At 40.0% G+C, this 144,179-nt stretch overlaps 3 protein-coding genes and 1 long non-coding RNA gene across 6 annotated transcripts in view; 1 reads left to right on the top strand and 3 right to left on the bottom strand.

The window, feature by feature from the left end:
* The window catches only part of lrrc24 (leucine rich repeat containing 24), a 23,439-nt gene extending 13,388 nt beyond the window's left edge, over window positions 1-10,051 (bottom strand). Inside the window, exon 1 of the mRNA XM_028021817.1 lies at window positions 9,667-10,051. The gene's annotated coding sequence lies outside the window, so the exon portion shown is untranslated. The remainder of the gene's footprint in view (window positions 1-9,666) is intronic.
* A 32,972-nt stretch (window positions 10,052-43,023) lies between these two features.
* Window positions 43,024-121,622, bottom strand: slc6a9 (solute carrier family 6 member 9). 3 transcript variants are annotated; one of them, XM_028021280.1, is made up of 14 exons: window positions 121,274-121,622; window positions 106,250-106,552; window positions 63,890-64,046; window positions 60,503-60,634; window positions 60,005-60,281; window positions 58,475-58,607; window positions 58,240-58,374; window positions 58,034-58,137; window positions 54,329-54,566; window positions 53,101-53,235; window positions 52,912-53,011; window positions 50,930-51,030; window positions 49,588-49,758; window positions 43,024-48,684 (listed from the first exon to the last, which is right to left on the bottom strand). In XM_028021280.1, the coding sequence occupies exons 2-14, from the start codon at window positions 106,277-106,279 to the stop codon at window positions 48,430-48,432; spliced, it is 1,968 nt and encodes a 655-aa protein (XP_027877081.1). In that variant the 5' UTR covers window positions 106,280-106,552; window positions 121,274-121,622; the 3' UTR covers window positions 43,024-48,429. The 3 variants fall into 3 exon arrangements, with proteins under 3 accessions (XP_027877081.1, XP_027877079.1, XP_027877082.1); XM_028021278.1 differs by lacking the exons at window positions 106,250-106,552; window positions 121,274-121,622 and adding an exon at window positions 91,786-92,471; XM_028021281.1 differs by lacking the exons at window positions 106,250-106,552; window positions 121,274-121,622 and adding an exon at window positions 64,182-64,283.
* On the top strand, window positions 103,787-115,916 carry LOC114146870 (uncharacterized). The gene is made up of 3 exons (XR_003595976.1): window positions 103,787-103,856; window positions 105,430-105,431; window positions 115,905-115,916. It is a non-coding gene; the product is annotated as an uncharacterized LOC114146870 (long non-coding RNA).
* Window positions 121,623-126,997: 5,375 nt separating the features above from the next.
* klf17 (Kruppel like factor 17) lies at window positions 126,998-129,766 on the bottom strand. Its single transcript, XM_028021675.1, has 3 exons — window positions 129,550-129,766; window positions 128,324-129,416; window positions 126,998-128,175 (listed from the first exon to the last, which is right to left on the bottom strand). The coding sequence occupies exons 1-3, from the start codon at window positions 129,613-129,615 to the stop codon at window positions 128,000-128,002; spliced, it is 1,335 nt and encodes a 444-aa protein (XP_027877476.1). The 5' UTR covers window positions 129,616-129,766; the 3' UTR covers window positions 126,998-127,999.
* Between the last annotated feature and the right edge of the window lie 14,413 nt (window positions 129,767-144,179).

The raw sequence follows: 144,179 nt of genomic DNA, 5'->3' as shown, positions 1-144,179 counted from the left end.
AATTGTATACAAAGACACCCCAAGTAACTACTCAATTGATAACTTCATTAATTAAGACCAAAAAAAACCTGACAGTTTGGAAAATATTATAAAAAGTAGCTGTCCTGCATCGTGGGGTGGTGCCCAGTTGCCATTGGACCGGTTGCTAATCAATCACAGAGCAACACAGGACAGAAAATATGATAAAAGGCATTCAATAGACGTAACAGTCATGTTTGACTGTACGAGGAAGCTGGAGTATCTGGTGAGAACCCACAAATGCATCAGGAGAGCAAACTCCTTGGAGAAAGACCTGAGACCTTTTTACTGCAAAGAAATAGTGCTACAAACGGTGCCATCCCCTTGTTAAGTCATAAATTAACTGTGATTAGCCACATGTTTTTGAAGAACCGAGTTCAATATCACAAGCCACACTTTGGATTAATTACCCTGTGACCTGTAAAATCAAGAAATCACTTGACAATATGAAGTAGGCTAAGCGATCCAAAAGCAGCCCATCGTGCCTGGTGTGAAAGAAATCCAACGACAGATAATGTACCAAGTCATTATTATCTATCAGTCTGCAAACAATTACAAAGAAAAGAAATCATAGCCCCCAAGACTTTTGAGGAAATAAGATGTTGAAAGTGGAACATTACATCTAGTGGGGTTACTTTGACCCTCCTGGGGGACATGTGGTATTGTTGGAGCCATGCAGTTAGCTTTCTTGCTGAAAATTATTAGGGATAACTTTAGTCCATTCATGAGCCTTAGCCTCACACTAGCAAATCCAGCTAGAGAATGAACAAAAAAATTGGAGTGGCCTACTCAAACTCTAGACTTACATCTGACATAACTGAAATGTTATCTGACCTTAGTTACTGTCAAAGACACTCTAAAGAAGTAAAACGAGAAGAGTGGGTAAAAATTCCTTGCTAGCTATGCCAGTTATCCCAAACGCTTCAGGTTTGCGCCACAAACAGATATTCCAATTAAAAGCTCAAATGCTTTTTCACATTTGGGGTCAGGTTAAGTTGTAAATCTTTTTTTTTTCCACTCAAAAAAACCCATCACCTTTGCTCTGGTTGTCGTCATCTGATATCTACAGTACATCTTATTAATGATCTGAGCGATTCAACTAGAAATGTTTGAGAGAGCAATTAGTTTTTCACAGTGCACAGCTCTTCCATTGCACAACAGAAGGCGAATTCAGGATTTGGCAGGATTAGCGTGTAGTAAAATACCAATTTTGGCATCAGAGGGTTATACAGCAGAAAAAACTTGTAGAAGACTCTAAACTGCGTCAAGCAGCGGCACTGTTCCTGTAACAATACCTGGGGGGAAAAAAAACAGACTTAACAAGCATGTTTTGTCTCCTTGCTCTCTCAACAAGTTTCAGTGCTTTAATCGGGGTCCATTTGATTTGAGTCTGATAATTGTTAGCGACAGGCACAATGGCAAGCCGCATGGCAGCGCAATCAATGTCCATTTTCCATGGAAGATTTATTTTTCTGCACTCGCTGCTCAGACAGGGGTGATTGTAACATCACACTGTGATTGCTCAGAGCTTAAAAAGAGATTTGAAATCTCATTTAAGCCTCTGTGCGTCCTTTCTTCTAAATCCAGTGCTTTATCTGCTTGATGAAACAGAAGCAACGTTGCAAAAGCTCTTTGAAAAATGCATGACTTTCGAACAAGAAAGCGCGAGCGCACCGACAACACTCGCATCGCTCTCAAAGACGGATACAACGATCAAGATGAAATTAGAACAATACAAAAAAATTATACTAATGAGGACACTTAATAAGAGAACACAATCGATGAAATTGCTGCTCCCTAAATGTCCGACTATAAAACAAATCCCTCAGTGCCTCGTGACGTTCTTGTTACGAAGGGCCACAATCATGCTAATACGATAGAAGCGATCATAAGGTATTTATCTTCAAATGGAATTGCTCGCGTCTGCTCGGGGCATTATGTTTCCTAATAAATCCTAAAAACGGTCATCTGCGTGATGCAGTTTGACAACAGCTCAAAGACAAGAGCAACTTCAAGGCAAAGAAAGTGTGAAGAGTGAGCGCTTTTTAAGGAAAGGAGCAGGCGGGGATGCTATGCACTGAGAAATCAATTCCACCACAAAGAAAAGATACACAGAAGCCAAAAAGACACAACCATAATCACACAGTATTAGAAAATGTATAGTTTTGTTGAAAAGATCTTTATATTTATAGATGGGGAAATTTGGGGAAAAAAAGCAATTTGTGACAACTTAAATCTGGTATATAGTTCAATTGATACGAGCAAAATGTAGGCTATGAAGCAGTGACACTGTTTAGTATCTCTCCATGTACTTTGGTGTGTGGGAACTGGTATGTAGCAAGGGTATTAATGTGCCCTGTTACGTCCATGGAGTATGTGTGTGTCCTTTCTGAAGTACCCTTGTGTTGTATAGTGTGTCAAGCATCTATACAGGATTTCCTTTGTCCAGGGTTGTTGTTATCCCTTCTTTCCCCCTAAACACCTATGGATAAAATTCAAATGTTCTGTCCAGAGTCTTTGAGTGTCCATGGTCAGATAATTGCTAGTAGAAGTAATTGGGAAACAATCAGGAAATGTACAGTAGCACAAAAAGTGTGCATAGTGTAGCATGATATTAAGTAACATTATGGGATTACTGAGACATCTGAGTGGCACTTGTGTGAATTCCCTCACCGTGGTACTCATGTGGACTAGTTTTGGTGCTTTAGAGACAACACAGTGAAGTACCAGTAATGTCCAAAATATCTACGACACCCTGGCTTATCCGAAAACCACTTCATGCTACAGTAGAAGCTGCGGCTAAATAAAGATCGCATCCTCTCTGTTAGCATCTGCTAGTCAAAAGAGCAATAAAGAGATCACTTGTTTTGGTATTCTACATCTCCAAAAGACCAACAGGGTTTTAAACACAGTTTTAGACCATTTATTTGATCAGAGTACTTAGTAAAATTTCACTCAGTTGATGAACAACTTTCCCTTTTACTGACATCGCCAAAGGAAATCTTTTCTTTTTCATCTCCCGAATGGTACCAAATTTCAGCAAACAGTGGGTTTTTTTATTCTAACTCTATAAGACAAGTAGCACTGTTTTTCCAAAATCTGATGCGTGACGCAGTTTGCTCTGGTTTTAACTTGCATAACTGAGCACGTGGCACACTTTTGCAGTGAATACATTAACCATACATCAAAAATGCCGCTAAGTTTCATCAGCACATAGATTCCAATTGGTCTTTGAAGGTTTTTAGGTTAGTATATCTACTGGAATTCTTTGTACATTTTTCTTTGATTTTTTTTTTTTTTTTTTTTGGTAACTGACAGCACTGATTGTAACGCAGATAGTCTTTACCGGTCTCTGCATAAATTCAATCAGGCAGCTAAAGCTTTTTCCAAATGTTGCTCCCAGAGCGCCAATATATTAGACCAGCTTCTAAATCGTTGGACAGCTGCTTTCTAAAAATATATATTTTTGAATTAAACTCTAATGATCCCAAGTCTAAATACATTTCAGTTCAGAGTTGTCTGTCAGGTCTTAACTATTTAGAGCCCTTAAATATGCATTTTATTGTTTATTTCTTATTTGACACTTTCCAATATTTTTGTATTTCTTGTACTAATGTAGTTGTTTTTTCCATCGTTTTCTGCAAAGTACACTGAAATGCAATGTGTATGAGTGGTGCCAAACAAGCAAATGTCAATTGCCTTATTTTTGGCGGAGAAATCCAAAAGAATAGAAAATGTGGTTAGCATAAAGACACATTTACATGTTATCTTTAACAATGTGCAGCCTCCAACAGGTTTTCTCGCAGGAATGTTTAATATTTAGCTCCATCCGTCTTCTCATTGACTCTGACCAGATTCCCTTGCCTCTGCTGGAGAAAAGCATTCCCACATCATGATGCTGCCACCACCACGTTTCACCATGGGGATGCTGTGTTCTGCCACACATGGTGTTTTACATGTACAATAAAAAAAAGTTCAACTTTAGTCTCATCTGACCAGAGCGCCTTCTTCCACTTATTTGTTGTGTCTTTTACGTGGCTTGTGACAAAAGTGAACTTCTTGACACTTTCTTCCATTAACCCTTCCAGACTGAACAAAGACAAATTTGCAGTACCGTAATTCTGCCACATTTTGCGCTATCTGCAAAAAATTCCAACGGTTTCTGAAAGGGGGAGACGTTTCGCTTTCCAGCCAATATCGGGTTATTAAGGTAATTTCACCCCCGCCGCAGCAGGGAGCGAAATTCATCTGAGTGGCGGTCTTTCAATGGAGGGTAAATTGCGAAAATAACTTGCTAGACATTGAAAGCTCCAGCTGTTATCAATAAGTGGGCAAATATATATTTACTCACAGGACATTTAAAGAACTGCGTACAATTAAGATAAGCAAAAACATCCAGGCGGAGATTTGAAACTTGGGCCTTTTAAGGTTAAAGACAGAGTTTTAGTTGCACCACCAATGGTTGAATCTCTCCCACCTGAGCTTTGGATCTATGCAGCTCCTCTCATGCACCTTTTTGTCAGTTTGCCGGGAGCTGAATACAAATACATGACACAATGTTCAGATTGTATGTTGTAAAAAATTTGAAAACCATATATGCTTTCCCTCCTCACTATGTATTGTATTTTCTGCACTATAAGGCGCACCACATTATAAGGCGCACCTTCCATGAATGGCCTATTTTAAAACTTTTTTCATATATAAGGCGCACCGCATTATAAGGCGCATAGAACAGACGCTACAGTAGAGGCTGGGGTTACGTTATGCATCCATTAGGTGGAGCTGCGCTAAAGGGAATGTCAACAAAATAGTCAGATAGGTCAGTCAAACTTTATTAATAGATTACAAACCAGCGTTCTGAAAACTCCGTTCATTCCCAAAATGAATAAACATCTGTTTTATTATTTTCCCCGAGGTAAAGTCAGTGACGTGGTATTTTCGTGACACAGTTTATCTTTTAACAACAGCAAGGTGTAACATATAGTGGAGGGGAACGTTTCCTCGATTCAATAAACACGTAAAAAACAGTCTGATACTGTTACGGTAAATCAAATGTCAGTGCGATCACAATATATATCCACTTCCGCACCATTGATTGGTTCATGTTAAATTCTCTCGCTGCTGCTCTATTCCCATGTTCTACTGCGTCACTGATCGCCTTGAGCTTAAACTCTGCGTCGTAAGCGTGTCTCTTAATAGGAGCCATTTTGGGGTCTTTACACAAAACCCAGTGTGCACTGCGCGCTTCTTCTTCTACGGGGGAAAATGAAGTCGGCGGCTGCTTACCGTAGTTGCGAGACCTGTTGTGGCTCAATGTTAGTCCATATATAAGGCGCACAGGATTTTAGGTGCGCCTTGTTGTGCGGAAAATACGGTAGTTATAAACCACTCAGTACTGTATTATCAGATAAAAATCGATTGAAGTTTGTGGTTGTAACATGATAAAACTGCAACTGTGAGATTTCTTCCAACGGTAGTGAGTGCTTTTGGAAGCCACCATTCAGCCTAGTAATAAATGTTTTTTGGCAGCGGCTGTCCACGATTTCCTGTTCCTCTCCCCTTTTCCAGAGGGCACATCTGTCAAAGTCGCGTTTCCTCGTGATCTGTTGTGTCACTTCCTCCGGCGTCTCAACTGTCGTGGTCGCACAAGCCGGGCGGTGGTCGGAAGAGTTGATCCGAGCGGATGCGAACGCCGTCAGAACCCATCAGAGAGGGTTTTTAAAAGTTTCTCGGTTACTGGACTGACTGTGATCAAAAACGAGAAGGCGGTTTTGTTTAAACTTTTTTTTGCCCCATTTTCACAGCCCTTTCCTTCCACAAAGTCACTCATCCATTTGCATACGGCGATCACGTGCGACTGGCTGCTCACTGAAAAGCTGGGGATTTTGCAGCGCGAAGGAACGAACGAGATCCGACAAGTTGGAAGATGGATGCGGAAACAACAGCCACGTTCCTCTTCCACTCAGATCCACTATTTGGATATTTGTGGAAACATCTTCCATTCTGCTCTGTTTATATTAAACTTTTTTCTCCCTCTCTCCTATGTTCCAGATGGATGAATCTGGAGAAAATGAGAAAATTGCTTATTTCCTTTTTTTTCTTTCCTTTAAGGCAGTTGAGATGAAACATCAATAAAAGTGAAAGATAAAACGTGTGTCCCAAACAAAAAAAAAGAAGAAATTGGAATATTGCCTCTATAATGATTACTTATCAACCCCACTGTATTGCATTTCTGCAATATTGGCTGTGTAATGGTGTCTGCAAGAGTCAATGAATCCTCAGAAATTATGTTTCATTGTTGCCATGGAAGTGGCAGCATCGGCCGACTCCAAGTGATGGATGTCAAATTACGCCAAGGCACTGAGCCTATATTGGGGTTATGTGTACAGCCACACATATAGACGGGATGATGAAGCTGTGAAAAATGTATTTATTTATTTATTTTTGCTCAACTTGTTTGGTTTGTTTGTGTGTTTTTCCATACATCTCTCATTTCAGCTTGTATTTACAATCATCCGCCCACGGTCGGGACCGGAACCGAGGCGACAATACAATAACGGCCCGTGGAGAGATTTCAGTTATCATTGTCTGGCAGGCGGAAGCCGATGAAAAATTAAAAAGCTCCGCAGGCCCAAGGAGTCAACTTGTCCATACGGATCCATCGGTGCAAGACAGATCCCAAGACACAAAACACAACCCCCACCCCACAACCCTTAGAGTTAAACAAACGAGGTCCTATCTAGTGGCCCGCTGCTTGGCTCCACACAGCGTCCCCCGTGCAGAATAGTAATTAACCGCAGAGCTGTGCATTTACAACTCTTGACATGAGGGTTGGAGGGGGGGAGAAACACCCGATTCTGAGGCTCGGCGATGAGGATGCGTAGCCGTCCTCCTCCCTGTGGGGGACATGTAATATTTAACAGTAAGCAACTGCTAACCTAATCACAGCACATCGCTCCTGGCAACTCCCATGGCGTCGTTGCAATGTTTCTGCCAGATTCCTATGGAGAGTGTGCTGCGCTCAGCAGAGAGCGACTTAAGCATCCTTCAGCCAATGACAACAGCGTCACTTTTCACGTTGCAGTCGGATGCGGTTGCGGAGCACGTTTTGAGATCAGCCAGACTTGACTTGCGTCTGCGGTGCGACCGTAAGATCAAACGGCGGGTGTTAACTTCTGACTCATTCCCCGAGCCTTTCCAACCAACCACTCACCGGACCTTTACAGTAATAAGAGTAATAAGCGCGCCTGACAGCAAATCCTGACGGACGGAACATGAGATTACCCCAATTGTCAAGGTGTTGGGTTTAATAACTTCACCGGACCAAACGCTGCTGTAGACAACAGCCCTGCTGCAATAAGCCAGAATCTGTGATGGTCAGAGAGGGTGTGAGGCCCTGAACACAAACTAACAGAAGATACATTTTGTGTAACTTTGTAGGCTTTTTGTATTGTGCGAGCAGCTAATTTGGTCTGCTTACAAAAACAATTAGGTGCCCTCAGTTGGAGTAGTTGTCCTTCAAAGCTCGTGTCTCCTTGTTGCCCACTGCCCCCCATCTACATATGTAAGATTCTCTTAAAAATCTGCCAGTCGAGTTGTCATACCTCGAGAAATCGTACATATTTCTCTGAGAAATATGTACGATTTCTCTTAGAAAGGGGGTGGAGGGAGAAACACCCATAAATATATTGGCACCCTTTTGGGGTCTCAGCGGTCGTAAAAATATCGTCATTTGTTGCAAAAATGTTTGAGAAAACGCCAATCTTTTTAATTAGAGCATAAAACAAACTTACATTGAGAAGATAATGTTTGTAACATGATGACTGATGCAACAACTCAATAGAATCCCCCTTTTTTTTTTTTTTTTTACCCCCGTTGGACAATAATTGAACCTTCTACTGTAGCATTTTTCACTCAATGCCCTCCGCAGCTTACCATAAAGGTTTTCTATAAGAGCGAAGTCTATGGGTGATGAGGACCATGGGGGTGTCTTTGTTCAATTTGCCCAATGATCTTCAGTGGGTCTTTTATGAACTTCTAAGGACAGAGTTGACCCGCTAGGCCTGCAGAAGTTTGGTTCGGTCATATTTTCAGTTTCAGCGGTTCAGTTCCACTGATGTTTCAATTTAAAATCCTCCTTGCCTTTTAAGCTGTTTCAAGATGAGAAACAGGCCCACAACATCACAGATCCTCTTCCATGCCTAACTGTACCTAGGTTCCTTTTCGGTGTACCCATATTTTGTTTCACGTCAAATCTCCCTAAACCTTCAGTCTTCGTCTCATGTCACCAAAGAACAGAAAGCGCCAGTTGGTAAAGATAAGTGACCGTTACATTTTCAGGTGGGACAGGAAGGCAAAGACAACCACTCTCTATATATCTAATGGCTGCTATAGCGACTCTGCCACCCCAACACTCTACAGTTTTGGTGCGGTTCTGTCACGGGGAGCTTTATAGATTGTTTTACCTTCCTCACCATCCCACTCACTATGCGTGGTGGCAGGATATATATGGCCCCTATTCCAGAGGAAAATGGGCCTCGCTGTCGTGTCATATTTATACCTTCAGGAAAATATAAAGTCACGGATTGTTACTTAAAAGTTCCTTAAAAGCCCCGAACTCCGAAAAGTAAAGCAGGAATAAATAAATACTTTGGTTCTGTTTATTTTGAAGGAGTTGTTAGAGCTCCCAGTAGTTATATAATGTTTCAACTGTTGATGACTTTGTATTTTTGTGTGTTTTTTTTTTATGATGTAAAGCACTCTGAACTGCGTTGTTGCTGAAATTAACTATACAAATAAACTTGATTAATGTATTGATCTTCAGAATTTGCCAAATTTTTATTTATTTTTTTTACAACAAACACTAGAAGAAAAAAATGGAGGATTTTCTGAAAAGAAATCACCAAATGTCCATCGTTAGGTACAGTAGAGAACCTGTAACTCTGTCGGTATTGTATCAATACATTATGACACCAGTCATTTTGAAACAAATAACTTATTTCCTAACATTGGCTTCCATATATACATGTTTACATTTTCAGAGTGGATTCATACGAATACAAATAAATATCAACTGATTAGTAAACATTAGCTCGTATCAATATCGACTTGATTTTGAGCAGCAACACTCTATAGGTTTGGTCTTGTTATCAACTTCCACATTCATGCTTCATCCATTACTTCCAGCAACTACACATTATTACTAGGTGCGATCACACGTGTGAGTTAGCAAGACTCGAAATGCATACAAAGGAGGTCAAACGGTTCAGTTCTGATTCTTATCTAAACAACAATAATATTAATAATAATAATAATAATACAAACATCATCTCACTTCGGTCGCGTCAATCACGCGGTTCCTGCTCTCGACACAAAACAACTCGCCTGTTTTTGTTTTTGTTTCCTCCCAGACAGCCGTGCGTCCACCAACCGGGAGGCGTTCTCCTCTCGCATCAGCGTCAACGAGGGTCGCGATGTTTTTAAAAATAAATTAATAACAATAATAATGAAAAATAATAATAATTAAAAAAAAAAAAAAAAACTCCCTCCGTGTTGGTACCTCAAAAGCACGCTTCCTTTTCCGTTTTTTGTTTTCTTTTTCATTTTCTTTTTCTTTTTTTACCCACAATTCAAGAGACACCTACCTACCGTTTACTTGAGCTCCGCAGCGGAGTCCCTACTTGCTCCAAGGACTTGAAAAGAGGGAGAGAGAGATAAAAAAAAAAAATAAAAAAAAACCACAATCCTCTGAGAGGTTAAAAAAAGAGAGAAAAGGAATAAAAGCTGCTGCGTCCCCACTTGAAATCACCAAGGAGAGCCTCTCCGCCGCCGCTGCTGCCTGTCTGCCTGTCTGAACAGCGGCTTACAGCCCGGCTGCTGGAAGCGGACGCTGAGGGGATAAAACTGGAACGTCAGCGCCGATGATGCTCCACTCAGACTCTGATATTGTTATGCGGCTTTTGATTCCTTTTTTTTTTCTTCCTGCCTCCACCGGATGCTCTCCACCAATAATGACCCGCTCTTCTAATTATCCGTGCTTGAATGGACTCCCGCCCCCTTCTCTCTCTTTCTCTCTCTCTCTCTCTCTCTCCTTCATCTCTTTATCTCTGAGCTTGATTAAAACAGAAAATAAAGAGGTGGAGGGAGTTAATGAAGAAGTGGGATATATATACTGTATGTATATATATATATATATATATATATATATATATATATATATATATATATATATATATACACACAGTACAGACCAAAAGTTTGGACACACCTTTTAATTCAATGAGTTTCCTTTATTTTCATGACTATTGACATTGTAGATTCACACTGAAGGCATCAAAACTATGAATAACATGTGGAAATATGCACTAAACAAAAAAGAACGCAGCAAAGTGGACACGCGTTGAACTTGAAGCTTTGGGCACGTTTTTGACGTAACGCATTTGGTGTGAACGCACCATTAGACAACCCCAAACCTTGACGTTACCAGAACACAAAACTACTCCTAACCTCAGTCTAAACTTAATCTACACCTTAACCCAGATACTAAATATAATGCTTCATAGCATTAGGATCAGGCTTCAACAACATAAATAAGTGAACAATAGAGACTATAGAGTCACCCTTATGTCAAAATTTAATCAATGGAGTGATTTATGACCTTAATAATTAATTGCCTTTAATTTCCAGTGATAGAAGATGTAACTAAGTCTCAGCGAGAAAAGGTATTTAAGAAATAAACACAGATTCACTGATTGAATTTGTGTTACTTTTTAAAGTGACAGTTTTTATAGTTATATTTACATTATCGACATCTTAACTGGATTACTTCAACCCTAAGGACTGGGGGATTTTCTTACTTTTATTTTTACCTTACGTTTCTTCATATCCAAGTAGAACCAGGACAAAATGCCTCCAGCTAACCCCAAGGGACATTAGCAGTATTATACAATGACTTCAGTCTATAGAAATGAAAATCAAACTGCTGGAAGTGAACTTTGAGATCAACGCTACCTGTGGAAATGAGACAACTCTTCCTCAAATCAACGGAGAGGCCGTACGCCTCGCATCAAGCAGCTCACCCTGGAACGCTCTGGGTGCCAAGCCGAAACAAAAGCCTCACACTGCAGATCCGATGAGACGACTGACAGGGAGAAATCCCTCACCTGGACGAATCAGCGTGGCCGGCTCTGAGCCGAAACCCACCTTCAACCTCAACACCTGCTCCACCAAAGAAAAACAAACAAACAAGCAGCTGCAACCAAAACAGTTCCACAGACCGCGCTCCCAAGGACAGAGCGACCAGCCCGGGCCTCAAGACATTCTGACTCTGTGGGAATCCCACTGAAAAACAGATTTTCTGCACTCCAGCCTGAGCCTCTGAGTGAAACCTCGCCTTCAAACATCAACAATGAGGCGAGACCAACACATCCACCCCGAAAAGCTCCAAAGGACAAAGCAGGTAAACCACCAGCTAAACGAAAGGTATCCCAAAAGTGCTTATTGTTGGAGATGAGGCAGTAAATGGAATCAGTCACGTTTGCAATCACAAGAAAATGAGAGTGATTTCTTCTCCTGGTGACACTGTATCTGATTTAACTCGCAAAGGGCAGCTTTCACTGCCCTTTGTCTCTGACTGTGTTTCTGAGGTCTGAGGCCGGGGTCCAGATTTTATCTTTACACATATCTTCCTCCAGAATGTGTCTGGCCCCCCGGCACAGCAAAACAGGACATTACCTGTCCGGATCACTACAAGAAAATTTACAAAAATCAGAAATATAAAATACAGCTGTCCTAATTCAAACATCAGACCGTTCCCCTGCCTAGAGGAACCTCAGACTGAAGAACTTTTGGCCTCAAAAGTCACTTAAACTAGCTCTTTTAAATACCAGATATCTCTGTGCTAAAGCTCTATTAATTAATGATTTCATCACTGTGCTTAACATCAATGTTATGTTTCTGACAGAAACATGGTTGAATGACAATAATGAACCAGTCGTAGTAATTGAATCAGGCCACGGTGAGAACCAATGTGCTTCTGGAACGGACACAGAAGACTTTAGAAATTAAAAGATCCATGATGACAACCAGTTTCCTATCGTTCCCGACTCGTATATTTCCAGAAAAGTGCGCCCGATTCTCTGAAACATTGTTCTCTTTGGCGTTTCTTCCAGCATCAGCGTCTCATCCTCTGATTTTTTTGCTGTCCTGGATTTGGCTCTGTCCAGCTTCACTTTTAAAGCAACAATCTCTTTGTTTAGTTCCTCATTTTCTGCTTCCAGGAATTCAATCTTTTCTGTCATCTTTCTTAGAGAATCCTGTGCGTTTTCTTTTATAGTTTTGTTTGTCCGTTCCAGGAGCACATTGGTTCTCACCATGGAGTCGTAGTCGGTTTGTAATCGCTGTGCTGTATTCTTGGCTTCGTCCAAATCTGAATTGAGATGTCTGATTTTTTGTTTGCAATGTTCATTGCGACTTTGAAGCATCTCCTTCACCGTTTCATAGTTGCTTGTGTCGCTGGTGTTCTGGCTACGTTGGAGACGCTGGATTTTCTTCATCAACGTTGAAACCATCTCTTTAAGCTGCTCGTTTTCGCGCTCGTACTTCATGCAGCTCCTCTCCAAACTGTTTGTTCTTTCCACCAGGAAAACGTTTCCTCCCATTGAAGTAGTCTTTACTTTTGCCAAAAAAAAATCCTTCTCTGCCATGATACTTGTCTCTTCGTGTCGAACCTAAAACCGCAAATGAATTTTTCTGTGGAATCTGGGAATACAGAGACAGTGACCAGTGATGTCACAGACAGGATGAGTGACATCACTGCTTCACATCAAAGCCACAAGAAGTCTGTTGCGTGGGCGGGGGGGATGTTTTTTTTTAAACTTTATTCTCAGATACACTGTAAAACAACAGAGTGAAACATTTGTTATGCCTCCAGAAAAACAAATACAGATAAACATATTCAAGAAAAAGCTAAGGGGCTTCGATTCCCAAATCAAAGCAGTACAGATTTAAATTGTTTTAGTGGCTATTTTTTGTCAGAGTCTTTCATAGTCAGGATATAAAACTTAACTTCATTGTAAAATGCAGCAAGGCATGGCTTTCTCTACCTGGAACAATGAATATGATATTTAGCTAGTGGCAATAAAGGATTTATGAAAAACTCAGAATTGTTAAGCATGATTTCAGTGAGGCCAAGTAAGAAATCTTCCCATAATATCATAAATTGTGCTTCTATGTTGTTGTGGATAAAGTCACACAGATTCTGCCAAAAAGCATCAACAAAGTTACAGCGCCAAAACAAGTGGACAGCAGTTTAAGGATATGAATCACAAAACGTATAATTTATATCAAATTCTTTCTTGAATATTTAATTCTCATAAAAGGATTAGTGCAAACATCTGCGATAGCTTTTCATTTTAAACGGGTAGGATATTCTGATGAAGTGATATTTTTGTGTTTTTGTCCTGTAAATTATTCCAATGCTATGCTAAGCATAACTTCTAAGCTTCCACTTCAGTCTCGTCACATAAAGAAATGCGTGATCAGAAATGATAATATTTAACATTAACACAGCCTGCTATAGTTTTCGGTTTGTAAACATCACGGTAAAAGTTTTAGACCCGACAGCGAAACGACGAGGTAGCACAGATGGTCAGAACAACGGCTCATGTTAGATCTTTTCACCTGTGTGATCGATGATAAATTCTTGTTGAACCTACAGTAAAGAAGAGCAAATGTAATTATTATACTAAATATGTAAATCGCTTTTCAAATCTTTTTATAAGTTGCTTGTTTTTCAGGAGTGAATAAACAGAAAATTATTTGCAGATTTCTGAAGCAGCTTTCCAGAGCATAAAGTTCACTATAGATCCCACATTGCCAAGCTTTCTAGTTTGTGGAATTTACTGACAATTTTGTGCATGAAACCTAAAAGTTTGCAGGCAACTCTATGTAATTATGTAAAGTCAGACAAAATTGAATTTATGTTAAAACAGCCTGCCATAAGAACCTAAGATTCTGCAGGCAACTCTTTGGACAGCTTAATGGCAGTACAGAGGTGTTTACGTGCAACTGAAAATTAAGCTATTCCTTGTTATTTCTATGTGCTCGGAGAAAATTCCACAGTGAACAGTCATTTCTTATTTTTTTTTATTTTTAGAAAGAGGCCTATTCCCCCCGACCCTCAACAATAAATCAAGTTTCAGGCGTAGGCATTAATGTGTTTTATTTGATTTTACAGCGGCGCACAGTAGTGCACGGATGGAGGAAAGGAAGTGACATGCTAGATGGTTTTCAATGGGTTTTTAGGAATAACAGATCCACTTAAAGCTGCGGCGTGTGACTTTTATAAACTGTGTTGCTTTACGTTCGCTAAAGCTGTCACTATGTTGTGACAGGATGACATAGTGACAGATGATCAGTGGAAAACAAAAGAAAACAAGCTAATCTTCCTTCTCTCAGTGATACCAGAGAGGATTAACTAGAGAAGCAGACAACAAGGGAGCTGCAGAGCTCTGGTGCTCAGGTGGAAGAATCTGTTCATGTTGTCTTCCCATCGCAAATCTGGTGTCCATGGAAGGGTGGCAACATAAATCCATTATTGAAGTCGTCCTATTTGCAGTTTATCACAACCTACATAAGGGTGTGTAAAATATTCTTGACCTGCAGGCAATAATGGTATGCGAAATGCACATGCATGAAGCGTTGTCACACTGAAACGCGGCTGTGGAAGCATCATGCTGTGGTAGGGGTTTTTTTTTTTCCTCGATCCCGATTGACAGGAAGGAGAAATACAAGAGAATCCGGGAAGAGAGAGGCTGAGAATTAGCTTAAACACACGACGGGGAAAAAACGCCTTTGATCAAATGTGTTGGTTTGAATGCGCATGTCATAGGACAGGTGCAACTCAAAGTGAGAGTCCGCGGCGGGACTTCAGGCCTGCTCTTTTGACTAAGCTCGAGGTCTTCAACGAATAGCAACGGGTCGGACTATGTCCGTCTCAGTTCTGGCGACAGACGGCTGAAAAGTACGCCAAGAGGCGGTTGACTCAAGGCAGCTCAATTCACAAGTTTCAAAATTTTAGTTGTTCAAACATTTTTTTTTTCTATCTGGTCTATCGCAATGAATTAAGAGGAAAAATCCCCATCTTATTTGCAGTGAAAATCTGACAAAGTCAGAAAAAATTAACTAAAGTGGTACCCAATGCTTTTATGATGCGTCATGGAAGGCCTTGGACATACAGTTCATTTGCACTATTACTGAATATGTTTAAATTGTCTGTTTCATATGCTCTTGATTTTAAGCCAGGCACTTAATAGCTGATGTTATGCAGAAATGTTGCGGCAGAATGGCAGACCATACTGACCAGATGAACCCGAACACTTTTAAGTGGGCACCAGTAGTTCATCATCCTTTCTGCTTGTAGGACATATTGTCTAAATCCAGGGGGGGAAAATACAAACAAACATGTAATTGTGGTTGAATTTTAATATCTCCCAGTGTGGGAGAATCGTAATCATATTATTTCAAAATAAGCTTCTGTTTTATTTAAACTGCGTCCATCCATTTGCCTTGAGCTGCACGAACAACTTAACCCGTCCAAAACGCTTCGCATTTTAATTACTTTTTTTTTAAAAAAGTGAAACGTTACATAAACAGCTACGGTCACTTAAGGGCAGGGAAAAAACCCCCAAAACATGCTAATTTAATCGTAATTCAAGCTAATGCTCATTCGTTTGGAATATGGTTTCCATCCATGCTGCACAAATAAGTTACGTGTGGCGGCGCTTCTGACCGCTCCGCTATATATTGTCCAAATCAGTCTCCAGTCACAATGCAGCCCACTAATGAGCTCGTTAGCATTCATGTTGTGGGACTTGACGGTATTGAGAGACTTTGTGCAACCTTTCTAATGGACACCTGGAATGCTGCCTGAAAAAGAAAAACAGTATAAATGTTTAACATTTCGCTTTGTGTTTTTCTTTTCATTTGTTCGACGTGTCATTTTGGTAGAAAATGCATGTTGCAACAGTCTCTCGCTTCATTTCTCTTTCCTTGAAGCAGAAAAAGAATACAAGCATGGCACATTTCATCGCATTCAGTTTTGTTTACATGGATTCAGTTTACAATGATCGGTCACAGGATGGCACAGAACCAAGGCGGCCAGTGCATTTTCATTCCAGTACAATCCTGTTGCCGTTCAGTCCAGGTTTAAACCGAGTTACATTCAGTCTGGCGCATTTACTCAGGGAATGACAAAGTATTAATCACAAAAAATAAAATCATACGGCAATGAGTTGATTTAATTGTGTCAAATATTCACTTTGGTTCCTATTCAGCTCTGATCACGCACAACGGGGGAGAACGAATGGATGACAGAACACGCTCAGGAATGGAGCCATCTTTCTCCGTCAGCTGGGGAGTTGAGAGTGCTTCATGTGAGGAGGAAAAACAAAGAGAGGGCCACAAAATGAATGGCAGCAATAACTGCAAATACACACATAGGCAGCTGGCAGCAGTAAAGACAGCAGACTGGGGAAAAGTGGTCCTCATGCCTGAGGGATGGCTCAAAATAACCCGTTTATACACAGACCCAATCAATAAATTTGAATATTATTTAAAAGTCCATTTATTTTAGGAAGTTTATCCCCGAGACGCATTATATAGATCAATTATGCACGTCGCTCTCTAAGATTACGTTGATTTTCAGACAATGTGACATTTGAAAAACTCAAACTTGGGCCTAATGAAAAGCGTGTTTTATAAAGGTTGTTATTTTCTTAAAGGTCCTTTTTGTCTGACGAGCGAGACTCGCGGGGACGTTTACGTTCTAATTTACTGCATGACTAAGTTCAGTGAAAAAGAAAACTTTGAAGCCTACGCAAAAGGAAAAAAGAAAGAGAAGCATTTTGTCCCCATGGGACAGTTGAAAAGGTGGCAAAACCTAAAACAAGAGTACAAAATAAGAATCCAGACATGCTTATAGTCTAATCACTACCTGATTTGATCCGTGTAGTTTCATCAAGAAATACAGAAAGCGCTGTACAAACTCTGTAAAAAAAAAAGAAAATACAAAGAAATAACTCCCACTGACGTCAAACCATACAACACATTTTCTCTTACAAGTCAGATCAATCATTCGATCAGTGAAGATTATTTGCACATTTCAACAACAAGACCTACGGTACGTCACACAATGGGAAAAAGAAACAGATGTGAAATTTTGCTCTATGCAAATGTCTGGTTTTAATTGTATAGTAAATCCGAGTGTCAACAGAATAACAATGGGAATTTATCTTATGTCGTCAAATCATTTATCTAGTGGAATCATCAAAACAAAAATATAAAAAGCGCTGTTCTAAGCACTCAACCCTGTGGAACTCCAGGGCAGCCATCACTGAGCACTTTTTCTACGATTTAAAGTTAAATCGTAGAAAGCAAGCAAACCACTATGTGGTAATGCTGGCGGGCTGCCGTTGGTTAGGTTCCGTCGGGGAGAAAGAACGGGAACGGCTGCAGCAACTTGTACTTTATCGACTCCGGTTCACCAGAATCGGAGAGCTTGGGGAACGTCAGAGAGCGGATGTTACAAGGCTGATCGTCCGTGTCAAAGCCCGCTCTTCCGGAATGCCCCACTTTGTCCTTATCCAGCAAAGCAACCAACCAACAAAGCAACCAATCGGAGAGGTAAACGTCAGAAATAGGCAACTGTTTTAGTGGTTTATAAACTCATCCTAAATTGTACCATTTCAGATTAAATCTTGCATAAACAAGAGATCACAGTGGGATCTGCCCCCATATCAATCAACGTTTCTTTCTCAGCGTTCAGTGTTTGTTTAATTATTAATTGTCCTACTGGTGCAAACAAACGATGACATGAACTATATCAGAGCTGTCCTCTCATATCCTGAGCGGCAACATCGAAATATGCCAGTAAAGGTTCAGAGGCTTTGAGGACGGCTAATTTAATTTGGCTAATTCAGGTCACTCCATCAGTTTAGATGGCACGGCCTGTCTTTCCCTCCATCTCCCTCACTAAACCAGGTTGAGACCCCGGTGAGCTCAACATCGACCCGGTCGCACACATCAGGAGGTTTACAGAGATCGCAGACGTCTAAAAGACAGTTAGCGCATTTAAAGCGATCAAAAGAAGAAGAATAAAAAGAGCGACTTTAAGAGCGTTGACGCTATTTCAAGACAAAGTGGTGAAGATGTAAAGTCATGTTCTTATTTTTTGTTCCTTCAGCCCTCATCTCCAAACTGCCACTTGCAATCTTGTCTTAGGCAAAATGAGAAATCGATTTAGCTGGTTATACCAACAAAAAAAGATAAATAAATGATTTTTTTTTAAAAATGAATGTACTTGTCAGCTGTTAGCAATCCATCAGCAGTGGATTAGCTGACAAAACTAGATTTTTTTTGTTTGTTCTTCCACTCACTGAGTTGGTGAACCTCACACAAACTGTATCGATCTAGCTCGTCTCCCCTCTGCTCTTCATGTTTAAAACGTGCATCTGATCTAATTACGAGAATCCCTGTGGAGAAACGCAGCCAGGTACCAAACTGTACTGTGCGTTTGTACCGCTGCCTGCGAGTTTTTCGTCTCCTGCATCAAACCAAATCTCAACAAAGCTGCTGTTATGGAGAGTGCGGAGCTTGATGCCCAATTATCAAATCAAGTCGAGTTTGTTTCTGCAGCGCATTTCAGCAACAAGGCAAGTCAAAGTGCTTTACATGACAAAACACAACGCAGTAAGCCAACAGAAAACGCTGCACTGCAGTGGCAAAATAAAGAGAAGTAACAATCCAGACTGAAACTGATCAATCATCTTCTAGTTGGTATTGGTGTTTAGTCTCATTTGAAAGGAACTCAGCATTTTTGCATCTTTGTATATATTTGAATAAAAAAGGAAGTATTTGGGCTGCTCTGCTTTGTTGACTGGGTCAGCTAATAAATAACGCTTCCATAAGCAGTGGCAGGCGGGATATGAGCCGTACAAGTCATGTGAATTCTGCGACAAGCTAAATACAGTGTTTGATTTGAAACTTCCTAGACTAAAAGTCTTTCTTTTCTGACAGTTTTCAATCATCACGGACTGCGTTTGATCAGTCATTCATTCATTCATTCATTCATTCATTCATTCATTCATTCATTCATTCATTCGCCATCTTCTGATTATCTGAGAGACCTGACACACAGGGCCAGGCATTCCCTTCTCCCCAAGGCCAAACCGTCCCTCCGCTGGGCTCTGCCTCCTCGGCCTCCTCTCAGAGGGACTCGCTTGGCAAACCTCCAAAGGGAGGGACCGAGGAGGCATACTGATAAGACGGCCGAGCCGACTCAACCGAATTCGATCGATGCGAAAGAGCCGCTCTGACGCGTCCCCGCCTCCTGGATCACGGGGCTCCTCAGCCTGCCTCTGAGGCCCGGCCTGTCCTCCGCCGGTGAGGAAAAGAAAGCTCATTTCAGAATCGGATGCCCGTGTCTGGGAGATTCGACTGCGATCCGCAAACTAATCAAAACTGATCGGGGTAAGTGTTACATGAAAGTAAGTTCTTTGAAACACAGTTTAGGATGGATGGAAATATAATGGATTTGTTAAAGCTAAGAAGCGCCGGCGCGTCAGACGGGCATGAAAACCTCCATGTGGCCGACGCAAATCCAGACTGGGATTGTTTACACTGAATACAGATTCTTCAATTATGCAAAATCAACTTTATTGAGCTTAATATCATGTTAAAATGTTATTCCTTTGTAAAAAAAAATAAAATAATACAAAACAAAAAAAAAAACATACTTGGAGTGTATGATTCTTTCATGCATGTTTGAGGAATCCTTGAATCTGCTGTGGTAGCAAATTGATGTATCGAAGCACAACTATATATATAGACCCCCATGTTCTCAAGATGCAGTTTAACACTGCTAAAAAATGCTTGCAAACGGCATAATGAGAAGCATTTTGCTTTCACTCGCTCAAGACGGCGTGTCGAGAGGAGCAGGAGCTTCTTAAAGAGACAGAGCTCCAATTTCAAGGGGTCAAATTACAAAGTCCATCTTAAATTCCATCATGTTTGATACACACAGCATTTTTTATAACAACTGAACGTAAAATACGTAGTTACTTGATTGTGCTATCTAATGGCACGATGTGGTTGGAAAATACATGCCACCACCCCTTTAAAATGTGTGCATAGAGTATTCCTCTCAAAATATTGATAAAATCCTCTGAAAGGCCTCAGCCGACCGCTTTGTGCTAATGTGCTAACTTTAGCCTCCGTACCCTCATCGCTCAATAGGAGACCATTGTTGTAGCATTTTTTGTTGTTGTTGTTAGCAGGTCCTAACAAGTCTTTCATGTGCGCCTCCTTCAACACAGCTGTGGTTCACCTGACATATAAAAAAAAAATGGTTTGGAAACACATAAGTTGCTCGCACTCGCCTCCCCCGCAGGCCTGTTCCCTTTGATGATGGCTCCAACACACCGAGCAGACAACACTGCAGTTAAAACCACACTGACCCACATTTATCTTAGCTTGATTAACAGCTGTCCGCACGCCCGGCCCATGTGTGTGTGTGTGTGTGTGTGTTTGACTTTATGTCGAAGCATAGCTACACGCGAGAGCAAACGCATCGGTTTGTGTATTGTGTGTGTGTGTGTGTGAGACGCTGTCGTGCACGTTTTGAGCTCTGATTTTAATGATCTCCTCCCAGCCCCTCTGGCGCAGCGTGAGCTTACTTCGACTCACATCAGGATAATTAATATCGCACTCAAACCCCTGGAAGAGCGCGTGGTTCCTTTTCACCGGCTTTTCCCACACCCCGCTGCTCATAACTCGCCTATTTATTTACTTATTTATGTTTTTTTAAATAAAAAGAAATTCTTTATTTCTCTTGGCTCACCAGAGAAACAAGACGTGTTGAACAGCAAAGTCTGGGCAATTTTCATGCAAGTAACATCGTGGACACAAATAGCGTTAACCAGCCCTACAAACAGAGACACTCTGTTTGGCTCATAAGGCCGCTGTTGCTAATTTAAAGCAGGAAAATCACTCCTACACATTTTCACTTCTGCCCAAGTTCAGGCTGAAGTGCGCTTGAACTTGTCCTCCCAGTTCCACTAGAGGTTCTCTGAAGCCAACGGTGAAGGAATGAGACTGTATGGTCTGTTTCCAGGTAGATATATGTGTGTGTGTGTGTGTGTGTGAGAGAGAGAGAGAGAGAGAGAGTGTGTCAGAGTAATTTGTGAGATTATTTAAATAAAAACCCTTCATCCTTTTTCAGATACTCCCGTTGGAATTTGCTGTAATTAGGAGTCATTTTTCTTACACTCTCTCCCTCTCGAAAAACTTGGCTTGTAAATGAAAACATCTCCTAATAGTGACAAAAAAGAAGGGGAAAAAAAAAACTGCTGCACATGAGCCCTGTTCTCACTATTGAGCGTTTTCCACCTCTGATCTTCAAACAGAGTGCCTTTGTTTTCCATTTGCTTTCTTTGCAGTCCAGAAACCTCATGTGGGAAGGAGGTTTTTCTCTCCTTTCTCTCGCGGCGTGTGCGGGAGGGCCAAAGGAGAGAGAAGAAGAAAGAGGAGAAGGAGAAAAAGCTCGATACACAAGTTGACACAGGCTCTTTGTCATGGCGAGAAATCTAATTGTAATTGATTCATTCATCTCTTTGTTACTAAAACTGACAAGCATGAGTGACTTTCAAGCGGGCAGAAGACATAACGGGCCAATACGATTCAGAGTCGGATGGAAACAGGAAAACTGACAATAGCCATTTACATATTTTATAGCAATATAAAGCAGAGTAATTTCCATATGAATGTAGGGGGTAAAAAAAAAAAAAAAAAAAAAAAGTGACCAGGTGAGGAAGCGCTCTGGTGGCTTAAAATCAATAGCATGCAGAAGCAAATAGCTGGGAAGATAATAGTGATTCAATGCAAAAAAAACCCAAAAACAATAAACAAACCCATTGCACACCCACACGTTCAGACCATGTAATGAGATGATCTCCCAATAAAAAGCATGCAGGACATGAAAGCTGCACAAATGGCCGAGAAAACAACAGCTGTAATGCGACAGGCGGACATTTGTTCCACTAATCACTGGGGGGGGATTGTCAAATGCATTCGAACACGAGCTACTGGAGACTTATGTTATTAGGCTCTGTAGCAGCAATTGCACACACACACACACACCCGCACACTCCTACACACACACAGGGGATGATGCTGTCGTCCAGCACTCTGTGGATCGGTCCCCACACCTTGACAAGCTGTCACTGATTCTGACATGTAGGATCACAGGATAAGGGGATTAGACTGATCTGTGAAGAAAAGGCTCCTTTCCATCAAATATTTCAGAGGATGTAAGCTTCGCGTCAAGTAAACAACGCCGGGTGTTTCATGTAGGGTGGCTTATTTAAATCAGCCACTTCCTGTCTCTGTACCACAGGCTTTCAAACATCTGATTCTGAATAAATATGTTTACTAGAGCAGATTTTTTCTCTCTCTCTCTCTCTCTCTCTCTTTTTTTTTTAGTAGAGCCAAAGCTTTCATATTATATTATATTGCATCATATTATAATTATGCATTTCATGCCCACTGTAAGCATCGTAGAGGATCTGTGATTCTGTGGGAACCTTTGTTGGAATGCATGAGATCATAAACTATTTGAAATACCAGATGTATAAATGAAAATAAATAAATGAATAATTATAGTAATGACAACAATGCTTGGTATATTTATTTTGACGGGAATGTTATGGGTGAGTGATTTTGTTCAAATACATTGACGACAATGGGTTTGTTTTCCCCACAAGCCAAATGTACAGGAATGAAAAGTTGGATTTTCATAAACCATCCAGTTACCGTAATAAAGGTTTGTTCATTTGAACAGCTTTACCACGACCAGGACTGCATGTCTGTGTTTCTGTTCAAATGAGCATCCTTTCTAAGGTGCACATCCTCTCTCGTCCCGCGTCTTTTCGAGTGCAGGTAGTGAGTGAGTGAGTGTGTACTGTAGGCCACCAGCTGCTTCTGTCGCAGCGGCAACAACGTCGCGGTAACTGGACCGCGTCGAAGTTCCTGTTCATTCTGCCACGAACCCCGGCTGGCAGGAAAACGCAAGAAGAGGTCTCAGCAGAGCAAATTAGTTTTCCAGTATGATGTGGAGCCGTTCCCATCAAAGCGTGAGATTTAGTAGATTTGAGTAGTTATTTTATTTTATTTTATTTTTTTATTCTATGAAAAACTCTTTCTTTTCTTTTTTCTCTGCTGAAAACACCAGTTAAGCTGGAAATTTGAGTTTTAACATCAAGCCCGACTCTGACAGATATCTACTTTGTCTTTGGGTTATTGTTGAGTTTTCTAAGTTATGTGACCAGTGGCTGATTCACTGCTTCTTCTATAACCTTAAATAATTTCCGTCTAAAGCCTTGAACGTTTCCTCGTATCTTCCTGTAACAGATTCATGTCATGTTTACTTCTGTATTTGCTCACTCTTACCGGTACACCAGTTTAATTAAAGTGGTGGACAGAAGTGAAATAACTATTGTTTTTTTGATAGCTAGCATGGTAAACTTTGCAATGTGTTGGTCAGTATTACCAATCTGAAATTGAATTACCAGTAAAACTGTACTTTTATTACTGCTAAAGAAAAACTGGGTCAGATTTCGATTATCCAACAAATAAACTTTCCATGAGAAAGGCATTGAAAGAACAGTTGGGATGTTTTTTTGTTGTTTTTTTTTTTTGTCTATGGAACACCAGTTCGGTGTTTTATATTTTTGCAGATATTTTTCTGTCTACCACATCAGATGTTTGCACTCACTCTGCTTGCAGCTGATGTTCAGAATATTAAAATGTGGATTTTATGCCTTCTGTTTTGCTTGAAATACTTTGATTACACATACAGGTCTGTGCTGCCAAAATGATCAACAAAGGCCTGAAGTCATCTTACAAGACGTTTTTTAATTGTTTATTATTTTTGGGGGGGATGGGAGTAGACTCAACTTACTTTTAGATTTTCACAATAAGAGCCTGAAATATGCCCAATGAACTTCTAAAAGCTTAGTAAGACAAAAGGCATTTTCTCCTTACAGATTATTGTTTTTGCTTTTCTCACTACATATATGTTCAAGAATGTCAAACAAATGTTAGTAATAGACACAAATAACAAAAGTAAATACCAAGCCTTAGTTGTATTAGTAAATAAAAAAGTAAAGAAAAAAAAGGAGAGAATAATTTCAATGGAATAAAAAAAAAGAAAGTTTTAAAATATTCTCGTCAGATTTGAAAACTTAATGTGACAAAAATTAAAACAAATCTGCGGGCAAACCTGAAGGCGGCCGTGGAGAAAAGTCGAACTTTCTGTATTTTTATTTATTCATTTCAATCTAAGATAAATGTGTTTTGTGATTAAATTGTACAAATCAAATGCCATTCCATTTGTAGAACATTTTGGAAATGATTGATTATAGTCTCATATTTTGCGACAAACAAACACCTCGTATTTAACAGGGTAGACAGACTCCTGATAAACAACAGGAAATGTTGTAAACACCACCGTCCCCCTGGGTGGAAGTCCAATAAATATCGCATCAGTTATATGCGCTTGTGTTAAATTTGGCAGCGCCGCGTCTTCCTGTACTGGATTAGTGACTTTATCCGAGGCTTTGCTTGCAGTCCCAGGAGGCGTCGGCTCCAGAAGCGGGCATCTGATTGGTAATTATGTAATGCAGTGAAATGCAATGCAGGGGCTTCCTTGCAGCTTGCAGGGAGTGAAGAACGCAACTTTGCAGAGGAAGGTAATTGCTCTGCAGCCAAAGTTTAACGCATCGAAACAAGAGCAGATTAATCTTGATTTGGTGGTTTGCTGTGGGGGAACTTTCAATATGTTCATCTGTCAAAGAAGTGCACAGAGATTGAAAACAAAAAAAGACCGGCGGAGTCCTGTGTGGCACATGCACACATTCAAACAGATAACAAGGTGCCAACAATAAGGGGAACAGCGTCTCCCTTCTTCCAGGACATCCCTCCCCCGTGGTGCCTTTTCATCAGTGATTTCAGGAAGTCCATTACTATTGCAGTAGGGTATCATGCTCCTGCTCCGCAATCAATACTCTTCCATTAAGGTGATGAACGGTCCGTTTCCCCAGCCGTCTGCAGTCAAGACAAATTCTCAGGACCCACTGATCCGAATCAGTCAGTGTCAGCGTGACGGCACAACAGCCCGGCGGTGTGAAGGGTAAGGAGAACGACTGAACGGGGTGGGGGACGTCTGAACAACTCCCCCCCGCCCCCAGCTCACGTTTGGGCGTCTGCGGCGTAACGGATGTTGTCCTTTACCTCAGCAAAGAAATTAGACATTAGTCGGTTGTTTCTTTTACCTGGACTGGCCCTGTATTTTTATTTGTCGAGTGTCCGGGGTCGTTTAAAACTCATTTTCAACGTGAGCTATGTTTTTCAGCTTAGCAGTGACGATATGCGCAGAGGAAAGATATTATGTCTTGGATGGAAAACAAACAAACAAACAAAGACACATAAGTGCAAAGTTATCCAGAAATGATATCCAGGTACCACCTGAGTAAAGTTGCCCCTCCACATCTTTTTCAAATTAAGCAAAATTGGTGTCAAACATTTGTGCTGGTTTGTGCTGCAATTTTGTTTTTGTTTGTGGCACTCTGAATAAATCTCTCCAGAGGTCATGAAAGGTCAACCGGTCCCTGTTTTAGGATTTTAGGTTAAAAATAAAAAATGTTTTGATCACAAAAGTGAGATATTTCACTTTTTGTTCCTTGCTGCACAGCATTCTGAGGGAAACCAAGACTTTACAGGAGGCACTGTGATGTCACAGTGTCACACTCTAATGTAATGTCTGATGTCACGCTGTCACACTGACATCAGAGTGCGACACTGCGATGTTACAGTGTCTCTGTGATGTCACAGTGTCACACTCTAATGTAATGTCTGATGTCACGCTGTCACACTGACATCAGAGTGCGACACTGCGATGTTACAGTGTCTCTGTGATGTCACAGTGTCTCTGTGATGTCACAGTGTCTTTGTGATGTCACAGTATCTCTGTGATGTCACAGCGTCTCTGTGATGTCACAGCGTCTCTGTGACGTCACAGCGTCTCTGTGACGTCACAGCGTCTCTGTGACGTCACAGCGTCTTTGTGATGTCACAGTATCTCTGTGATGTCACAGTGGCTCTGTGATGTCACAGCGTCTCTGTGATGTCACAGCGTCTCTGTGACGTCACAGTCTCACACACTGATGTCATGGTGTCACACTCTGATGTCACAGTTCCAATAATTTGAATATAAACCTCAGTTGCTAAGCAGTGAGAATAACAAAGCATAAACTGCTGAAATGCATGCATTTCTCTTTACATTAACTGTATTTAAATGGTAGACATGGCAACTGTGACGTCTCACTTGGATTTTGCGACTGCATTTGCTTAAGACACTGAAACGAGCATGTCATATTCCCACATACAGCGCTACATCTCAGGTTAAGACACAAGCAGGGTAAAAGTTTCATAAATCACAACTGTGTTTTCAATCAGCTTCTGATCAAACTATTGATCCCAGGCTGCTCCTTAAATTATGTTTTTATTATGTTTGTCTCAATCCAAAGTGAGTTAAAAGCCAGTCCAAGAATTTAACCTTTTAAGCTACAGATGATCAAATGTAAACAATGTTATGTATATGTATAGAATCAAGTGCCATGTGGATTCTGCAAATCAGATACTGATTTCAGTATCTTTACCCTATAATGCTACAGTAGCATTATAAGAGCCTGTTTGGGGAGTGGTTGTGCCGCCCCCTAGTGGAAGTTTACTCTGGGTGGTGATGAGTCATATTACCCTTAAGTTGTATTTGATGGATTTTAAGCCTAAGTACAACATGGGATAAACATTAGAGTAATAATAGCTTCACAGGTTTATACTTAAAATGGCTCAGATCGAAGCGTAAAGTAGAAAAATCAGAGTCAAGAATATTGTTACTGCTGCCGGAGGTTAAAGAAGGAATAAACCAGGGTGGGCTGCTCTGAACCAACCCTGCTAATGTTAATGCAGCTGACCCTGGGCCGAACATGAGGCCCTGCTGCTCCCTCTGCGGGTGTGTGTTGGGTGTGTTTCACAGATTCCTCCGGACTCCACCCAGCAGCCGTCCTCTCTCCACAGTTCGTGGAAAACCGTGTCGCTGCAGCTGCTACGCGTCGGCCCGACTGCCTCAGTCTCGAGGACTTAAAAGCGACCAGTCTTCGCTGTGACGGGACCGGAAGTGACCAGCTCGAGGCAGATAACTGTGGGAATACAAGAAGCAGCTGGACATGTAACCCAGGTTGAAATAGGCTCTTCATAAAAATAATAGTAAATTAGATAAATAGGAAATAAATAAATAGGAGAATAAATAGGGAATTAATTGATCTTAATTTTTTTTTTTTAAATATATATATACATAAAAAGAGCAACAATTAGAGACATAAAAATTGCTGTATTTTGATTTTTTGATATTTTAATTGATTAGAGAAACTGTATAAACCAGTTTTGCTTTGTCAGCGAACTCTCTTATTCTGAAGGGTTACATTTATGTGTAATCCATGTGACTAAATTCAGCCAATCGGGTTGCTGCGTTCTCTGACGTGAGAGAGAGAAGAAGCAGAGAGCGAAAAGCAAGCAGAGAGCGCAGAAGCAAACGGGATTGTGCTGGAAAAAAGAAAAAGAGAGACAGATAAGAGAAATTGACCACTCGTAGCTGACTTGCTGTCTAAGACGAGTTTTTGTTTTGTTTTGTCTTATTTCTTGAGAAGGAGCTTTTCGCATTATTTTTTTCCCTCACCCTGACTGTGTTCGGGATCATCTTTTGTGTGTTGTGGAACTGGACTTGGTGAGTTGAAAGTGTATTTTGTTCCTTTGTTGTTTTAGATAATGTAAACATTTATTTAATTTAAATGGAAAGCTGAAGCGGAGGCGTTGGCTGTTGCTCTTGGTGCTAACAGCGAGCCAACTGAAAGTCAGCAGGAGGAACAACTGATCCGCTGAAGCTAACAGCCGCTCTTGTCAACAGAAATTTAACGGCTTATCAGCAGAGGAGCTAACTGTTGCTAACTGTCGCTCTTTGTTGGCAACAGGCTTTTTTTGTTGTTGTTGTTGTTGTTGTAGTTGTTGTTTTGTTTTTTTTATTTTCTTACGTTCGGCTGGGATTTGGACTAAGGAGTCTCGGATCATCACTGAATTGGATCTTCCTAAGGAGAACGAGATGGCGAGCCAACCCGGGAGCTTAATGACCATCCAGTAGGAGCTACGCCTTCTGCTGGACATTGCCAACCCCGCAACTTGGTAAGACCTGCCTATGTTGTTGTGCGCATTAGCAGTGGGTCACTGAAGCAGAATTAACTGTTGGATCATCGGAGGAAACAAGACATCAAATCTGAAGCACAGTTTGACCTGTCCTTGCTGAAATTGTTCTGCTGTGTTGTTGTTTTGCTGTTATTGTTTTTTTTTTTTTTTAACTCCTTAAGGGAAACACCAAAGAACTAAAATAGATTAAACAGATTAGAACAAACTGTAAATTAAAACAGATAAATAGTATTAACTAAAACTTAAATAGAACTATAACCTACGTAAAATAAATAGTATCCTTAATTTAGATTTATAAAATATTCTGAAAGAAACTGGAAACTATTTTTTTCTGGAATTTGTGTTAATTGTGTAACATTGTTGTTGTTTATTCTTTTATTGTTCTTTCAACAAATAATAAGCCGGCTGTTTTTTAACTTAATTTTTTTGGGTCTGTGGTCATTAATTCAAAATACACTTGTCACTACTCCAGTAGCCGAACGTAGCTCTGGTTTTATTACGAGTTCATTAACTGTAAACACATAGTGAGTGTTACAGACGCTTCATAATTTGGTAAGTTGAACCTCATAGTCTCCATGGCAGCTGATGGGGCCGTACAGGGCTGCATATTCACGGTGGAGGCAAATTTTGATATTATGGTGTCGGTGAGTTTTGTGAGCGGACAGCGCCTCGGTGATTCACCTGAACGGCTCGTTTGTTACTTCGGGTTCGTCTCTCCGAATCAGGGTGGAGGAGGACGCTCGAGCCTTCCGACTCAAACTTTATCAGCCATGTTTTTGTTCCTCCGTTCAGTCAAAATAAAGTCACTTAAGACTTTCGACAGCAGCTGTTTAGTCTCCTTTCCTGAAACCGTTGTGAAATAGGTAAAATTGTTTATTTGGTAGATTTAACAGCTTCATTTCGCTTCTTGTGTGACTCTCGTCTGTTTTCCACCTTCTTCGTTTTCAACGTTTTCCCCCCCGACACGGGACGCACCTTTTTGTTTCTGGTTCACGTTTGGACTCATAGCTGGGCATAGAACTGGTTTTTGTGGAAACAATAGGGCTGGTTTCCTAAAGAGCCACAGCAAGTCATGACTCATGAACCTGAACCTGTATGCTGATCTCAGTCTTAGATTAGACAACACCTGAGCAGAATATCTTCATTTCTGAAAGCATTATTAGCAAACAAATGTAAGTTGAGTAAATACAACATGCAGTTTTCAAATAATTTACATCAATTTAAAAAAAAAAACAACAACTCTAAACCTCACTTTGAAAAAGGCAACCACCCACCATGTTAAACCATGAATTATCTGAGATTACAAACAGTATTTCAAAAGATGAGTATGGTTTCTCTAGCTGCACCCAGTCCTGATCGTTACCCTTACCTAATCTCTAGGATAAAATATATATATACACTGCTCAAAAAAAATAAAGGGAACACTCAAATAACGCATCCTAGATCTGAATGAAAGAAATATTCTCATTGAATACTTTGTTCTGTACAAAGTTGAATGTGCTGACAACAAAATCACACAAAAATCATCAGTGGAAATCAAATTTATTAACCAATGGAGGCCTGGATTTGGAGCCACACACAAAATTAAGGTGAAAAAATCAGCCAGACAGCATAGGTACTGAGAAGTGGTCTGTGGTCCCAACTGCAGAACCACTCCTTTATTGAGTGTGTCTTGCTAATAACCAATATTTTCCACCTGTCGTCTATTCCATTTGCACAGCAGCAGGTGAAATTGATTGTCAATCAGTGTTGCTTCCTAAGTGGACAGTTTGATTTCACAGAAGTTTGATTTACTTGGAGTTATATTGTGTTGTTTAAGTGTTCCCTTTATTTTTTTGAGCAGTGTGTATATATATATATATATATATATATATATATATTTTTTTTTTTCCCCCTCTTCTTCTCTGACAAGACGAATACCCCCACCCACCCTAACTCCTCCGCCGCTGCCAAACCCTGGAAGTACAACTACAGAGGAACATCGAGTTTGACGAGCCAAAGCATATTCAGACCCCCAAATACAACACAACAGACAAACTGTGTACATAAAATCCGACAAAATGTCTGCCAGCGCAGTCGTTATCTGGAGGCTTGGAACATAAAAGAAATCCATAAAAAGAAAGACGAGAGCAAACCGAGCAATGAAACGGGGGGGGAGAGGTAGTATTTATGAACTCTGAAAATATGAACTGTACAGCGCACACTGAGATGAGTGAGATTCAGGGAAAAATGTTCCCAAGTTATTAGAATTAACACATAACTAAGATGAGGTAATTTACTGTTGTGGTGAATAAACAAACCCAAACTCTGTAAAATCCATTTATGTTGTTAAAAACGTTAAAAAAAAAAAGTTAAAAAGAAACTTGGAAGTCAATTCTACTTTGTTTATGGAATCAAAATTCTTCACACCAAGGTTTAAGAATCGTTCTAAAACATGCTCAGTGCAGCTTTACAAGGAAATTGTTTCGGATTCTGTGATAAATGGCCATAAAATGACACTAAATGGTCTTTGTGCATGTCATAAATAATTCAAAGTAGATGCTCCCTACAACACCTTCAGGAAAGTGAAACAATGTGTTCTGCTAAAATAAAATAAAAAATCCTCGCCATCCTTTTAATTCACACAATACATGCAAAGTCACCCTTCAGGAGGCATGAATTACGTTGCGTTCTGCTTCTGACACAGACATGCTGTGAAAGCCTCGGCAGAGACAGCAGCATGTAATTTAATAAAGTCTGCGTTGCTAGCTCGCTCAAGGAACTGCCCCCCCCCCCAATTTAACAGCTGACGTGCTCCGCTATCTTTTGGGTAATCCGAAGAGGAACGCGGCAGCGGCAAAGCAATTACTGGGTGACTGACAGGCTCACGGTCGCACATTCAGCTCAGCCAACAAAGCAAATTCTGCATAATGCTCAAACAAAGTTCAAATCTCTCTGTGGCGCGGACAGAATGATAATGATAAAAGGCACTCGCTGCCGTGGCGTGTGGCCCTGCTGCACCGTCAGACAAGTCCGATGCTAACTATAAATACAAAATGGCCGAGTTAAATGCAACTAAAGACCAGGCCTAATCTGTCGTTCCCTGTTTCAAAGCAGAACTTGGGCGAAAACCTCTGATGTGTTGATTTCTACTGATTTACTGCGCTATTTGTGTTGTTTCTGCTCAGTTTTGATGAGTTAACTAAATGAACATGATTTTGGTCTTGGATGGATTTCTTTGGTTTGAGGCCACAGATTCCTCTACTATTCAAGATGGCACAGTGCTGTTTTTTTTTTTTACTGCAGGTCGTGTTTTGCCTGATTATACTCTGAATGTTTTAGCTTCGAGCCGCACATTCTTGGGGTAAATAAAATATGCTCAGTGTCTCGTGAATAGTACATTCGGCAGATGTTTCAGGTTCGCCAGGTTGCTTGAAGTTTAAAACACACAGGTGGTGCGTGTCACTGAAGCCCAGTGCCGGCGGCCTGTCTGCCTATTGGAGATTATTTTTTTAGTGCTGTAAAAAAAAAAAAGAAAAAGTGTTTTCTAAGATGTGCAAACAACAAGTGGGGAAAACCGTGTAACTGAACTAAAATAATAGTAAGAATAACAATTTGAAAATGTTCAATAGACGTCAAAAAAAAATTGTTGAAAAGTTTTTGGTCAGAGTTTGGAGTTGTATTGTTTTCTCCTGCTTCCTGTTCATGAATGCAAAGAGATTTCATTTACAGCGCCATCTACTGTTCTATGTAAAAGCTATCGCAGATGTTTGCACTAATCCTTTCATGAGAATTAAATATTCAAGAAAGAATTTGATGTAAATTGTACATTTTGTGATTCATATCCTTAAACTGCTGTCCACTTGTTTTGGCGCTGTAACTTTGTTGATGCTTTTTGGCAGAATCTGTGTGACTTTATCCACAACAGCATAGAAGCACAATTTATGATATTATGGGAAGATTTCTTACTTGGCCTCACTAAAATCATGCTTAACAATTCTGAGTTTTTCATAAATCCTTTATTGTCACTAGCTAAATATCATATTCATTGTTCCAGGTAGAGAAAGCCATGCCTTGCTGCATTTTACAATGAAGTTAAGTTTTATATCCCGACTATGAAAGACTCTGACAAAAAATAGCTACTAAAACAATTTAAATCTGTACTGCTTTGATTTGGGAATCGAAGCCCTTTAGCTTTTTCTTGAATATGTTTATCTGTATTTGTTTTTCTGGAGGCATAACAAATGTTTCACTCTGTCGTTTTACAGTGTATCTGAGAATAAAGTTTAAAAAAAAACATCCCCCCCCCCACCCACGCAACAGACTTCTTGTGGCTTTGATGTGAAGCAGTGATGTCACTCATCCTGTCTGTGACATCACTGGTCACTGTCTCTGTATTCCCAGATTCCACAGAAAAATTCATTTGCGGTTTTAGGTTCGACACGAAGAGACAAGTATCATGGCAGAGAAGGATTATTTTTTGGCAAAAGTAAAAACCACTTCAATGGGAGGAAACGATTTCCTGTTGACAGGAACAGACATTTTTGAGAGGAGCTGCGAGAAGTGCAAGCGTGAAAACAAGCAGCTTAAAGAAATGGTGGCAACGTTGATGAAGAAAATCGAGCGTCTTCTACGTAGCCAGAACACCAGCGACGTGAGAAGCTATGAAACAGTGAACGAGATGCTTCGAAGTCGCAATGAACATTGTGAACAAAAAATCAGACGACTCAATTCAGATTTGGACGAAGCCAGGAATACGGTACAACGACTACAAACCGACTACGAGGCCTTGATGAGAACCAATGTGCTCCTGGAACGGACAAACAAAACTATAAAAGAAAACGCACAGGATTCGCTGAGAGAGATGACAGAAAAGGTTGAATGGCTAGAAAGGGAAAATGAGGAACTAAACAAAGAGATTGTTGCTTTAAAAGTGAAGCTGGACAGAGTTAAATCCAGGATGGCAAAAAAATCAGAAGATGAGACGCTGTTGCTGGAAGAAACGCCAAAGAGAACAATGTTTCAGAGAATCGGGCGCACTTTTCTGGACATGTACGAGTCGGGAACGATAGGGAACTGGTTGTCATCATGGATCTTTTAATTTCTAAAGTCTTCTGTGTCCGTTCCAGGAGCACATTGGTTCTCACCGTGGCCTGATTCAATTAGTACGATTGGTTCATTATTGTCATTCAACCATGTTTCTGTCAGAAACATAACATTGATGTTAAGCACAGTGATGAAATCATTAATTAATAGAGCTTTAGCACAGAGAAATCTGGTATTTAAAAGAGCTAGTTTAAGTGACTTTTGAGGCCAAAAGTTCTTCAGTCTGAGGTTCCTCTAGGCAGGGGAACGGTCTGATGTTTGAATTAGGACAGCTGTATTTTATATTTCTGATTTTTGTAAATTTTCTTGTAGTGATACGGACAGGTAATGTCCTGTTTTGCTGTGCCGGGGGGCCAGACACATTCTGGAGGAAGATATGTGTAAAGATAAAGTCTGGACCCCGGCCTCAGACCTCAGAAACACAGAGTGGTGGATCCTCTGGGAAGTTAGAGTCAGGTGGCTTAAATGAAGTGAGGTCTGCTACGTGAGCGCTAAGGAAAGACGTGCCGAGGAGAACCTGCTGATTCATTCCACCTGTAAATTTAAGAAACTCCGGTCCAGAAGACATTTCTTCATAGGTATCTTGTGAATCCTGTGAATGAGTGGGTGAGCAGAGAGGGAGGGGAGAAGGAAAAAGGGAACCAGTCTCTCTGTCTCCAGTCGATGTATCAGCTTGTTTTTTTAACGGGTTGCTCCTGATATGCAGAGGGTTCCATATAGTCAGGAACAAGATGACGATGATTCAATGAAATTTCGTAAGAGTTTCTAATGACTTCTAGGACTGGCAAAAGACATTTTCCTCACTGAGGCGCTGGAAACGAAGGATTTAGCAGCTGACAGAGCAGCACATGTTGACATAGATGTGTTTGTCTGCTGCCTGTTAATCAGTTTTGTGAAAAAAGATTTGTGCCACGTCATTCATTAATAGTAATTATGAGGGAAAAAAATTCCACTTTTAAAGGCTAAAACGTCTGCAAACGTTTGTGGCTTTCTGCTGTAACCTTTGGGTTATGTTTGGGACTCAAAAAGCTCGGTACGGATTGGACAAATTCTTCATCCGCCCAACCGGATTTTATAGGGAGGATGATGATACTACGGGTTTTTCTTTCTTTTGCGGAGGTCTTTGTTGATAACCAGTACATTCATACTCGCTGCACTTTTGTAAAATAAAAATAAAATAAAATAAAAGCTCAGTTTTTCTAGGGTGGTTGAAATCTGCACGACTTCTTATCTCTGCACGGTGAATTAAAGCCAGACGTGTGCCTTCCTTTGATACTGCTCCATAATTTTATAGCGTGACATGCCTTTTTCTCATGCTGCAGACTAAAAAAAAAAATGTAGCATATTTTTTTCTGTGTGTGGCAAAAAAAAAAAACCATGTATCTGTGTGTTTAAAGGCTTCTGGACTCTCCGCAGCTTGAACCCTCCCCCACAGTCGCTGCTCTTTTGTTTCAGGCTCCCCCGGGTCTTTAAGTTTCACATTCATTGTTGGGATTTGCTGTGGAAAATTACAGTAAATGTCTCCTGCACAGATTATGAAACGCTCTACACCCAGCCTCTCATCAGCAGCTCCTCACCTCATTTAACTCAAATAGCACGCCCGTATATTTAACTTTGTTCGCCATTAACGGTTCCCAACAACATAACTATCTTAGCATCAAATTTGCTAGATATTTCCTCCGTAATGTTGACAGCGTAAGCTTGGTTAGCTTTTGTTCTTAATCAACAAAACTATTATTTTAAAACAACTTTTTTGTATTTCTTCTGGTTCTTCCTATTGATCTGACATGACAAAAAGCAAAAAATAGAAGAAATCCATAAAGTGTGAATGACTTTTTCGCAGCACCGTCTCTTTTCCTTTCCCTTCATGTAACGCCACAGACCTCGGGTTTCTGTGCTGCATCCTCGTTTTGCCGAGCGAGTTCGACCCGTCGCTTAACTGGTGTCTCCCAGGTTTCGTCGCCTCTACACACCTCGTCTGAGTTTGCTAATGACTCGCACTTAGTTTGGCCCTTTTTGCATGGCTGCTGCGTATACAGTCCCCCAGTGGTCAGCTGTCCTTTCGCCCATCCAGTCGGGCGTTTGTTGTGTGCTTTGAATTCCTGAGCCGTCCGACCCCGGTTTTATTTCCAGAATGTTTTCCCGCCTTGTCTCTCAAGACGCAGGACACCAAAACACGCAACTGTGCACCGCTGCACCCTCAGAGATGGAGATCTGTACGACTCTCTGTGTCTCAAGGACATTTCTTAGAATTCTGTATTTTTATCTCTGAAAAAATGGCTCATTTTTTGGAGAGGGGAAAGCAAACTTTTATAACCTGAAATGCACTCTTTAATACTGTTTATTTCTGCCTGGTTTGACCAAAAAAATTAAATAAAATAGAAAAAGAATGAAAAGTAATAATGAGCTCAGTCCTTCCCGGCCCTGAAAGGTTTGCTGCTTGCAAAACTACCAGGAAATCTAACGAGAGGACAGTGAAACGACAACAAAAACTACTAAACAGACTACTAACTACTAAGCAGAAATACTTCATAGCACGTAACAGGGAAACAAAAACTCTCTAGATCATGATGCCAGCAGTATAATTTCAAAAATACTTACATTTTTCTTGTCGGGAGGCGGGGGGTTAATCTATAATTAATCCTTGTTTAAGCCGGAATCCACTTGTGAATCAGTTATTGAGCTGGTTTACGTTTGAACAAACACCAAAGATAGAAATAATCCAGGAGCCCAGTGATGAATGCAAATCACTGTCCGTCATTAATCATCAGTGTTACATTACAATATTTCTCTCCATATCACTAGATTCTGTTTTATTTCCCTGTGGGGTCCCTTACTGCTTAGATAACCAAGCTTAGCATTGGTTAGGCTGGTGACCCTAACGACTGACTGAGCCGTTGTTGTCGCAGACATAACTTATAAAACCGAGCAGTGCTATCGTACATCTCACTCCACCGCTGTAGAGGAATGTCGGGCCACTTGACTTTGCAGGGTTGTTCAGATTTGGCCATATTGAAGAGGTTTTCAGCCTGAAGAGCCCTTTTAAGGTCAAGTCATCAGAGCTCTTCTTCTTCTCTTTCAGCCTTTCCCTCCAGTGTTTGCCACATCTTCGTTTCATCCTCTCCCCTCACTCCAACTACCCTCATGTCCTCTTTCACCAAATCCATAAATCTCCATAACTATTCATACTAGGCCACTACAAAAACTTTCACTTTCTTTTTCAGGCGTTCAGACTTTGACCCGCCTTGTTGCGAACAAGATTATCAGATCCTCCATGGCTTAGTAGATGATCAGATTTCAATAGGTCAGGTCAGGATTTGTTACTTTTTAAAATATTTTAGCCTACTTCCTGTTGTCAGGATTCTTTCCCCCCTATTCTACAACTGAATAAGCCTGGGAAGTGAAATTAAACCAAACAAATGTCTCATGATTCATGATTGTGACTGCGTATTTTGAGGACAGACGGTTGGGCTTCCTGTGGAGCTAAAGTTAAAACATTGTTGAGAAAAACCGGAACCTAAGTGATTAACCTGCTGCTGTTTGCCAGACAAGGAACCCGGCATTCTCACATAAAAATAACATTTGAATAAACGTTTTAAATAAACATTTTAATTATAAGTGTTTTACTGTAAAAAAAAAAAAGAGAGAAAACTTGTAATTTCTTTCGACGTCTGAACCCAAACGTCAAAGCACATCGGACGTGGCATCATGGTTTTCATTATATCCGATCTGTTCCAGTACATACGGTTTTGACTTTTGTCGTCATGAATTTTTTTTTCTTTTTAGTATACAACAATAAGATCGTATGTATGTATGTATGTATGTATGTATGTATGTATGTATGTATGTATGTATTGTATGTATGTATGTATGTATGTATGTATGTATGTATGTATGATGTATGTATGTATGTATTATGATGTATGTATGTATGTATGTATGTATGTATGTATGTATGTATGTATGTATGTATGTATGTATGTATGTATGTATGTATGTATGTATGTATGTATGTATGTATGTATGTATGTATGTATGTATGTATGTTATGTATGTATGTATGTATGTATGTATGTATGTATGTATGTATGTATGTATGTATGTATGTATGTATGTATGTATGTATGTATGTATGTATGTATGTATGTATGTATGTATGTATGTATGTATGTATGTATGTATGTATGTATGTATGTATGTATGTATGTATGTATGTATGTATGTATGTATGTATGTATGTATGTATGTATGTATGTATGTATGTATGTATGTATGTATGTATGTATGTATGTATGTATGTATGTATGTATGTATGTATGTATGTATGTATGTATGTATGTATGTATGTATGTATGTATGTATGTATGTATGTATGTATGTATGTATGTATGTATGTATGTATGTATGTATGTATGTATGTATGTAGTATGTATGTATGTATGTATGTATGTATGTATGTATGTATGTATGTATGTATGTATGTATGTATGTATGTATGTATGTATGTATGTATGTATGTATGTATGTATGTATGTATGTATGTATGTATGTATGTATGTATGTATGTATGTATGTATGTATGTATGTATGTATGTATGTATGTATGTATGTATGTATGTATGTATGTATGTATGTATGTATGTATGTATGTATGTATGTATGTATGTATGTATGTATGTATGTATGTATGTATGTATGTAGTATGTATGTATGTATGTATGTATGTATGTATGTATGTATGTATGTATGTATGTATGTATGTATGTATGTATGTATGTATGTATGTATGTATGTATGTATGTATGTATGTATGTATGTATGTATGTATGTATGTATGTATGTATGTATGTATGTATGTATGTATGTATGTATGTATGTATGTATGTATGTATGTATGTATGTATGTATGTATGTATGTATGTATGTATGATTTCGCTCCATTTTCTCTGCTTTGAAGAATAACACCACTCAGAGCAACAGTAAAGCAGCTTTTCAAAGAGTCCAATTTGCACCGTGGGGATAAAATCAAACTCCCTGGAGTCAGAAATTGCCAAACATCACGGCAGATCTTAAGAAATATTCTTCCTTTTAGGTGGCAAAGGGTTCACATTAGTATCTTCACGTCAGCAAATGGAACACCTTGCTGCTCTTTTTTTTTTTCATCTAAGCCGAAAAGGTATTTCATAATAATAATAATAATAACAGTCATGAGATTGGATTTTATTTTAAAGATGTGTATAATTTACTCCATCCCAGTGCATGCAGATGAGTTTCTCTGTACGGCCATGCTGCCCTCCGTTGACTCTCGCCGGTATTGTTCTGACTTAAATGGAAGCTTCTTTGATACAGTTCACGTTTTGTTTTGTTTTTGTGTGTGAGGGTGATAACGTCTTCAATTGCCCGCTCAGATTGCTCTGCGTTTACAGAAAGTGTCGTCCTATGCTGACCTCCAGGCCTGCTCTGCATATTGTAATTAGTCGCAAGCTGCTGTGGCAAACACCTGCAGCACCAACCCGTGCTTAGGAGCGCGACTACACATTTTGTGCTTACGTTTAGAAAGAAAGAAAAAGGCTTCTCCGACCCCATTTAATGGGAAAACAATAAGATGGCTCTCCACCAGCCTCCTGTATAGTTGCTGCCTGAGGCTAAGTCAGCACAGAATTACAAACAGGCCAGAGAGGTGATGCTGCTGCATTGCTGTCAGTGGGCGGAAACGTACATTACGCTTTTATACCCACAGTACAACACGCAGTAGAGCTTCCTTCCTGTGCTGCAATCCTTGTTTTGCGAGGATAAAACCTGGACAGTCCAGAAAGAAGTTGGTTCACTGATGGTGGAGGAAACACAGCGAGCATCCATTTCATGAAACGGGGTTTTAGTAACACTTTCCCGAATGCTTTAAATTCAAATGATGAATTGTGAGGTGGGGGGAAAACACAATTTAGCTCGCAAGTCATTTGTGAGAAGCGTCCACCTCTTTTACGGAGCAGCGTGTGGCGTTACAGTGACACCTAGCGGCGAAGTGACGGATTGCAGTCAACTCAATGTCTCTCCCAAACTGCAATGAAATGCAGTCATTTAAAAAACGAGCCTTGTTTTGAGACAGTCTTTAAGTTTGTAAGATAAATATGTGTTTTGTTTTGAACATCGACAAAGTTAAGAATGGCTGCATCAAATAAATGTTAATATCTGACAAAGAAAGTATGAAGCACTTCTTCAATAATGTTTTAATTATTAATTATTATTCAGAAAATCGCCTTTCCAAACAAACCTTGCTCTGTGTGGAAAAGTAATTACACCCTAAACCTGATAACTCGTGGTGCCATCCTTGAAGATAACAGCTGACATCAATTAAAACGTGACCTTGAGTCTTTTAAAGTACACTACATGAATTTTTATGTTTTTATTTTGCCACATTGAAGGGTTTTCTTGCCTATTTAGGGTCATTTCACTGAATTGGAGTTCATACTTTGACTAGGTCACTCCAACACTTACATATTTTTCCCTTTGAGCCATCCAGAGGTAGACTTGCTGGTGTGCTTTGTTTCATTATCTTGCTGCAACTGAACTTAAGCTTAAGGTCATAGACTAACAACCTTCTCCTGTGAGGTTTTTTCTGCTAAGGAGGAAAATTCATGTTTCTGTCGACTACGGCAAGTCGTCCAGGTCCAAAAACAGCAAGGCGGCCACAGACCATCACACTAACACCCTCATCTCTGACTTCTGGTACGACTTTCTAGTTCTTAAAAGCTAGTTTTACAACCATGACACATAAAGATCTACACCTTCAAAAAATGTGTTTTTCTCCCCTCAGAAAGCAGAAATGTTTGGACAGCTGTAATACAAGCAAAAAGGCTTGCATTTTTGCATCCAGGTTTAGTCCAGGAATATATATATATATATATATATATATATATATATATATATATATATATAGATTTCATTTACATGCAAAGCTCTCTCAGGTACAGCAGGAATCAAGAGAAGCTGCCCTTCGGAAAAGCAGTATTTATGGCCCGAAGTGAAATGGAAGTGAAGTGAGCTGTGGTTTAATTACGTCGATGCTCAGGAGAGTTCAGCCGACGTATGAGTTTCCGTTTCTGTTGCCACCAGCCAATCCATTTTTTGCTTTCTTTTTGAATTTCTTCGACACAGTCACTTTTGCTTCAATTTGTTTAAACTTTCGTTCTTCAGACTGACTTATGTTTCCTTGTGTTTCAAGAGGGATCTTCGAACATTCCTCTCTTTACAATTTGCACGCATGTCCAGATTCCTCTCTTATTCTCGCTTGCCTTCAGCTCAGCACTCAGGTTTTCTGTAACACGTAGAGCTGTGCCAGGAAATAAATATGATTCACGTTGAACGTATACATTTTGAATTGATATCTTCATGTTCCACCGATATTTCAATTTTTGGCCATCAGTACTCAAATGTTTTGGTACTTCAAAGAGTTCTCGATGCCCCGCCGTAACAGAGAGCACGCTGTGTTTTACACTGTATGACACTTATTTTTTGTGGAAAAATATTATTTCCACCAATGTAGAAGGACGGAGATTTCGAATGTTTCCTTTGGAGGAAAATGTTTCTGCCTTTCCATTCTGCTCCTTTATTAAGAAATTAAGCTATTTCAGTACTTGAAACAAAAAAGCTAAAAAGGAAACGCATTTTAACTTCACGTGTCCTATTAATTAAAAACACACACAGAAAGTGATCTTTAAAATAGATTTTATTTACCATTTTGTAATTCAACAGTTTACGATATACAGGTGACGAGACTAAGACAGTTCAATGGATTTTGGCCCTAAAGGTTGAAGAACAAGAAAGAACACACATGGTTAGATAAATACACTGACAGATATATATATACATATATATATATATATATATGATAAAAGGTACTGTGTTCTCTTTTCAACCTCTCCATCCCACCAAATGCAACACTGCAATTTCTCTCCGCCGTAACCTTGGAAAACAAATCATTTTCTGTTCTTGTGCTTTTATTTGTTTAAGGAAAACAAATGGAAAATTTCTATATTCTGTTCTTAAAGAGAGAAAAAAAAAACCCAACTAAAGTGCTGCAGTACGAATGTGCTCGTACGAAGAGTAGTAAGAAATTCAAGAGGTAAAGTTCTGTCGCTTACATGAAACCACAGAGATGCAGAAGGTCACAGTTTAGAGCTTTTCTTATCGCCACGTTTCCGTTTGTCTGCTCAAGAAAAATAAAAAATCCCAAGTGTGTATATTTTTCATCAACATCAGTGTTTGTGGAGAGATGATGTCAGCGATTACTTAATAGTAGCTGGAGACCTGGATCAATTCTGTTTTTCTCTAGAAGTAGTTTAGGACATTTGGAACAGTGGAGCACCAAGCCTGCCACAATCAGAAAGAAATACACAAATAACTCAGCCTTTATGCAAAGTAAAACATACAACAACAAAAGAGCTCTAGATAGTTATGTTGGCGTATGAAGAGGAATAAATAATCAGTAATCATCCCTACTGTTTTGTTTTTGATGATGCTTTTATTTACTCACTTCCATGTTTATTTCTGTACCGGTTTACTCTTATTGATTTTATTTTCCCAAAGGCTTTCAATATTGTGCTTCCCTTTGTCAGAAAGCTGACACTTTTAGATTCAGATTTTTAAAAATTCTTTACTCTTTTTTTTTTTTTTTTTTTTTTTTTTTACTTAACTGACCGTAATAAACAAAAAGACTTAAAAGAAAGACAATATTGAAAAAGCTGGGAGGGAAAAAAAAATCAAAGAAAAGAAATACAAAACTAAATATGTCCTTATATAATACAAATGAAAGAAAATATATATATGTAAATTTAGAAGGATACAATAAATAAACTAGTGCAGTTAAAAATTTTAATACAAATGTCAATTTATTCCATATTGCGAGGATAATCGTTAAAAGTCTTCTTTTTTTTTATCATTTGTTGGTGGTTTTGCAGTCAAACTAGTTCAATTTATTTCTGCATTTACTCTTGATCGTGGCAAACGCGACTCTCCGTGTTGAACACACGACAGTTTACGTTTCTGATACGTTACATCTCGGATCATTTGACTGCAATGTTACCAAAGAGATAACACCTCCCGCCTACAACATCGCACAGAAAGGCGAAGGTGAAGTTCTGAGTGCGGATCCAGCCTCGGCTGCAGAGTGATTTTGGTGTTTATGTTCTGCTTTTCACACAATCCCATCAACAGGAACAGCCAGACGGCTCAAAACTAAGGAAATATTGTTGGCACTGTTAAAATAGCTTACAAGATGTAATACTGTTAAGGGAAAAAAAAAAAAAACAACAAGAAAACAAAAGCATTGTGATGCATGTGTCTCCATTCTGTTGCAGTTCAAGTTTCAATCCAAAGCTTTTTCGTTTGGCAATGTTTTTTTAACATCAGCTGGCTTTTTTGAAAAAAATAAAAACTTCAATGGGAACCATTTCAAAAACAAAGTGTCATGAAAGATGGATAAACAATTCCTAAAATCCGAAGATAACAATAGTCTTCTCTCTCAACTTCTAGCACAAAATCTGTTCATTTCTCTTTTTTTTTTTTTTCCACTAACGGTTTTCACTGGGTGTTAGTAGAATAGCACAGAGTTAATTCTTGTGGATTACGGGGTAACATGGACATCGACGCTGACAGCAGCCTGCTCTACATGCAGGTTTCTGCAGCGAGAGCTAATCTATTACACATGTAATACATAACACACCTGACATCGTCTACATCACACTACCAGAAACATGACAAGTGAAAGTCAGTCAAAGCCCGCTCTCCCTCGGATCCACGGAAACACAAACCCGCTCGCACTGAAGCAAAAGCAAACACAAACACAGTCTGATTATGTCGTTTCTTTTTGTCTTTTTTTTTATTTTTTACATTGCTGTACAATAGCAGGAGGAGATGAGGGTCCAGGAGAGTTAGTAAGGGGATCGGTAGAAGACAGGCCGACAAATGAACAGGACGATGCCTGAGCTACATGTTTCCCACTAGATACTGAGCAAAATACCTTCTTCTTTCATCTTTCAGCAAGCAAGACCCTATTTTTTAATGATTTTTTTTTTTTTTTAAATTTAATGACGCTAATCAAGAGATTTAGAAAGAGGATGATACTTCCTGGGGTCAAAAGGCACCTGCTTTTGCTTTGCCTTAATATATATATATATTAAAAAAAAGGAAGTAAAATACCCCATATGGCTGGAATGATTGGTGTTAAAATATCCAGAGCATTTCTCTAAGCTTTTCTGTACAAAGGCAAGTTAAAAGGCTGGATCACAATGTGTGCTTGTTTCAGAATGTCCACTGTGCTTCCTTGCATTTAACTTTATGTGCTCTTATTTCTCTTATTGTTGCTCTATTAACACGTCTCTCTTTTTTCCCTCTGTTTGGGCATGTCGGTCTTGTGTTTCTCCCTCTATTTAAATATTGTCAGCATTACTCCATCTTGTGGTCTGTTGGAGCAACTGCATTCCCAAATTAAAAACTATGCGTATGTGCAAATGTAGTCCAAAGAAGTGCTTTCGGATGTCTTCCAGAAGTTGCAAAACAGCAACTTCCTCAGAGAGGTTCACCATTTCTAGATATGTGCTTAGTTGTGCTAGACTCAGTCAAAGATGAAAATAAATGTTTTTCTGATAAGGAGATTGTATTAGCTTTGCAAAAAAGATTAACACTAGGCACATAATTTATGTCCAAAACGCCTTTAAAAAGGATCATTCTATATTTTTGCTACACAAAACTGTTAGGTAGTTTAAGTGCTACTAGGCTGTCAGTTCGGTTCGACAACGCAGTTATTTTTTTTAAAGCAACAACAAAAATAAAAGAAGTTATGACTGGGAATGAGCCTTTATGTGATTCTCATGGCATTTAAAACCTTCACCTAAAAATGCCACAGTTTCACGGTATTAAAGCAATTTAAGTATAAGTTTATACCATGGCCTAACCGCTCTCATTTAAAACGGATAAAATTTTTCCCTCTAAAGAAATACATAAAATTACTTTGATTATTAATGCATCGTTAACATTATTTATAACATTAATTTAGTTTGATTTTGATACACAGATTTAAGCCATAACATATATAAAACATACCAACTAAGTTTAGCAGTAGTACTTATTTAATGAGAAGAATGTTCTAACTTTTTTAGCATTTTGCTCTTTATATATGGTGGACCTCCACTTAAAACTGCCTGTTTTTTTATTTTTTATTCAAGCACCAAAAATATCTTCAGCAGAATAATCCGTAAATATGTGAATCTATAAACACTGAACCACAAACAAACAGGAAAACAGCAAGCTGATCTTAGCTAGCTAGTTAATTAGCTATCTCATTTGATAGCTAGCCTGGTTAAAACTTTAAAAAGAGTGAAGAATGATGTACTTTTAGTTCCTACAACCCAACGGTCTCATGTTTTGTCAGCCAGAAATATTTCCAGACAATTTTTTGGCCTTACAAGTAAGGGTAGTAGCTTTTTTACCCCAGCTAGCTAAAAACGGTGCACCTCTGTGTTACTTTTTGCTTCATACACTCTACAGTCACTGGGAATTTATTGGGCACTACAAAAAAACGTTCTTTTTTTTTTTTTTTTTTTACTGCAGGAATGGAATGCTAAACAGTTTTTGAACATAATTTTTTAAATCCTAGGTGTACTTTGAAACCGGCCCATGCTTCGTTACAGCAAAGGAGCAAAATGGTTTGAGTTCTTTTCGCCTCAGTAGCCGAAATTTAGCTCTGAACTTGTGGCCTGTTTCAAGTTGTTTTTGCAAGTTGTTTTAGGGCAACTTCTATCAACAAAGCAAGCTAATACTAACATTTCTCTCTCCATTTGACACGTTTAAGTACTAAAATGTCACATTCACTTACAGGTATTGTACAGTATTAAGTGCGCTGTGAATTTATAGGGAATGTTAGAAATGCAAATTATTTACCCTAGCAATTTAACGTTTCATATGAACAGCAGCCAAATCAATCAAATCTGAGGTTGGCTGGGGATCTATGATATTTAATGTCATAAATCCAATTTGAGTATTCGGTTAGATTTTTCTCACAAGGAACTCGGGAATTCAGACTACAGTACTGCTCGAAAATGTTACTGGCTAGTGTCAAAAGTTTTGTCACCCAATTTCTGTTCTTTGCTCCGTAGCCTATTCACTTCTTCCGCTAAATTCAGCTAACTGGCAGTGCAATGTTTGCAGCTAATTCCAACCAGGAAGTAGTCTATTTCTACATACTGTTGGAATGTGCAGTATAATTCTCCACTTGAAGTTCAAACATGTTCTCGGTGCTCGCTGAAGCATCGCAGTCATAAAAACATGTGTGTCAACCTGAGGAAACGACGTCACGGTGAATGTAATCTTTAAAAAAAGTGCCAATGAAACCAAAACCATTTCACCATGCGGAGTCACAAAATGACATTGTAAAGTTTCTGATGTAGATGTGCGGATGGGGTATAATTATAAGTCCCACGAGGGTCGGTTCTGTCTTTATAAACGCCACGCGACACGCCGCTGAACCGGACAGTTCCCGGTCAACACTCAGCCCAACAACCTGCATCAGAAAGAGGTCTCTCCAGTCTAAGAAGAGGAAACCAGGTAAACATGGTTAATCACAAATCTATAGCTTTTACGTTTTGTACAAAATAAACATATACTGTCTTTATTATTATTTACTAAGTTACTTTACAAGGAGAAGTAAAAAGACGACATCTACAGAGAGAACAATAACCGTCGCAGCTACATAGAAAACTACAGATTTCGCTGCAAAGGTTGAAGTCCGTTGTCTTCTGGAAACAAGCGGCATCTCTCTGCCTTCTGTTTCCCTAACGGCTTGGCTCAGAGCTCGAAAACAAAGAGTCTCGTAATACACTTAAGGGTTCCACAGACGGCAAAGGACCAACACGTACTGCTTCTGTTTCTAAAGCGTAAAATGTGCAACACCCATGTAACTCAGGTTGCATGCCAGATGGGGGCAGACGACTACGAACCATTAGACACCGACTATAGTACACAGGTTTTTCCTTCAGAGATCACATCCTAAGACGCACTTCACTCCAAAACAATGCCTGGAAGACTTAAGAAGAGATGGCACTTCAGTTTGTCTGCTGAGAGTTGCATCCACTCACATTGCGTGCATATGTGGGTGTTTTCATACAACGGGTAAAATTCTGTGGTTTTAGTCGCTGTAACAGTTTCCACAGGCAAGGAACCGCAGAGTTTACCTTCACTTGGACCCTGAGAAATGGGGCAATAGGACCTCTTCTATCAAAAATGAAGCAAAAATGCTTGTGAGAATGAAAAGACAGCGTTACAGTACAGTTCATTATTATTATTATTATTTTTAAATCTAAGCAGCTTTAGTGAAAAACAAAGTAACTACTGGGGAAATTCCCGCAGAAGATCAGTCTCAAGTGCTATTCATATTCTTGGGTGCAGTTAAATATTTGTGCTCTGTGTGGTTCATTTGAAGAATAAGCAGCATAAGAAAACAAGAGGCTTAGTCCTAAACTGAAATCAACTAAATCTGAGGTCACTGTGTGCTGTGGAAAATGCTCTATTTAGAGTCTATGTACGGAAGGCCAAACCTGCCATAGTCAGTGAAAACAGAAATTGATAAATGGCTCAATAGAGCAATTAATGGACCAAAAAAAATCCAACAAAAACGATTGAGATATTTGAAACATTTCTTTTACAGAATAATAAAATGGAGAATTTTCACTTTATGCTTATTTTCTTAGTTATTTATTCCTTATCATTTGTTTATTTATTTGTATTTTTAAGACATGCTTATTTCATGTTTTATATTATTGTTCATTTAATTTCAAAAGGTTCCATTTTCATTGATTGCTTTTTCTTATCACTGGTCACAAAAGAAAAAAATAATAAGGAAATAAATGGTCATATGTTAATGATAAATCTTTGAAGAATAAAATTGGTGGCCATATATTTTTAAAAAATGTAATCATACTCAACATTTTAGAGAGAAACACTAAATGCATGTAACAAGTAAATGAATCGAGAAATGAAAACAACGCACAAGTGTGTAAATTAATACATATAAAATGACATGAATTATTACAAATATTGGATATTTTGACAGCTAAAAACAAACTACAAAAATCCAATTTATGCGACTTCTTACGCCATTGTATGTTTGGGTGCATTTGGTGCCATATTAGTTTATTCACTGGGCCATTTATTTCTTTCTGTTTGAGTAAAGCAGGTTCGATCCTTCACGTCTACTAGCGCGATTCGGTGTGTCCGCCTCTTTTTCTGGCTGCAGAACGAAGCTTATTTCCATTTTTTCCGTGTCAGATGCCAGTGCCGACACGGTTCGCTGTTCCCCCCTCGCCCCTCTACGCTACAGCACCACATCAGGTCTCCGGCTGTCCGACCGCCGCCACTACGAAGTCGTCCGTCCCGAACGGACCTGGCCGACTGAATACCGGAGAACGGCGCGCGTCTCTTTGCGACTGCGCGCACAAAACGAGCACATTGCAGCTCCACGATCTACTGTACCTCTAACTGCTGATGATGATGAGGATGACATTTACAAGTTTTACACCAAAAAAAAAAAAAAAAAATGAAAGGAAAGGAAGAACAAACTCCATTATTAAATTATGCGGTACAAATCAACAACTCACTCCCGGCCCACATAAACGCACGCTTACACGCTTGTGGCTTACACGCAGACCTTTTGGATGATGACCCAAATTCCTTGGTCCTTTCATTTTTTTTCTTCTTCTTCTTTTGTCTAGAGATAACACGCAGACAGATAGAAGAGGTTAGGATAGATATAATAAGCCCTTACAATATGTAAAGGTCTCCAGCGAATGGGATCTCCCCCACAGAGGACTGTGGGAAAGTAGGGAGAGGATGGAGGAGAAGTGAGGAGAAGGGAGGAAAAGAAGGAGGAGACGGTGGCCCAGTAGCGCTGACAGAGAGAGGCGGCGTCTATGCACTGGGGTTGGGGTTGTTGTGTGTGTTGGTGGAGCCGTTGCTTCCCTGGATGGTGAGGCTGATCTCATCCTTTTTCTCCGTCTCCTTCGCTTTCTCCTCCTCCTTGTGCTCTTCTCTTAGCTCCTCCTTCTCCATCATGGGCCGGGCCTCGATGGTGTCAGCGGGGGCCGTGGGGGCGTAGCGGCCTGTTCTGTGCTCGGCCAGGGCCGGGCCCCACTTCGGATGTGCTTGGCAGGCGTGCTTCAACCGCTGGGAGGAAAAAAGGTGGAGAGAGAGAGGGACGTACACGTCAAACGTCAAGTTGAAACCGCAAACTTTGGCGCATCGCTTTTAGTCTGTGCAACACAAAATAGTCTACAATCGAGAACAGTAAGGAAAGTGACAGATTGTTTACGAATAAGAACCTCAAATGTAGCTTTGTCTTTTTTTCCCCTTTTACTCAGATACCCCGTCTATGTACACCGACAGGCTGGACGAGGAGAGCGTTAATCGGAGAAACAGCCATGAAGATCATAGTAACTCTAGGGGAGCTGTACATCCATGATATTTTACCGTTTTCTTAGGCATAAAAATCCAAAAACAACATGTCTTATCACATCAGTCTGTGGTTACTTTGTGTTGTTGGCCTATAGAATTGCGATAAAATATTTACAAGTTGGAAAGAGTTTGAAGAGTGCAAAAGATTTTGCAGAGGGCTTTACTCTAGGTTTTGTTGAGCACATTTTGTTCTTACTTTTTAAAAAACAAACTAGATTAAAACTTCTGTTTTCCAACAACGTTACATCACTACTCAGGAAAAGCCTCCGCTGGCCTCACCGGCAAGAACCGAGGCTTTCTGTTGTCATCAACACACCAAGCTGATGCAGTAGAAGATCACAGCATTCCCCCAAGCAAAAAAACAATAATTTATTTGGCCAATTCTGGATTGCAGAACCTCTGCAGCTACAAGGCATCACACGGCACCAAAACTGTTGGAGTTTTTGTTTTTCCTTTTAAAATTTAAATTGTGTATTTCCATTAACGTTTTGCTTCGCAAATGATAACATTTTAGGTTTGACAACTTTCCGATTGAAGCTGAAGAAAATAGCACTTGGATGACTTTTACAAACGTACTAACTTTATTTATGTTTGAGCACAGGTTTCATACTATACCTCTCTAAAGGTGGCCCCTGGAGACCTGGAAATCTTGTACAGGCCATATATGGGTATGCAAATCACTGAGGACAGGGCCATGGCGAAGCCAATAGCCAGGGACCAGCCGGGATACACGTAGTCATTGTAAGTGATGGGCTTGTACTGGATGACCGTGAAGATCAGGATGAACTGCAGACACACGGAAAGAAGAACACATTTAACAACATCTTATAGAGGAACCTTCACATTTCAAGGAGTTTTAAAGAAACGTAACATAAACTGCACATGAATGTTGTTTCTTTTTTGTAAAATGTCCTTAGAAATATATACACACAATTACATATTTCGCCAATATGATTTTTCATTTGGATTTAGAAGTGCAGGAACTTTACTGTTCAATTGATTTTCAGCGCTGAAAACGTATCGAACACGTTCACTTGATGCTCATTCAATACTTTCTAGAAAAGTCTTTGTTGGTAATGAGTGTTGGGGAAAGTACATCCTCTTCTTCTTTTACCGACTTAAGACAGACGGCAGCCGACTTAAAGGGACTTTAAAGTCCTACTGGTGAAGGACATTGTGTCCAATTCCCCATTTCCCGTCAATGAAAACCATTCACATAAAGTTTAAATACCAGAATCTTGTTTGTTTTACAACTTTAATAATTTAGACTTTGTTAGTATATATTAGCTAATTACATTCAATATGTTCTAGAATTGATTAGATCATGTATATAATAATTAATTTAAAGGCACATGTATACAATATGAGTTTTTAAATAAAATCAAATAGATGTAAATGCATGAAACGTAACTCTGCCATGAATAATTTCTGTAACAAACTGTTTCACTTTGTTTTTTTGTTGTTGTTTTTTTTACCAACACCTGATGTCCTATGAAAAATTGTGACGCATTCAATACCTCAATACTTATTTCACCTGCTGCGTAACACAAAAACACACAAGAACGAGCAAAAGAAAGGATTTCATTCTCCCGCAGCTCGCAGGAACTTAAAAAATCACAAACCCAACACCCGAGGTCAGAGGAAGCTTTAACAACAACACATTTCTGAGCTGATAGAGTGGGAATGAAAGGACTAATTTGGCTGTTTGGGAAATACTATTGACTGTAGCTCCATGCTTTGAGAGATTTAGACTGCAAAGAAAGGCAGTGAGCGAGGAGATTATCCGGAATGTAGGCCAGGTCCCCAACAACTGGTCAACAAGTCAAGAAACGTTTCTCTCTCTCTCGCTTTTTTTTTTTTTTTTTTTTTTTAAACTTCCACTCTACTGAACCACAGCGTTCCTGGCTTCACATCACACTGTGTGTGTGTGGGGGTGTGTATGTGTGTGTGAACTTACAGAGATAATGACAGGTGAGATGAATCTCCAGCAGACTTTGAAGAAGAGAGGAGGAGGGAAGCCCAGCATCATCTCAACATCCTTGAAGTAGTTCCTGTGACCTGGAAAGAAGAGGAAATAAATGTTCATCCAGGAAGACAAGTCTTACAAAGACTCCTGTCCTTCATCCTTTTTTTTTTTTTTTTACAAAATTCTTAACATCTATTTGTGTTTTTTTTTTTTTTTTTAGGTTTTTCAGGGAACAAAATCTTGATGCATCGATCCTTTTTTTTCCTGCCTGTTGATACTCTGACTTTAACTGATCTATATTGCTGAAAGCATTTCAAACCCTCGGTGCCTTTGCTCAGAATAACAACAATTCTCCTGACGCTTCTGCTTAGCTCAGCTGACAGGTTTAGTGGTGGAATCACAGTCCTAATTAGAGGGGAAATGCCCCCGCTGGAAACCGGCGGATGAGTCATCTTCAAAAACAACCGAACAGTGACTGCAGGTTAATTTACGCGAACAAGGGCTCTGATGAGGTGATTAATTGTTTCAGAAATCTGGAATGTTTAAATAGGCCGGATCAGTTCATGAGTTGGAACTTGTGTGTGTGCTGAATTAGAGCTTTTGTTCCAGGAATCACACTATTGTTCATGGTCAAAATTGCAATGAGGAGTCAGACGTTTGCTGTCTGTGTGTTTTAAGCAGAAAAGAGAATACCTCACTAGCTACTTTGTTGTATAGTCCACTCTTACAATTTCAGCACAGTGGTTCTGCTCTTATTAGGATATAGTGTCTTGCAAAAATACTTTTACACCTTGAACTTCCTCCCATTTGAACAACAAAGTGTGTGTTTTGCATGCAGGGCAAAATGTTCTGATTTGGACTTAGGGGACTAGAGCAGCTTCTTAAAAATGTTTGCCGTGTCCTACATGGCCTGTAGCAACAAAAACACCAAGAAGAAAACAAAAAAACATAATTTTTCTTTCAGCTTTAGACTTCTGCAGCTCCTCCTAATGAATTTCTTAGAAACTTTGGTAACACTTTATTGGAAGGGGTGTGCATAATACTGACATAATACTGTCATAATCATGATATAACACTTGTTATTAAGGAGTCTTCACGAATGTTTACGACTGTTGACGTGAAATGTCATTCAGTAAATAATAAATAATGCAAGTTTTAGTACAACGTTGCATTAAAAGTCTCATTATTCACAATGACACTATATGACAACGGTCAGACATTCCTCACGACTCCTTCATGTTCACAACAGGAGTTATGTTATGTTTATGAAAGTATCATGAAAGTCTTATGCACACCACTTCAAATAAAGTCTTAGTGAAACTTCATAATTATGCTTTCTTAACTTGGTTGAGGTGGACGGCCGTGTCTTGGTAGGTTTCCAGTTGTGCCATTCTTTTCCTATTTTTCAGTCCCCATCTGCCACACTGTCTCTTTGCTAGTGAGTCAGTATGTCTTAATGAGCCAATTTGTCCAAAATTGGAAAATTCATGTTACATCGGTTTTCCAATTTGTGTAACACTAGGACAGATTAACAGTGGATTTTCAGATTGCTCAGGTATTGTCAAATATATTGTGTGTTGTGACAAATCCCTAATATAACAGTCAAGGGTTTAATATATAACTATATATAAAATAATATATAATTTTCTGCTGAAATATTTTAGAAGTCCACCGAACTACAAAACAAAAAAAAACACAAAATACACTAGACATTTTTATAGGATGACCTTATATACACAATAAACGGCATCCTTTAAAACCTTCCATGCTTTTACTTTTCTACAGGCATGCTTGTGCTGACGAGTTCTCGTCTGTTCTGAAACGTGAGACCTGAGTAGCAACAATTAGCCTAGCATAACTAAATAAAAAGAAAATTCAGTCAGATTTTGGTTGGTTTGTATAACAACAACAAAAAAATATATTGCTAACAGTAACATGCTGGACATTATAGGCTTGATTGTCACCCTACTTACCATAGATATACATGATGCAGATACACATGATGCAGGAAATGATGACCAGAGAGAAACTGGCAGCGTAGTTGTCCATCAGCAACAACCAATAGATTCCTGCCTGCAAACAAACAAAAAGCAAGACTTTGCTGAAACGCGTCCCAAACAGGAGAAAATGTTTAAAAACATTGCGGCGGCGGCATGTCTCACCTGCGTGGTGAGCGGGACGCCCAGCAGGAAACCCACGACGGCCACCGAGAGTGTGACCACGGTCTTGTTTCTGATAATCCAGTCTGTGCCGATCTCGTCCACGATGGCCGTCACCAGCGTCTCCAGCAGGCAGAACTGTTGCAAGAAAACAAGAAATAACAAAAAAAATATAAGAACAAGGTTTAGGGAGTGAGTTCAAACTGTGGATTAGAACTGGAAAAGCTCCTGCTCAAATTCATCCCCAACATACTGAGAGGAGAGCAAACTGATCCTGGACAGTTCATGGACGGTCCTCACACGCTGGCTTTTTCTGCGCCCGCTGAGCAGAAGAATGTCATTCAAACTTTGACATTTTGGTGGGGGAATAATGTTAATGTTAAATATGTGAGTTTGACTATGGAGATTTATAATACCAGTATTTTGTCTACATAAAGAAAAACCTGATTGTAAGCTCTAAATGTATAAAAACACTTAAGAAAACCAACTTTATTAAAAATGTATGTTTATATATCCTAACTTGTGTTCAAAATGTCACAATTATGAGTTTGATAATTGTAAAAAAAAATAATAAAAATGTATAAATCCAATTAAAGACTAACATATGATTAATATTATAAGAATCAGTGCAGTGAGAGGCAGTGACAGTCTCATGTTGGGGGATAGTTTTCACATAAATCAAAAAAATAATGTTTCAGGATTTTCCAGCTAAACCATCAGTGAAGAAGTTAGCGATGCTGGACACAACTAGTGGTAAAACTGGACAATAATCCAACTAGTTTGTATAAAACTGTAAACTATAAGGTTTTGTAATAAATAAATAAATAACATCTTTTCTATTCTGTTAAAGTTCCAACTTCCACTAATAAAAATACCCTGAAATGAAATCTCTATAAACTAAGATCTACATTTGGTGTTTTCTCTTGTTCTTCTATCTATCCCATTTTGAAAGAGACTTTATCTCACCTTATATTTACTTTAATCATCATAAGAAATAAGATATTAATGGGCGAAAATAAACACTGTTGTTATTGTATGAGGAAAGATTCTGCAAATGCTTTAAGCCAAAGTAAATCTTCCAAAAAGAAAAATGGAGACTCAAACAAAAATACTAATCTGCTGGTTTACCAGTGTTGTCCTCAACTCCATCGTTACCTTTCAGTACCTCCTGTTTTGAGTTTCATTCATATTTCAATAATAATAATAATAATAAACCTTAGCCTGTTCTCACCTGAGTTCCCAGCCCCAGGAGGATGAGCATGAAGAAGAACAGCAGCGACCACAGAGGTGAGATTGGCAGCAGGGTGAGGGCTTCAGGGTACGCCACGAAGGCCAGGCCGGGTCCGTGATCAGCCACTTCAGACACCGGGACATTCAAGTGGTGCGCCATGAAGCCCAGGATGGAGAAAATGACGAAGCCGGCGTACACACTGGTGGCACAGTTAGTTATGCTGATGATGATGCTGTCTCTGTGTATCGGAAAAGGGAGGAAAAGACGCAGAGACCTTTGGTAAACCGCAGGGGAACATGTTGTTCTGACGGTATAACACTATTTTGCAGTTCAGTGTCCATGCCAAACACTGAGGGTGAATCAAGAAACGGTCTTATTTGGTTGTAAAGCAAATACAAAACAACTAGAGAAGCTCCGAATTGTCCAATAATTTTTCAGTTTCCTTAAATGGATCAAATCGAAAAACTTCCACCATTTTTAATCTACAAACAAAACACACCAACAGCTTTTGCTTTGATGAACTTTTTGAGTTGAATCAAACTCTTGGAAAGAAATTTGGAGTAGGGATGCACAATGTCGGAGTCGATATGCCGATGTACTAAAACTCAGTTGGCCAATAACCAGTACCAATACCGATATTGTTTTTTCCCTAAACCTGCTTACTGAAACTATATGGTTTTTTCTACTGTGGAATTAAAATACTGCATTATCTTTGTCAATTTAGCCTGCTACCAAATGCAAATGGTAAAAAGGAGTCTGAAAATGATGTAAGACTTTCAACTTGCATTAAGTTTAATGTCAAATTTGTGCATGACGTTTACTCTGTCTAGACAATGACAGCACTCAAGCAGTGCACATTTGACATTATGCTGTGCTGCAGGCACCATTGCCACGCCTTTTATATCGGTGACTTCTTTTGACAGAATGGTCGATGTCCGATATTACATTTTACAGCTAATATCGGCCGACACCGTGCCAATAACATGGTGCGTCCCTAATTTGGAGTAAGCTGAGCTGGTAGGGATCGATCATAACTTTTTAAGTTTAACAATTCTTTCATCCTAAATGCCAGAGTTGAGTTTACTCTGTGTTAAGGTTGCACGTGTAGTGGGATGAAACGAGACAGGAGTCAGGATGGACGCCTGGTGACAGCTCACCGACTTCTTCTTCGTTTCATCCATTCTCTGTAGTGCATTTACTCAAAATTTCCGGTAGTTCAGGTCCAACAGGGAGATTTTTTTTCCCCTTCTATTTTCCACTAAGGTTATTGAAGAGGATGTCTTTCAGAACATAAATGCCCGTTTTATTTATTTGTTTATTTTCCACCCCTGCGACTGCTCTCTCCTTCACTTTGCACTTCTGCTCATGTGCTGACTGGTGGTGAGTGTCTCTATGGGGCCGGAGCTGCAGAACAGAAGCTCGTTGGCACCTCCGTGCAGCTGCCTGGGCAGATAATGCTATCTCAAGCTGCTAGAGGAGGAACAAATTATATCTTCAACCGTCCTCTTTGCCCTCTGGAGCCTGTTGGCACCGTCACTGTCAACATGTGGCGAGAACCTTTGGAAATAAATGACAAGTCCGTTCCTTTTATTGCCCATTTCCTATGTTTGAACCTTTTCCAACGCTGCTTGCTCTCTCTCCCCTGTTGACCAAGCACAGAGCAAACCGTCTCTAAGCACAGGCCAAAAAATTACCTTACTCTGTCAAATAGTTTTAAAGTTATTCTTACTTATGCTGGATAGTGCAGAGGTGGGTGGAGTACCTGAAACCCGTACTCAAGTAAAAATATCACTACTTTAACATGTTTTTGCTCAAGTAAAAGTAAAAAGTAACCAGCCGAGAAATACTCAAGAAGGAGTAAAAATGTATTTGGTAAAAAGTCTACTCAAGTGCTGAGTAACTGATCAAATTATCCATCTTTTAATGTTTAAAAATGACATTATCAAATAAACCGTAATACAAAGTTAAGTGAAAATGTTGGTATTTTGAAAATAATTCCTATAAGTAATGAAAAATAACAAAATCAGGCAAATTAAAAATGTTCTAAATCAGTTTCTTTCAATAATAATAATAATAATAATAATAAAAACATGAAACTAATAAAAACTGCAGATGAGTGTCTGGTGAATGTTTGGTTAAAACATGTTTGTTTTTCACTCAGTGGTTAGAGAAACCAAAAATTGTACTCAAGTAAGAGTAGTGATTCTTCATAATAGAATTAGTGAAGTAAAAGTAAAAAGAACAGGGCAGTAAAATATTCCTAAATGTAGATTTTTCCAAAAAAACGTACTCAAGTAAATGTAATTGAATAAATGTAACTAGAGCATTGAGTATAGAACGGTTTCAGAATCACCGGACATTTTCCATCAAACCTTTTTCCCAGCATTCTTAGCTAAAAATACACATAAGTAGATCCTATTTACTAATTAAGTATCGACAGCTGGTTCAACTGGGAGTGAAGGGATATTAACACAAATGCACGCAAAACTTTTCAAATGTGCATTTGTAATAATACCTTTTATGAATTATTACCATTCAATTTAATATTTTTGTTGGGTCATATAGAATACATTTAAGGTTGTGGTTGAAGAATGCCAAAATGTGGCATTCTTCAACCATTCTTCATTTTTTTCATTTCTAAAAAATGAATATTTTTTATAAGATTAAACATTGATAATAATCAGTGAGCCTTTGGTAGAAAAATTAATACAAGTATCAGAATGTAAGTAATTAAAGTGGGAAGGTCTTATTTTAGAGGAAAAAAAACCCTCCAACATTAAACTGAAAAGCTGAATAAATCCATCCCTTCCCACAATGATTACCAGAAGCTATATTCCCTAAACGTACATGTTGCCACAGCAACATCACTAACAACTTAGCGCGCAGAGCAAAAGAGAAACACTCCAGACTCGTAGAGAAGAGGCGTGGGCCACCACTTATCGTGTCATCCTCTGCTTTGGTCATTCTTCCACAGCGAGACTCTGAATGGAGAACGTCTACAAATCCTGAGATCCAGTCTGGTAGTTTTTACGGGTGTCCTGTATCTAATTAGATGGAATCCATTTTTTTTTTTAAATGGAGCTTAGCTGGTTTGCATTAAAAAATAAATACATTTATATACTACAAAATATTTAAACCTGCTGCTAAGGGTGGCCCAGACATTTATAAGGTTTGTGGGGCAGTGGCGCCATGTAGGTTTGGATTGTTTTCCTCCCTTAATAATAAAACACATACGTTTAAAAACTGACTTTTGTGTTTACTTGTGTTGTCGCTGAATAACATGCAAACTGGTTTGATGTTCTGAAATAAGGAAGTGTGACAAACGTGAGAAAAAAAATAGTCCACCAAGAAAGCGGCAAACACTTTTTCACACCACGGTAGGACAACAGGAGATGTTTTTCATACCGAGTAGGCGTTTCACTCAGGAAGATGATTGGCGGTACACCACCTCCAACCTCCATTTCCTGTTTAAATTATAATCAACCAATTATGGTTATTTTGGAACTGTAAAAATCCAAGTTCACCAGGAAATAAGAACCTTCAAAATCCTGAAATGTCCCTTTAACGCAGTTGCAAGTGCATTTTAGTACTTCAGGTAAAGTCTCCTTGGACCGTTTTCGCACTTGTGGTGGGCTTTGAATAATTTTTTTTTTTTTAATTACTACAGCACCACTCCTTCAAATCACATGTTTCGTCAGTCTTTACCTGAAACAGTTGTTGTGGAACTTGTTATAAGAAGCCATCGTGATGAGACCGCCCCAGGCACAGCCCAGGGAGTAGAAGATCTGCGAGGCGGCGTCTCCCCACACCTGCAGGGACAAAACCACAAAGAAACAGAGGCAATGCCAGGGGAAAAAAATAAAACACTTCAATTTTTTTATAAATATTTTCCAAGTTAGATCAGTACATACCTTTGCATCAAGAACCTTCTGCCACTGTGGAGTCAGGTAGTACTTAATGCCGTTTATAGCGCCGTCCAATGTGATCCCACGGATGAACAGAATAGTCAAAACGACATAAGGGAACGTGGCTGTGAAATACACCACCTGCACACGGACACAGTCAACACAGAAAGCTGCTGAAATCGGTTGAAACGCTTCACCTGCAAAGACGAGAAACGCTGTGAATGTGTACTTGCGACCTGACCTTTCCTGAAGACTTCACGCCCCTGATGAGGCAGAGGAAAACCACGAACCAGGAAACAGCCAGGCAGCCCAGGATGGGGAGGCGGACCTCCCCGAAGTTTCCTATGTCATCGGAGATGTTCAGTACGTAGTGCCTGAAAGGAAAAGCCAACGAATGATCAAACAGTCGACACGTTTCATTTACTATTCCCCAAATCTTTATATTGTAGAATAAGAAAGGAAGCTACCACAAATTAGGTGTTCTCCATCCATGTCTTCTCACATTTTGTTACTCAACAACCAGAAACTTCAATGTGTTTATGCACTTTATTTTTACTGACATTTTCTGTTTCTGTTGTAATTGTTTTATTGCCTGGTACTAGGTATGGCTGTCTACCCAGGCCCCCGAGTTAATGTTTATATGTAAACTAGAGCCAGTAGTTTAATGCATTAATTTCAATGGATTAATTACATAGATTTGAAATTGTTAAAATGTTTTCAACACAATAATTTTTTCCCCCCCTTTTTGCTGGAACCTCTGTATTTGCGTGTTTCTGGTGCTCCTGTAAACCCGACGCACAAACGGCGATTGACGACAAAGTCGCTTCTCTTGGTCCGCTGGGCGTTCACTTTTGCTACGAAAAACTTTCTGATGGGATGCTGGAGAAGAATTATTGTTGTGTGTAAGTTGTGGAAAAAGAAGTTTGGCTAAAATCAAGGCTAAAATCACATCTCAATACAAAACGTATTGCAGCAACACCGATGTCCCCGATGCTAATGTTAGCGTCAACAGTACACATTTCTAAAGCATTGTTTCTTTTAAGTTTTTGATGAAAAGTTTTGATTAATTAATTAAGTACAGACCCTGCAGTTAACTCTATTAAAACTTTATTTCTTTACTCAACAACGGCCTTCTTGTCTTTATCCTATAAGGATTAAAATCACACAGATGTATTATTACTGATTACTTATAATGTAAATAAAATTGTTTGAGTGCTGGTGAGTCTGAATACAAATCCACCGCCTAACATTTCATACTTTAATTTGCAATTGCAATTTAACATAATGCGCCACTTTCAGTTTGTGTTCACATGATTTGTGGCCGTAGCCTGAAGCAGTGGGAAATCATTTCTAAGGGTCTCAATACTTTCGTGAGACGCTGCATGCCACTTGTGCTGGTGCAATCCAACACTGTTCAAATGCAGTCGCACCTTTACTCACATCTTGTTCAAATATTTGACGGCTGTCCGCAAACACGAGCCATGTTTAATGCAAGCTTATCTTGCCAATTTCATTTCGGCCAGCGTAAGTAGAATCATCCTGTAGGGCTCAGTCGACTGAGGTTAGCTGGTCGATGTCTTTTACTGTAGTGATGCCTACAGATAAAAGTTGTTCAGTCAGCAAGACGTCTTTGGCATACCAACTGTGGGTTGCTTAGCAAGGCTTTGTGCAATTACATTTGCACAGACAAGAAAGAAAAACATAATTTCTCTCTCTGCCTCAGAAAAAGACTTTGTAAGCTTAGTTTGAATTCGCAGCAACTTGATCTTACTTCCAGTACTCCTCGCTGGGGCTGGTCCTCTTGGTGCGGTTGACCACCTCCGTCACCCCGGCTACCAGGCTGGCGGTGGCGTTCACCAGGCTGCCGTTCAGCTGGGCGCCGCTGCCGACCACCCCGCTGCAGTCCGGCGTGTTCCAGGGGTTGTTGCAGTACGTCCAGGGCAGCAGTTTCGTCATGGACATGAAGAAGTAGTAGAAGGCGATGCATATGACCACGTTGTAGTAGATCCCGATGTAGGTGGACACCACCATCATGCCGTAACCAACACCTGAACGGGGAGAAGAGAAGAAGAAGAACCCCAAAAAATAATAATAATAAAGGCGTGAAATGTCCTGCAAACGTTTCACTCGACATTTTTGCAAGAAAAAACAGGCACTGTCGGTTTATTACCGACTAGAAATGTTGTGTGTTCACAACTTTTCTTTCATCCCGTTTGCTTAGTCCATTTACCAAACCAAAAGTTGGACAAAAACACATTTGAACGCTTACCTTTGAACATAGGGCTGATCTTCCAGACACCCAGACACCCGAGGCTGGCAAACTGACCGAAGGATAACTCGAGAAAGAAGAGAGGGATGCCGCAGAATACCAACATGATGAAGTATGGCAGCATGAAGGCACCTGGGGAGACACACGGGCAAACACTCAAGATACGACGTTTCATCTGATTTCACAGGTAATTAAAAAGAACTAAATGCATAAATGCTGCGAGGGAATTTTCCATCTACACGTTAATTGCTATCCAAAAAGCAGAGGGATCTAGAAGGGGGCAATAGTGAGAGGCAATTATGCACTGCATCATTAAACATTGCATAAGTGGAAAGAGGGGGGAGGGGAAAACTGTTGTTAAAATAAAGTAATTTAGTTATGAGTCAATCTAAGCTTCGTAATTAGTAGGTGGAAGTCTGGTAGTTTGGGACTTTTACAGAACCCAATATCCATCCATTTATTTTTCTTATTGCTAGGTTACCAGAATGAATGAAAGATATATCAAAAATTGCAGATTTCAATCGAACTGCAGCAGAAGGTTTCAGAGCGACCTGAAAATGACTATGCCTAATTGTGTAAAGGTAGAGCCATGCTCATGTCTGAACATAAAGTTGAAAACAGAATACGTTTCTCCATAAACTGTAAGCTTCATGGTAGAGTTCAAAGAACTTTATGCTGATTATGGATAGTCTGCCTCCTACTTGCTTTGCAGGACAGAGCAATTCTGACTTCAGAGAAAAACCAATAATGATTTGTAAGGCCACCATCCAACAATTACCACAGGAATCAATTTTTTATTGGTCCCAGAGAGGACTAATTGGAATGCATTATAATTTTAAGACACTAAAAAAGTTACAGTTTCTATTGTACAACAATGAATCACATTTTTCATCCATCTTTTAGGGTCATACAACATAAGGTCTATCCATTCTTGCTAAGAATCGGATATTAGCCTCCCCATGTTAACATATATTTCTATAAATGACACCCTAAGTGTCAGATTCTAAAAGACTATCGCTGCTTACAACACAGATTGTGTGAAATATTGACCAAATACCGTAAAATAGTGAAAAAACAAGAAAAAAAAACATCACAGAAAGTATCAATTTGTTTGATATTTTTGCAAATCATGTCAGCTGTAAAAACCGTCCATGTCAAGTGCAAGACTGAGAATGACTGTAAACCAAAGCAAGATCTTCATTCTTATTTTTACAACCTATTACAATTTGTACAGAATATATGTATCCACATATGTAATAACTGTGTGCAATCAGATACATTTTTATTTTTATCAAAGTCTTTTCTTGGACTAAAGCTAATAGGGGAGGAGTATTTCTCCATCTTTTGTACTTAACAGCTTTGCATAAACATTCACATCACTTGCTGATTTAGAAATACCAAACCAGACTGGATTCCTCCACAGTTCAGTGACGCCTGCAGACTTAATGGTGACTGTAGTCGGGGAAAATTTTTGTCTTTGCAAATTTGCAACTGGTTATTTGTGGGAGGAACTCATATTTAGATAGTGAAATGTGGAGTTAATAGCACATTTTAGTGGATTTAGAGCTACATGTCCGGATGTGAATGCTTTGTCCACTTTATAAATAATAAAATTCATTGTTGGTCTCAAGCACTATTCTTGACATGCATCTCCCTGGAAACATTTCTGAGATATGTTTGTGACAACAAATTCAACAGGATCCAAATTCAAAAACAGAATCCAAACAGGAACCCCAAAAAAACACACATATATATATATATATATATATATACAGTATATATTTATTTATTATTTTTAATCCTATTTCTGAATTTCTGTTGGCTGGTTTTACTTTTGAAAAGAAATCAAACCTGCATCTTCGACTTAGCAGGAACACATACCACTCCAAGTAAAGGAAAAAAAGAACAAGTAAGCAAAGATAAACCTCATCTGTGGTGAGAACATGTCATGTGTTCGCTGAGGGGTCAGTAAATGTCCAGCTGAGGCCGTCCAGCCGTGCTCAAGCAGAAATTAGACGGCCAACCGTGAGAAACATCTGCATGTGTGTTTTCGGGCGTAATTTGTCGTACCAGCTGATCCAGGGCAAAGTTAGAGACCTCGTCACTACGGCTAAAGAGTCAGCCATCTTCTGCATGCTACACAACATCTACCGACGGATGCAGAGTCACGGCGTGTGAATGCAGCTCTCTACCAGGATCCCATCTGTGTGTCAGACACATGAAGTAGAACCGCTAAACAATCTAGGAGTGACAGTTTGTGGCTGTAACTGTGATTAAATTCACTTTATTCACCACTTAGTTGACTTCTGAACTGGTTCTGCTGGGTTTAGTTTACTGTTATCGGAGTAAAGGGAGCTACTTACACGTGTACACCACACTTTCAAGCAACGTTACTTCCACTTTAAAAACAAATGTGTGTTGGTCAAGCAAGAAAATCCAAACAAAATATTAAATCCAAAGCTTGTGGGGTTTATTTGGCATGTTTTGTAAAAAGAAAAAGAAAAAAAGTGTACATATTTTTTATAAGGCAATGCTTATGCAATAGTGTTTGACACACTGGGCATGTTTGGTTAAATTGTAAAGGATGAAAACAGATTAAATGAAATTAGGCACATTTTATTAAATGTCTTTCAATCTTCTGCCATAGATTTACTCCACAGTTTGGTCCTTCTCCTCTTCTCTGTGCAACATTCTTGACAGATTACTGTCCAGTAGAAGCCACTGGCACTGAAAACGTCTTTAAAAAATAATTTCAAAAAAGGTATTTCTGGGGCGTGCCGTGGTGGCGTAGGGGATAGTGTGACCCATGTTTGGAGGCCTTGAGTCCTCGACATGGTTGTCACGGGTTCGACTCCCGGACCCGACGATATCTTTCTCCCTTTCCTGTCAGCCCACTTTCATATAAGGGACACTAGAGCCCACAAAAGACCCCCTGGAGGGGTTGAAAAAAAAGGTATTTCTAAACTTTAAAGCCAAAGAAATGCTCTCTAAAAAAAGCTAACTAGCTAGCAATGGGTTTTTTCAGCAGCTAGTTAGTGGTAAAACCCCCGCAAAAAAACAAACAAACAAAAAACACGCCAGCTAGCTAACAGAACAAAATGAAGATGTTTCTAATAACGTGTGTGAAACTGCTTTTGTAATAAATGTTGTTTTTATGATGTGGATCCCAAGAAGGGTAGCCATTTTTACAAAGTCGGCCATGGCTAAACTTTTGCCTGACAGAAAAGTCTCAAGAGCAAAAATAAACTAAATACTTTGTCTTAAATTCATTTTTAAATGAATTTAAGACATTTTAAGGTATTGATGCTTTTAAGGCCTTTTAAGGACACACGGGCATCCTCTGTAACACCACTACAGTCTTTATCCAAAGGCAGCTGGAACGCGTACCTCCTCCATTTCTGTAGCAGAGATAGGGAAACCTCCAGACGTTGCCCAGGCCCACTGCATAGCCCACACTTGTGAGGACAAACTCGATCTGGTTGCCCCAGTTCCCCCTCCGGGAGTTTTCATCCTTCTTCACGGGCTCCCCTGGAACGGCTCCATTCTGTAACAAAGAAAGAAAGAGAGAGGGAGAGGCACACAGGTGACTACAGGTTGGAGCGAACGCGAGTGGCTTTCCGAGATAGTGTTGCTACAGTGAGTCCAGCAGTTTCACATTCCACATAAGAAAAAAAAACACCTTAGTGATCCCGTAAATTGGCCTCAGCCTCACTTCTAACAGCTCCAAGACTCTGCTGGGAGCATCTGAAGGAGTTATCTTTTTCTCTGGACTGTTCAGCTGAATGTGAAGTTCGGTTATTCAAGTGTCATGGTTATCATCAGTTATTATTATCTCCTCTGCCCCGAAGTGGAGCATAAGGTGGGCTCGCTGGAGCAGAAAGGATGGGAAGTGAAATCAGTGCCTTTAGAAAAGCCTCCCAGCATTCACTTTGTGCCGCCCTGATTTCCAACTTCTCCTCTGCTCTCCTCCCTCCATCGCTCCATCTGCTGGCATCAGATGGCCGCTCTCCCGTGACCCCTACGCCCCAGACCCTCAGCTGTGTGTCTTGTCGGCCCTGTTTGTGTCTGCGCGCTGCTCACATGAAGGCACTTGTGCCGCTGCTGCATGACAGATAAATACTGCTAACTCAGATCGCCGAGGTAGAGCTCGAGGTGTCGCGCACGGACTGGAAGTAATCCGACATTCGACTGACTGAGTTCTGCCGATTCAGTTGAGCAAAAGCAGCGGCGAAACGGCAAAAAAAAAAGGTGAAATTATTCAAACGGTGGGCCGGAGTACATGAGCGAAAATTTTTGACTTTAATACTTTAGGTGGGGAAGAGCTTAAAACATGTTTGAATATCTCTACTTCCTCCTCCCATCATTTTTAAACACTAATTTCAGCTTTTCGGTTTCACGGTGTTCAGGCTCGACGACGTGTCAAAGAAAACCGATGTGAGCGCAGAGCCGTCGTCAGGCTGCAGCTGCAATGCGGAGGGGTCGGTGTTGTCAAGGTATCACATCACTGGGGTAAAAATAACCCACTATAATAGTATTTACGCATATATTCATAAAATCATTTATCTTTTTAAGATAGAAAAGGAGGAACTGTTGCTGCAGTTGCTAAAGTATAACACTGTTACAATAACAACTCGCAGGTATTAAAGGCAGGCACCAGAATGACTGGCGTTTTCTCTGGCTGTGTTGGAGAACGTTTTACTTGCAGCTGTGCACTGCCAATCAGCTGGCAGAAATCCGTCCTGATTCCTACAACAGAGACAGCATAAGACATATCTCTAACTGAATAATTTAGTAAAACGGTAGCAGTAGTGCTAGAAGATTAACAAAATACTTTTTGCTTCTCCACAGCAAGTATTGGCAACTACATGTACGTTTATTCTGCATTTCTGCTCATGTCTTTGCCTTGTTAAAAAAAAAAACATTAAAAGTTAACGTAAGTGTAATAATCAGAATGTTCTATCAGTTGCTGTCTTTCTTTGCTAAGTAACACAGTTAGAGCATATTGTTTCACATTTTCTGTGAAAACACAGAGATACCTTGAAACTGTGGTTTCATATATTCAGTGTTATTGTAGAGCATGCTCACACATAACGCGGAAGTAGTACATTTTCGCTGATAAAGACCTGTTCCCAACAAACACAGCTCCTACAGACACATCATGTTCATGAGCATGAAAATAATAATTAGACAAAATAGCAACAACCACATAAACAGCTGCCATATTTTCTGGAAAGAAACAAAAACCCCTCTTGTCTGCGAGTCCAGATGTGCGGGCATGTTTGGAGGGAAAACAAACTCGGTTTCTCCGGCTTCCTTGACCTCCGTTTCCACAGGTCTTCGTACTGCAGGTGCGACAGACAGAAAAGATCAGCAAAACAAGCCCCGTCGCTCGGGGGAGCCTCCGAGCGAGCCGGCGGCTGCAGCGGTGCGTGGGTGGAGACCGCCAGCAGAGACGCCGCCGTTGCAGCGGGTGGCGCATTACAGCATCTCCGTCCCCGGAGTTGACTTTGGAAGAGCAAGAAGCGGCGGAGCACAAGTGCGCAGCTGTGTGCGCGCTACCGCCAACATGTCGGCAGTACTTCTTGTGCCGTACCGCGAGCAACCAGGTGTGGGCGTGCACGGAAAACGCACGCAGATGCGCAAACACGCGCCGTGGCAGGTTGCACTCGACTCTGCGACAAGACAAACAAGAGCGGGAGACGAAACTCGGGGAATAGCAGTGATCCTTAGATCTCCGGTGTTTGTTCTACAAAAGCTCAACTTGATGTGCCCAAGACAGGCTCACACACACACACACACACACACACACACACACACACACAGTGTGCGTGTAGAATCTGAAACTAGTACCACAGGGACAGAAAAGAAAGAAAATGTTGAGTATCGGTGGGCATTTTATGCTACACAGTGACATTTCAGCTTATAAATTCTGAAACCAACATCTTTTACTTACACTTTCATGACTAAAAGTCATAAAAGTGCTTTCAAGAAAATTCTGAAATATTTCTTCTTAAATGTTTTATGTCATCAAACTAATACTACTAACAGACAATGGAAAGTTGAGTAAAAACTTCAAATTTTCAAACAAGAATTTCCTTCAATCCAAACCAATCTGGCAATTGCCCCACCTGTAGAATTTCGAGTTTACTGTGATTACCCTCATTACATTTAGTTCCGTTTCACAAACCAAACAAAAGTTTGATTTCTGGAAGGCGTATACTTGTAGAATCAGACAAGAGTCTGACAAGATGAAGTAGACTTAAATATCTAATAAACCACCACTTCAGATGAAACTTTTTGGAAGGGCAAAGTTGCGCTACATCTGGCATAAAACTAAAAAAACATTGAAAAGACCATCAAACATGGAGGAGGCGGAATGATGGTCTGGGGCTGCTCTGATGCTCCAGGACTTGGACAACGTTTTCTAATTGACAAAACAATGAACTCCGCTCTATTTTCTTGAAGAAATTCAAATTGTAGCGTGAATGGTTGACTTAAAATAAAGGCTTTTCAAGGCCAAATCAAAATCTGGACTTAAATCCATTTCAGTTATTCCAATGCGACCTTAAAAAGTCATGCAGGCTCAAAAACCTGTGTGATGTGACTGTATGTTAAACAGATTTGCAAAGAACAGTTGGCCAGAACTCATCCAGAGTGGAAACCTACCAATTGTATTTGAGGGTAAAGTTTGCTTGTTGATCTGAAACATGCAACAGAAAAGGAAAAGTAGCTAGAAAAGCAGGGAAATAAGTTTTTCTTAATCTGTAATATTTGACGTAAGCTATTCCTGCATCAATTAATCAGAAGTTTAATTAAATCAAACGTTGCAGGTGGAACCTTCGTGTTGGCGCGTTTCTGGTACTCCCGTAAATCTGACGCACAATCAGCAAACCGGCCAAAAATGGCCGACAGTTGTGCTGAATATTACATACATTTAATCTGGTGACTGCAGCGCTGTTTCTCCAAACAGCCATGATGTCGTATGTGAAACATTTTTGCTTCATCACATGAACACAAGCTTTATATTAGAAACATCAGAAACACTCCTCTTCACTGGCACACTGTTTGGAAAACTGAAGCACCGTTTGGTCAGAAGATGAATTGTGAAACTCCAACCTGACGGTACAAATAGAACCTTCTGGAACCTTCATCAAGTTAAAGTTAAATGATCGCTGTAGGACGTCTTTACACTCCATTTATCTGTTGTTGGTCTCCGGTCTGACCATGTCTGCCCGTCTCCAGCAATACATAGAGCTGTGTAATACACAGTCTTTTTTTTTTTTTATCAGTTACTGCCTGTTTAAATGTGGAGGGCCCACAATACTGCAACACAGCTAAATCAAGATATCTACATCGGTTTTTTCCCCTTTACAATCACGTTCCTGCGCTCAGGTGTCTTCAAAAAAGTGATGGTGAAGGAAAGCTAGCTGCTGCTGAAACACTAGACAGTTTTGTAACGTTCAAGACAACTATTTTTTTTTTCTGCAGGTTTTGTCTGCTTATGATGAAATTGAACTTTTGGCTGTAAAAATCTGCTACAAGCCAACATTATCACAAAATGATGTCAAAGCAAAGAGCAGGCATGCTAACATTAGCATAGTGCTAAAACGAACGGCATCACCTGAAAACAAGATGTGAGTTTAGTAAGACATTAAATTAATTTTTTAAAAGTTTGGAAATAGATGGCAAAGTGTTCGGTGATGCTTTATAAAATGTCATATTGGATATTATGCCCAAGTTAAGTTAGAGCAGCATATTCAGTGACTTGCAGAAATTCCACTTGGGACAAAGCAGCTGTTTCTTTAAAGACAAATCCGTTCAGAACACAACTGCATTATTTTTACTGAACTTTTGAGTTAGTCTGAAAGCATAGGTGGACTAATCTGGTAAAGTGAAGTAAAGATGGACTTGATTGAAATATCGAACTGGGACTCTACTTTAGCAAATGCCTCTTGATAAACGACTGAGATTTTAACCCGGGGAGACATAATCCTGACTGGGACCTTCTTGTTAATAAATAAATGTATTTAAGGCAATACTATAATTGGGTCTGACACAAAAAAAAGAGAAAAGAGGAGAAAAGAGAATATTCATAAGATTGTTTTTGAAGCAGACGGCTTTAAGCTGTGCAGCTGACAAATCCTGAAGAGCCTTTAAATATGTCCGACTCGTTCTCTGGCGATAAAGAGCCAATGACTCATTTTTACTTAACTCCTATGAAATGAAAAGCGGCACATGTTGAACAGGGATCTCATTAAGACGGACCCAAAGTGATGACTAACTCTGAGCTACGACAACTAGCTGAACCCTGAGGGCGACATCGGTATCTGACCACGGAGCATCTCTGTGCCCAGGTGTTGTTAGCCTGGGCACAGAGATAAAGCCATATGGGCTTTATGTAACCATCAGTCCCCTCTCTTCTGTCCTTCGTCTTAGTCCGTAGCTTTCACCAGATTCTTTTTAAAATAACCGCTCTGACCTTGCTCAAACCCATGTCACTTTTGGACATTTCTGCCGTCGTACAAGAGCAAAACGGATAAAACTTAAGAGCAGCTAACAGACAAAGTTCAGGAATAACCAGCAGAATTTCTTTTTGACAAATTTCTGCTTTGTTTATTATCGTCTGCAGTCCCTCGCTAATTAATAAAAACATCAACATCAACTATACAATATTTTTGTTATGCTGGAGCTTGTTGTTGCGCAACACCCCCCCCCTCCTTTCTGTCTCTACTCTCTCACTCTCGTACTTCCTCTTCTGAGAGGGGAGATGTGCTACCAGCTCTCCGTCTAACGGGTCCGTTGAGTTTCCTAAATCTGCTGGGATTTACCCTGTCCAGAACTGAAGTAAACTCTGTTTAAGCTGGTTTCGAGAAACGATTCGCCTGGTTATCTGACGGCCTACATCCAGGTGTCCCACCCTTCTTCCCCCTGTGAATTAGCCAGACTGAGCAGCCTACAGCCAACTAGTTTCACAGAGCACACCTGTTAACGGTCGCTGGTTCTCTATTTTACAACTTGCATTTGTTATTGAACCAGGTAGGTTTTAGTAACTCGGGCGAGTCCCAAGGATGAGGTTTTAAATATGGGCTACCAGCAACCTAAAAACATTTTCCACTTTTTCCTCTCCAGAATCAAACATCACAGCTATTTTACAACCATCAAAGAACTTTAAGGTGACTCATTAACTGAATGTCCACAACATCTTTTAGATTTTCTTTATGCTAAATATTTTATTAGTAAGGCATTTTTGCAAGGGTCAGTACAGCTTAATTCAGTAGCAGAAATAATCAAATAAGTAAAATCAATCATCTAGTCTATCTTTCCCTACTGCTGACACTGAGAACTAAAAAAGGGAACCTTTGAGAGAGACGGACGGAGCCTGGCGCCTCGAACCCCAGACCTGGCACGACGACGAAGAAGGTGTGGCAGCAGGAGGAGGAAGTTGATCGACGAAGGCAGGGATCTCTGTAGGTCCGATGAACTTCTTCTCCGCATGGATGGTGAGGTCACACAGGACTTGGTGCTGGCAGGAAAAAAGGCACCAGTTCTTCTTCCTTGTCTTTGTCTTCATCTTTGTCTTTGGGGTCAGAACCCAGCCGATGAGAGAAGTGCGATTCGAAGCCACAGATTGTGGGCCAGACGGGTTGGTCTCCATGTGCAGGACAGTCTCCGGCTCCGTGGCCCCGGCTCTTCTTCAGCTGCAGAGTTCTTTGTCCATCTCGATCTTGGCTCGAAGCTGCCCGGAGGATCCAACAAAAGGTTCCTCTTTTGCACCCACCTTATATAGGGTTTATCTGTCTGCTTAGACAGATGATCTCATATCCGTCACTGTCTTAAGAGACATCATGTCATGATGTCTGTGCCAATGTCTCAGGGTTGCTCAACCTCCTGTGTCCCTTGCCTGCACAACCTTTCACCTACTCTCTACCTCCAACATATCAGTGATGTTTAATTGCAGTTACACAACCTTTTACACCATTTCAAGTTCAATGTCAAAATCACATTTATATCACATTTATTTTCTTTAGCTTCTCTGATTTAGCATTCATTTATAATTTTATAACCATAACTTATATCACATTTATTTTCTTCAGCTTCTCTGATCTATCATTCATTTATGATTTTATAACCATAACTTATTAGTTACTCTTATTATGATCTTAATGTGAGTTATTACAGATGTTTTTCTGAAAAGAAACCAAGAATAATACATGATTCTAATTATTTACTACTAAAGTTACAGTTACTTGTTTTTCTTGTAGGTGTTCTCACAAATATAAGTGTAAGTATTATTACAAGTAAACCAATATTAATATAAGTATTTTACTTTGAATCTTATCAAATTACTCAAAATGTTTAGATTTAATTTTTTTAAACTTTCATGCTTTAAAATAGTCTCAGCTATTTTTATAAATCTGCAGGCTGGAAACTTCCTCTTTTTCCAGGAAACCTGCTTTTCCTGTTTAATGACTCTCTCTGACTGACTATGATTTCTTATGATTAGATAGAAAAAAGTAGAATTAAAGCAAAGTTTGCATGAGACAAAAACAACACACACAACTAGATTTATTTTATTGACACTTAAGTCTACTGTTGGGCCTTGATGTCACTTGAGTGATTCATTTTAAAGATAACTTTATTTATTATTACTGTTAAACTAACTTTATTGACACTTAAGTCTAATGTTGGGCCTTGATATCACTTGAGTGATTCATTTTAAAGATAACTTTATTTATTATTACTGTTAAACTAACTTTATTGACACTTAAGTCTACTGTTGGGCCTTGATATCACTTGAGTGATTCATTTTAAAGATAACTTTATTTATTATTACTGTTAAACTAACTTTATTGACACTTAAGTCTACTGTTGGGCCTTGATGTCACTTGAGTGATTCATTTTAAAGATAACTTTATTTATTATTACTGTTAAACTAAAATCTCCAGCATGGGGAAGTGGGATGAGCTCGGATTTTCTTGACAAGCTACAACCATGAATGTTTTAATAAGGATTTTTTTTAATCTGCCAGGTCGACACAAAGCGGAGCATCGTCATGAAGTGAAAATGTTTTCAAGATACAGATTAAAAATTTTTGCTTTTGGCATCTTTACTTTGTAATTACAACCACACATCTTTTGTGGTATTTCTATGATTTCTACTTTTAGAGGTTAATCATTTTTAGGTACCGTATTTTTCAGACTATAATGAGACTGAATCGGATGATGACGAGAGGGATCCGGGCTTGCTTGATGCCGCCATCGTCCAACTGTTGAATTCCAACACCGAAGACGAGGAATCCGGTGCGCCTTATAGTCCGAAAAACACGGTGATAATAAAAAAAAACCCCATCAAGTCTTATCATAGAGTTTCAATCGGATTTAAGTTTAGGCTTTAAATAGGGATATTCTAACAAACAACTTTCTTGCCCCTACTCACAAATTGCATAAATATTAAAGGGGCTGTTAATACTTTTACAAAGCGCTGTAAGACCAGCACCTACTAGGCAAATCCTGAAAGTGATGTTGCAAACACGAACTGCCGTTCAAAGAAGCGATTCGTCCCCCTCATAAACTGATTTCTGAGCGCTAAAATTAGACTCCAGTCCCCAAAGAAGCTAAACAGATTGTTGTCATTAAATATTCTGCCAGGGCATTCACACAGGTTTGAGATCAGCACTCCGTCAAAGCGTCCTGTTACGAACCGTTCCCTCCGCTGAGCTGATCTCGTAAAGAATGCCGGCTCAGTGCCTCGGATGGAAATGCCAGCAAAGCCGCTGATCGGCTCTGTGCAGACTCAGACTCCGAGCGCAGGGTGTGACATAAGTTGGGATCACAGCGGTTTTATCCAGAAGGACGCCATTTTCCAAATATCTGCAGTTGTAATGCAAATTCTTCCGTCCAGGTAGATTAGGTGCTTATTGCACACTCTTAAAGATCACTGTTAACGTTCGGGTAGCTTGCTTTCAATAGCCACTGCAGGACTTTTAACTCGGCTTCTTAAAAGTTCAACTGGTTGGTCACATAAGGATTCAGTGATTGAGTTAGTTAGATAGTTTTAGCTGCTTTTTTGTCTTTTTTTTCCTCTTTCAGCAAAATTCAATCCACTGTTTGAAAAAAAAAAAGTGTTAAGAAATGTTTAAATCCTCATGTTTAATTTCTCATGTTTTTGTCTCTTCAAACTGAATTCTCACTAGTCTCATGGCAGCATTCGGTAAATGCACAGCTAGAGCTCCTTTGGTCGCAGTGGCAAAGTTAAGTGCTCGTTCATTTTCAGACTTTCTTCCCTGATTTGCTGCAGAGACGTTGAAGCTCATGACGGATGTCTAACGTAGTGTTGTCAGTGCTAGTCTCTTGAGTTTTCAGCTGTCCTTGTTCTGCTTCCCAGGAATTTTGGATATTTGATTTAGATGACGTACTACTCCCATTTAAATCTTCAGTCTGGCTTGGAGTAACTGTGAGCAGGCTGGGAAAAGGTCAACCACAAATTGAATTCTGTTCAGTTTATTTATGAAGCACTGAAATTCTGACAAAAGTCATCTCAAGGTATTTTTACTGTCTACCCAGTGCATTAAGTGCCGGTACTCTCCTAATCTCTTACAAATGCAGGACAGAAACATGGGTAATAATTTTTACACAGATCTGTCTATCGACCAATAGATCACAGATTCTTTGTAGAAACATGACAACAAAAAAATCCCCCAAAACAAAACAGAGGAAGTTCTAAATCAAATCCACAAGACATATTTAAAGCATAACGGAGCCACTCATGTTACCGTTGAGCCTCGTGATGCTTTCACGACATATTTGGGTTTTTGGTTTGATCGTTTTTTATGGGTAATTTGTATTCCCTTTACTGAAAATCTATTCCTTTCCATTTTATCCTATCATGACCTGCAGCATTTTTGCCTCAGTTCAGGTCTTGCCACATTTCTGTGCAGTCTCCTCTATCGATTATTGCCCGAGAGGTCTTGCCATATAAATTCATCTCTTCGTATTTTCTTTCTTAGCTTTTTAGTCTTCATTTTGATCTTTGTGCATCTCCATCTACTTTCTTTAGATCAGTGTTAACGTTTCGTCTTCGTTTCCTCTCCTGCTATAAGTCTGCCTCCTGTTTCTGATTGCGGGCTCAGCTTTAGTTGGATGCGCTCCCGTTAAGTTAACAGTCCAGAGACCACTGTACTGCAGCTGTAATGTATCCAAGTTTCTAAAATACGTTTTACGCTGTTTTGTACATTTTATACAAATTTCCCAAACAAGCAAAAATGCACTACATTTACCATATTTCAAGATTTAAATCTAACAAACTTAAAAAAAAGAAGAAAAATGTTCTAAAGGGGTCGACAAGAACCCTGGAAGGAGGTTTTAGAGAGACCAGAACACACTTTGGACGCTTTAGTTCCCAGTCAGCTGAAGACAACTCTAAAGTGGAAGAAGATTGATTCTAGCAGGACCAGCAAGACTCTTTTCACCTAGTAAAAAACAGCGACAAAAAAAAAAAAAAAAAATCACATGCACCTCACAACACTGTCGGTTCAGACAATATTAAAACACAGCGCTCTTATTTGCGCTTCTTTTTCCTATTTAACTGATTCTTCTAATACTTCCGCTTTCACTCCGACCCATTAGTCCCATCTTCTTCTACAATTGCAACGAAGCAGTCAGTAACGCGCAGAGCCCTGCACGGGCCTGATAATCTCTGCAACAGAAAAGTGATTTGCTACTGCACCCTGTGCGTGTCATTTGCTGTCTGAAAGAATTTTATTTAGACGTTCCCACTGCGGAGCGATGACATTTTACCGATTGCTCAAAGCCTTCTTTCTCTCTCTCTCTCTCTGAAGAAGCTACGGTTGTTGCAGTGAAGGTTCACACTGCTGGTTTAGGCAAACGAATGTAGGTTTGTGTTGTTTGTAGAGTCCGAATTTTCCGCCCCGTTTTAGTTCTCCAAAATTAATTTTTAAAACCAGTTAGTGGAGAAGCAGCTTTGGTCGTCTTCACTCGGTAACAGCATTCACACTAAAAAGTGGACGTGCTTAAACATGGTCAGAAACATATTTGAATTTTAAGGTTAGAAATACAATTTTACAATACATCTTTAGGTATATTTTTGGTAGATTCAAAGTCTTAAGTGCATGTTCAGTTGCATTTATCTCAACACTGCAAAAGCACCAAATCTTACCAAGTAATTTTACTGTTGTTTATAGTGCAAATATCTTACTACACTTGAAATAAGACAAAACTGACTTACATGTGTATGTTCACTGAGATACAGAAGCTTGTTTTAAGTCAATAATTCCTTAATGTTGGCGAGAAAGTGTTAGTTCCATTGGCAGATAAATTTACATATAACAAGAAAAATTTTCCCTTGTTGTAAGTGAAATAATCTTTAAATGGAACTCGTACTTTTTAGTCAATATCAAGGAATTATTTACCTGAAACAAGCTTCTATATTTTGCTACTAAGTTACTTTTAAGTGAATTGTGTCTTAATTCAAGTTTACTAAGATATTTGCACTAGAAGTGAGACAAAAATACTTGATAAAATTGTGTTTTTGCAGTGAAAACAATTTGTTCTTTTTCTTTGAAAGTCAATACATTCACTGGAGGTACAACAAATGTTCAGCAAATAAAAATGCACAATGGAATGTAATCAGCTTTTCTCCAGGTGCATAAAAACTCAGCTGCAACTTGAGTAATACCCAAACCCTTGGTTTCAAAAACCATCAGATTTTTCTTATCAACATGTGAGAAGATTGTCTTGTGGAACTGTTTTTGTTTTTATTGCTTGTTGCCGCAGATATTTTTGCCGTCGCCTCCTGACTACACAGCTGTGGCCTGTGAACTCAGGACATTCTCTCAGCACAGACTTACAGCCCACAGTGTGTTGTTCACCCTCAAGTTCATTTCATTGTTTTGGGACAGACCGTCATGTAACTCTGACCCATCCTTAATACTCAGTATCAGACTTTTTTTAATTAAGACGTTATTGAAAACAAACATCCGTTGGGATTAAATAAGAAAATTCGGTCAAAAAATCTGCTACAGCTTTTGGACGTAGTCCAGCATGAGTTAACCTCTTGCATTTTCAAATTGCTTATAAAGGCTTAACCAAAGTTTCACGAGCCTTTTTGAAGGCACCTCTAATTCTTTCCACACTCAAATTTCTGGACATTTCTGTCATGGATGAATGAACTTACGACCGGAAGGATTCATAAAACTTTAAAAAAGTATTATCTTAAAATGTAAGTGTTAATTGTTAATTTTCTAATTAGAAAATTGTTTTTTCTCAAATTATGTAGGAATGTAGGGATGCTTTTGGAATGTTAGAAACCTAACCTGGTATCAGAATACATCTAATTTCTAATGTATAACGCAAGTTAAGAATCCTCCATAATCTCTGGAGTATATATATATATATATATATATATATATATATATATATCTGGGGTTATGTAGCATGTGTGCTACCTGTTTCTGTGAAAGAGGTGCTGGCTGGTTCACAGCTATCATTTGTCAAGGCTACACCATCTTTAACTCTGAGACAAAATTACACAAGAGTTGTGAGCACTAAGAAGTCAGGAGCTGCTCAGGCAAACTCTCAGCTTGAAAGGGAAAGGGGGATGCGGAAAGGAGGTGAAGAAACTGCATTGTCACTGTCGACATCTGCTTGACGTTGAAAGCAGAAAGGTCACACAACTAAAATTAATATTGGGTGTGCCTTCAGAAGAATAGCTTGCACGGAAAACCTAAAATGACTTGTGGTTTCCATTGTTATGTTGCTTTTATTTTATTTTCTGTTTGGATGATTTGTAGCGTTTGCATACCTCACGCAATGACAATGAAGGCTGTATAGTGTCTGGAGGCTTGGAGAGACGCAGCAATCGGACTTTTTGTGCACGACTTTTGATATGTGGCTCGTGTGCAGCTGTTCCTAGCTGAGTGATCTAAGCTAAATCGTCAGTTAAATATATATTTCTTTGCTTTCTCTTGCCATAAAACAATCTGAAAGCAACGATATCGGCAGTGGATTTGCACTTATGCTAACAGAAAGCATGGTTAGCGTTATGGAAGATGCAGATTTGTACTTTAACTAAAAAACTAAAAATGCTATAAACATTCAGCCTTCATAGTGTCTGCTCTCTCTGTTGCTCTCTCTCACAACATAAATGGACTGTGGAAATAACTCAGCTTTAAAATAGTCTCATAAATCTCCATGCTTCCAAGACTGTCGTTAGTTGACATGCAGTAAGCGGGCTTAGGCGCGGTGCATTTGATAAATGGAAGAAAATCAGATTTTTCAGTCTCAACATCTTCTCTACAGGAATAGCTTTGCAGGTCTGATCATTCCTAGCAGCAAACAGGGCCAGTGAAAAATCCAGCAGTTTATGTCCATTTCAGCACTTACTAAAACATCCATCAATCCATCCATCCAATGTTTTCCGCTTATCCAAGATAAGGTCAACTTAGTGAAGTCCTTCCCATAAAGTTGTGCTTAAACCTCAACAGCGCAGATGTAAATGTTGCAGACAATAAATGTGAAGCTCTCCCTGTTACTCTCTTGTGTGAATCTCTCTTCCTGCTCTTTGGGTAAAACCCAGCCGGTCCAAAATTGCTGAAAAGATTCCCGTGAAACAGGAAACATGTTGCCATTTAGTCCAGGATTCCCAGCCAATGGTCACCCTTCCACTTATTCCAAATGGCACACGTAATCTCCCCTGCTGCACCTATGCAGAGTTTAGTAAACATGTCTGTCTGTGCCGACTGAACCCTCTTGGCTATTGTGGCACAAAAAGCCTACCGGATCCCCCCGAAACTGGGCAGCTCAAAGCGTCTTTTATCGGCGGGCTGTGAGGTGTGAGTAATGGGCCTAAAGACAGTGTAGACCGTAGCTTCTCAACCTGCTACCACTGGGGCCACATACCAAAGGATCCCATTGGGCAGGGATTGAATAAATCCCCCTCCATGGCTGATTAATTGAGTCCAATAGCTTGGGTGTCAGGAGCAAGATGAGAGGGATTCGGGTGCTTGTTAGATAAAAGGTGGGAAAAATGAATGGTCGCTCGTCCAAGGGTCGCTTACACGACGCATCTCTTCACGCGCCAAGTAAATCATGTCCAGCTCATGGTTATAGAAAGCATCTTGAAATGTTCTCATATTTAAATCTAGCATAACTTCTAAGTACAGGTATCTGCTCATTTTACTGCTCCAAGGCATCAGGCTTAATCTTTGTATCAAAACGAGGAGAAGTGTCAGTATGGGATTGTGAACGACAGCACCAGTTTAAATTATACCTCGTCTCCAAATTCCTGTGCAATCTAACACCGATGTGTTTCATGGCTGAATCGACTTTTAATTCAGACAGTTCAAAACGTTTTGGCTGGAAGTGACTGAAGTGATTTTCAGTCGAATGGCCCAAACTGATGTCTGGTCAGTTGGAAACCCGAAAATCCAATTTGATCAGTTAATCAACAATGCACCATCACAACAACGACAATCTGCAGTGTGAAAGTCGCTACTGAGAAAAGAAGAACGTTTGGGGGCGATCGGAATCAGATTAAATCTGTAGCAGCAAGACAAGCGGGGATTGAATATAAGCTGCAAAATTATATTAAGTTATGAACAAACTGACAAAAACAACTGTGATATTGAAATATATAAATCCAGGTAATTTTATGCTTAATGAAACACAAAGACTAAAGCAACTGTTACGAAACTATTTAACAAGAAACAAAAACCTTTATATGAATCCAAAACTTAGTTTAATACACCAGAACTCTCAATATCAGTACTGCATAATTTATTCGCAGTAATATGTCCTGATTTAATGTTTTCGTAAATAGTTTTTAGAAACGGGTGTCAACAGCAGCAGCAAATTGAGTAAAAAAAGTCATCTGCAGTGGAATGAGGCACTCTACTATCATATTAAGATTTGCTTTTTACATGCAGACAATGGTTTAAACTCAGTATTCTGTAATAAGGAACCAACTAATGCTAAGAACAAATTCACATTAGCATTAATAAAACCAGATTTCAAAATCAGCTATCCAAATGTTCACAGTATGAGACAAGATGTAGTTTATACGTGAAGCAGTTCAATTAAAAACCATAATTGATGCAGATTAAACATCATAATTGGTCTCCCTGGATTAAAAGAAAGGTATGAATTGTATAGCTTTCATCTTGCAGTGCAAGAAAAAAAACTATTACTAAAGACCAATGCATGGATCCGTTTCTCAAGATCTTGAAGCATTTCTGTGCCATGAGAATCTTTGTCTATCTACCTGTATATAACCAATAGTAATTTCTTACCACTGAAAAGTTTTTCATTTTTTGTGTTTAACAAATTGCACAAGTGAAACATTTTTTGAAAAGACTTTTATCCCTTGAATTTTTAGTAACTACGACTGCCTGCAGACACCGAATCTTTTTGCTCCGTTCCTCTTTTTCTACAAGTGTGGGACGACGGCGGCCTGTCGGGGCATCGTGACGCTTCACAGATAGGATGTTCTCGGATTAAACAATGGCATTACATGAGCCTCGGCAGGAGAGATTGGGAGACCTGCAGCGGCTGACTGAAACAGAGACAGACACTGAGAGGTCAGAGAAGATGTCAGGGGTAGGCCTGATTTTGTGCAGAACAGCAGGCAGGTTTAGTGGGAGCTGCTACATCCTTTCTCTCTCTCTCTCTCTCTGTTTCGTATTCTCTCGATTTTGCTTAACAAGTTCATTTGTGCGTAGGCCTCCATCGGGGTATGGCGAGTCAAGTGATGCGCGAGACTGGCCCGCGGAACTGTTGGCCCTCGCAAGCTGTTCACCTGCACCCCTCCACTCGCAAACACACACAGACCCACAGACATAAGCAGCGTGTTTATGTTAGATACCGCATCCAGAACTGCCAAGAGCCTGAGCAAGTGCTGTGTGAGTCGTCTTCAAGCTGTAGTGTTTCCACAACATCGGCTGTAGAGTCAGAATTGAAGGAGGCTCACAGACTTGTTTTTGTTGATCGTAGCGCTGACATGCTTAGCTGATTAAAGCGTTGGTTCGCGCAATGACGACTGACTGCTTTAGAAATCATCACAGAAGCTTCTGGTTCCTCCTAAAGCATGGTGATTTTCTGCGCATTTTCCTGCGTTTTTCGAGCTGGAGTCTTTGTCGCAAAATCACGGAAAAGGTCTTTTTTTTCCTGAAGAACGGCCAGTCTCTTTTAGGTTGCAACAAATGGCTTTTACCACCTGGCTTTGACTCAGACTCGAATCCAAACGAGGATGGAGCGTTGCAGTACTATAAGAAAATGACCATGAGCTAGATGACATGTGCAACCTTTTCAGCTATTGAAGTAAAAAAAAAGATTTATCAAATCAATCAATCAATCAAATTTTATTTGTATAGCACATTTCAGCAGCAAGGCATTTCAAAGTGCTTTACATCATTACAAACACAGAAACACAATGCAAGATAGAATCAATCATTAAGTCAAGTTACATCAATAAATTTGTAATTGATTACATTTCAAATACAATTCTAAACAGGTGGGTTTTAGTTGAGATTTAAAAGAAGTCAGTGTTTCAGCTGTTTTATAATTTTCTGGAAGTTTGTTCCAAATTTGTGGTGCATAGATGCTGAAAGCTGCTTCTCCTCGTTTGGTTCTGGTTCTGGGGATGCAGAGCAGAACCAGAACCAGAAGACCTGAGAAGTCTGGAAGGTTGATACAACAACAGCAGATCTTTAATGTATTGTGGTGCTAAGCCGTTCAGTGATTTATAAACTAACAACAGTATTTTAAAGTCTATTCTTTGAGCTACAGGGAGCCAGTGGAGGGACTTTAAAACTGGTGTTATGTGCTCTATCTTCCTGGTTTTAGTGAGAACGCGAGCAGCAGCATTCTGGATCAGCTATATCATTCCTTTCCCCCCTAAATATACCCGACTGTTATTAAATCACAGATCATTTCACCAAATCTTTTAATTTGCTTGGAGAAACAAAAAAAAATGTTACCAAGTATTTTTGGCTTCGTTTCTAGTGCAAATATTTCAGTATATTTGAAATAAGACAAAACAAACTTAAAAGTAACTTTTTAGCTGTGCATTTAATGTGATAAGCTGATGTGATAATGTGGACCTATCAGGGCTTTGTTAAACACGATTAACAAAGCCAACATTTAATCAGGCGACCCAACTCCAGAAACGAGACTCAAAAATCAGAACCAACCAAACCTCAAACAAACAAAAGACAAACTGAGCTGCTGAAATGGCGCATAGGGAAACTTAATTGCTGCTTTAACTAAAGCATATGGACACACAAGGTGTAAGACAAAAATGGCTGCCAAATAACAACTAATACAAAACGTGATGAAGCCCAATGAGGCTGTCGTCAGGAATCTCAACCTGTAGACACACTCTTTACCAACCAGGAAGAAGAAGCCAAACAACTCAAACTCAAAGAAAAAGCTTTTAATATGACATGGAACTGAAATTCAGTCAATCTATGCGGTGGGAAAAGCACCTTACCAAAGTGTGCTTTGATAAGGTGTAATCAAAATGTCACTTTTTGCTCAAAACATGAAAGGAAACATACAATGTGCAACACCCAAAGCACACTATTCCCACTGTGAGGTATGACGGTGGCTGCATCATGCTGATTTTGTTTAAGTTAGAAATCCAGCCACGTTTTTCTTTCCACTTCAAAATTACACGCTACTTTGTGTTGGTTTGTGACTAAAAATCCTATCAAATGTTTGAAGTTAGAAAAATGTAAAAAAAAAATAAAAATAAAAAAAAACTTCACATTGTATAAATGCTGCTAGTTGGACTTTGTTAGGTTAGGAAGATGTATTTGAGCAAATCTAGAAGAAAGAAACAAACAGCAAACATAACCATAACTTTTAGATAGAGAGCATAGAGAGCATTCTGACCAGCTGCCTCTCTGTGTGGTGTGGAGGCTGCAGCGCCTCCGACTGGAAGAACGTGAGGAGAGTGGTGCGGACAGCAGAGAGGATCATCGGGGCCCCCCTTCCCTCCATTCAGGACATTTCATCCCAGCGCTGCGTGTCCCGAGGCCGAAACATCATCAGTGACCCCTCACACCCCCACCATGGACTGTTCTCCCTGCTGCCCTCTGGAAAGAGGTTCTGCAGCATCCGGTGCAGGTCCACCAGGTTTCGAAACAGCTTTTTCCCACTTGCCATCAGACTGCTGAACTCTTAACTGGACTGCACTCAAAATCTGGTCTCCACTTCATACCTTGCACATGTACAGAGCTAAATAACTTCTATTTTACTGTCAGTCCTGCACTTTATATTTTATATTTATATTCCGGAGTAACCTCATAACATTGGAACCTCAAAACATTGTTCTGAGCCGTATGCAACGAAATTTTGTTCTGTATTCACCCTGTGCATGCAAAATAATAATAAAGTCAGTCTAAGTCTAAGTCTAGATCCAAGATCAAACAATTATTCCAAAAAAGAAAAAAGGGAATCCAGGCAAAAATAATTTCTGTTGTTTTTACCAACTCAACTTATTTGAGTTTCTACAGGAAAACGGCGAAAGAGAGTTAATCAAAGTGATCTTTCCCTGCAGCTGACATCCTGGCTAATTAATTTACAGCATTGTACCGTCCCGCTTGTTAGCTCTCCTCCCAGCACTCTCCATTGGAGCCAGTGTTAACAAACATCCTCTCTATGGAGCCGCCGCTAATCCCTCATACTGCAAAGCAAGTGTGCTGCTTCACCGAGAACACACACATCTACACACACACCCCACACATGCAGACTCAACAAGCATTATCAGCCCTAACCCCCTCTGTATTTCTTTGCTAACACGGTGAACATGCCGCCTCGCCGAGCCTCGTCATCAGCTCCTTTTCTCCCCTGGCGTTTGCCTGCTGTAAATCCATGACAAAGCTGATGAATAAGCCTCATCAGCCTTTTCTCCTCACCCAGTTTCAGAGTTCTGCCTAAACTTCTTCGCCCCCGTTTCAAAAACTCGCAGCGCAACGAAATGTAAATGTGATGCATCCAGATCAGGGCAGCTGAGGAGGAGAGTCGGTCGCGACGTCGACGTAATTGGAATCGATTTAAGCTTTGCTCTGTGGAGACCCGCAGGGTTCATTAGACGCAAACAGCCACCACATTTAAACGCTGATGCGAGTTTGTTCTTAGCTTTGGTTTACTCCTCATTGCAAAATGCTGAGTTTAAAGCTTGGTCTGCATGTAAAAATCAATACGATAATAAAATTCCTGATTGCACTGCAAATGGCATCATCCAAAGTGGTATTATTTTAAAGTTTTACAACAATTTAATATTCATTTATCAAATCTTTTTCCCTTCATCAAGTTTTAAATAGCATACATTTTACATAAACATCCGCCCACTGTAGAAGTGTCTCTCCAAATTAAAGATGGAATATGTAACTTTTATACTTAAAACTGTGTTGCAGCAGTAAAATATGAGGCAGTTTTGAAAGCATCAAGCTCCTCCCCCCCCCGTAGTCCTTACTGTAGCTCTAATAGGGAATTTTAGATTAGCATTTTGTAAAGTGAACCAGTGTACGTGCTGCAAGTGGGGGCCTGTAGCAAAACTGCTAAACAACATGATGCTACCTGGGTACTTCCCAGGTATATCGTTTTACGCTTTCCTCCAAATGTGACAGTGATCAATATGGCCAAAAACTTACATTTTAGTTTCATCATACACCCCCAATAAAGATCTTTGTTTTGGAGTTGTGGTTTGTTCCTCAATAAGAAGCGTTTTAGTCTGTTTCTGTGCAGGTCTTGTTTCCATGGAGATACTGACGTTCTCTTACCAGCTTGTCTTCTGTTACCTTCTGAGGGTCTTCTGCTTTAGGTCTGTGATCAACATTTTGCACCAAGGCATGTTCACCTACAACACTCTTACCTGAATAAGACGGCTGAATGTTTCGTTGGTGCATACTTGCTACTTTTTACAACAGATTAACTTAGTATGTTCAGCCGATTGGAAATTGTACCTAAGGACGGGCCACACTTTGCGATTCTCTCTGATTCCTTTGATTGTGTTTTAGCCCAGAAATACACCAACACCTGTGCCTCCAACTAACTCAAATGTCGTAAACTTACCTATTAGATTAGATTCTTAACTAGCAAACAATCATCATCATCTGGATTTTCTCAACTGGAAGTCTTAGTGGATGTAAACTTCTGGATTAATTGTATTAATCCTTACTGACCTGAAACAGACAAAGTTTTCACCACTCATGGTGGCAACGATTATTATGTGTAACCGTACCAACATGGTATTGTTTTCAAAACTGGGAGCAGCTGGTTAGCATCTCAAATAATACCTGAACTACATGGAAGCAGAGGAGGGAGACGTTCAAACCACCTTCTCTTTCAATCGTTTTATGGGCAAGTACCATATCCACCATACCCACGACTCCAAAGTCTCTATTAAACCTGGTTTTAAACCAGAGAGGGTGCAATTAGCGACACCGACCTTCCCCCACCAATTTCCCACAGTGGAAGTCTCGTAATGTTGGGCATCATGAGCCTGAAGTGTCTCACAGAGCGAGACAGAAGTGAACTCTCCACAATGGCCTCGTTAGTTCTGGTTTGTAATAAAGAGTTCCAGGAACCAGCATAAAAGGGTGGACACAACAGCGCGGTATAGTCAAAGGTCTCGGGCTCCTTCAGCAGTAAAGTTACCTGGTTACAAAATGCCTTCGCTTGAGGCAAAGGGCTTTTTCAGGAGGTAAACGTGGAGAAAATACATTATTACCTTTGACCTCTTTGCTCCTGCCTGTGTGTTTTATTCTAAACAAACTTGTTCAACATTATAAGATAATTTAGGCTGGCTAGTGTAAAACATATACAGCGGCACTGCTGACGTGTACAAAAAGCCTCAATTTAAATCGTTGCCAATTGTTGCTATGGAGACTTGGCAACCGCCGGATCCCAGTGTTTGCTGCCGTTCTCTTAACAGTAAACTTACCATCGTTCTCAATGCGCGTGACGGGAAAATTACCTTCTCTGTCCCGGCTCCAGTTGCTTTAAACGTCTTAATTATTGCTCTGACTTTATATTATTATAAGGGCAAGTTCAGATCAGTAGCTATTTCTGCTTAATCCATGCTGAAATGTGCCGACAAGAAATTGGCTTCTGTATATTTATGACCAAGAGAAGCAATAAGTAATAACCTAGATACTCTAATATAAAAATAGTCAATTCTAACAAAAACAAAAAAGACATTGGTCCATTTCCTGGACGTCTCAACCTGTTGTACCACTGATTTCTTTCAAACAATAATTTCTTTGTGTAAGAAAATGCTACAGCGGGGGTGCTGTGGTGGCGCAGGGGGAAAGCACAACCCAAGTATTGAGGCCCTAGTGCCGGTGGTCGCAGGTTCGATTCCTGGCCTGGCAACATTTGCTGCATGTCTTCCCCTTCTTTCCTGTCAAACTACTTTCAAATAAAGGCCACTGGAGCCAACAAAACCTATAAAAAAGAATATGCTACTGCCATAATAAAATATTTATTTAACTTTATTGGCGATGCCGGTAAGAAATCATTGCTTATCGGACAAAAAAAAAAAGAATTTAAATTGAACATTTTTATTACAATTCTACAGTACAATCAAATCAATCCGCTTTAAAGTCCATCACAATCCAAAGCTTATGGGGTAAAAAAAAAAAAAAAAACTCCCTTCATCCTCCCTGCAGATTATTACGGAGCACCCAAGGGAACATGGGAAAAAAGTTTATTTTACGCTACCTCGCATAAGGTTTTGCGTTCTCTCGCAATAATGTACTGATAAGTTCATTCGACATAATTAAATACTGAAAGTCTTTCTTTTGGTGGCCACTGACCTTACTGCTATAATATAAGGTTTTTGTAAGTTTTTTTCATATGTGTTAATATCTTGTTTGAGAGATATCTGAAGTTTTATAGCTTTTTCTTGAGGCAAGAAATGCACCACATACCTACAGTATGTACAAAGTGCAAAAGCAAAACAGGCCAAGCACGGCCTTTCCACCTCCCTGCTAAGATGTAAAACAAACTTTCTGTAAGAAAGAAAGAAAGAAAAAAAATACATTCAAATTATTTGGACTATTTCTGAGTAATGTTCACGGGGTAATAAACTCATATCTGACAGTTTTATGTGTCTTTTTTTGTGATGGCAGTCTGAAGTTTAATAGTTGCTCTTTGCGAGGGAACGCAAAAGAAAAAAAAAAAAATCACCATGTCCCCTAGGGGGCTCCGTAGGTTATGACTCAAATTTCAAATTAAACCTGAAATCAAAGTTTTAGTGCTCCCTCCACAGAGCGCAAGTCTTTATAATTTGCCTTGTGTTGCGCAGTGCGAGTGAACGCTTCAGCAGGGCAGCTGCGAGCCCAGAAACCAAACTAAAGCGAAGTACGGAGGCAGACCCGAGGTGGAAGCCACCGCGGGGACCCCTACACGCACATCCATCCACACACAACCACTTTTTATTCAGTCTATTTCCGTCTCCCTTTTCCACATGTGTTGGTTATCCCCGCTTGCCAAACCTTGGCTCAGAGTAAAATGCGAGCTACTTTGCTGCGCTTCATGAACTGCCAACACCTGCCCCCAGATGAGCCGAGTGTTTTCTGTGCGTCTGTCCGGGCGCTGGCCCCTGCTGCTGGCTTCCCAGGACAGATGTAATGTGCTGAGCAGAGAATGAGCGGCAAGCTAGAGTAAACGTAAACGTTGTGTGTGTGTGGGTGTGTGTGTGATGTTCGTGGATGCTTCGCATTTGATTAGTCATGTCACTTTTATGGCCGTGTTTATTTCAAACGTTCCTGCCAGATCATCAGTCTCTGCTCTATTCAGTTTAGGCTGGAAGGAAACATAGGAGAAGCTATAGCGCACCTCGCTAAAACTGTGACAGCCTGCGGCACCGAGAGGCTAAATGCGTCCAGGGTACACTGGTATGGATAAGGATTAACCAAAAAGGCGAGCGCTGGAGTGCAGCAACGGCCTACATTAGGCCGTTGCTGCATGCGTCTGTTTGAAAATCAGTTTAAAACAACAACCAGTTTCGTTGCTGAAACTATTTTCCTTTGAGGCGTAATGCATCAAACATGTGCGTCAGTCAGAAATTCAAACACAACGGAGTGTAAGAAAGTTCACGTGTAGCTTTGATGGCGACTTTTCAAAAACGACACCGCTCCAAATTAATGACAGGGTAATTACAGCTTGTCTGATTTAATTTAATTTTTTTTTTTTTTTATTTCCACCTCCCACCCTCCTCCATTCCTTTTTTTCCCCCAGCATAAAGCACGTCAAAGCCAATCACCGGCGTTCGCTCAGCAATTACCGGAGCCATCCGAGCTTCTTATTACTCCAATTACCAGTCAAGCATATATTGAAAATCATACACATGACCTCAGACTATTGTCCCGACGTGCTGAGGTCCAGCTACTGCTGCGAGCTGCGAAATGACAAAAGAGACGCTGGAACATGTTTTTGATCAGAGCCTGGTCAACAGACTCTTACTGAGACACGAATCCTGATGGCTTTAGACGTGTTGGAAAAGTGTTGTAGAGAAAACTGAGCGAATTATATACTTTTAATTTTTTAAAAAATTAATAAATCTACTTTTTGAGGTTGCTGGTAAGTTTTTTAAAAAAAAAAAGTCTAACTAGATTTAACGAGTCTTAAATATGTAATTATCTTCTCTGGTCCTCATAATAAATTAAGGTCAGTTTTAAATGTAATGGGTAACTCATTGCTTCATCCATTAGCTCATCCTAAAAAAGGCTTAAAATTATGTGATGACGTAATTAAAATGGAAACATTTCTTGATATTTTATCCACTAGCAGCCTTCGCCACATGAGAACGTAAATGGCTAAGGAGTTCTGACTGACAACGTGGATTTAAATGGTTCTCTACGATCCATCGACAGTAGCTACGTAGCTCACCAATGTTGAAAAGTATGGAAGATGAGTTCAGAATTGGCATGGAAACCAGTTCTCATCAATCATCACTGTAAAACTATTTTAAAACTTGTCTATGAGTATGTTTATTTTCTCAGTTTTACTTCATGTCATCCTCATATTGTGAGCAATCAGCACTTAATGGATGCCTTTTCAGTACTTTCGCATGAATCAACGAACTAGCAAAATAACAAATAAAATGTATAGTAATAAATATACAGTCAAGCGTAATGTTATGCATATCCCTTGTGGATTTGTATTTAAATTCATATTTTAAAGCTGCAGAAGGCAATTTTTGTTAAAAAAAAAACAAAGTTTTACAAATTCTCACAATGTCCTGACAGAAAGTTTTTTTGTTTTTTAAATTAATAAATAAATAAAATTCAGCTTCCTTGACTTCTCCCTGTGCCACCTGCAGGAATACACAACCTCCTGTTGAGAATCAATCAGAGCCAAGCAGAGGGTCTCGACACTGCCAATCAACCTCGTGTACGCGCTGCTCAAGAGTCTCGGCTTGCTGTCGCTGTGCAGAAAAACAATCATTGGTGGCAAGGGTTACTACCATGCACAGTCATTCATTTGATTGTTGTAAAACCAATAAAAAAATTTGCAAAAAGAGACTGTTAAAAATTTTTTTTTTCTTAATTTCAATATTTTCATCATCTCGGAGATTAAAACCGACTGATGCCTGTTTATCAAAAGAAAAAAAAAAACAATCAGTACCAATCAATTATTACAAATTAAGCTGTAATCACTGGAATATGAAGTAAAACTATGAATATTCGACCCACATTTGTTAAATGCGTCACGGCAACACTCGTTGCTTTTGATAAGATGGAGCAACACGTGTGACAACGAGAGCAAAAGAGCATTTAGCTTAGACGCACCAAGCTGCCAACGGGACGGAGTAGTTTATCTTCGTTTTTTTATCGTCGGTGTTCAGTTAAATGCTATGAAATGATCTCCGACAAAAACCAAGGAAGCACTCCCGCACTTTGTTTGGATTTTAATTGCCTGAATGTGTGCACACAAGCAATCAGCTTCATCAGCTCCATCTGCTCTTGACTCGACCTAATCAACTCAGGCGGCACAAACCTGCAGAAAACGTGATTACACTCATCAGTCCAGTGGAATGTAATAAGAAAAAAGGCGATGTCCAAACGATAATTACGTGACAACATCAGATTTTCTTTTTCACTATTTAAACACAGCGGAGCACCAATTAAGTACAATGTGCTGTAAAAAGTGTTTTTATTTTTAAAACCCACTGCTGACTGACTATTCTTTTTTTTACACCGTCCCTTTTTAATGATTTGATGTTCTATTAAATCAGCAACCTGCCACGCCAGGCTCCGAGGTGACAGGCAAAGACAGGCAAAGACAGATGACAGGAAATGAAGCGAGATCGCAGTGATCTTTGGATCCAGTGGAGACTTCTACCGAAAAATATTTCCCAATTCAACGCTTTCTGCGTCCATCCCAACCTGCAGCACTGAATATAGCGACCTATAAAGGTGACAAATGAAAAGCAATCTTCATTTGATGCTAAATCATCGTTCAGTACCGACACAGCTATATATATGTAAGACTCAAACACGACAGATCTACTCCATGTCACACCGCCTGAGACAAATGTTGTAAACTCCCTCAGGTTGGAGGAAATTGCCCGGAAGTCAGAGTTGCAGTTTGGTTTTCCTCAATAATACGTAATTCCACAATTTTCTCTTCATGCCAACTCAACTCCTCTGCAAAAAAGATGCTTTCAAGCCCAGCCGTGTTGCATCCATGCAACAAATTCACTCAAAGCAGAGCACATCCCACATAAGCAATTTAGCAAAGCATGTTTTGATTCTGCATTTAAAAAAAAAAAAAAGGGCATCTGTTAATTCTTGACGTAAACATCAGGATGTCGTAAGGCAAAACCAAACAAATGAAATCAAATGGTTTGTGCGTGTAGCTGGTTGATACTTTATGGAACAGATGTACACAAAAAAAAAATTTTAAATGCGATGAGTTTAGGATCTGGCTAAACAAATCAATTGATAAACACATTGTATTTTGGGGGTTTTTTATGTTTCGACAGTGTTGATGTATTTTAAATAATGTGCAGGGAAATGAAGCTAAAATAAAAGAGACACCAAGAAACTGTATGACGGCCAAAACCAGACTTCAGCCTTGATCGGTGAGCGTCAGAAATCAAACTAAGTTTTTCGCAACAGTTTAAAATGTGACGGTCGAGTGAAGCATTTTGGACATATTAAATAGTTTCATTTGAAGTGCAATGTTCAAAGACTAAACCTTTTAAAGGAAAATAATTATTTATAGTATCACTACACGCAAACAGACATTTAAGAAAATACTTAAATCTAGGATATTACATAAAAACGACTTTTTACGGCGGAGACTTTATATCTTGACTTAGAAAAGCCGATTTCAATGCGTCAAATTGGGAAGTCGAAATTCTTTTAGGTTATGTTTGATATATACAACAACAACATTACAACAACTAACAGTGAGATTGTTGACATTCTGCTTTAAAATGGAACCATGTGCCTGAGAAATACGTGATATTTTCCCCACTTCAACAGGAGATACGTTGAGACGTCCGTGAAGCGAGCGAGAGCAAGACGATCAGCAGATAACACGGAGAAAACCTACAAGTAAGGATCTAGGTTCTCTAGGAAATGCTGCTCGCTGTGCTAACCACACTAACAGCTACATCCAATTTTGAAAGTTACATCTTACAGATTTAATGTTTAATGAGCATTTCTTATGTGGAGAACGAGCTCAATTGTAGTTAAAGTGTGAAACACAAATGGAGGGGGAATGACTGTTCTAAAGCTTTCAAAGACTGGAATGATAAAAAAAAATAAAACTGATGTAAAGAGTTGAGGAAGGCAGGAGTAAATGTCATCTTAAAAGCCATGAATAACTGCCCACTCAGCGATTAGCTGGAGCCGAAAACACTTTTTTTAGATTATTTTTTAAATGGTAAATTAAGAATAGGAAGAGTCAGTAATTATGAATGTAAATGTGGATCCATATGGACAGGCAGCACTACCTGTCAGTCTCAAAGACTTAGGATCCTGCCACTCAACGCTTGTGGAGAAATATGGTGCCCGCTTGTTAGCGAATCTAAACTGTCCAGATTTGCTGGATTAGCACACTCAAATACACGCACGCCCACACTCCAATGTGTACCAATGTGCACACACACTATGGAGATCTAAAAAAAAAAAAATCATTCCTCCACCCACAGCTTATCCCTTCAATTTGCAGGCAGGCAACTATTTGTACTATCGTGTTTGTTGTGCTAGCACAGAAAAGGGCTCAAAGCATTTGTGTAAATGCTTGAAGGTAAGAATGAATCTGCGTGTGAGTGAGTGTCTCCAGAACTACAGCAAGCTGACTCAGCCTTGAGAGTATCAGGCGGAAACAGGAGACAAGAACTTGGCTAACAATGCATGCCGGCAGCGAGGTCGGATACTCACACACACACTAACAGCGGCGTGCGCACACCAACAAACACACCCCCACCCCTTTTTTTTTTTCTTTTTTGTCTTTACCTGCCATAATGGAAGTAACCGTACGTCTTATCTTACACAGATCACAGGATTTAATTGTTTCAGTCAAGTTGACTGTTAATAAAAGAAAGCGGAGCGAGGGGATGATGTGCCAAAGCGTGCAATTAAAGCTCCCTGTGGAAGTGGCGGTGGAGGGGAGGAAGGGATAAATATCTGCCTTTTCTACTCTCTTTCAAACCCACTCTGTCTTTTTTTTTTTCCCCCCCAAACACACGGCAGACCGACCCACTTCCTTACCAACCCCGTCTCTCACAGCACTGCCCGGACTTCCCACTGCAATTACTTATAAAACTTTTCAGGGCCGCCACACGTGGTCGGGTTTTTAAAGAGCTGCGTTCCCCTCCTCACGTGGTGTGGGGGGTATTGAGTCGTCACCGACCCCCTGAATGATCACCGAAAAATAAGGCGACGTAGACAATAGCTCGTCTTGATGAATTCAATTCTTTCAGGACCCTGTACCGTTGTCCAGGCAGCTCCGAGCAAAAACAATCATTGCTTTGAAAGTCCAAGAAACACACTCACTCACAGTTGCTCTTGGAGACTCACCCTCGCAACTTCCGATTTAGGATCTAAAGATGATATACATCTCTCCGGATCTTGGGACTTTTTTTTTCTTCTTTTTTTTTGTCCGAATTTCTTCAAAGACCCTAAGTGGGGACCGTTTCCCGGTCCTCAAGCCGGCGTGAGGGTTGCAGCTGTAACGCCGGGGGAATATCTGCCCGCTTGCGAGCCAAAAGACAAAGATACAATCAGGAAGACAGCTTTAACTGACCTGGTCTGCGGTGGAAGCCGTGACGATGTTCGACTCGGACATGATTTGATGCTGTGACCCGGTGGTGCTTCTCTGCAGGCCACTGCAGGCTCCTTCATTCACACCTTGTCTTTCAGTTCCGCAGCAAAAAAAAAAAGGGAGGGGGTGGGGGGGACGAGAAAACAGTATACCCTCCCTTTTGCCCTGGCTTGATTAATGCCTGAATTACTTTCACCTCATTTCATCTGATGGAGCTCCGCTTCCTCTCCGCCTCTCCTGCTCATTCGGCATGGTAGCCCACTCTCTCTCTCTCTCTCTCTCCCTCCCTTCCTTCTGTGCTTCCAGTTCTGCCTCAAACCTCAATCGCAACCTCTCTCCCCTCCCTCCATCGCTCGCTCCCTCTGCACCTTACTCTTTACTCAACCCTCTCTTACTTTTTCCCCCCATTCTAACTCATTACATTTCCTCTTATCTGTCACATTTCTCCATTTCAGGAGTATACTCCTGCCCTCCTGTTTAGCAGTGCACCTCCCACTTTACCAGCCCCTGCCATCCCCCCCCCCGTCCCCTCCGACTCCCACCGTCTCCCAAAAAAAGACACAGGAAAGATCCAGAGTCTTTTTTTGCTCTACCTCCACAATGAATGGCTCGTTGTCACTCCAGCACCTAGACAGAATACAGAGCAAGCAAGTGGGAGAGAGGAGGACCCATGGTGGCAGTGATGGCAGGGGGGTGTTCAACTTCAAGTTTAGCTGTCCGGAGTAAAGTGGGGGGGGGAGCCTGGTGGGGGTAGAGGGGGAGGACCCTCGGCCAAGTTTCCTCACGCTTTTTCTCAACAGATTAACGCAAGCAGACAAAAAAAAAAAAAAAAAAAGTTAGGAGCTTGCAAGCCTTCCACCGGACTCTACTGCCCCCCCACCACCCAACCCCTCTTTCTTTTTTTCCCCCCCCTCTCCCTTATTTCTTCCATTTGTTTTCAGGGGCAGCTGCATGCAACGCCGCAGACCACCAACAACTTCCCCTTTCAGCGGTACTTGACTCTTCCAAATCCTCGTCCGTCTTTACACCCTGACGTTGCCAATGCCCTCCACTCGCCCACCGTTTCACACCGAGAGGCCGGCCCACGCCAGAAAGCCCACCTCTTTCGCCTCATCAGCAATGCGTGCACAGACCACCCTTTGAAATCTAAGCGCTTCCCCTCCTGGGCCGCCGTTTGGATGCCAACATTTTTGTGTCTGTTTGCCACCGCATGGCTAATGGCCGCCCACAACAACAACAACGACAAAAAAAAAAAAAAAAAAAAAAAAAAAAAACGAAAAGAAAAGAAAAAAGAGCAAAGTGGCTGAAGGGCAAAACTGCATCGTTAATTGAGGGGTGATTGAGAGATTGACAAAAAAAAAGAGAAAAGAATCAGTATGAGATGCTGTCACTCAATAAGTCGCTTGGCAATAATTGTGCGAGTGAATGCGGTGGTGAATGACGTCCAGAGTTGACAAGCAACTGGCGCCTGGCCTAATGGGTGTTTGATAGCTGAGGACAATGGCTGCTGCCGCTTGAGTGGAGGCCCTCCCGTTATGTTCAACACGAGACAAGCAACACGGACCGGATGCTTTTCATTTGTCTATCAATTAAAAGCGACAATCTCACAGGGGACGCAATAAAAGATTCATTAGCATTTAGCCACCCCATTCAGGGCGCTGAGGGGAAGCACTGAAGGGCAAAGAAAGGAAACGCTCTTGACAGACGACTGCGTATGTTGACACGTTTGTAAAGCATAAACTGTTTGATAGGAGGAAATTGTGCGTTTTTGCCGTCACTTGTATTTCATCCCTGCAGGTTGTTTAAGGCAATAAATTGACCGTAGCGTGTGTGTGCTTTTCAAAAGTATTCTAGCAGAATAATAAAGCTATAATCTCTGTTCGGGAGACAAGTCGATCTTTAATGTAGGTTCGCTTTCGATGGAATAACATCAAAAGTGTCATTAGCTCTGTTACCTTCTCTTTTTACAGAACAAAAACTAGGTTGTCTGTTTAGTTAGCTTTTGAAGCAGCACCGGCTGTGGTTTTGATATTTCCTTTTGGTTGCAGTTAAGAAAATTATTACGATTTCTTAAAAACAAACAAAATCGAGGCGGTCTGAGCAGTAGCGACGTCTTTCTAAAACAAGAACAAACTACATCTGCCAAACTGGCATAAAAAGGCTTTGAAGACGTTTTCAGACTGATAGATATCAATAACTTTGTTTCTCATCTGTTGTTGAATTTGTCTAGCTTGAGTTAAAATGACTAACTTTTTAAAATCTTTAGGCGTATTTCATGTTTGTCTACAAGTTCAGAGAAAATGAACAGTTCATTCATGATAACCAGGCTGGCTTAGAAAGGGTTTTTCTCCCTTGATAAATGAAGTTAGCATTTGAATTTTTTTATTATTTATTCATTTTATCGTTGCTTGATATTTCGATGCGTTTGATGATGTGACCAGTCAAATGTGACAATGAAGTAAAGAAGTATGTTAAAAAGAAACATTTGTATAACACTTCACAGCAGACCATCACTTCCTCTACAAGGAAACATTTAAACTTGTTTTTGTTGAGGTTCAATTGGCAAGATTAGGTCAAATGGATGAAATGTTTTCAAAGTGCTTGAACCTCAGCACACACATGCATGCAATATATACCACTTCATTTATTGTGGCGTTGCATATCGGAGCAGTCACGGAAAATTCACCTTGTGCTAAACTAATGAGAATCTATTACTAAAATAATTGAGACTAAAGCTGGTTTCTAGCGAAGGGGCTGCGAGGGTGTTTAGTTAGCCAATGTCTAATTACGTTGAGTCATTTACCTCTAATTAAAGATGCACAGATGCTGTTGCTAACAAGTGATTTTTTTTCTTTCCACTTCTATTACTTCTTGTTACAGTCGTAGAGTTTCTGGGACATGAATGATAATGTGCACAATAAGGATTTTCTTTTTCTTGCTGTTTAAAGATGAAAAAAAAAATAGTGCTGACACAAACACGCTGGATTTTTTTGTTTCTAACTACTAGCAGTCAGAGAAAGCAAGAGGAGGTTATGTTGTCTAATTTTGACCCCCCCCCCCAAAAAACAGCTAATTTTAGATGATGTTTGTTTTGATAGAGCAACCAGTACTTGCTGGTTGCTCTATCAAAACTACTTTAGTTTCTTAAAAGTAGTTAAGAAACTACTTTTCTTAATAATGCTGAAAAAAAAAAGTTATTGAACATGTATCCTGTATCATAATTGATATTATACATATCTGAAACACGAAGCAAATGCCTTGGCCGTCATTCCCTCATCTGTTGCAACCACTTAATTCGTTATAGATCATGTTTTTTCATTGACAAAAGTAATGGCTAGACTCCACAAATAACTATAATTTTTTACCAAAAGACAACTATTGATCTGATTAGTAAAGTGGTAATGACTGTTTGACGTACACAAAAGTAAATCCAGTCAAACCTCCACTTCCTAAAAAAAAAAAAAAATAAAAAATAAAAAATAAAAAAAAAACTATCAATGGATGTTGCGCAATTTCATAAGTACCTATTGGCATACTGAAAAGACTATTTATTTTCTGGGACTGTTCTTGATTATACAGTAACAAATACATATGACCACTCTCTGCGTCAGTAACTGATTGCACTACATAAAATACAAAGAAGTGACAAAATGTACATCAACCATCATCCTTTTTTCTTTTTTATTTGCTCAAGTTACTGTCGAGATTTGAATAACTTGTAAGTCAATGACTTATATTGCACATTTCATATCAGATTAACATTTCAGTGCCAGAGGAAAGGGTAAGGCAAACATGAACCACTTTGGACAAGCAGGGAGGAAAACGCCTCACTTCCAGTTTGTTTTTTTCTTTCTGTCTCTTTCATCTCCACTTTTGTGGTTTTTCGCTAACTTTCAAAGTATTCCTATCTGGATTAACAAACAGTTTCAAATATCACTGCATAATTGACACAGATACACAGTATCTCTCTAAAGCCTTTTTATTTTTTTGCTGAAAAGGAGCTTTGTGATTTTAAAGGGCAAAAAGTATAAACAACGTTGAGCGATAAATTGCAAATATTCAAATTGTGACTTGTGTTTCTTGCTATAACTGGAGGTTGCTGCGTGTGTGTGTACAGCTGTCAGTATAAGCATTTTTTTCTCACTGCTCAGTGGGAAGGAAAAACTCTATGACTACAATTCACCACTTAAACATGAATGTTTATGGCTTTACAGCTGAAGCAGGTTTTCTATCGCAGTGTTGGATATTTGGCATGCTAGACTATCTGTTGATGTGTCGCAAAACTCAACTTAACTCCCAATACTTTTTCTTAAGAGTTCAAGTGATTTTTTAATTTTTTATTTTATCCTTGGCAATGGCATTGATGAGGAACGAGAGGCTCTCTCTTGTGGAAGTCCTCCAACCTGCTCTGGGTTGGTCAGATATTCCTAAATGTCCCTCGGAAGATGTGCAGAGAGCAGCTGAATCATGAGTCATTAAAATTTGCGACGTTCAAACCGAGGCGCAAAGTTTGAACAGGAAGCCAACTTTCTGTTTTAAGTTTCGATCAAAACCTAACACAGAAAAGTGGAACCAAAATTTTACCAAACTTAAATTTGCTTCGAAAACAGAAAGCAAACATGCTAATGTTTATAGGAATGCACAACATTATCAGCCGATATTAGGGACATCGGTCATTCCGTCAAAATAATCCACCGATGTAAAAGCCGTTGTTTTTATAAGACAAATCAGTGAGGATGCCTGCAGCACAGCACAATGTCATAAGAAACTTAAGTATTAGAGAAACAACTGATGGACTTTTCACTTGCTGCTTGTGAACAGGTTGAGTTTAGTTTTGTGAAGGTTTACAAATTTGCACTGTTTGGGTGTTGTCATTGTCTTAGAGAGAGCAAAGGTCATGAATACATTTGACACTAAACATAATGCAAGTTGAAAGTGTTACATAATTTTCAGCCTCCTTTTTTACTTTTTTAGCATTTGCCTTTGGCAGCAGGCTAAAGTGACAAAGATAACAGTATTTTAATCCCACAGTAGAGAATTAAGAGTATAGGCAAAAAATATTGGTATCAGTATCGGCTATCGACCGAATGAGTTTTAGTGTATCAGTATATCGAATATCGCCCAAAAATCCAATATCATCCATCCCTAAATGTTTAGCCTCACACTTTAATAAGTACTTCTACATGAAGTTATCAGCAAGAGTATGACCGGATTTCAGCTGTATATGTGTGCGCCATCTAAAAGAAACTCTAAGGATCTGAACATCCTCCTGGAGTCCACTAAATCAAGAAACGAAAGGTTACATGTGGAAAATGGCTAAAGAAAACCTATGACTCCGTCAAAGGAGTTACAAACTTCATCGGCAGAGATGGGAGAGACTCTGCATACGACACCTGTTGACTGGATTCTTCACCGGTGAACAGTGCCTGTGAGAAATCCACTTCATATCAAGGTTGGAGTAGAATTTGTCAAAAGGCATGTGGGAAACGCCATGGTCAGGCAGAAGGAAGCTACGGGCGTAAGGAGACGAAACCGGAGCTTTTTGACCGTTACAGATTCAGCGGACAACAAACACTGCACATAGTTGCAAACACATGTAGATCTTTGTAAAGCTGCTTCAGCTATGGTAAAATATTTTTTTAAAAGGATGGTAAATTTTTGGTTTTATCTGAACATAAATAAGGAAAAACAAAACCGCAGTGTGGCTTCATCGGTTTCAATTAGCCAACTTCGAAGAGAGCCAATGGATGTATCTGCACTCATTACATCCAATACAATTTATATATCTGTCCTTTACGGCAATTTGGTTAATTTCTCTTCACCTCTCATTAGCTCAGCATGCCTGCGACGGGACGCCTGACTGTGGGAGAGAGGCTTCGAAGTGAAGGAAGCACGCTTAGAGTGCACACTATTCTCCCTGAGCTTTTCGTGCGAGGAAGCACTGAAATCACAGAGCCTCGCGTCGGCGAAACTTCACCGGACTTCTGGACAAGATGAGCACCAAAAAAAGTCACATAGGAGAGGAAAACAGACATTTTGTAGCGTTCAACGATCTCACTTACAAACAGGAGTGTGAAGAAAGACGCATTGAAGATGAATGGAAAGCAGGACAATGAAGACTCAGACACAGAGTGATGTTTGTCCGCGGGTCAAGCAGACTTGAACTGAACACGACCTGGCCTCTCTGGGGGGAGAGCGAAACAAATGACAGAAGCAAAAAAAGAAGAAAAAAAAAAAGAGAGAGAGAGAGAGAACAGAGAGACATTTCCAACACTTGGTTAAACCTGAAGTTCTCCATGTTAGTTTCTCCACCAACCCCTTCAACCCCCACCCCCATCCCTCACTGTTTTGGCTGGGAGGGCCCCAGCTGTTCAGTCTGTATAAATAGCGTGAGGCTTCGGCTCGGACCCTCGGGGAGAGCGGGGCTCATCGGAGAGAAGGCATGGGAACAAATCGGGCTGGAAAAGCACACGGCACACACGTTTTTTTTATTTTTATTTTATTTATTTTACAAACATATGGGACCATTTGCTGGGGATGAAAAAGTGGGGAACACGTGAGGAAAGTTGGCCTCACGTGGCAAAAGTCACAGTGGCGCTGAAAATGTGACAGAAGTTAAAGGAAGAAGACGACGAAGAAGAAAAAAAAGTGGAGAGAAAAAAAAAAAAAGAGAAAACAGACCCTAAGCAGACAAAGCACTGTCCAAGGTGCTGCTGCTGCTGCTGCGTCGTGATCAGAGGCTAATCCGCTCTCCGTTATATGCAAAGATATTAAAGCCTGTGAGTGAAAATCTGTTCACAGCGAAGAAGAGAATCTCTAAAATGACAAAGCTGGTGAGAGAGAGGAAGCAATTTTTCAAGCTATTGTTGAAAAAAAAAAAAAAAAGAAGCAAAACATGGTTTTGAAACTGATTACATTTTTGTCATTATATCATCTGTAGTTGACTATAACTGAAAATCTGAACACTAGTTTTCCTGAGACGATGAAGGTGATGCAGCGTCGGAAAATCTGCTCCATCATGTTTCAACGTAATAAACAGGGCCTTTTTTTATATATATATATATATATATATATATATATATATATATATATAAAAAAATTGAAACGAGCCTATTTATGTCTAAACTTACATGTTTTATAGTTTAGTAGACTCGGATCGGTGACCAGCAGTTCAGAAATGACACTATTTTTCTTCCTGCAACGCACAGTGTTTGACTTTGTAAGTGGCCTTTGCTTATACAGCACTTTATCAAGTCCAGAGGACTTTGAAGAACTCAATCAGCACCAGGTAAAACGACTGAGACGAACATAGCGGGAGTTTAAGGCGGCAAACCGCTGGTTACCGGACAAACTTCTAACTCCTGAGCCATATAAAAACACCTCTGTAGAGAAACATCTGTCCTGTAATCTGGAGGGTTTTGCTTATTTTAGTAACATTTTCCTTCTAAGGACTGTTTGCTTATTGTTTTTTTCTCCAACTGCACTTCACCTGAATCCGTCCTGTTTGAACAGAATCAACAGAATCGTCCATCGTTCAGCAAAAGCCAAAAGAAGCTTAATTTTACACGAGCTGCAAAGGAAATTCAGAGAAAAATCAGCTGGTGAACAAAATCAGATGGTTTTCAACTTGTGAAACCTGATATTTGAAGTTTGTAAACAAGAAAGAAAACTCTGTTGAATTTCTAACCGATCTAGAAAGTAGAGAAACGCATTTAGTTACTAGCAGATCTTCGAAGGAAACTCAACTAACTTCCCAAAATTGGTGGTGCAAAACTGCCCTCATTCTATCCGATCGGCCCGTTTCTAGTTTCTTGAGTTGAAGTTGGCTTCAGATGAAAAAATGTGATTAATAACGTGCAGGACACGCTGACAGGCAGGACAAACTGTTCCGAGAAGAGAAAACGACCGCCCTCGTCCAAAGGAGCTCACAGCTGCCATTCAACGGCCGCATGGCCAGAGAGCAGGTTCAGTTCAAGTGCAACAAATCCCCTAAAATTACCTCTGAAAAGGCTTTTGAAAAGAGTTCAACTGGAAACCACCGAAAACAATAATCCCCCCCCCAAAAAAACGACCTTTCTTGTGTCCAGACGCTGTCCATAATTTCTCTGACTTCTGAGGACGAAAGTGGAATTAAGGAAGAGAAGTCCCCTCTGTTTAACGTGCTTGTCTTATTTCTTTGTTGCGTCTGAACGGCAAGGGACGGCCCATTAGTAGTCACATAAAAGTGGAAAAGAAAGAAACATCAGAAAACAGAATTTTGAGCCTGAGAGGGCCGTCTTAATGAAACCTGGAGGTCCCAAACACAATGAAGGCCCCCATTTCACTCTTGCGAAGCATGTGTGTGTATATGCAGTGTGTGAGCATACATTGAAAGTCAGTGGGTGGTGAGAGCTACCTATTCAACATGGCCCAGCAGTGGACGTGTTTGGCACTTGTGGCACTTGTGTCTCAATTGTACGCTCGTCACAGTTGCGGCGGTTCGACTGACTCTGTGTACGGTTTGAAAGAAATTATTTTTTGTTTGTTTTTTTCATCTTCTTCAGCGAGCTGGCCAGTCGGGAGGCGGAGTGAAATAAGAGACCAAATCATATCTGACTTCATCCTCCTCCACCTGCCCTCTAAGCTCCGTCTCTATCTCCAGCGCTCGGTTCACGTCTGCTTGTCGGCGCTTTCTGCCTCAGAGGCAGTCAACACGGTTGCTGAGCACTGCTGTTAGCTAAACGGACTGACTGGCAACTCAATATGTTTCTTACATAACTGCAGAAAAAAAGAGAGAGAGAGAGATGAAATGTCTGTCTTTCACCTGTAGGTCGGCGTGGAGCACTCGAAGCAGAGCACGCCGAGGAGGAAAGCATCTGTCAGCACACGCAGCGTGACTGCTAACAAAGTCGGGCGTCAGGAGAACAATTTCTGACTCAACACAAGCCACTGAATAATTATTCTCTGACACTGGGGTGATATTTAAACCATGTAACTAAAAAAGAAAAGTTTGTTTTGTAGAGTTCGAGTTTGCATTAGATTCTAATGTGTCCTGCAGGTGTGTGTGTGCGGGTGTGTATGGGTCCTGACCCCAGGGAGGTGTTGGCTGTAGGATCCACTATTTCTTCCTGTTTAGTTTTCCAGTTCACAGCTTACAGCACACATTAGTCCCACAACCCCTGGGAAATGGAGCACACCCCCACACGCACGCCAACACACACACACAACATCAAAATGAATTCGAGCACATCAACAATATGACCTTCCAGTTCCAGTGGTAAATGTTGATCAAAATGTAAAGTTTATTGATCTATAAGAATGTGTTCTTGCATTATTATTACTTTAAAATGATCTCAAAATAACAATATTATCGATAATCGCAATAACTTCTGGGACAATTTATCATCCAGCAAAATTTGTTATTGTGACAGGCCTACCCATAAATAACAGATCTTTGGAGATTTTGTATTCTACTTTGTGTTAATGCAGTGTTTTGTGCTGGTTTATCACCTAAAATCACAAAAAGAAATACAGTGACATTTGTAGTTATGATGTGACAAAACACGCAAATGTTGAACGATATTGTACAGGAACTTGATGTAAAATTGGACATTTCTGTGCTGCACAAACACCTAATGTCTCAAAAGTGTTCTCTCTTTCAGGAAGCACCACATTATTTGGTTCCTCTCTCTTCCTGTTCCGATTTTTGCCAGGCCAAATACCCAAGATTTCATATATTCCTGTCATTGAGATTTCTCTGTCTAAGACAATTTATTGAGGAATTAGAACAAAAATTCTAATTCCTATCGTTTTGCTAAATAACAGAGACTAATTCTCAAGGAAAGCTGAGAGATGACTCAACGGTACAAGAGGAGCTTGTGATCCGAAAAGCTCTCTGACGTGAGTTCAGCCAGGCAGTGCGCTGACAGTTACCAGTCAGCTTAGAGGAAGAGACAAACCCCACTTGCACAGCGGCGAATGAACAAGCCACACTTGAGGAAATGCACCACTGCACATCTGGGTGTGATGACGGACACGCAGTGCATCAGTAAAAGCAGAAGTCAAACTGCAATTCAGAACAAGAGACTTCCTACACTTTTATTGGTACGAAATGCGCAGGATCAATCGGAGTTACGAGGCGACGAAAGAAGTTTAAGCGTGATTATCAAGTCAACTAAAATCTTGCGGCCCTCCCCCGCCCCGTTTCCTCGTGTGCTTTGATCGTCGTCCAAACTTGGGTGACCTTCTCCGCCCGTTTTGCCTCGGAGGTTGATGGAGCTGCAGCAGTGGTCCACACCGCCTGACATATGAATGCAACAAATCAGCAACGCCACAGTCCCAACTCCTCCTCCTCCTCCTACCCTCACATCCCGCGACATACATCTTGAAGCGCGGACACTTTAAAGACTGCGACTGCAAAAAGAAGTCACCAAGGAGTGAAAACAAAGAGACAGCTCTCCGTTTATCCGGTGAAAAGCCTAATGCCAGGGCACCATCTGCTCATCCGCTTGGTGGAAGTCGCCACTTCCAGGGCAGTCAAAGACAAACGGGGAGATTGAGGGACATGGGGTTCTTTTTGAGAGCCGTGAGCGGTGGCAGGAGATTTAAGTTTGGACAGAAAGAGAGAGAGTCCTGACAGAAGGCTATAGGCCGAGCCAAATGGTAGCAGGAAGCTACCGCCTAGTGTGTGGCGAGATTTACGGTGACCGGTCCATCCACCAACCATCTGGGCTAGTACAGATAAATCTAACTTGACCAAAAGAGCAGGAACTTTTTTAGAAAGAGGCAATGTTCCCCTCTTCAAACGGCAGTTTGGGTGAGTAGTTTACATCTAAAAGGTTAGACAAATAAATCACAATTACAAATTGTCCTTGTGGATGTCAGACAATGCGAGAGGAGGATACGGCCGACAAAAGTACTTAAGGAGAGGGTGGAGTTAGAGTGGGCGTACTCGGAGGAAGAGGAAACAAAGAGGCGATTGGCAATGGGAGCAACACACACACACTTTCTTTCTTTGATTGGTTGCTGATGACTTGAAGTCGCAGCTGACACCACTGGGCAAACATCACTGTGCAATCCTTTCTGGGGAACAGCGGCCTCGGCCATCGGCAGGGAGAAATTAGAGAAAGCTTTGTGTTTGACCCACCAAGTCAGACACTCCAAGAAGTAAAGAAAGAAAAGATCAGATTGCCTTCTCTCTAAAGCTGCGGTTAAAACTCAAAGCTGAGTGTTTGTCGCCAGCTGATATCTAAGAGGGCTTGAAAAGTGGTAAGTGGGTGTCAAGCAGACTGACAAAGCCCGACTTTCAACATACTTGCTTAGACTAAATTTGGATGGAATCTGTGAGCTACAAAAGTCCATGTTTTCCAGGGTTTAACAGCCATGTTTGTGGTGCAACAGTTTTCGAAAAAGATGCTGGAGCCAGTGTTTGAAGGAGATGACATACTTTTGTGTCTCGCTCCTCTCTGATTTTTCATGGGACGTTTTTGGGAAGGCATTTTAGAACTTTTGGCTTTTGAGTTGAGAAATCTGCACTTTCATTTGTAAAGAGAAGTCAAGTGTTGTTTAGATAAGGGACTACGATCGAGTGTGGATGGCATCCGATTGTGGTTTTCCCTTTTGAACTGGGTGACAGTAGACCAGAATGGACTGTGCAGAATTTCTGGTTAACTTGGCATCACAAAAATATACAAAAATATACAAATATACATGCATTTAATGTATACACCCTTATTTGCTTATGATCTGGTAGTAATCTCCTACACTGCAAAAATCCAAAATCTTACAGAGTATTTTTTGACAAGTTTCTTGTAAAAATATTTTAGAAAACCTTAAGACAAAACTCACCTTCAAATAACTTTTCAGTAAGATATAGCAACTTTTTAAAGTAAATAAACCCTTAATATTGGTGAAAATGTATTCATTCCATTGGCATATTATTTCACTCATTACCTGGGAAAAATGTCTTGTTATAGGTAAAAAAAAATTGCCAATGGAACTTGAACTTTTTCATCAATCATCAGTAATTATTGACTTGAAACAAGCTTATTTCTTGCTGATGAGTTACTTGTAAGGTCATTTTGCCATAGTTAAAGTTTTCTGAGATATTTACATCCGACGCTTGACAAAAATAATACTTGCTAAGATTTAGATTTCTTGGCAGTGTACCTACCACTACCGCAAAGTGGCAACAACTTTACAATGCCCACCCATCCATCCATTTTCTGTTCACCCTTTGTCCCTAATGGGGTTGGGAGGGTCGTCGGTGCCTACCTCCAGCTACGTTCCGGGCGAGAGGCGGGGTTCACCCTGGACAGGTCGCCAGTCTGTCGCAGGGCAACACAGAGACAGACAGGACACACAACCATGCACACACACACACTCAGGGAGAATTTAGAGAGAGACCAATTAACCTGACAGTCATGTTTTTGGACTGCGGGAGGAAGCCGGAGAACCCGGAGAGAAACCCACGCATGCACAGGGAGAACATGCAAACTCCATGCAGAAAGACCCCGGCTGGGAATCGAACCCAGGACCTTCTTGCTTGCAAGGCAACAGTGCTACCAACTGCGCCACTGTGCAGCCTTACAACAATGCATCTCTACCATAAGACTCTGGTACAGATGCACTAAGACATTTGCTGATAACTGGCAACCAACCAACAAATGAATGAACCCATCTCGGTTTCGCCATGTTGCTCTGACAGTAACCGTCTTCTGTGTTACCGAGTGAGGAAGACTCACATTTCTCTATTTTCTGTCTCAATGCGACGCTTCAAACTGAACTGCATTTAACCACAGCAGTGTAAGAAGATGTTTTAAAGAACGCTCTATTTTCTATGAATTATTGATATCATGCGCCAAAGAGCAAGAAGAAGCAAGACATTCAGCAGACAGCAGAAAGGCTCCACAAAGTTTGGTCTTCTGGAGCTTCCGACCTCTCCTGGTCATAAAACAAACAGGATTTGGAAATGTTGGCAGGTTTTTTAGAACTCTAACACTTAAAGTAAGGGGTCTACGTTTTCAAGGAATACGCATATGCCACTCATGCTAATCGTGCTAACTGCTAATAAAAGACGCTGCTCTCCATGAACAGTTTGCTTTTACAGAATATATCAAATCTTTAACAGCAACCATTCTCTCCCTGCTGCTGCCCAAAATAAGGAATGAATAAATGCTGGCGGCAGTTACTTTGCATACCGTATTTATGTCTTCTTTTGTTACATTTCGTAAAGAGAAATCAACTTGGCTTGTTATTGGATGGTCAAAGTCAAGGCTTCCTGATTTGTGGATCATTTTTGCAACGTTAATAAACTTTACAGCTGACGAAACAAGTAAAATTGAAAGCAAAATCTTCCAGAACTCCTTAAATCAATGTTGATTAGCTAAATTATGATTATTCCACACACCATATGCCGTGGAATATGGAACATTTCCTAAAATTGTCAATCGTAGCGAATAACTACTTCATCTGGTCATTTTTCTGCCAGCACTTTTAATTCAAACGCATGCATTTTAAAACCTCTTCATATCTCCATTGTGTATGAATGCCAGCGCTTCTCCAGCTGTGGCTCAGAAGTCAAAACACTAACTGGCTTTACTGAGACTAAAATGGAAACATGACGGCGACAACACACATACAAAAAAGTTGTAAAAAATAAAAAAGTCTAATCTTCACCCCCCCCCCAACAGAGAGCAGGATGGGAGAGAGCGGGCAAGACCGGTAGGTTGGAACGGTTGGTGTGCACCTCAACGCGGAGGAACATCTTAAAAGGACGCAACAGAGTCGGTTGGAAAAGTGTCACCGGGGGAGAAAGGCAACGGTTCAAACAAGTGAGAACGTCAGAGAGGAGAGCTGGGGGTTTGTGTTTATCGCCGTCTTAAGACTGACTGGAGGACTTGGACCGAAGGGAGAGGTGGAGGGAGAAGTGACCTGACTGTCAATGACGCCACATTACTGACGCTCTGCTTCAGAGCAGGCCCAATACCGACACATTTACCTCTTGGCCCAATGTCTTAGCAGCCTCTCGCCTTCTCTCTCTCTCTCTCAAAAAAAGAGAAATATCAGATATGAAGGGAACAAGAACAGCAACCTAGGAAAACTTTTCTTCTTTGAATTGAAACAAGCTTCTTTTTTTTTTTACTTTTAAACACCTCAGGATGAGCAGGAACAAGAAATTACTAATCAGTCCTCTGGTGGGGGGAAAAAAAAGAAAAATGCAGCAGAATGATTTCAGAAAGTCTCTAGAGTTCTAATAAGTGTGTGAAAAGTTTGAAATATGTGTCGAAAGTACCCAAATATCACAACTAAACAGAAAGGTCTGAAAAAAAGTGAAGCGGAGAGCAACTCAACTGGTGGTCCAGCAGCTGCATCTCGGCAGCGTGACGCCGGCGAGACGCGGCCCCGCATCCCTGTGCCTTTTGTGCTTTCAAAGTTCTGAGTGTCGCCGCGCGAGAGGAGAACTCACCAGGATCCCAGAGAGCGGCTTCTCTTCCATCCTTCGGGACCTCGTCGGCAAAGATCCTCTGCCTCTCTGCTGCTTTCTCACTCACTGCCTGGAATGGACTCGTCCGCCTTCTGGCTACCAGAGCTCTCGGCGTCTTCTGAGGGGCCCCCGGGTTGTTGCCTTCACCCCGTCGCGTCGGGCTCTATCTCTATCTCTCTCTCCGTCTCGGTTTCCCCCCACCGCTTCTGTGCCGCTCGCAAGTGTTGCTTGGAGTGGCGTTGCCGCTTTGTGTCAATTCTGCCTTAATCCAGAAACTTTTCTAAGCTGTGAAAAGAACACGTGACAGGCAGAGAGGGGTAGGAGGAGGGAGGAGAGGGGTGGGAGACGTGGGGTGGAGGGGGAAAAAGAGACACTTTTTAGTAAGGTTCCCTCCCCTTTTGTGAATATTCAGATCCATCTTTCTCCGGGATCTGTAAAACAAATCTAACATGGCACCAATGTTTGTTGTTTTTGTGTGTGTGTGTGTGGGGGGGGGGGGGGGGGGGGGGGGGTGCAAATTCGAATGTCTTAAAACATCTAAAAGAATTTTAACTATAAAATATAAATCAATGACAGCAGATGCAAAGAATTTCTAAAGCATGTAGTGAGATATTTGCATACTGTAGCAAAGCAGCTGGCACGACAAAGTGGCCTTTTGTGTTCAGAGATTAACTGTTAGGGAAACGTTCAGACGGCTGTAAGACGGCCAAAGTGGGAAAACGGCTCCGATCCCGGATTTGAGGGCAGGTGGCGGAAAATATTTATGGTCCAACAAAACATTTTTTTGTAGTCCGAGCCTGTCCGAAATGTCTTTTCATGAGATTTTAGTGGAAATAAAACAAATAAAAATCTCATGAAAAACATGAAGTGAAAGGCTAACTATTTGGTTACACTAAAGCAGAAAAAAGACGCCGTCACATTTGTTTGTTTTTTTTAGATCGGAAAAGATCTTCTCTAATTTTATTTTTTTTTTTTGCAACTAAAGATTAAATATAGTAATTGAAATTCTTTTGGGGTTCTTTTCTCAAGTGGAACGCCAGACATCAAAAAGTCTTTATAAACTTATTTTCCTCCCTTACGTTTTTGCTTCTGCTGAACAAAACTGAAGTTAGAATCAGGATTTCATCTTCAGTAAATGAAATGCGGGCTGCCTTTAATCAAGAGTAAGCTCTAAAGTTCTCAAAACTGGACTGGATTATTTAAAACTAAACACAAATTCTTCCAAACACAATCTAAAACTCTGAAAGCTTCATTCCATTTCGGAAATAAAAAAAAAATAAAAAAAGTTGAAATCCAATAAAGGTTTACAAAAAAACAGCACAGAGGGCTTTAAAATGACATTTTCTTTAGTTACATATAATTACATAAGAACAACCAGAGCTAAGCTTCAAAAACAGCGAAATGGCCCTTTACTCAAGCTCCAAATACAACATCAACTTCAGTGTCTCATCTGTCAATTCATTTCAGTTTGAGCAGGGAAATAAAAGCTTGTGAAAAAGGCATTTCATGTTAATGAAACTGTTTCCTTAAAACACGATCAGATCTATAAAAGTTTTTTGAATCTGCATTATTAATTTGACATAATCTCCAGCCCATCAAGGCTCTCTTGCCTCACCAGGTTTTCTGAACAATTGTGCCTCATTTCTGAAAATAAATAAATAATAATAATACAAAAAAACTCCTCATGCATTAATGCAGATAAAAATAGCAATATGTATGTAATCTAGTTAGTGAAAAACTGGATACATTTTTAAATAAATAACAAAAAACATAAAAAGAAATATATGGTAAAAAAAAAATCAAGTGCAGAGCTAATTTATTGTGTTCTTTTCTTTTGATAATCTTTATAAGCAGCCTTGAATTGCAAGTTTTTGTAAGGTATATTGAAGTGCTATTATGTGAGGTATAACTTACTGATTATCACACATTCATATCCGAAGTTTAGGGAACTTTTTTAGCTCATTGATTCATAAGTTAGAGTCAAGTTTAGACAAGCCATTCAAAACATTTAGTCTGAAAATGGTCAGAAGAGTGAAAACGCAGCCAAAGTCCAAAGTGAAACTTAAAAAAATAAGTAAACGACATCACAGTCACTCTGCCTCAAAACAAAACCCAACCGGTGCTCATCCAATTCCAAGTTAAATTAAATAGATCTGAACAAATGTCATAGATAACATAATACTGATAATGTGACAATAATTTAGCAGCAACTGGAATAACTGTTGCTTTCTAATTTTAAATAAAAGCAGTGAGTCCATGCAAACTGCTTTGCACTGTAAATGTGTTTGTACAGTGAAAATGTGATAAATATTAACAATTAGACGTTTGAATTTTGTAGGAATCTCGTATGTTCTGGTAACGGTGATCTCTACAAAATGTCTGGACCACAATCCGTCACTCCAGCTCTGATTGGGACTTCGTGGCTGAAGTCTTGATCATTTTTAGTCTCAGTAGACTTTCAAACGGACGGACACAGATTGCATCAAGCTAATACGCCAAGAATTTTTTTTTTTTTTTTTTTACACTTTATCAGCCAAACTATAAATAATCCAAATTCAATGTGAAAAAAAACTTTTATCCCAAACGTTAAGATTACGATTCGGACTAAATTAGACAGGAACAAGGACAAGAACAAGGCACATTAATGGAGGTCCCAACACCAAAAAATACAGGATCCAACATGTCCAATACCACCAAAAGGGAAAAGTATCAAACTACGCCTTATAGTAAGAGGAAAAAGTTTCATGTCAGCTGAACAGGCTGTAAATGATGCACAGTGGCTGGTTAGCATGTCCTGCTTAATCTGACTCTATAAAAAGGTCATTAAAAAAAAAAAGAACAATTTCAGCATGAGCAATGAAAAGGGGCCAAAGATAGCCACCGTTCAGGGTCACTCGCATAAAAGAAAAACCCTCCACCACATACAAACAGTACGCCTGCTTCACATACAGGAGCCCATGGAAACTCCAAAACGCCCAGCGACACGCATCACACCCAGCACACTGCACATCGATAGAAGATGGCAGAAAGAAACTAAACTAGGTTATAAACTTGGGCCCTACCGTCCACAAAGAGATGCTGGGGAGAGAAAGACAACATCAGCAGAGGGCAGCTGCCTCGGGCTCTCAGGAATGATCAGGGGGCCAGGACTGAATGCTGTGATTAAAGTACACAGCTCTGGCTTCATCCCACTGAGAAACTCCACTAACGTATGTACGTGAAGAACCGGGGAAAGTCGATTGGGCAATCCTGGAAGGAGTGGCAGCAGGAAGTAACATCAAGACGCCTCAGTGAACTCGTGAGGAAAGTTGCAGAAGACAGACAATGAAGATGATGTAATGTTGGCACCAACATAAATACACAATTAATACTGACCCAGGCAGAGTTGGGTAGTAACTAGTACTCAATTACATTTACTTCAGAAACTTTGTTTTGAAAAAATTTACTTTTTGAGGAGTATTTTTGCTATGTTGTACCGTTCACTTTTACTTGAGAAATGTTATCATGAAGTATCGCTGCTTTTACTTAAAAGTAAACCTTCTGGATTCTCTATCCACTGAATGAAAAACAAACATTTAAACAGCAAATTTACCAGACACAGACACATGCCTGCAGTGTCTGTTAAAGTTTCAAACGTTTATATTGAATGAAAATGTTATTTTGCCTGATTTTGTTATGTTTTTGTTACTTGTATGAATTATTGTCGTTTTGGTCCTTAAAATACCAAAATTTCCACTTAGCCTTATATTTTTTAGTATTAAATAATTGATCATTTGATCAGTTACTCAGTACTTTTTACCAAAACACTTTTTCTACTTTTACTTGAGTAATTTCTTGGATGGCTACTTTTTACTTTTACTTGGGTACAATTTTTGGGTACTTTACCCACCTCCAGACCCAGATGGTTGAAGGATTTAAAACGATTTATGGATTATCTTCAGTCTTGAATGAGCTTCTTTCATAAAAACAAATATATACATGTTTATTACATACTTGTTAAAACTGTCACTGTGGCGACACAGTTATAATATGTGACAGATAACCTATGAGAAGATCGATCTTCTCCACCTCCTCCATGAGCTACTTTTGCGGTCCACAGAAATGACAAAAAATTGGTCAAAAACAACCAATCAGAGACGGGTTTTGACTCTGATTGGTCAAAAACAACCAATCAGAGACGGGAAGAATTTCTTAGCGCTGTGAATAATACTCGTGTACCTGCTGCTAAATCTGCTAATGGAGGAGAAACAACCCATTGTTCAAAGAAAACAGTTTATCCAGCGTCATCTGTGGCCATGCTAACTAGCGTTAGCATTCCTTGCAGGCTCTGCTATCAGGAAGAAGCTGTAGCACAGCAGAGAGGAAAAAGGAAGGCTGTGAGCAACGCGTATACAAGCAGGATTGACAGCACTAAGCCCCTCCTCTTGGCTCTGATTGGTCGTTTCTACTTAGCGCTGTCAGAAAGCGGAGGAGCTCATATTTCCCCCCACAAATTATGACTCAGTGCACACTGTCACAACCTGGCAAAAAAATGTGTATCTTTTTTTTAATAAAAAGTTTCATACTTTAGCTTAAAGTTTCCAGCTACACTGTCCCTTTTTTCTCTGTCTCCTACTATCTCATCATAAATGAAATTCTAAAGTATAAAAATGATTCTAAGGCTTAGACAGTCCTGTCTATTTAATAGGAAGCATTTCCCACCAAAGAAATGACAGAATCTTTCACCTGCGGAGGAAAACGTCTAAACCAGCTACAGAGAAATCCTTCAAGACTGAAAAGGACTGGACCTTCAAAATAATGTCAAATTTGACCAAAAGACAGTGAAAAATTAAGAGTACTTCAACATATATATATTTTGCTGCCACTGTGTATTAAACTATTTAAGAAGACATAAACTGACTTAAACATTTATTCTACCTTATGTCATGTTGACTGATGTATCTAGGGTCAAATGTTGTAGTTGAAAAAACAAGGTTACATTTGAATAAAAATCAATGATTTACAATAACTTAGATTAAGTAAAAATAACTTACGGTGTCAATTTAAATTGAGTTTTATGCTTAGACTTCAGTGATTATTTCTAATTGCATTGGTTTTACTTGAACAGAAAAAAGAAAACTCAAATAGCTGTAAATTTGGATCCACTGAAAATAATCCAAACAATTTGTTACCTCTTCGTATGTTAACTTAAGTCACTTGCCTGTCTGAATCGTGTCGGGTGTAATGTTTGTTGCAGAGGGTATTATGGTGGACGGATCTTTGGGTTCGTCTCTTAAGTTTCATCGAAAAGAAAAGCCAAGGCTTCAGGTCACTTTTGAACTATTATATGAAAGTGGGGGCCATTTGTTGATGGTGTCTTCTTGTTTTGACCAGACCTCTGCTTTAATGTGCAAACCAAGGCTCATACGGACATGAACGAGGAAGTCCGGTGTTGGAAAGTAAACAGCACAAAGTCTTGACTTTGATCCTATGGTGGGATGAACTAGAGCTGAACGTCAAGGTAGCCCTTTTCTTGTCCAACATCAGTGTCTGACCTCAGAAACATGCTCGAAAACACCCGTAAACATCCCCCCCCAAAACATTACAGAAAGGCTTTCCACAAGAGTTCAGTATAAGTACTAGAATGGGCTGACATAATTAACCCCATGGATTAAGAAAGGGATATCACTCCACTTCATATGTATGAAGGCAGACAAGCGAATACTTTTAATATACTCTGTACTTTTGGTATACACATATCTAAAACATTCCTGGAAGGATTAACATTTCGTTTTTGAAACACATTCATTTTTGTCTGAGTTTAAACCATGCAATGTGCTGACTTAAGCAGAATTTGCAAAAAAAAAAAAAAAAAAGTGTCTGTACAAGAAAAAAATAAATTACAGTCGACTCTAACACCTTCTTCTTTCCACATACATCATCCTTTCCGTTGAAACTTTATGGAATAAATCTTGTAGAAACGGTGACAAAACCAGAAATCAACACTGTAGGCAAGGCAGGGAAAGCCATATTTTTCATTAATCTGCTGGAAATAGTTATGTACTTTCTTAAACTCCTGCATAAGATGACAAAAAAAAACCCCAGAAATACATCAATGCAATTGTAGAAAAGATAAAGCTGAACAAGTGTTACTTTATGTAAATAAGGAGAAGTATACAGCAGAACGATAGACAGCATTGTTGCTATTTTTAATTTCTGCTGCTCGATAATCAAGGCCAACAATAACTAAGAGACATGCAAGTGAAGCTAAATATAGCACTTGTCTCACAGAGAGATCCAACGTGGCTCTCAATGTACTGACAGTCATACATTCTGTTCTTGCAATCTGCATATGAACTGTGTCAGTCAGTGTGAGAGCCTCTGGTTCCCGGCCCCGACACAATGTGCAACAAAGTAGCCTCCAGAAAACAAAGCGGCCACCTTTTATTGCTAGCCATGTTTACAATGCGTCATATTGTTGGCCTCACAAAGCAGCTGTGTCTGTTATCAATGAGGTCAATATGAGGCAGCAAGATTGGGACTCCACAAGTTCTGTTTGGTTGCGATAGACGGCCTTAGCCGTATACGTACAAGACGCCAAGTACGACTAACGCGGCACTCAAAGCGGCCCTAACTAAGCTCGAGCTTTTGTTCAGGACCATGTGAAACAGAGGCGGCAAAGCTGGAATCACTTTGGGAAAGCTGACAAAAAATTAAAACAAAATAAAAACAACCACGGACTAATTCCGTCAACAGCACAGCGGAAATGGGAAAATTATGGGATTGCACTGTAAAAATGCATTGCATTGTAAAGATAAAAACGACGTTACAGTAAAATTGTAATGATTTTTGTACCTCCGAGAAGCCACCAGAAAAATGCAGAAGCTGTTTGTGTACATCAGTAGGACTGCCAACGTGGGGCTTATTTTCAGCAGTCCGTTGCAAAAATAAATTAATTTTAAAATTGTAAAATTACAATAAGGACAGCCTTTTCAAAAACTAAATGAGGACAGTAAGCATTCCAGCTGACGGCATAAAACGACACACAGCACTAGGTTCAAGAGAACGGGGTTTAACAGAATTTTAACAATATTTCTAGGGAAATCTATAACCCTCTGTTTTGTTTTTGGGAGTTGGTAGAAATTGAAAAGTTGAGAGAGCGGCAGAAAAGATGTATATACAGTGTTGGGAAGTAACAAAGTACAAGTACTTCGTTACTGTACAATTTTGTTGTATCTGTACTTTACTTAAGTAGATTTAATAATGGATACTTTCGACTTTTACTCCACTACATTTTACAGTAAGTATCTGTACTTTCTACTTCACTACATTTCAACAAAACCGTCGCGTTACTCGTTACATCCAAGTCGCTTCGCGCTTTTTTTTCTCATTAAAATGTGAAGTTCAGGGACTTGACGTGGGGCTGTAAAATCCAAGCAGTAATGTGATTTACTAATTACGTGATCTGATGTTACCCATCATGCGCAGTGGCTTCCTCTGAGCGGGATTCTATGTCTGCCTAATCATCAGACATAGAATCCCGCTACATAAATCATAAGATTTGGCGACATGTAAATTCAACAGCGCTTCGTCCAACTTTTAGCGTCACTTGGAAAGGAAGCTTAAAGAAAGGTAAGCTCTGTGGACATGATGTTAGCAAAGCTAACACATACTGTATGTGTTGCATCTGCGATGAAAAAAAGTTGTCACTCATGCACTGAATTATTGTGTGGAGGTGTTGACTGAGGTGTCGCTTATATGGGACAACGTTGTGACCAAAGTTTGCTATGTAGTCATATAACATTCACGAACGATCCAATTCTTCTGGACGGATCTTTACCAAGTCCTATACGACTGAAGCCTCATTGAGAGCCGTTCTTTGTTCTTGTAATGCTCTGCATACACTGCAGTCGCTGTTATTATTTTATTTAATAAAAAAAAAAATGATTTATTTAATTGGTGAATAAAGAAAACAAGAACGTAAGAACGCAGAGCATGCTCATTCCTCTTTGATTCGTCACCTGCCATGGTGGCAGATAGGGTGAGAACAGTCATGGTCCTTCTGCTTGGTTACTTCTTGCTTGGACAGTGTTCATAGTTGAGTGTTGTTTATTATTAATGCATTGCCTTAATTGCTATGTTTAATGGTGCAGACAGTTGTGGTTTCTGACATGGGCAACCGCCCAGGGCGTTATCTGTTTAGGGATGGCAGGAGACCTCTGTGGATTGTGGCACAGAGATGGAAACAAAGCAGAATGAAGAATAGTTTGCATTGATAATGATACTGGTTAAATTTATTTCAGCTCTAAGTATTCAATATCTAGGTTTTTTTATGGGAATGTGGATCTTTCAGATCAATTTGAGAAGCAATTTTGACAGGTATGCTTAATTTTATTGAGTCGTGGGGCACTGGTCTTGGTCTTGACTTGGTCTCGGGTTTGGTGGTCTTGACTACAACACTGCTACGTGGCTCCTTGGTCCTCTCCCACCCACCTTCTTTCCATCCCCTTTTTGTTGGATTTCTTTAAAAATAAATGCCACTAGTGGCAAAAAAAAGTGAAGTTCATGCTATGTTCAGGAGACAAGATGTTTCCATCCCTGGAATTATGATGTATAGAATCACATATCTAAGTCTAAACTGTCACAGAGAGTAAACACAATAAAAACATGCTTTATCTGTGGCGTTGTTCATTAAAATGGCACATTTCTGATGTATTAAAATTAAATATGATGGGTACACTTAATGGTATTGTATTAGCGATTAGGTAATGCATTCAGCAAGTACTTTTACTTTTAATACTTAAGTATTTTTAAAAGCCAGTACTTTTTTACTTTTACTCAAGTAAAAATGTTAATGTACTTTTACTAGAGTACATTTTTGTCTGTGTATTTGTACATTTACTTAAGTACATTTTTGAGTACTTTCTCCACCACTATATATGGTGGATATATATATATATATATACACACACACACATATATATTTTTGGACTGGCATGTTTAAACACCACACAGATTCAACACAAAACTGAAATGCATTGTAGCTTAGCAATGTCAAAATGCTCCAAGGAAGATGCTAACTTCAGCTGCATTGGCTTAAGGGGATTAGCCAGACAGAGTATTGTGTTTTTAGACAGAGTATCGCCCCAGTTTTTGCAAATCCTTTCTATCTGTTCTGTCACTCTCTCAACATTTCAATTTCTACCAAGTCACAAAAAGTACTTGCACAATCATCATTTTACGGCTGAGCTAGCTTCTTCAGTGCTTACGCCACCAAATGATGTTGCTCAGCCTAATTCCTTTCATATATCCAAACAATCTCCACATGCGGACAAAACAACTGGATAGAGTGAATGAGATAGATGTCATTTAGACAACAGGAGGTGTGGTGTTTCAAATCACAAGCAATCAGGTAGCACAATCTACCTGATCTATAGAGCTATTACAAAAACACAAGCATATGTCAACCAAAAATAACCCTTTGCCCTGAAACAGTAACCAGAACAACAGAACTGTCACGATCAAAGTCAAATTAATTCAAAGACAGAGTGCCACTCAAAACATCTTTCTCTCTATGCTTAGTGCCAGCATCATCCAATCTTGTTCATCAATATGTATAAATATAGGTATATATAATTCTCTGACAGTAGATATGGAGAGGTTTGTCTTGATGAGATGCATAACTTGTTGCACGAGTTCCAAAGCTTGCAACTTTTGCTTTCACTCTGACCACTTACCAGAAAACAAGAGGAACTAAAAATATCATGCATTGAGAATTGAGTCACCGGAGGAAGAATGATCAGACAAATTGGGGTTGGAAACCAGTTCCTGTGGCAATCAGAGCGTACGGAACAAGTCAGTTTCAGTGGTCAGAGAAGGAATCTGTGAATGACTGACAGACAAATACAAGTATAACTCAAACAACTCCAAATATAATTGTTTGAGTCATTAAAAATATATATATCCTGGTAAGACCGCTAACTCTTGCTAAAATAACGCCAATAGAAATCTACCTTACCACCTTTGAAATGAACTATTTCCTGAATTGTTCAACTGAAGACATCATGGAAAAATACCAACCAGTTCCTGCATAGGTGTGCAGACCCTTAAACTAAAAGAAGGAAAAGAAGAAGAAGGGAAAAAAACTGGTCAGGAGAGCTTCTCAGAGCCAGACAGTAACGTTACAGAAGTTGCAGGAATAATGGTTAATACTGGTTGGATGTATTCTATGTGTCTGGACAAAAGAGTAGAGAAGGAAATGTTTGTAAAGGAAACACTAAATCTGGCTAAAACTTACCAAAACCTGTCCAAACGTGGATGTGGTAGGATCTAATGAAACCAAACTTAGAAAAGGAATTTGATCCAGAATCATCAAGGACTAAGCAAACTTCACACTGAACCTAAAGGACTTTGGACAGTTGAATACCAAGTCTCTTTTGTCCTTAGCCCAGGTAAGGAGATTATGAAATTGCCTCTGGTTCATGATATAACGCATACAATATCACACCTCAGTTGTTGTCTACACTTCGTGAATCTCCCTGAACTCCTAAACAAGTTTTATTTCTGTTGCTTGGCCATCTTTTTTCTATCACACTCTTTCCTTCCACTCGACTTTCCATTAATTTGATTCGATACTGCACTCTGTGAACAGCCACCAGTTTCTTGATTGTGTAGGTCAGGGTTTTCAGAGGGCAAGTGCTTGACATAAAAATCATTGTTTTCTTTGTCCCATCAATCTAATTTTCGGATTAACTCAATTTTGGGTTTTGATTACCTGTACGCCATAATGATACTCTCTGCTTTCTCCACGTCTGCTTTCCTCCGTTTCTTCCTCTACGGGGAAAATAAAGTCGCCGTCTGCTTTCCCCGTTTCTTCTTCTACGGGGAAAATGAAGTCGGCGGCTGCTTACCGTAGTTGTGAGACCTGTTGTGGCTCAATATTGGCCCATATATAAGGCGCACCGGATTATAAGGCGCACTGTCGGCTTTTGAGAAAATTGAAGGTTTTTAGGTGCGCCTTATAGTGCAGAAAATACGGTATTCTAAATTACCTAGATATAAGAAAAATATTTGTCAACAAGAGAAAAAATGCAAAGCCTAAACACTGCAGAAAATGATGAACAGATGAAGTAAAAGTGAAAGACAACAAGAAACTGAATCCAGATGCAAAAGCAAATTTAGAAAAAGAAACAAGAAGCAACGCGACCAAAATTTAAAACGGCAACAAGGAAATTCCAAACACAAGATTAAAAAGTAAGAACTAAAGAAAACCCATAGACTATAAACGCATGACAACATCAGACAGAACTAGAGGCATTTTCCACTCAACCTACCAAATAGAAATATTTTCTATCTGTTTGTAAAGTCAATGGAGATGTTTATTACATCTTTATAGACAAGATCACAGACATTATAGATGATTGCGATTGCAAATATAGACAGTCTCATTTCTTTAAATGCCACATATTGCTAAAAAAATATATATGTCCCACATTTGTCTCAACTAAAAAGTCCCACCCTACTTTGCATAAGATCAACACATATGTCAAATACGAGCAGGGATTTCAGGACTTTATTTGAATGAATGAATGGATGGATTAATGAAAAGAAGTTGGGGAAAAACATTTCTATTAATCATATTAATGAGTCTAACCCTAACCCATACACATAATCTACTTCACATTTCTTTAAACAAAACTACTAAATAACTTAAAGCTCTGCCTTATTTCACTTCACATTTGCATCTGTGGCTCAGATCAGGTGTGCCTTTTGGCTGTAAAAAAAAAACTTCTGCATCTTGTCTGACAAGACAGCAGCTTTGCTAAGACTATAAAACATCCTTGAGCCATTGCAGTCCAGAGCGCAAACCAAATGGCAAAGCTAAGCTGTACGTTCTTGCCCTCTAGTGGTGGCTGGAGATAAAACGCCAGCCACCACTTGTCTGTGACTACACTCACGTCTCTTTCTCTGTTTATTATAAACTAAGATCTTTCGTATATAACCTAGCAGCAGTGTCACTTTAAATGAAAACCACTTAAATCTGAAGATCTGAAGATCAAAGCGACATCCTCCTGGGCGAAGACCGTCACAACACGGCGGCGCGTTGACACCTCTGACACACAAACTGTCTTTTTTAATTATCTTCTGCTTTGGTGTCCACATGACTCCCTTCCTCCTCCCTCCTAACGCTCTAAATGCCACAGCATTTGGGAATGCCAGACGTCCAGACGTGTCTGGACAAACGCTGGGCAAAAAACAACACTGAAATGTCTGAGAGCCATGCTGTGAAAACTGTCCTGATCCAGGTCATGGGAAAAAAGTACACTGGGTGACATCCAGTCCTGAACACTTTCAGAGGAATTAAGAATTAACTCCGCTTGTTAAATTGACAACCGTCAGAGGCAGCGATAATCCCTTCTGGGTTGATGTATTGACAGAAGAAAATTTGGACTTTAACTAGAGAACTGGACATTTTTATGCCAATAAATCTCCACCCCTGCAACTTTTGTGGCACCTGACTACATTAAAAAATGGTTCATGTCTGGTACAGGCGGTTAACGCAGGTGGAAATTTATAATTTAATTAGAACAAAATTTTTACCTATTGAGTTCTTGAAATAGAAACTGCAGGGAAATACTCAAGCTTTTGTTTGTGTCCCCAACAAAACTATTTCCCCACATTCGAGCTTTATGGTCATTAAAAAAACAAAAAAAAACGTCACCAACGTTGAGAAAAACACTTGCTCAATTGCTTTCCACACATACCAAATCAACCAGTAACATGGCAAATGAAACTCAGTGACAGAAAGAAAAAGACAAGGAGACTTAAGTGACTTTGAATAATCACTTTCACACTTTCACTTATTTGAACTTTCACTGGTTGTTGGTGCCAGAGTAGTTGGCCAACATGTTTCAGAAAATTTTTGATCTATTGGATTTTCTCAATGCACAACGATGTCTAGGTAAAACAAATAAAAACAGCCAGAAAAAGAGTATCGTATTTTCATACCATAAGCCACACTTTGAACTATGCGGCTTGCAGCCCGGTGCTGCTTTTCTGTGGATTTTTCTTCCACCATCAGGGGGCATTTAGGAGGAAGTGAATCATTGGAAGTCAAAATTAGAAATCAAAGAAGAAAGTGCTCATTTTCATTTAGAACAAGCACATGTTAGCAGCAGGCAAGACTGAGAAATTTATTCAAACTCATACCCCCTCATCATGGAAACAACACGAAAAAGTCCATATGATGCCGCTTTTAAGTTGAAGACTATCCATCTGGTAGTACAGATCGATAGCGGCTGCATGTAAGTTCAAGAAACAAATCCATGGTGTGGAGACGCAGGGCTGCATCCTTGATAGTAGATTTTTTTAAGGAGGCAGCCCTCTGCTGCGTCCTTGTGGAAAACCAACCGAGAGCGGCAGAGATACCAGCGGCTTATATATGTACAGTACAGACCAAAGGTTTGGACACACCTTCTAATTCAATGGGTTTTCTTTATTTTCATGACTATTTATAAGGCAAGAAATCCCACTTATTAACCTGACAGGGCAGGTTGACCTATGAAGTGAAAACCATTTCAGGTGACGACCTCTTGAAGCTCATCAAGAAAATGCAGAGTGTGTGCAAAGCAGTAATCACAGCAAAAGGTTGCTACTTTGAAGAAACTAGAATATAAGGGGTATTTTCTGTTGTTTTACACTTTTTTGTTTAGTGCATATTTCCACATGTTATTCATAGTTTTGATGCCTTCAGTGTGAATCTACAATGTCAATAGTCATGAAAATAAAGGAAACTCATTGAATTAAAAGGTGTGTCCAAACTTTTGGTCTGTACTGCATGTTTCCAGTTTTTTTTTAAAACTTTGTGTGTGCGGCTTATAGTAAGGTGCACTCTATAGTCCAAATGCGGTAAACATCCAATGGGAAGCAGTTGTGTGGACAACAACGCTTTGTTTGACGATCAGAGGAGAACGGGAGAACAAGCGCAACATGAAACCATATAGCTGAAATAGCTACTTATCACAACTAAGATATGCTGAATGAACAACGCAGCAAACCTTGAACACTCGGCTGAGAACAGAAAACTGAGGCTGTGGTTTGCCTACGGTCACCAAGAATGACAATGATAGATGGGCAAAATGTTGTCCAGTCCGTCAATTCTCGACTTCAGACAGTAAGGTCAGAATTTTCGACGGCACTCAATCACTGGGTCAGGCTGATGATGGGTTTCTGATGTGGGTGTGGTGTTTAACCACCACAACTTCCCCAGAATATTGTTGCTGGCCATACCTGTGACTTTATGACTACAGTGTGCCACCATCTAAATACAGAAAGCTCCAGTAATCTCAAACAGACTCATTGTTGAAGGTTAAGGATCTTCTAATGGTAAAAACAAAAAAAACTCAGTTCTAGCAATGTGCACCTAGTAAAGCAGTGGTAAGTGCATAAATTTAACATTAATATGGAATTGCTACAGCGCTAATTCCCTACTTATTCCATGCTGTTAGTCTGATTGGTAGTTAATCACAGAAGAAAACGGCGTCACTTATGCCAGAACTCGATGTTTAAGCAAAGTGTTTGACAGGACAGGAAGCGTGGAAAGACAAATCTTCCATCAAGCCCCTCCCTTCATCACTAACCCCCCTCCTCAGAGCTCCCTCACTTTCTGCATAGTGAACACAGTGATCATGAATGGGGTCTCACTATAACAGCGCCACGTGTTTCCTCCTTAAACATGAACCCTGCAAATAATGACAACACAGACGTCATCCGAGCACGATGCTGATCTGATTTTAACACGCCACGGTCACTGGTGCAGACATACCCACAAAGCTACACATACAACAGAGCTGAAGTCCAACCTTACCCCCCTTTATCTCTTTCTCTGATCAGAGATGCGTTATTGTGTGCGGAGGAGCGGCGTGCCCTTCACTTCTGCTCAAACACGCGGAACCGGCGTTTTTGTTTTTCTTCCCGCCGGTAAAACAAAAAAAGAAAAAAAAAAACGGAAGATGGAAGTTGCATCACCTTGGTCTTCGGTTCCTACCCGGTCAACGTCAAGCCTCCTTTGAAAAGAAAAAAGAAAACCTCCTCCTGCTATAGACCCCTCCCATTTCTTTCTCTAATCCAAACCAGCCGTGGCGGGGGGGTCAGCAACATGTGAGGGCTCTCCGTCCAACTGAGGCTCCCAAACCAGGGTTTGATGCGTCTGCGTCGCTTTACCTGGACGCTCCTAATAACGAGGACAAATGTTGTCAAGTTGCCTGGTATCGATCTGCAGTAACCAGGATGTCAGTTTCCTTTCACTCCCACCCCCTCGTAAATGCTAACAAAACTCCTCCATAATGTCTTTGCGAGACGGAATGTCAAAAGAAAATTAATTAAATAAATAAAAATAAACAGGGGGGGGATTGCGCCGGCGTTTTTGCAGCCGCGCCGCGTTGATGATGCCGAGACCCCGACCGTCATCAGACAGCAATAAGAGTGGAGCCGCACGTGTTCAAAATGCACGCGCTGCTCGTTCTTTTGTCAAGAGAGGACGAGAGCATGCCGCGACGATTCCTCTCCTGTCGCCCCGGTGATTTCTTTTTTTTTTGTTTTGTTTTGTTTTTATTTTTTAGTTTGTTTGTTTTTTTCTCAATCCTTACTACAAAAAATAAATGTATATATAGGCCTATATAAAATCACATCCGCTTTAATCACGATGCGAATTCAGATCTCGGTGAGCCAACGCGATGCTTCCAGACAGGTGTGGTAGCTCAGTGCGGTGGGGCGATGTGGAAGCTTCGGGACTTCCACATGAGGAAGGAAATAAATAAATAAATAATAATGATGATAAAAATATATATATATATATATAAAGAAAGAAAAGGGGAGAAAACAATAGTGGTTTTGTGAGTAATGATAATAATGATGATGATTAAAAACTGTACTGGAATGGAAGGAGACAGTTCGGAGGTTCTGGCATGCAGACGGGGATTTTACCTTTTTTTTTTGTCAGGACCGATCAGGTTGGAGGGATGAGGGGGAGCGCAGAGGAGGAAGAGGAGGAGGAGGAGGAGACATGCGTCGGCATAACAACTGTTGGGGAGGCTGGTGGGGCACGAGGGCGTTTTTTCACAGCAAAGCCATGGAAATAATAACAAAGGAGCCCTAAATATGGAGTTACATTTATTTTGTACTTAAACCCTACTAAAACTCTATGAGAATAAATATGAGGAAATATGTATAAATACTTAGGAACGTGTTTTGATGCCTATCGGTTGAAATGTTCCCTCATATTTTTTTTATTTATTTTTTTGCCATGACAAGGACGAAAATGTCTTGATTTAAAGAAGGACTTAAAAATGTAATTCTAAACTGGTGTCAGTGAGAAACGCAGTGGACATGCAAATGATGGTTTGATTTCACGGTTTCAATGCTTTACGTCGTTACTGAAGCTTTATAGAAGTCGAAAGTAGTTGGTTTTACTGCGCTGCATGCATACATGCATTCATCTTTAGCTTCCTTGATGAGCGCAGTAGTACCTTCACAGTTCTGCCTGAAAAATCAGCGGCAGCTGATCCAAAACGCTGCTGCTCACATTCTCACTAAAACCAGGAAGTCTGTGCACACAATCCCAGATGTGAAGTCCTGACACTGGCGGACATTGTCCTGACATTAGGAGTAAAACCCCACCTGTCTAGAGTTGCCCTTGAACCATAATCACATGAACATTGACCAACCTACTGGTGATTCTAACGATGCGATGTCTGTTACTGTGTTTATGTTGCTTTCATGATGGAACTGGCCTGTTGCTGAAATGTGCTCACCAAATAAACTTCCTTGATTGATTTAAGTGAGACAGCTCTCAGGAGTCACTTATTCAACTGGATTCTTCAGCTGGCTTCCTGGGGGTCCAGATCCAAGGTTACATAATTTACTTTGTACATGTTAACTAGTTAATAAATCTGTGAAATCGCTCCCGTTTTGCCTGCTGAACTGTTGCCCGGACCAGAGTCTGACCTCTTTGGCAAACATGACAAGACATGACAGAAGGAGGTTGTCTGTTCCCCATGATATTAATAATTGAAAGTCTCACATTCCAAGCAGCTGATCTTGGAATGGTGCCTTCAGGATTCAGCATTAAATTAGAAAACTAAAAGGCATAAAGTCCAATTAAGCCCAGTTTCACTGCTGAGTCACCTTTTACTGCTATTATTAATATACAGTACAGACCAAAAGTTTGGACACACCTTTTAATTCAATGAGTTTCCTTTATTTTCATGACTATTGACATTGTAGCTTCACACTGAAGGTATCAAAACTATGAATAACACATGTGGAAATATGCACTAAACAAAAAAGTGTAAAACAACTGAAAATAGCCCTTATATTCTAGTTTCTTCAAAGTAGCAACCTTTTGCTGTGATTACTGCTTTGCACACACTCTGCATTTTCTTGATGAGCTTCAACAGGTCGTCACCTGAAATGGTTTTCACTTCATAGGTCAACCTGCCCTGTCAGGTTAATAAGTGGGATTTATTGCCTTATAAATAGTCATGAAAATAAAGAAAACCCATTGAATTAGAAGGTGTGTCCAAACTTTTGGTCTGTACTGTATATATACATATTAATTGCTCCAAAACAACAGGAGTCTCCCGACTTCTCCACAAACTTTCAACTTTACCTGGATCATCTTGTTCAAAGAAATGCAAATGAGCAAAGTAGAAAGTAACATGGAAAACAATCTTAATATCGTCTGGGAATGGGAATAAGTTTAAAAGGCCAGATTTACTGAAAAATGTGAGCAAAAATCTTTACACTTCATTCAGAAAATGAGTGATTTTGTGTGACTTCCTTGCCACAAACTCTCTGTACAGTCCAGATTTGAAACAACCTGACTATGCATCAATCATGAGGAATAGTCACCAAAAAAAAAGTTGACATATGATGCAAGCGATTGACTTAAAAAAAAAACTCAGGGCCAAGTTGTTCTTTGGTGTAACCCAATTAAACATCAGAACTTGTCCTCGTTACTGATTGATTTATACGAAACATGACGCACGTCAATGAAGCTTACAACAGCAGCTGCAGTGGCGGGAAATAAATCAAGAGGGACATCTAGTGGACAAACTAAGTATTAAGAAGAATACTCACTCTTCCACTAAAAGGATGCCACCTGTCGATTTTTTTATTTCTTTTTATCCAGAGAGAAATGCAGCTGATCTCGACACTTGACTTTGTTGCAGCCGGAATGAAAGATTTAACTGAAGAAGTGCCTGTTGAAATAAAAACAATTCAGATTAATTGCCTGTAGCAGCTCCCCAGCACTTGAATTAGCCAGCCAGTCTCGACGGGTGAATTTGGCGTTTTTGTTTTTCTTTTACGGGTGATTCAGAATCACCACAGTCACCGTGAAAATTAAAACATATACAAATATTAGAATACAAACATAAACTTTCAGTACAAACAACAAAACAAAACGCACCTCGCTGCTTTCACTGGGGAACACTAAGTGTTGATTTCTTCATACCAAACAGCTTGACAGTTCAAGTCATTGATTGACACAATGATCCTACCAGCTTTTATAGGGCCAGCCCTCATTACCTACGGCAGCCCGTGAGGTACATACAAAAACCCAAAAACATTACAAAGTGTAAATACCATTAAACAAAACAAAATTTAAAAAAAAAACCAACAAAAATGCTAATCAGAACAGACAAACATCCATAAACAATCTGCGACAAAAAAAAATTCACTTTGAATAATTTACAATAAATAGTCTACAAATATAAATTATTTGGGCAATTTATTTTTAAATAGTTCACTATCTGTTACATTGCTAATAATCAAGATGCTCCAACACAAGTGACAGACCAGATATGGTACCACAGACCTGTGAAAGTGAAATGTGATCTTTATTCACCTACTGCACTTAAATAGCATTTAAATATTAAAAAGGTGACATTTTAACGATACATTTTGTAACCAAACAAAAAAATAATGATACAAAATACGAAATAAAATACCTGAGAATTACAAATATTAATTTTCTTATTAGAGCTTGCTTGTTATTCCAAATAAAATAAAAATATTTCTGATTTATGTTCATAATAGGTTTATCTAGTTTAGGTAAAAACTATGTTTGGACATATTCAATAAATAAGAATGTTGTTCAAAGATTAATGTAGTTCAGTTAATATACTGAGTAAAACATGTTTTATACTTTAAATATGCACATACTCATGTACTCAAGCCTTTATCTCAGTTAATGGTGATTTTTCTGCTTACAGTTAATGGAAACATGAAATTTATGATGATAATGATGATAAAGAAATGTGGGGTTAATAAAGAGAAATACACATTATCACTAACCTCTGATCTGAAAAAAAAACAAGCAAAACTTCAAAAATAAAGGATTATGTCATGAAACTATTGACCATGTAAGACAGGTCAATAGTTGTTGTTTTTACAACTGTTTAGAGTCTGTGTTGAGTCTATTGTTACTTTGCAGTGAACAGAATTCGTAAGTCGACCCACCGTTTCAACACTGACCTGAACAACGCAACTGCATGGCCACTAGGGAGCAGCATTGCACAAGCATCGATGCGAATTTTAAAGGGCCTCCTGGTCAACTCAGCAGCTACAGTTCTTCTTCTTCTCGGTAAAGTATATGAAATATTTCCCAATGACATTCAGCACGTGTTAAAGCAGTACACCGACCAGACCTGGACGTTTTACACTTGATGTCTTTTGTCACAAATTAAGACAGAAAAAATAAAAATAAAAATGCGACCAGTTGTTGCTTGATGTTAAAATCTGCAGGTTGGCCGCTGGGCGCCTCCGTTGGTAGAGCGCGCGCATTACTGCTAAATAAAAGCCCGTACAGACTAAAAAATGTCCAACTTTCTAGTTGGTCAAATGAATAAATAATAATACCCTGAAATTACAAATCGAACTAATTCCATCTTCAAAACCCACTATGACTGCTGTGTGCTTAAGACACAGTGAAAGCTGCTGGAGCAATTTATCAGCCCTTCTCTCAGTTTGTATCACGTTAAATATTGCTACTAGTGAACATGTTTCATTATTTCTGTACAAAATAAAAGCCATTGTTATTACTTACCAGTACAGGTTTTCCTGGTTACTGAGTGCAACATCACACCATGTCAAGTTCTCCGTTAGAACATGGTTTGGTGTTCTTCCTAAAGTCAAGTTCTGACTTCAGAGTTAAATAGGAAGCAGCATTAAGTGGCTACCAGCACTTTGTTTTGACTTTGCTGTGTTGGGCTTCGATTTCTCCTAATGGGGTTCTGAAAATATTCTGCGTTCTCCTGAGTAGTATCTATTAGAGATCAATGTGCTGAAGGTCGTTTTGGTTCTTTGTTCTGGACTACAGCTAATTTGCTTCCTGTTAGCATGAAAACGGCTGATTGAGCCACTTCATGTGAGAGCCACGGAAAGCAGCCAACGTACCACCAGTGGTCCGTGTTCCACAGTTTGAGAACCACAGTACAAGGACAAGGAAACTCTTCACTTAACAATAAAAGTTGTGATATATTTTAGAGCAGTTTGACCATTTTACACTCACAGTTCAAAGCAATGGTGTGGTTAATGTCAAGCTCTCAAACCTTAGCTTGATTCAATAACATGACAGTTAATTATAATTAATTATAATGGAGAGATTTCAAAAGGAGCAGATAAAGAAAAACACTTAAATAAAGACATAAACTTGTGTGACAGTTTGAAATGAGCAAAAACGAGAGCGTGTTTATTGTAAAAGTAGGTTTTTTTTTATTCCAAGCCCTTGAGCACATAGAAAAACATTTGTATTCCATCAGCAGTACATATGCAAGCTTACATTTTAGTTTCAAGTAAAAGCCGTTTAACCGGTGGTTACAGTGGATACTTCATTCTTAGACACAGTCACTCAACATTCATGCATTCACTCATTCATTCATTCCTGACCGTAGTCCCGCAAAATGAGCCATGTGTGGCTGAGCTGAAGGAAATTGTGTCTGTTAGCGCTGTAGAAAACTAGCATAGTACCTGAATTTGGTCATTTTTGTTTGGATGAGCAAAAACAAAACAAAACAAAAAAGACTGAAAGTGAAACAGGCTGATCCCACAATGCAAAACAAGACTATGACAACTGTTGGGTTCAGGAAAAATATGGCAACTTTGACCTGATTTTACCTTATTCTTAGAAACAAACTACGTAAAAATGCCGTTTAACCATTATATATATGTATATATATATATATATATATATGCACAGTGTCTGGCCTACAGTGAGCAAATAAAGCAGTCTGGCTAAGGCACTCACCAACTGATCAATAACTTAGAACAAAGGCAGATGGAAGAAATTTGTTAAATGCTAAACTACTATAACTTAGCCAGTGTTTGTCATATTTTATTTTTATTTTTATTTTTTACAAAAATATACAGAAACCACTAGAGGCACTTGATTTGGTAGAAATGAGGCACTTGTAGAAAGTTTAAAAAACAACAACAACAACAAAAAATCATAAGAAATATAAAATCTCCCCCATTTCCCACTTTGCATCTTCTCATAAAGTACATAATGACCTCAGGTCGGCACGCTCCTATATGTGAATGCTTCATTTCGTTCATACACAGCAGTTCAGTTAGAAGCTGTCCACTTGCTGTGCTGCGTCTCTGGAGATGCTGACAGCGATACCCCAGAGGGGAGAGAGAGGATGAGTGGGGGAGAGGGGGGTCCATAAAGAGAGACTCTGAGCTGAGAATGACCTACATGTGCCTTTTCATGTGGAGAGCCAGGTGGTCCGAGCGAGAGAACGCGCGCTCGCACAGGTGACACTGAAACGGCCTGTGCCCGGTGTGCTTCCGGAAGTGCCGAGTCAGCTCGTCGGATCGGGCGAACTTCCAGCCGCAGCCTTCCCAGTTGCAGTGGTAAGGCTTCTCACCTGGAGAACAGAAAAGCCAAACGGAAGTTAGGATTTGCAGCGCAGCATCACCTGGTGGTAAACGGTAGAAATTTGGGCGCCGCGTGCTGCACGAACGACAAAACAACAACACCGATGAGAAGAAGCCGAGGTTCGAAGATCAGCTCACCTGTGTGCGTCCTCATGTGCGCCTTGAGGTGGGAGCTCTTGGTGTACGTCTTCCCGCAGCCGGGGAACTCGCAGTTGTGCGTGGCGGCGCGTTTCCTGGTCCAAGACTTGCGGCCTCGCTTCTGCTTCACACAGCCGGCCTCGTCGTGCGCGTAAAAGTCCAGCAGAGGCGACGAGGGCGGAGTGAGCATCATCCCCGACAGCGAGGCGGCGGGATGGTGCTGCATGCTGTACTGTTCCTGGAACTGTGGCGCACCTCGGTGTGCGTAATGCGGGTGATACTGCGCGTTCATGTACTGGCTTGGCAGCTGGTTCTGATCGTGACCGTGATGATGAAGAGGATGATGGTGGTGGGGCCTCATGTGCTGCTGCAGCGTGCAGTCTGTGCGTCCCTGAAGTTGGATCTGGTGCGCGCCGAAGCCCTGCGCCGCAACGGGAGGCTGGTGGTGCGTAAAAGCTGCGGCCGAGCGCATCTGGTGTTTTTCATATGCTCCTTCCGCAAAGGCTCCGGCAGCAGCTATCATGCACGACTGCACCCCGGGCTCGGTTTTTATCTTGTATCCAAGCGGGGACGGAGGTGACGCCGCGTGGGGGAGCGGAGGGCCGTTTAAAGCCCGCAGCTCGGTGTACTCGCAGCTGTCCCTCGCCTTCCTCGTTCTCTCCGGAGCGTCTTCCTCTGGATAACTCATGTCGGGCGTAAGAAGTTCCGCCATCAGGCTGCGGACAGGGCTCGACTCCGCGAAGCCGCCGACGACGCCCGGGTAGCCCTGAGCCAGGTGAGAAGGCGGGTGGTCGGTGCAGTCTGGCAGAGAACCGCCGCCGCAGCTTTCGGGCGACTCCGGCAAAGAGTACCCGCACTGCTGCTGCTGCTGCTGCCGTGTGGGTGACGCGCTCCCTCTGTCGCTGCTCCCGGCAGCAGAGTCGGTGCAGATGGTGTTCGACAGGATGAACTCGAGGTCCAGAAACTTCCCGAGCTCGTCGTCGTCCTTGTGGGCTGCAGACGGAGAGTGAACGATGCTCAAGTCGACCTCGATGCGCGCGCTGCCCGTGCCACCTGTTGCGCCGCTCCTCACCCACTCATCCACGCTGCAAAGCTGAAAATAAACGCAACACCATGAATAAATAAATTAAGCTCATGTCAGGAAAAACAACAGGAAAATGCTATGCTGGCAGGTTTTTTTTTTTTAAAAATGTTCTTTTAAATACAGCATATATTCTTCTACTTACGTTATCCATCGCTTTGAAATTTGGAAACGACGTCAAGGCGGGCATCAGTGCCTCAGCCACAGCCATGCTGAAAGTCTCTCTCTGTATATATATATTTTAACAATCGATGCGAGTTTAAGACTTTGACGTATCCGTGCACGCATAGCGCACGTTCTGGTTCGCACGAACAACTCGGGATCGCTCCAGCATTCAGGATGTGAGTATCAACGTCGCAGACGGACTTTTTATACCGCTGCTGTAACTCAGAGTGGGAGGCGTGGCCTCGGCTGCAGTAATCGCATGCACACGTACTTATGCATGCACGACCTTCCCCCGTCGAGTTAAAAAAAAAAAGTGGAATTTCTTGAGCAGGTGAGATCAAAGTGCCAAAAGAATTTAAAGAGAAATAACCTGTAGTTTATACGAGCATGTGTTTAAATAAGAGGTCTAGAACTGAAAGAGAATTGAGTCTCTTTTTTTATGCTAGATGTCTACAAAAAAAAAAACAAAAAAACATTACGTCCCGAAGGCATTGGTACATGCATATTAGTTTCATTCACATGAAACCTGACATTTTCCTCGAGGCAGGAGCAAGAGGGCGACTCCAAACGCTGACATAAAATCCAGGTCGCTTACAATGTGAAGAAACGTATACAGCCCAATAAAGCGTTTTATTCCTTTATTTTAAAACTTTAACAAAAAAATAAGTCTTTTTACAGCGGCATGATTTTTTATTTATTTGTTTGTTTTTTGGTCCAGGTAAGTAGAAACGACGCGAGTCGACTCCCTCCCCTCCTCCCCCCACTTAACACTATATTAAGCAGTTTAAAAGCCCCTCCATTAGTTTCGTTTCGGCCTCTTCAGACTGAAATTTATTCATCCTCAAATCATCTCCGTCTGTATTTGTCGAACAGAAACACGTGAAGCGGAGGGGCCCCATCAAGACAACCTGTTAATCCGGGAGTAAACAAAGGACTGGCCGACAAGTATCCTTAATGACAACCCCTCCTCCTCCCCCCAAACCCCAACAACAACCACAGGCACGCATGCACCCTACGGTCGTATATTGCTTTGGTAATGCACAGGTGGATAAGGGTGAACAATAGGAAACACAGAGAGAAGAGATAAACACGAAAACAAACAAAAGTCATTTTAAATACATATTTAAAATATATACAGTATATCACAGTTTTGCGATTGCTGTGGTCAAAGAAAACCCTTATCATTTCACAATGTTTCTTACAAGATTAAAGTAGTAGTTAAGGTAATAGCATTGTCTCATTCAAGAAATGTAATCTTTTTACAGTAAGAATTTTATTTCCATTTTTTTTTCTACACCCCAACTATAAACACAACCTTCTACCCCATGTTCAGTGTCTTATAAGTTCGCTTTAAGTTTTCAAAGCATATTCCACAAAGTGCAACAGAGCCAGTCAAACGGCGCTCTGGCTCTCCAGAGGGGCCTGTGTGTGAGCAGCCGCCTCCTGCAGCTCCCTGCTTTTATACTCCGTTATTTTTGACCCACCGTGCTTACGCAAAACAAAATTCCGGCTCAGCCTACGAGCCAAAGTGGAAATGGACCCCGCTTCCTGAGGAAAAACTTCAACCTCGCTTCCTGTACTTTCACTCCGCTGTCACCTTCAGACGAGTTTAAGGATGCAGATGCAGCTACTCTTGGCCTTTTGCCCAAGCGCCAACTGTATCCACACAGCCGCAAGGCTAACTTTGTGCTCGTCGGCGTGTAAGTTTAGTGTGGGCCTATGCTAAATAAAAAAAGAAAAAAAAGGAAATTACATTCCTGGTCCTACTCTCTTATAGGCCAGTCAGAGAAAAATAAACTGTTTAGTCTTTAAAATCTGAACACCTTGGAGACAACAATCATCCGTCTTGTCTCATCAAAGGCCTTATCAAACTGAGCTTGTGTAAGAACCCAACCCCCCAAAAAAACAACCTGGCAAGTATAGTGACAAACAGATAAAGAGTCCCCCAAGGCTTAGGTTTCTCTTTTGTGACTCTCTTTCTGAAAAAAGAGGAAGTCTTCCAGCTGACATTTTCCAAACACAATTACCTGAGATTACAGCTGTGAACCGACAAACATACAAAAACAACTCTTTTCAGTACAGACAGGGAGAGATGTTAGCATGCAAACACTAACCACTTTATTGTTTTTACTTGCATTTAAAGTTTTGTTCACTTTTTCTAAATCTGCCTTATGTCTCATCTTACATCTTCTGTTGTCACAATGAAAAAATTACTTGTAACTACAACACTGCTGAAAGTAGTAAAATAGAAAGCTACAGTTTGTTCAACTTTCAGAGCTAAAAACAAATATGCTGTTAGCTTAACTGTTATGCTATTTCTAGCTGAAATTTACAAGGTGCTAATTTCATTTAAAAATGCAAAAGGTTGCTATTGTGTTGCTTTTGCTAAAACTTGCTATTTTTGCTAAAATAAAGCTAAAATTGTTGAAAAATGAACTCTTGTAGCTTTTGCAATGTTTTTCTATTAAAGAAAGCACAACTTTCATTTTGAGAAAAGGTTCTGCTTTGTAACTAAGATCTATGTTCAATAATTTAAAAAAAGTTTTAAAGCTGAAAATTGCAAACTTTGCTACTTAAGCTAAAAGCCTGAAAGTTTCTGCTTTCATTCGAAATTGTAAAAGCTGCTACTGTTGGCAGGTAAGGCTAAATCGGCTACTGCTAGCTTAAAAGCTGATGGTTTTAGGTGAGAATGTTAGAAGTTGACGCTTTCAGACAAGAAAACTAAAAGTTGCTATTTTTAGCAAAAACACAAAAGCTAAAAATGTTACGGTTCACTCAGATGTTTTTTGTCACAGCAAATGAAAGTTTACTAGTTTGCTAAAAAGGATGTTTTGGATGAATGTTAAGTGTTTAACTAGCTTACGTTTAGCTAGTTTTACCTAACTAGCTAAACATCAATGGAGAATGTTGGAGCAGACAGCTTAGTGGACAGAACTTTAATCATTTACTGAATAAATTATGGTGTGAATGTTTACTTTTTTCCATTTAAATTTGTTCTTTTTATGCAGACATGTATGACACATGCTTCCACAAATACCCGTTGTTACGCTTTGTTTTTCATTACGTGTCTACAAGGGCATATGTGCGTGTGGGTGTGTGTGTGTGTGTAAGCGTACATTCCTGTCAAAACATCAGAACAGCCAGGCAGGAACAATTTGTTTAACAGAATACGGGGACACACACAGGCAAACACAAACACCAACAGCAATTATTCTCCATCACCCGCATAGAGAGGGGAAACCCAGTTGTTATCTTGGATAAATATGCCGCCGAGCATGGCATGAAAAAGCAACAAAATGATTAGAGCGGGGAGAAAAAGAGAGCGCGACGACAGCAAGGAGACAGACTCGCTACCTTCCAGAAAGATATCAACAAGACACGGAGGGAGGGGAGACAGGAAATAGGCACAAACTGAGGGGAATCATGGGAAAGGGGAGTAATAAAAGCAACGACTAGCAGTGGTCTAATCTTTTATTCCGCCTTCCTGGGGCCAAAGTTGAACGCCTGTTGGGTTAAACGGTCACCGTTCAAGCAAGGAGAGCTCTGGAAACAACATGCAGGACAAAAATGTTTTGCCTTGATGTTGCATTTAACCAACTGGGACGCAAGAAAGGTTTATTTAAGATTCCAGCGGTGCAATAGTTAAGTAGGATCAAACGCTTACAATGCAATTAGCAATTAACTTTTAGCATAATAAGATCAAAGGTACAGAGCATTTTGTCTGATCAGGATCAGATGCAATTAGGAGCTTCAATAAGCCTGATAACATCCTGAGCACGTAGTTACTTAAAGCTCCAAGAGCAACCTTGTCAAGGATTAATTACCCTGAGGTTAATCAGTTGTCTCACCTTTCAAAATAATAACCAAGTTCCATAAATGAGTACACACTTAAAACTAATTGTTGTTGAGTCACCTCTTGGATTTAATTTTAGTATTTGGTCGTCTTTGGTAGGTGTTTATCAGGAAGTCAGGTCTTGACTGAAGAACATTTGATGCCTTTGATTTGCAAATGCCATCAAGCTTTATCATAATGTGAGGACAATTCTTGCCCTCAATCCTCATTGTCTTCTAGCTAGGCTCTTCTGAAACATATATACTTTAAATCTAATTCCTTGGGAAGGCAAGACTTCTTTCTCTCAACCTTTCTTAACCTAAACACATTGAGCATACAGGAGATTGTTGTTGCATCTTTGTAATTTCAGAAATTTCCTCCAACTCTGTCGATGTTGCCGTTTGTCTTGTGGCCGCCTGCCTGCCCAGTTTGTATCTTGCCTTTTTTAATAATATCGGCAGACCAGACAGATTTAGCAATGTCACTGTCGTAACATATTTTCTTGATAATGTCTGTTGATATCAATTCATGTTTCTGTTGCGCTGTGGAATGCAAATATGCATCCTTCTCCTGACTGATTCCTTTGGCCAATCGGATCTTTTGTAACCTCTCGGCAACTATCGTTTTAGCGAATGGTCAAGGAAGTAAACTCAATTTCACGATGATCAGATTCGCTGTCGCTGATGTGAAGTGTGTAGCGAAACTTCATTAAAATTTTGCTTCAACAAAACATTAGTTCAAAGGTGTGCACACTTATGCAACCAGATGACTGTACCTTTTGTAGTTCTCTCCCGTGTTAATTAATAGGCGTGTTTGTTTTTGCTAACCTGCTCAGCCTCTGTCGCGTCGTTTTTGGAGTGTGTTTTGTAATGACTTGCCGTCATCTTTTCATTCCACCTCACCGACACTTTCCATCTTAACTCACACTTTTTCAGCTCCCTGTGGCTTTTGTGCAAGTGGCACGGGTGAAATCAGAAATTTCACAGCAGTTCCACGCCCGAATAACAAAATGACCGACTTAAAGTCCAACTATTGTTACTCATTTTATTTAAGTGCACTTGGAAGAACCGGTCTCTCTTCTCTCCGTCTCAGTTTCAGCTTCACTGCTCTGTGCTGGCCAGAGCTTCTCGCTCACTGACGGCTGTGTATTCACTCACCACATGAAGGGCCTTTTACCTGTTCCACCTGTTGTTTCTGTGTGAGTGTGTGTGTGTGTGTATGTAGGGGTGTATTTGCAAGGGCAGTGTACTTTTACCTGTCATAAAACATGTTACGACACATTAAAGAAGGCGGAGCTGTGAGACTTACAATGAAACATAACATGATTGGAAGTCCTTGCTCATGTAACATTGAGAAAACGCACACACACACACACACGCACGCCTACACCCACACACATGCACACACGCAACTATTTGTAATATATTATCAACCTGACAGGACTTAAGATATTTTGCAAAGAGAGAATGGGGAATAAGTTTATCCCTAATGTGCAAGCTAGCATAAACATACCCAAAAAAAGATCTGTAGCTGTAATTAAATCACAAGTTCAAAGTTGCTTAAAGTTGCTTTTGAAACATAATCAATGAAAAATTGAGGGACTTGACTAAATGTAATGTTTAAATTGTTGACAGTCTCCTCTATGACTTTGTATTTCTGTGTTTTTATGACGTAAAGCACTTTGAAGTGCCTTGTTGCAGAAATGTGCTACGCAAATAAAATATTGATTTATTGATTGACAAGGTTTTCTAAAAAAAAACAACTATAGAGTCAGGATGTCACACAAACCCTGTCAAAACAAAAATATCCAAACAAAACGTACGTATGGGCTTGTTTCACATTTGCCCAAAGCATCTCGACGATCCCAAAGACCTTTGTGAATGCTGTGACAAAGGGGCAAAATCACGTCCATTGTTGTGATTTTGTAAAAAAAACAAAAAACAGAAAAGAAAACACATGATGCTCGATATTTTGTCACTCAACGTACAATGGTTCTCGTATACTTGCCCGTGTTTAGAGTTTCAATCTTGGCATATCAGCGTTGTTGGCATCAGACCAGAGCAAAAGGAATGTCGGCGTCCCTGCGAGACCAAATATCCCAGTACATGTTGTGCGGGGGGGACTGGGTGCCACCGGGCGCATGCCTCACATCGGGGCTCAAAAGCTCCTGATTTCACTGACACCGATTCATCCAGCCTATTCAAGTTGAACTAAGTCATAAGTGCAGCAATCAGCAGAAAATCAAATATTTGTGATAGACGTCAAATGACGTAGGGCTCTTTCAAATACCTCATTTCTTTGCCTTTCTGTCATGGGCCATAGAGAAACTAAAGACAACCAGTGCACAGCGTGGGTGAGTGGGAGGCCAAAGGGTGATGTATTGTGCATAATACCACGTATTCAGTGTCAGTGTAGTGCACTCATGTTTCCAGATGGGGCCACCCATGCTGGCCATAAATCTGTGAAGGAAGAGTTTGACCTTTTCAAAACTTTGGTCGATTTTTACTTCTTTCCACTTGCTGAAGTTTGAGGTAAGGCAAAGTAATTTTATTTATATAGCACATTTTCAGCAGCAAGGCAGTTCAAAGTGCTTTACACGAATTAAAAGGAAATACAAACAAAGCCAAAAGAAAGACAAAAAGGTAAAAGTATAAAACTACATATGTTGGTTCGTCATGTAAAAATAAGAATAAGTCGTCCATAAGTTATAAACTATTAGGGGTTTCTCTGGATTCTTGCGCTGATGAAACTAGATGTTGGTTCTCCATGTTTGGTAAGATTTGTGAGGTATAAAACTAAATGTTGGTTCCAGTTATTCTGGGTTGAGTTCTAGATTTGTACAATACAAAGCTAAATGTTGTTTAATTTGTGTTCTTGGTTGTTAGATAAATGGTACTTTGTAAGTTTGTTCTAGATTTGTAAACTAACAGGAGTTTCTCAAGATCTTGCTACGATGTTAAAACTACTAAGCTAAATGTTGATCTACAGTAATGAGTACTCCACAATTTTTAAAAGAACCTTACTAAACAGACAAATAGGGCAAAGAAACAACACATCAGGACAAATTGAGAAAATAGATGCAGTTTATTTACTTATGTTTTATCTGATATTATCGGTTCCACGGTGTAAGAAGTTGTCCAGCCAAGAGTAGAATATCTATCTGATTCACAGACGCCAAAATGTGTTTGTTTTTGTATTTCTTTATCTTCGTTCTTTTCGCAGAAGCAGATTTTCAGCAAGATGAGTAGATCAGCCAAAAAATGCATTTAACTTTGGAAGAATATCTGATATCAGCTTGATTTCTGTATTCAAAATGACATGCACTACGTTAGAATGCTGAAACAACATGCTGGTCCCTCCCTTGAAAATAAACAATATTCTTTTTTTCCTGCTCAAGTTAATAAAGAAGTTATTAAAACAGCCTTCACACAGTATGGCACCCCTGATAACAGTGTCCAAAAAGCAATAAAATATAGATTTTTTTCTTTTTTTCAACGGTTTAATGTCTCATCTAATCCAACAATTAACCAACCACTGATATGATACATTAGGTATCAAATGATTTGATGATATATTGGGTCAATGCAACACATCAGGCACAAAATCTCCTGCTTTCACTGACAACTCATGCAGCCTATTCAAACTGGCCAAAGCCACAAGGGCAGCAATCAACAGAAAATCAAATATTTATGATAAATGCAAAATGATGTAGTGGTTTACGTACAACTGTCATCTCAGGGCACTTTATGTACAAAAAATTTCCAATTCACATTTAGCTACATCTAATAATCCCATCTATACTACAATTTATGCAAATAGAATACAATCATAAAGACAGATTGAGATTCAAATCAAACAATTAATGCAACTGTGCATGCAAGCATGTAGCAACATTAAAAACATCTCCTTTTGCTTTACCTTTTAAATATATATATATATATATGTATAAATCTGAATATTTACATACAGTTATTAATGGCTAGTTGTGGTACGAAGGCTGTGATACAGATGCTTGTTTCTTTTAGCTACTGGAAACCAGAGTGAAGTGATGAATAAGTGGAACAGCACATCATCACAACCTTCAAGCACGGTAGAGGATTTGTGGTGCTGTGGGCCTGCTTTCCTTCCAAAGGACGTGTGAACGGGAGATTTACAATCAAAATCCAATTGCTTTTGTCAGAAAAGCATGAAAACGATCGAAGGCATTAGCTAATCAACTCAGAAATAGTCGCCAGGCACAAGGGGCAACCTTCTCTTCAATGGCACTAGAGATCCATAACAATCTGTATTCAAAATGATTGAGCTTATTTTTATTTTATGTTTTTTTTTGTTTGTTTGCTTTTTTATCTGTTTCATATGAAGTAATGAGCCATCCCGAAGTAAAAGATTTGGTTATCCTCACGATAAGTCAACCTTTTAGGATGTGATTTGCTCAGTGGTACATAAAGGGCTGCTGTAAAGTTTGAGGTGGACTTTCAGAAAAACAATTTATTATTTGTCTCCCAGATCAGGCACGTATTTAGGGTCACGGTCTAGGCTAAAGAACCGCAAGAGTTTATCAGCGCTTTGCACGTCTGTCCATAAAACTACGAAACATCCAGTTAGAGATGGAAGAATTTGTTGTTGATGTTATAAATACCGCCAATACCTGTGCCATCACACATAACTTGCTTTGTGCTTGGTATTCCAAGGAATCTTAACATATGGGGCTGTGGGAAAGGATGAGCACACAAAGGGGAGAGTATCATTTTTTAAAGCTTACCGACAAAACCGTGGAAATGACATGTCTCTGGAACAACACTGGAGAGGAACTGGAGCAGCCCGTTGCACTTTACTCGACTTTTAGTTCTCCGCAACATGGTTGTCAGATTTCAAATGTATACTTTTGAACTTTTGAATGTAAATATCTGCGTGTCTGAAGGGGATCTTTCCTCTACAAAACACGCTCGCAGCAACAACGTTCTGCTATCAAAAATCAGAGAGAAATTTCCTAAAGTGAGCCACACGCAAGACAGAGCCATTGCACCGAAAACAGACCATCTCTGTTTTGAGGAACATGCAGGTATTTGAATTTGTTTAAAAAGTTAACGTTTAAAAAAAAAAAGAAAAAAAAAAGACCTAAACCTCTCCAACACTAATGCGGGTCTGATCTGGTTTCTTTCAGATCAGACAGCTAAATCTTGTGAAAACCAGAAGATGGACATGAGAGCAAATAATTACCTTTCCCAGGTAGCTGCACCAATTGTCGGGGGCTGGAGGATGAATGAGGAGTATTTTATGTGAGTGTTTGCGTGTGTGTGTGCGTGTGTGTGTGTGTGTGTGAGTCCCCCAATGTGGAGTGTCCTTTTGACCTTGCAGTTACTGCAGACAACACACAGAGAGATGGTTTTGTGTCCCCAGACAAGAGGCCTGCTTTCACCTGAGCGGGCTCGGCCAATTACACTCTTCAATCCCCCCGTCCAGCGGAGACAAAGGGGAGCCGAGCGGGATGAGTGACTGGGACCGGGCCGGCAGTCTCTGCCTTAGTGGAGGAGGGGCGAGGAGTGAATCCGATGGAACACGGAGGGAACTTTTTTCTACTTACGTGCGAAAGGTTTTCCGATTTTAAACTGCAAAGTGATTCTAAAAGGCTTTGCAAAAACGTTTTTTTGGAAGTTGTCGATGTTTTTTCAACTGTATTAGGACTATTTTGCAACACTCAATCCAAAAATCACATCCATTTTTCTCAATGACGTCAAGTTTTTATTCTAATTTGATTTAGAGAAATCCGATCTTCTGGCTAAATTGGTTACATGTTTGTGACGTTATCAGTTCATTTTCATTAATATTTCTCGGTTATAGGAGAAAGAAAATATTGTTTTCTGACAGAGTGTATTAATTAATTGCTACAAACTTGGATTTCTGTAAACTGAACAATAAACTCTGATGAGGGTAAGTGCATGTGAACTGAACATTACGTCTCCATTGTGCAAAATTCTCCGTCTCTTTTCTGTCTTGATGGAGTTTCTCCTCCTGCTCGTCACTCATTGATCCCAGATTCTCAATAAACGGATGCATATGTGAGAACAAGTCATGCAGTTTGATGCTCATGTTGATCCGTAGAGCAGAAAGTTGATGTGATTGAGCAAAAACCAATGTGAGTTTTGGATTCAGAACATCAAAATTACCCTAAAAGAGTTGAACTTTTTTTTGACTGTTGACCGGCGTTATCAATCCTTTCATGTTTCAAAATTGCATCATAAGACGAATTTTAATTATTATTTAAAAACGTATTTTAAAGACCAAAATGACAACAATTCATATAACAAAAAACTAACAAAATCTGGCAAGAGAAAATGTTTCCAAATTAGTTTCTTTCAATGTAAAAAACGTCTTTTCCAAAAACGTCACTCAAGTAAATGTAATTGAGTAAATATAGCTAGTTACTACAACACTCTGGGTCCTGTGAACTGCAGGTTGGAGCAGCGCCGTGGACCGGGCTTGTTCTGGCGCATCGCGCTCACGCTTAGTCAGCCGGGTCAACATTCAGCACTCCCTATGCTGCTCGAGCTGTTCATCTGCAACTTCTCTGGAGCGGTAGGTCACTTTGTTCTTGTGGAAAACAAGAACAAAGAACAAATGCTGCAGTTGCCAAATGCATGTGCGTTCAATCTACAGCAAGGTCTAACGCAGAAAGCAACAAGCGCCAGGACCCTTGGGGATTCATGCAGAATGTTGCATCAGAAACATCAATAAGTGCTTTTTACCTCACCAGACCTTTGCTTTTAATGACTTAATAAAATCCAATCCTACGCTTCTCTGTGCCTTTGGTGCAGGGACAGGTTTAGGCAGAACAACAGAGCAGTGACACCGGTAACACGTTTTGGCGTCGTTGTCGGGATCTGGCTTCACATCTCAATTTGCGATTCCAAACTCTGGCAGAGAGTTGAGATTCCTCATCTCTGTCGTCTCCAGAAGGCAGTAAGAAGAGCGAGGGTTTGTCATCAAAGCCTCAGCAGTTTCATCACCGCACACAAACGTATAATCTGGTGTAGCCACACTAGAAACCTAATAAAATCAGAAGACTCAGCAGTTACACACATGTAACACTGCATGTAGCACGATAACAAATTTTGCTGGACGATAAATAGTTCCGAGACGTTATTGCGATGAACGATAACTATTGTTGTTTTGAGACCATTTTCAAGTAAGACTAACGATGCAGGGAACACATTCCTACAGATCCATAAACTTTAAATTCTGATGGACATTTACCACTGGAACTGGAAGACATTTTAAATATCCAAAAATAAATAAACAAAACAGAAAGAAGAAATGAAATAGACAATGAAGCATCTATAAATAAAACTGTCCTTCAAAATGAGGGCTAGCTGAGACCAGGCTTTATCCCTTTATCACCCGGTCTTTGGTAATAAAAAGAGAAAAACGATAAATTACGCAAGTGAAAATTATCAAGTTTCTTTTCATTTATTATGCGATTAATTGATTTATTGATTAGTGTGACAGGCCTATTTGCATGTGTTCAACAAGTAAGAAACATGTCACATCTTTGTTCAAATTTTATGTAAAGATTTATCAGGTGAAGTTCAATTCTGGTCATTTTTTCTTCTTCTTCAGAAGTTCAACATAAAAGTGGGTTGTGATTCAACACTCGGCCAAATTCCTTAGCAACAATCTTTTGTGGCTTAATCAAACAGACACAAAAAAAATGTAATTAATTGCTTTAACTCACTAATTATTTTTGGCAAACTAACCTCCTGGCACTTCAGTAACCGTCACGCAGCTTCGTCTTTCTTCGGGTTACAAGCTTCGCACCAATTACGATTTTCTTTTTACGAAAACCCAACCCTTTCTACCAGTTTCCCCCCCAGCCCCCATCCTCTCTCCCTCCTAATTTCCTTTGACAAAAGGCATTTCATAATGTATTCCCGTGGGTCTGTGTTGTGCTGTTAGTGTGCATTGTGGTGTACAGTACATCAAACCTGCCAGGCCTTTGAAATAGCTGTCACGAAGATAAGGTTGCTGTTATTGAAGCCATTATGAGATTAAAGCTCTGAATAGCTGCAGGGCCTCCTTCAAAGAGAGAGAAGAGAAAAAAAAGAGAAAGAGAAAGAGAGAGAGAGAATACTTTGAACAGGCAAGGATCCAGCATGTGCAATCTGATAGATTCTCTGCCATTTATGTTCTGTGTCTATTTGATCCAGTTTTTCTTTTTATTGTTACATAAATATATCAGCCCTTTCTTTTCTTGGGGGCGGGGGGTTGGGTTTAACTCAAGGTTTAAAGTGGGAGACTGATAAAGACCTGAGGTTCAATCCATTATTGTGAAAATGATATGAATATGTGTAACAAGGCCTTACACGCCATTAATTTGCGCCGGCTTCATGTTCCAGCACCACACACTGTTAGCAGGCCTTCTGCAGCGCCGCTTCAAACAACGATCCATGAGGCCAATAAACTGGTTTGCATGTCATTGAGTGAAATAAGCATTTGAAAAATCAACAACGCCCCTAGGATTTAAGATTCCTGAACCCACGTGGCATATGGAAAACAATCAATCAATAGATTACAGAAACTCTTGACTTTTACTTGCAATGAGTTTGAAGCAGATTTTTCTTTTTTTTTTTTGTGGCAAGACTAGGCAAAATAAGAAATGATTCTTGCATGGCTGAAATGAGCAACAAGCCAATTAGTAAGAGGCAAACACTTTTGGCGCGTTTGACCAGAAGAAAGACAGGGGCTTGTTAACGACCCAAAGGCAGTTGGAGCTGTGGTAACCATGAACAACACTGGCAACGCTATGATGGATGGAGTTAATGCTGCTATAGGAGACACAGGTACAGGCCTGCCTGAAGCCGGCCTGTAAACATCTGAATTCTTCAGGGTGGTTCTCTGATGACTTTATAGCTGCTAAAGACCAATGAACCGGTCCGTGTACCATAAACTGTTCTTCCCGCAGCCAGCGGAGGAATCATGGTGAAGACTCCATCGTGACATTCTACACGCATACCTCAAACCGTAACCCCGAAGCAACGACAGAGAGGCTTAAGAGTAAGATTAACTTAATGAAGTTACCTCAATCCAAGAGGAATCTATGGAGAGACATGAAGTCTTGAGGTAACAGGTGGCAGTGAAAAATCTTGGAGAATTTAGAGATTTTTTTAGTATAGCCAAGTAGACTATAGTTATTATTAAAATGTGTCCTTGTTGGCCATGAAGAGTCCTACTGCTGTGGCTGTCAAAGAGTTCAAATACGCACCTCATCCAATGACAAATAAAAAACAATGTTCAAACTTTTAGGACAAACTTTCTAGAAAAAGGAAACTAAAACAAACACAAATTTGCATTGTGAGTGAGCTAAATCTTACATTTCCAGGGGGTCAAAAACTGATTCTTGTCACTTTGCAAAGTAAAGTGACGTGAGTTTTGGAGTGAAATGGGTCTGGCAGGGCAGTGAAAACAAGAGCAGGTAGAAAGAGTGTGTATTCAGGTCGAGTAAGGGCAATTGTGCCAGAATTATGTACTAACCAGAAACCATTTTTGGTCAATTGCATTTTTCTTTGACAGATATAACTTACTTGAGGAAAGCAGTACGATGTTTAAATATAGAGAAATGTGGTTACAATCTGGGTCGACCCACAGCAAAGAACTGAAAAGCATCAAATTTGACAGAAATGTAGATTTTTACGCCTCGTCAACAGTTGTCAAATGGAGAGCAGCATGTCTTATTCTAGCTTAGTGAATTTCCGTTCAAAGGTTCAGAAACCTTATAGACGAGTCAAACGTCTTTGACACTATTTGAAAACCAAGAAATGTAAGAGTAGTTATCTTTGATAAAACACATCCACATCAACCGAGGATGGGTTATGTGGACAACACCCAACATCTCTCCTCTTTTGGAAATGTCCTTCTTGCATATTATTATTATTTTGGCTGGGTGATCATTTTCAAATTACTTTAGTCATTAGGCGGGTCCTACACAACACCAGGAAGATTTAGTTATTTTAATATCTTGACTCATGGAGCAGCTGTTGGCAGAGAACCTAAGTGTCAAAGAAGAGGTTGTGCTGCAGAACCAGGATGTGTCTGCGCAGCATTTCTACCTGTCGCTAAAATTAGTACCCCCCTTGTGTTTGCCTCTGTTGTTTCAAACATACTTCAGGTTATACAAGAAAAGTAAAAAAAAAAATCCACATTATATGAGTGAGATAATCAAAATAAAAAAAACAGCACCTGCAAACCGCTCTTTCTTTTATAAGGAATTGTGCAAGTAATCCCGTTGTCTGGGTCATGAGGAGTGAACTTGGCATTTTAAGCCAGCAAACACAGCAGAAACATACAAGATCAATATAAACTTAATTTCAGATGCGATAAATAGATGAGAGTAGCTGTGTGCCACTTTAAACGGCTGTAATCTTAACCCGTTTTGTTGGGGTACCGTACAACAAGTTGAAGACGTATCCGTCATCACGAGAAAGCCGTGTAGCCGCTCAGCTAACAAGACCTTCGCTTTGCAGGCTTCTCTTTGCGTATTTAACCCTCTTAATTTGTTTGTTATTCTCAAGAAAGCTGGCATGTATAGTCTTAATTAATCATTATGTACGCTCAACGGCGCAGTTTTCTGGAAAGCGACGCACTGACGGACTAATTCCCAAACGTGTCACGGAAACCCGGAGGTGGTCTCTGGATGTTTTGCACAGGGCTTAGCTCCAGCGCATTCATCTTTGGGCTTTTCAAGTCAGGCTGACAAGTTTTCTCCACCTCCCTCTCCTCCAATT

The sequence above is a fragment of the Xiphophorus couchianus genome, chromosome 6, assembly GCF_001444195.1.
Source record: "Xiphophorus couchianus chromosome 6, X_couchianus-1.0, whole genome shotgun sequence".
Lineage (NCBI taxonomy): Eukaryota > Metazoa > Chordata > Actinopteri > Cyprinodontiformes > Poeciliidae > Xiphophorus > Xiphophorus couchianus.
This window is presented reverse-complemented; position numbering and strand designations above follow the sequence as displayed.

Bases quoted from the DNA above. Each gene is read 5' to 3' on its own strand.
- klf17 (XM_028021675.1), bottom strand. From the start codon at position 129,615: ATGGCTGTGGCTGAGGCACTGATGCCCGCCTTGACGTCGTTTCCAAAT. The intron at 129,417-129,549 runs GTAAGTAGAAGA...GTTTATTTTCAG, and splicing joins ATTTCAAAGCGATGGATAAC to CTTTGCAGCGTGGATGAGTG. The intron at 128,176-128,323 runs GTGAGCTGATCT...TCTGTTCTCCAG, and splicing joins GCACATGAGGACGCACACAG to GTGAGAAGCCTTACCACTGC.
- slc6a9 (XM_028021278.1), bottom strand. From the start codon at position 91,827: ATGTCCGAGTCGAACATCGTCACGGCTTCCACCGCAGACCAG. The intron at 64,047-91,785 runs GTCAGTTAAAGC...TCTTTGTTACAG, and splicing joins CGGCTTCCACCGCAGACCAG to AATGGAGCCGTTCCAGGGGA. The intron at 48,685-49,587 runs GTATAGTATGAA...TTTTCCTCCCAG, and splicing joins CAGGGGCCACCTTTAGAGAG to CGGTTGAAGCACGCCTGCCA.